The sequence below is a fragment of the Clarias gariepinus genome, chromosome 2, assembly GCF_024256425.1.
Source record: "Clarias gariepinus isolate MV-2021 ecotype Netherlands chromosome 2, CGAR_prim_01v2, whole genome shotgun sequence".
In the NCBI taxonomy this organism is placed as follows: domain Eukaryota; kingdom Metazoa; phylum Chordata; class Actinopteri; order Siluriformes; family Clariidae; genus Clarias; species Clarias gariepinus.
This window is the reverse complement of record NC_071101.1, coordinates 32,359,163-32,503,341: the sequence shown is the minus strand read 5'-3', so window position 1 is coordinate 32,503,341 and position 144,179 is coordinate 32,359,163. Positions and strand designations below refer to the sequence as shown.

Genomic DNA, 144,179 nt, shown 5'->3' with positions numbered 1-144,179 from the left:
TCCAAAAAAATAAAATATCTGAATATGGATTTTAATAGGATTTTCTCTTTCAGCAGACTTGATCGTATCACCAACTGAACTCAAACAGAAGGCGGGATACAGTATCAGCTAATCTTGTACTCATATTCCACTAGTACAGGCAACTCTAATCTCTAATGTTTATACAAAAGGCTCCGGACTTGGAGCGAGCTTTGGTGATTTTTAATACAATTCCCATCTGTTTCAGACTGGATTCTTTCCAAACATAATCCATTGCATAACTCACACCAGCTAGTGATCTGTGGGATCCTGTGTTCTGGTTCTCTGTTTCTGTTTGATGTAACAAAAAATGTACTGGTAAAAGATCCAAAGTCTGTCTTGGTCTGATGTGCAGTGTCTGACACCTTGATTCCCCAGAAAACAATTCTGCCAAAATGAAACCTCTGTGGATGGAGAATTAATTGTGTTATAATGCAGACCAATGCAAAGCATACCTTCATGGAGCTGTCTTTGTGCACAGAGGTACAGTGATGCTGGAACTGGTTCGGGCCCCTTTGTTTAGTGAAGGGATATTGGAATGCTCCAGTATACAAGGACATTTCATACAACTGTGTGGTAACAGTTTGGGAATGGAACATACATAGGTGTGATAGTAAGGTGTTTACATACCTTCTTGTGGTTAGAGTGAAAATGGTGTCGTGATCATACCTATTTGCCCAGTAGGTGGCAGAACCCACATACCACAGTGCTGCAAGTGTCTCAGGATTGCTCAGTCGGGTGGTTTCCTGATTACACGGGTTATTTTATTACCATAGGCCTTGTGTTTTTTTTTGTTTTTTTTTGTGCTGAGGTCATTCTTAAAATGCATTCCTGAAAATGGAAGAATGAGTTGCTGTGTTAGTCTTACCTTATCATATTTTATAGCTTTTATCGTATGTACATCATTAAAACAATACAACGATACCTAGTATAGCTAGTGTAGTACATTCTAACCACACCACTTAAATATGTTGTCATGTCTTTCTGTCACACCGCCAACACATAACGTTGTTCAATATCATGCATTATGTACAGTTTTGGTCACCCCGTTCTCTGTGGGAGTACAGTATGTAACCATAGACATGCAACATGCTGGAGAGGGAGGCCAGTTTTCCATGGCACTCGTCTTATCACAGTCCACTTTGGATTGCCTCACAAAATAAGCCATTGCAACTCCCTCGCCCCTCACATGCCATACCGTGAAGTGCAAATGCACAACCCCAAAGGTGCTACAACTGATTGATTTTTTTTTTATCACCAGCTCAAGGTCAGAGGCACTGGTGCAGCAAAACAAAAGACTACTGTTGCAATATTTTTTTACAGACCTGCCTTTGCCCCTACACTCTCGGAGGTAGGCACTGATTAAACAGCATTATCTGTGTACTCATCATTGATCATCCCTCAGTTAACACCACTGTTTGTTAGGACTACCACCAATGTGAGGTGTAAGAAAGGGAAGAATGAGATATAGAGCCAGGGATGACGGACAGAAGTTTGGAGAAGCTGGACAAACAGAAAGTGACAAGTCAACATGAGGGGAAGAGGTGCCTCTGAAATATTTATCCTGTTAAGTAGGCCGGTGCCCAGACACGCTGATGTGATGCGACGGGATGTATAATGCTGTAAGATGGAGGGCCTCCTGAGAGATGGGTCTGTCTCACCACTTCAGCTTACGCTACACAGATACACTCGCCTGCTAAAACATACACACACACACACACACACACACACAGCTGAATTGGTACACACACAGGTATTAGATGCTCTGCTTGACTTCCACTAAACTTCACACTTTTTCAATCCTAAACACTCAGCATGCTTTGAAAACTTTCCTTTGTATTTCCGCTAGTCTTGATTGTACTAATGAACACGACACCTGAAGGTTTTAAATAAGACCAAGAGATCCCAGCTACTGTTACTCATTCCCAGAGTTGCAACCCAAACTAACGCGGTTAAACTGTAGCTACCTGCTGTGTTATGTATGAGCGTGTAGTTACTAATCACTCTGGTCTGCACTTTTTTTCGGCCGTGTTGCATTTTTGTAACGTTAGATAACTCAGCCTGTGCCTGCCAAGCAAAGTAAACCCATGTTTTCAAATTTCCGTTGCTCGGCATGCTCTCTGTAATCACAGTGCCCATATTTCTATCATTTCCACCGACTCGATGGACCCGGTTACTTACTGTACTACAGTCCTGAGTGTGCCGACAGTTAAACTTATCACACAGATGTCTATCATAGGGAAAAGTGGCGGGTGCTTTAAATAGGTCTGGGGGTTTCCTTTGTGGAAATGCATCTTGTGTAGAATGGAATAAATCAAACCAGTAAGAATGAGAGCTGGTAGGTTTGTCTGAGATTTATCACAAGCCTGAGGAGGTTAAAGGGAGTGAGAGGGGGAGTGTGTGATTTCTGAACCAAAAAAACAAAACCTGGGTTTATTACGCGAGCATGAGCGTTCACAAAAATGATATTTAAAAACACAAGTTATGGTTAGAAAGAATGAAAAAAATTTTTTTTTACCCCCACCTGCTATGAAGAAACTTAAAGTAAATGGACTGAACTGACTCCTCTATTGCTGCCCTTTAGTCTCATTAATTTGTTTAGATCAGATCAGATCATGCGGCTTTTTCCTTTTTATTTGTTGCTGTTGTTTTGACGAGACAAGCAAGGTTTTATTTATGCAGATCATCATTTCATTTCATGTCACTGGAGACACAATAACACTACATAGTGATAAACAGTAAACCCTTTTTTTTTCTGCCCAAACAGGAAATTCCTTCTGACAGTGTTACTAAATGTTTGGGCAAAATAAATGCTCTGTGGACCTCATGATAGGTGCTAATGAGCAGTTTAGAGGAACAGTAAACTCGGGATCTGACAGTAACTGCGTCAGGTCTGTCAGGTCTACCTATGAAGTGATTCTGCACTCACGTCTCACTTTTTTTTTTCGTTCTCTTTCATATTTAATGAAATTAGTTCTGCACTGTGGCTCTGCCCTGCATGGTTGCTGTTGAAGAGCCTTAATGGAGCAGCTGAGGAAAAACAAGGGCTTTAAGCTGACATTTTCTCTCGCTCTCTCTCTCTCTCTCTCTCTAAGCTACATTAAAACCTGCTTGAGTTTGAGTGCTGCTCCTGGATCATCTCGTTCAGTTGAGCTGTTTTTACACAAGTAACCAAGATCAGTGTAGGCTACTAGTGTAGTACATTTCATCCTAGATTAGCATTCCTTTTCACTTCGCCCTGCCATACCATACATGGTCTTGTTGGAGTGCATTTCATGGCTGGTTAAAGAATTCAGCTTGTGTGTGTCTCCTCTGAGCATGTTCCTTTTTTTCCTTTACTTTTTGGGAAAATCTAAAGCTGGACTGTGGGAATAAAATTTACACAAAGCTTAAGTCGAAGTGTACGATCACGACAGGAACCAACAATTGTGTAGTGTTGGAAGGGTGTCGCGATGAGCAAGAGACTCGGATTTGCTATTTAAAGTGGATGTGTAGGTTGGTCTGGTGTCTCTCACTCACAGCTCATCGCAGGGGTGAGGAGATCCTCGGGGTCACAGAGATAGCGAGGGGGGGGTATAGAAGACAAGCAGAGCGAGATATCTAAACAGAGGTGCTGTGTGTCTGAAGTGTTTAGGTTTCAGGGCTCTGATTGATAGTGTTATGATCCTCTTTGATAGCCGAAGGTTTTTTTTCCACCCTGTGGTTCATGCAGGTCTTTAGTGCAACAAAGCTTTAGGAAAGACCTGAGGCCTGTAAAACCTACACTCTTAATTCCAAGTAAAAACAAACAATGCTCGGTAGAGACAGGGGTCAAAGCACTGTAAAGTGCAGGAGAATGAGGACTTTCAGCATTAGAGATAAAAAAAAAAATCTGCATATACACTATATCAGGGGTGTCAAACTCATTTTAGGGTGAGAAGAAATGTGACCATGTGCGGGCCGAATTTGTTTTTTGTTTTTTTAATCACAGTGCATCAAATTACAACAAATACACTATATTCTGTAAAACTGCATTTAACAAGTCCTCAGAAACGATTCTTAACACTCTTAATTCTTTTTGGGGAAAAAACAATGCCAAGTAATGGCAAGCAAAATCCTTTCCTTTAAACATGAATATTACTTGTCAGATACTTTTTAGTAATGATAAAATAAGAAATAAAGAATGCTGCAGACTCTGTGTACAGACAGTTACATTAAATATGAAGCTATAGGCTACAATATAATTCACAAACTAGAAAAACACTTCACAATTAAAAAAACTGCCTTTAACAACTCAATAGTTTAGAAAAAAATTATGTACAAAAATAAATGCAAATTAAAAAAAAATCATTCACTTTGGATATGAACATATACACTATACAACTATACACTACAAAGAATGTTGTTTTCTTTTTGCACAGCCAGCGAAAAGGCTCATGGCTTGTGAGCAGATTAAACACATTGGCTTGCCGTTGACCTCACAGAAGAAACATTTCTCTTTTTTTCCCCCCTAAAACATCCGCTCTTCCAGAGCAAATTGTTTTTTTTGGCCATATCTTTAAAATCGTGAGCGCTTGCCGAACAAATAGATGAAGAAATTTGTTTAGACGCCAATTTAGAATGCGCATGCGTGTTAGAGGTTTTGGCAGAAGCGCAATAGAAGAGCAGTTAAATGATCAATGATAAAATAAAAAAAATGAATAAAACCAAACACAATATTGCAGCGAATACCCGGACATAGACTCTATTTAATACTACTACTACTACTACTAATAATGATAATAAAAAAGATTTGATATTTAATATTATTGTTCAAATCATCCCTCAGGCCGTACTGGACGCCTTAGTGGGCCGTATGTTTGACATCCCTGCACTATATGGACTATAGTACGTGGTCAAACCTGTAATGACATTTTATTCAAATACATATACTTTAATAGAGTATGAGAGACAATATAACAGAACCAGGCCAGCTACAAGGTGTTGGAGTGTTTCTGTGGGAATTCGTGCCCATTCATTCTCTAGAGCATTTATGAGGCACAGTCATGTTGGAATAGGAAAAAGTGCCTTTTCCTAAACTTTTGTCACAATGTTAGCCGTAAAGCACAGGATTGTCTAACATTTGATTTCAAGGGGCTGATTGAAATACCTGAATTCAATAGTTAACAGGTTTGGCCACTGAATACTTTTTCTCCGTATACTCCAGTGCAGATGTTTTAAAAAAGTTTTTAGTGACACAAACTGGGAATTTGACATTGCATTGAATAGCAGTGGTTGTCCTTCATGTTTAGTGATCTCTAGAAGCTTCACGTTTCTTCAAAAGGTAACACAGTAGCAGTTTTTCCAACTGATCTTGTTTAGAAAATTATAAAAACAAACCCATGTCTCAGATTCTAATAGGAATACGATAATAAAGAAAGTAAAATAGGCTTCTCCGTTTCATAATAAACATAATAAGATTTCATGCATGGTCTGCATGGACCACACATACTTTTAAATATGACATGGAGAATACAAAACAAAGAGGTAAATCCCTCTCTCTCTCTTTCATTCTCTCTCTCTCTCTCTCCGTGTGACCTCTGTGATCCTGTGATACAGGAGAGGGTCCACACTAACCAATCCTAATACGTCACATTTGTTTTGACTTTCATATCGTTTCATTTTTCCAAGATAAATTTACATTACATCATGACCAGAAACTGAAAGCTGGCCTTCAAGGATATTGATAGAAAACAAGGTAGAGCTCATGGCCTTGTCTATTAGGTAATGCTCAGCAGATTGTTAATCAGTAAAGACAAACATAAGCTGTGTGATTCCTGGCCCGACGCTGTACAGCAGGCTTGATAGAGGCGCTAGATTGAGGAAATGGAGTACGCTGGGAAGAAAAAGCAGGAGCCAGCTGTGCCCATCATCGTTGCATATGGTGACTTGTGTGGAGCTTTCTGGGGGTCACAGGGGCCAGTTTTTTCTGAACACAGTCAAGCCAACTCCTGGGAAACTCCAATTCAGAGCAGCGCTGTTCCAGGATCTGCTTTGATGTGATGTGATTTGATGTAATGATTAAAATACCAGTGTTGTCAGAAGCGGTGCTGATCTCAGATCAGATCTGTTGTGCTGTGGGAAACATGAAGACCACAGGGGAGCAGTCATCCTATTTGTGTAACTCTCAGTAGGAACTGATATGAGTGCAATGTGGGAGACGGGCAGAAAGAGGCTCAGTTTGAGAGATATGTTAACCCCGTGTTTCCTGTGTTTTCTGATTCTCAGAGAACTAAATTTAGCTATTCTGTAGCAGGATCTGTTTCATATTTCAGACTTATACTGGACAGAGAACTGTTTGCTTTCTTCCTCCACATCAGCTTTTTCATGGCCTGTATCACACAGAAAAGGGTTTTCCCCCTCTCCCTCTGGATTCCCAAGACTCAGATATTATTACGGGTAGTAATCCACCGTTTTCCTCTCTCTCTCTTGATGTGTGTGTGTGTGTGTGTGTGTGTGTGAGAGTGTGTGACTCAACTCCATCCTAACCATCAGAGCAACAGAACAGCTGGACCAAGTAGCAAATATTTCAGCATGCTCTGTGTGTTTGGATTGCTTGTTATAAATCCATAATTAAATGAGCAGCCATGGCGGCTTGTGTGTCTCCACAAAGACTACTTTATGGCCAGACGTTAGTTTAGACCTGAGCATCCGCCATGGTTGCATTAAAGGTACTACATTACCCACCGTGCCGCCACACCAATATTTATTAACACCTTTTATGACATACTTTGCTTAGTCATTTATTGTCTTAATTATGATCTATGTGTTTATAGCCTATATTTGTGAAATATATATAATATGCACTCGCATCCTTATCACCTCAAATATCCATCCCACACATACTGTATATGATTCTTTATCAAACTGTTGCCACCACGTTAGAAGCACACAACTTGTACAATTTGTCTTCATTATTATAACCTGTTCTAGCATAACTATTCCCTTGTGTGTATTTAAACATTAAATGTCTATAATACGATTTTTACCTCTACACTGTTTATTTTGCGCCAGCGCTCCCAGCACAAATAGTGAATGCACAACCCTGCTTTCAGACAGAAGAACACTGTCTACATGTCCTGTTTGGCTGCGCTATGCTCGAAGAAACAATCATGTAGTCATGCCTCTCATTTAATTATCTCTCTTTTTACACTGCTTGCTGCAGTCTCTCGTCTCTCCAACGTGCCAGAGCACCGTCCTCCTCCAGAGAGAGAGAGAGTGAGAGAGAGAGAGGAGTATGTACAACTGTTTCATAGAATGTAAACACGCAGCCTTAAGGACACACTGTTCTGATGTTTAGAGCTCTAGAGGTTTATGATGCTCACAAGAGAACAGATAGAAATAGAAAGACTGAGAGACAAACAGAGAGACAATGCATGTCTGGCTTCACTGGGTTGAGATCCTGCTAATACTGTACGTCCAGAATCATCAGATTCTGATTCACAAACTTGAATCAAAGAAAGCCTTTTAAGAGGTCTCCGATGTTCTGGGTTACTCTGACACTGCGGAGGAGTTTCATAGTTTTTCCGACCTTCCGATCCGAGTCCAAGATGTTTCAGCTTCAATGCGCGAGTGGTTGAAAACAAGACTGCCTGGTGTTTGTATATTAGCCTCCCCCAATCAGAGCACCTCTCCTGAGAGCTGAGTGAAAGCCAAACGCATGCATTATGTTTGTTAAAATGGACATTAAATTTAGCTTATGCAGAATTGGGTTAGTCGAGGTGTGGAAAGGAAGAAATACGCTCCAGATGATTTTATTGGTCAGAATTAGCAGTATTTTCAAGGAAAAATGGGGTTCTACTGATAGATCCATAGCTAGTTGGGAATTTATGTTAGCTCTAAACAGTGTTCCTCTGCGGAGCCGAACTAAACGATCGAATATGAATGTTTTGCTAAATGTATTGCTCTTACAGGAGTTCAGTATACTTGCTCTCAAATTCCAGAAATTTTGATACAGGAAAATGATAAGGAAGTGCAGAGCTTCCTCTAACCAAATCAGTGCATGTGTTCTACACGGGCTTTAAAGACCCTGCGAAAATACAGTAAATACCAAGATATGATAAAGGCTAACTGTGGTGGAAATATTATGTCATTATCATTGCTATCCTGTAAGAGATAAAAAGGGAAATACCACTTATCAAACACAAGCAACGAGGGTGGAGCGATTTCCGGTTGTGCAAACTGCAGAAGCTTCAGCATTTCTGTAACATGATAAAAGCTGCAGTGGATGACCTAGGGAGAAAGAATGTTTTAGGAACGAGATGAAGTTAACATGATCGGATGGCTGCAGTGAGGCGAGAAAGTGTAAAAGAAAGAGAGGGAGTGGAAGGGAGAAAGGAGTGGGCATCCATGCTCTTAAGAGGAGAGGACGTGGTTTCTGCACAGACACTGACATCACCACTTATCACTGCAGAGGCATCAGAGACTTACGCTGCAGTCTGAAGGTGTTTGGTGCGCTGATGTCACCTCGATAGAGTAGAAAACAAGGAGAAGTTCCTTATTGTTCCTTATAGGAGGTGTATGGAGAAACAAAATGTCCATATGAAAATGAATGGCAGATTATGAATGAATAGCAGTCCATTTGGACGAAACTGCTTTTTTACCAAGTACTGTGTGTAACTAGACGTCCTAAAGCCACAGTGAATCCCCGAGATCAGAAGGTTGGAGATTCGAGCCTTAGCACCACCAAACTATCACTGTTAGACAATTGAGTAAGACCATTATTCATTTTTTCTTTAGGGATGCCAAATATAACATTCCAGACTGTACACTCTGATATGTCTCAAACAAGGATATTATTTATTTTACATCTCATGAGTTCAGAGGGCCTAATCCCTCTGCATCGTCTGCTCTTAAACAATGGGTCATTCTTTTCATCGCAGCTGCAGCACCTTTAGGTATTCTTTCATGAGCGTGGCGTCACTTCCTCACTTTATTGTGCTTCCTTCTTCTTGTCATTGTACATATCAAGCTGGCCTTTCAGCATTACCTACCCCACAGGACACCTCGGGAAACAATAGCGGTGATGTCCTGTCAAAGTCCATGACGTGATAATAAACTTCAGCCAAGTTCAAAGTCGATATCGCTAATTCTGGCTAAAGAAAACCGACAGAGAGAAAAAAAAAAACTTTACGTACTGTAGTTTCTGTATTGCTCTCAAACCCACAGCCTTGTGAATGATTTACAATCCCTCTGGTGTTGCTGTGAGGTGGAGGGCACTGTACAGGCACTTGTGATGGTTCCTGAACTCATGACTTATGGAGGTTTAATGGAAACAGGGACAAACCGCAGCCTCCTCCCCACTGAGAGCCACTTCAAGCTGGCCAACATTAATAAGGCATGGCCTGCCTTTGGTTCTCCAACCTGAAACTCAGTCTGAGCAGGAGAAGGTGTGTGATTAAGGTTATGGAGTCCAAGGGTTTTGCATTCTCAGTGTTCATAGAGAGACTGCATTAGCTCACTTGGGCATTAGTGGGCAGCTAATGTAAAGAGAACGTACAGGGGTGCAGGAGATGAGGACATACATGGAGGCATTGAGACAAGCAGAAGAGCCACTGAAATGTTGGCGGTAAACATCCCAATTCCTACAGATAGATGCAGAGATGAAACCTATTGCCTAATTGAAATGTACTACAAGGAAGTGAGTTATACCCTTTAAAACATTGTGAGTTCCGTCTGTCAGGAAAAATGCGGTAAGAAACCATGGGTTAATTACGAGCCCATACTTACTTTGCTTCTGCACAATTCTTCACCCTGAATGTTCAGGTATTAATTTTTTAATTTGAATCCATTTACGCAGCTAGCTTCCTCTAAGAGCAGGCAATTGTAAGAGTGGCACAGTTTGGAACCCATGGAGGGAAATGAAGCAGAAAAATCGACTGTGTGGAAAGAGAGGCAGTGAAATGGAAGAAGGAACCTCGGAGGACTGTTAAAAGCCTGAGAGCTCCACATACCGGGCCTGTATATGGCACTACAGACTTTTTGTGCTCAGTGACTACAGCGCTCCCAGTCCTGCATGGCTTCTATATAGACAGAACAACCTGACTTCCTCTGGACAACCTGACTTCATCTATAGGTTATAATGGTTGGTGCTTGTATGAATCTAACGGAGTAGATCCATATCGTGTAGATAGATGTAGATGCATGTGTTTAATATGGGGTTTATTTAAGAGGCAGTGGGTGAGAGTGTTAGAGTGTGGTTTTGACCCTGGTGCAAACAGTGTCTCGCCTGCAATGGCCTCTTTGTGCTCTTATCAGTAGACATCCTTTAAGGTTCATTACCACACACACACACACACACACACACACACGCATATATATACCAGATCCGTGTCACCTGGCAGGCCATGCTAAAAACACAACTGACAGACTGGCCCTTTTAAGGATGCAAGCAAAACAATGCTGACACTTATCTTTCTTTCGCCCATGCGTTTGTCTTTTTTAAGCCAAGAGCTCTCTCACTATCCCTGCCTTCAGAGTTATTCCTGGGTGCCGACCCGCCATGACTCGAGTGGCTTTCAGGGGAATATTTCTCAAACATTCTGTGATTATGTCAAGGACATCACAGTGAGTTTAGTTGGAGTTTAGTGTGCAGTTTTACTTAACAATGTAGAACACTATACTGTCACAGATTGAGGACTTGATCATGTCTCAGGGACTCGTGTCTGTGAGAGATTCTTCAGGTAATTCTTCAGGTTACTTCCCACCTCTTTAAAATCATCCCAGAAGGTGGCCGAGTACAAAAGTGTATATATGGTGGCATATAATATCCATCTCATCGAGTGTATGTTCCTGCCTCCTGCCTCGCACCACTCAGTCGTACACAGGTAAGACTATGGAATGGATGGAACGTTTAGATTTTTTTGTCCACAAAACTTGATTAGTGTTCCCTAAACACAAACGTTTATAAATCACTGTTTTTTTTTAAATTGTTTGTTTTTTGGGCTTTGTCCCTATTATCTTAGAAGTCGCCACTTCAGATCATTTGATTCTAAAGATCTGGGTTGGGTGTTTTCCACCCTTCCTGTCGCACCCCTCCCATTTTCTAACTGCGTTTGGGACCTGCTCTGCATGCAGTGTCACGGTTGTATGCATAGTTAAGGGTCTTGCCCAAGAACTCAACAGTGGCAATCTGGCCATGGAGGAGCTCGAACCCTCCTCTAATCAACAACTCAGAGGTTCAACCAACTCAGCCACAACTGCGTAATCTTTTCAGGAACCTTACTTTTCAAAAACCGTTCAGAAACTAAAGCGGATCCAGGATCCTAGTATTAATTAATCTCTCAAAACTGTCCATGTGGAAAGAAGAAGAACAAGAAGAAGAACAAAACACAAAACAAAAAACCCTGGTTAATTAAACGTAACCCCATATAAGGCTGATATTTATTGCCTATAATGACTACAACATAATACATACACAAGAGAACATGAGAACACATATAGCAATGTATTAGGATCCATGTGGTGTATGTGATGGTTAAGTGAACGTGGTTCATTATTTATCCCACGTCTACAGCACTAAGCTTTTACTCACGCAATCCGAGAGTGTAATAATAACTACAAGCATGCTTTGTCTCTATGCTGTAATCCTTTGATGTTCATGAATGTTTCTTTTCCCTAAAAGGAGTGAGAACATTTGATCTCTTATGAAAAAGAGACTTTTAAATCATCAGACTAATAAACAACTCACTGACTCGCTTGACCATACAGCCTAGTGAGTCACAGCCTGATTTTCCACGCTGATAAGCCAAATTGACTCGACAAGTTTCTACTGCCAGCTCCTTCGCATTTGCTCCTCCTCCTACTGTTTCGTTTGCTTCAGGGCTAAAGAATAACTGTTATTGAGCTGCGATTGAGGCCTCCTGATCTCCTGATGTGCTGCAAAGTAAACAGGGCAGCTTTAGCTCATCTCTGCAGCTTTATGCTCCATAAAAGGTCTTGCTGCTCTCAACATCATCTCATACTCTTTACATTGTTGTTCTGGAAGAGAGCGAGAAAGAGAGAGAAAGAGAGTGAGCAATAATTTTTCCACTACACATGCTCATGAGCTAATCACATCTTTGCAAAATAACATTTAGTCATTAGATACAGCTTTCTATTAAAAAATCAGTTACGATTGGAATTTTTTTCATACACAAGCAGTATCATTAATGTTATATCATTATATAAAAAATTCTATGCCTTTTTTTTTTACAATCCATTATTAAAGAGTATTGGATTTAAGGCATTTAAATAGACAGTGTAAGATGTAAGAAGTTGCAAAGTAAATGGGGCAATTGGAATCAAAGCAGTGTTTAAAGCAGAAAGAGACAGAGAGGAAGGGTTGGCCGGATGTGTAGTAAGAGTGGACTGGGGAATATCGGCGTGATGGCGGAGGAAGTCACTATAAATGTCTCCAAGAGGCTTTTGGCAGTAAGTTGTATAGACGGAGGGTGCTGAGAAAATTGAGAGAGCGCCTTAAAAGGAGCAAGAGTGGCCTCTATAAACCAGAGAAAGCTCTCTGTGCGTAGGTCTACTTTGAGCACTCTTTAGCCAGAGTTTACAGACATGCTGACGCTTTGCAATCTCTTGACTCGTGTAGATCGTCCAGAATGACACATGCTTGGCGCAGCAAGGTTTTACTCCTTTTTACATAACACAGTTAATTAATGCTTAGACCTACATGGGTAAGCATTCTAAAGATGTGACATGAAGGAGGTAAAAAAACTGTCACACAAAAAAATTCTAATCTACCGAAGTGAACAATGAATAATAAATAAGCCCTAGGAGTCTGTGACGGTGGTGGGTGTGACCCTACTTTGAAAACCACAGAACTGTCAGAAATTTCAAAATGCAATTTGAAAATGGTTTATGGTGGTGTTAATCTGCACACTCTTTTTGCTTTCACTCTATTTACATGATCTAGTTCTCTCAGTCATTCACAGGGATCACATTTCACGAATAGTCTCACAAATACAGATCCATTCCATTCTTGTGGAAAAATAGTTAAACACCAGTTGACATATTGTTAAGAATCAGTTTATAGACTGCTTCACTGGGATAAATCAAGTTGTTCTCAGGTACACACTTGCAATTAAATGTTAAGGCCACGCTGCTGTCTTTGATTTGTATTCAAAGGTTTCTATAACAACAAAACAAGCAGTGTAAGAATATGCAAAGTGAATGCAGTGTGCAGACTCTTCTATATTTTACTATATTTTAATAGGTATTGTAAGAAAAATTTGGTAAACTATTCACCCAGTGTAAGTCTCTATCCAATTACAGAAACTCTAAAGCACTTCTTGTAAGTTGCTCTACATAAGATTGTCTGCCAAATGCTTAAATGGAAAAGGAAATCTATTCTCACACTGCAAATTTCACTGTACAGTACCTCTATAGTAGCAGTCAAGAATTTGTTGACAACTTCAATTTGTTGGATTTATTTTTTTTTACATTCTTGAACAATACTGGAGATGATAACCAAATAATGAAATAACACACATGGCATTAGGTAATTAAGCAACAAAAAGAACAGTCAGTTGTTATTTTAAGACACAGAGGTCAGCCCCTGTAGAATAGTTCTTGTAAGAACAGCATTGTCAAGCGCATTTGCAAAACCCATTAAGCACCATGACGCAAGTGGCTCTCGTGAAGACCTTCCCAGGAAAACAAGACCAAAACTTATCTCTTCTGCAGAAGATAAGGTTTTACAGAGCATAAATAGCAGACACATCTAAATATCAACTGTTCAAATAAGATTTCATATTTTGGATGCCTTCAGCATTGCTTTATAACATAGAAAGAAAGAAAAATCAGGAAACACCATGGAATTATAAGGTGTGTCCAAACCTTTGACTGTTTGTGTACTTTAATGACTAATGCATCTATTTTTGGACAACAGTTTAAAATTAGTTGCTCTTTGCTATCCACACGGACATGTAAATGCTATAAGAGGCCATAATTAATTTATCCAGTGCCTGAGGTCTATCAGAGACAGCTGACAGGGTAGACAGAGGGACTGGGCTACACCTAGGCAGGTGCTCTTACTCTGGAAGAATAAGGTGTTCCTGAAAGAGAACTTATGCTCTCCCGAGTTTGGTTTTTATTTATAGGTTGAATGAATCATATTGTCTGAGTGTTAAAGACATTATATCCAAGGTGGATTTTACATATATGACATTTTAGAGCAGCGCTCGCCAACCCTGGTCGTAGAAAAACTCTGAGTGCCGCACATTTTAGTGTTTTCTCAGCAAACCTGATTGAATAAGTCAGCTAATTAATGACCTATTATTGAATGAAAGTGGGTATGGTAGAGCGGGCAAAACACAAAATAGTGTAGAGCACGGGGTTCAGCGTTGATGACTACGGTATTAGAGTGGCACATGTACACTATCGTTCAAAAGTTTGGGGTCACTTGCAAAATTCTTTATTTTTGTTTAGTGATTTATTTTCTATATTATACAACAATACTGGGGATTTTAAAACTATAAAATAACACATATGGAATTAGGTAATTACATAACAACAACAAAAACAACAGTTAGAGGACAGCCTTTCTGTTATAGTTCTTGCAAGAACAGTATTTTCAAGTGCATTTGAAAAATCCGTCAAGCACCATAATGAAACTGGCTCTCATGAAGACCATCCCAGGAGGACGAGACCAAAACCTACCTCTGCCGCAGACGAGAAGTTCATTTAGAGTTATCAGCCTGAAAAATGACCAATTAACAGCACCTCAGATTAGAGGCGTTATGAAGTCTTTACAGAGCAGAAGTAGCAGAAACATCTCACTATTAACTGTTCTAAGGAGATTAATGCATTTTTTTGGATGCCTTCAGCATTCCTTTACAATGTAGAAAAAAAAAAATCAGAAAACAATCATGGAGTTAGAAAGTGTTCTAAAACTTTTGAACGGTAGTGTATATTTATCATAAGTTTTTTAAGGCATGAAATAAATATTAATGAATTAGTAAATTCTGCCCTATTGGGAATAAGGTCGGTGACTACGCAGGTTCAACAACACACTGTCTCATAATACCTCTATAAGTGTGTGAAACCGTTCATGTAAATAAACCACTTTAATGAAGTCCGCACACACCTTAAATTCTGTCAATCATTTACCCAATCTGGTAGAAATCACACAAAGATTTTGACTTTAAACCACTGTCTGTGTGTCAAACATCACACTTTCATTTTTAAAAGGCAGTAACATGCTAAATTTTACCTTTATTACTTAATTAATTAAGTTTGCAAAAAACAATTCAATTGATCCCACTTTCACTATTGTCCATTAAAACTAAAAGACCAAGAATGATAAGCTTTACACAGCAGGAATTAGGGTTAGGCCCTGAACTACTTCCAGTTGTTCATAGTTTTAAGGATTTTGTTTAAAACTGCTTTAAGTACTGTACATTACACTGTACATTTACCACAAGTTTTCTTTTTTTTGTACAACTGGATATCATAAAGCATGTTAAAGACATACACTCAGAAAATCTTCTCTGTATGCTCTCTGAATCGCAGAAGAGATCCAGAAGAGCTAAGTGAGACATACATTTATTCAGATGTCAAACAATGCTGTGATTTGCTGTGTCCTGCTGGACCTGTGATCTGTGTCCTATCATGTTAAGAATTCCTAAGCAGCTATGCTCTATTTAGAGTATTTTATACAGCATATTTGCTGGCGGTATGCAACAAGCATGCACAGAGAGCACTGTCCTGTAAATATTTGACTTATCTGCGCTTTGTGCTATCAAATGTCACTGATTTCCAAAAATGAAACACTCTTCTCTAGTCTTGACTGGCTGAACGAATATGTCTTCCTACTATTGAGATGAAAAATGTATATACTCTGCAGTGTTTCACCTTGTTTGTTTCAGCATGGATTTCTTAGCAGAAGTGTCAGATGAAGGTCAGATTGAGGAATTTAATATCACTGTCCAGGTCTGCATGGATCTTGGTGTCAAAGCTCTCAATCAGATCCTCCATCTTATCTCTTTCCGTGAAGGGAATGTGACAATGTTGTTGTTGTTATTTATACCCCTTGTGAGGGTGATGATGGGGTGACAGCATGGGAGACATCTTTATCTTTATCAGCAACATTTACATATGAGTTGAGAAGAGATTGGAGCTCTGTATGTGTCCGTGTGGTTGGGGCAGTTGGGCGATGTGTGTGTGATGGGCTGGTGGAGTACTACAGTGGTGGCAGGGGTGGGTGCAAGAGATCATTTCTATATGAGAGAAAAAAACAACATCAAATTAAGCTTACAAAGAAAACTGATAGTCGCTCTAAGGAAATAATTACCCCATAAGAAAAATTGACTATGGTATGTACTATAGTGTACTATGGAAACCTATAATACTACCATAATATACCATAATATATTACACATGACTTTATAAAGTACCAGGGTAGGTATTCTTGATACAGTAGGTACACGTTAGTGAATACCTATGGGACGTATTTAGGTACCACAGCTCAGCAGGTATCTAATATGGATGGTTTGTGCATTTTTTACCATCTTAGATATGTTAGTATATACCACTGGTAGTGTAGAGTACAGGCAGTACCATGGTGAACTTTGGCAGCCACTCTGATATCCAAGAAGCACCATAATATTCATCAAAGTATTGTGTATATCTTGTCAAAAGTCCTGGAATGTCTACAATCCTGTTTGTAAGACTTTCTAATTCTCATCACTGTTCTTGCTCTTTTACCAGGAAAATATCATCCATCTAAAAAAAACTTTTGTCTCCATATTTTGACCCTGTGGAGGTTTTTGTGAATTCAAGGCCACTGGCCTACCTTAGGACTAACTGACTGAATTTATAAGATTGTCTTCCTTTTTAGAAGACCTGTATGGTTTGACAGTTTCTAAGGCAGCTCAGCTGTTGGAAAACTGCTCGAAAGGGCATGGGTTCAGTCCCCAGCACCACCAAGCTACCACTGTTAGGCCCTTGAGCAAGACCCTAAATTGCACAGATGTATAATGAGATAACTAAAAGGTGCTCTGCCAAATGCTGAAATGTAACTATACTGTAAGAGAGCATGATTATGACAAGCAGCAATGGAGCCAGAAATCAAACTGCCTCTCTATGCAGTGACACATGTAACAATGTGAAATTTAAACTGACAACAATGTTTTTTCACAGCACACTGTGTCTATACTTTTTGTCTTTTTTTGCTCAGATGTCTTTTTTGTTTAAAACCTCTTTTCTTTTTTTCCTAAAAATTTCAAACTGACTGCAATGCTACAGATGCTAAAGACTAGCATGGCCACTATCACGTACCATCAATAACCAGGCATCCTAATACAGTATAGTAATTTAAGATCATGTGTCATAGATAAGCTCTAGATAAGCTAGATGAACTATATAACGTCTTCAACCCTCCTCAGAGCAGGAGCACCATTAGGAACTACTCTCCCCTGACAGGTTAATGCCTAAACACGCTCAATTTTCAAACAGCCCCAAACACACACTCCCCACCCTACCTTTTCTCCTGTATTTTATCCAGCTTTTATGTACGTTTAATTAATTATGATTTTCAGAGCCCCCAAATCTATGCATTGATCTGTGCAATGAGGACCTACAAAATAAAAACTGTATATTTTGCAGTAACCCCTACCATTTGATGGTTATGGTCTGGTGTTCTTATGATTTTGTGAAATTTGTCAATGTTCCAGTGCTGTAATAGAGCAAGAGGCTTGGGTGTACAATTGTATATGTAACCAGAAATCCTATAGACTCCCTGGCAATTTGTAAACAAAAACAGGAAGGCATACAACTTGATTTCAAAAGACTTAAGTATTTTATCAGTGTAAGACTATTTCGTTATAACCTGACTAAAGAATCAGTCAAAAATTGTATAAATATATTGCTGCTTATTATTATAGATTAGCCCTTAAAAACAAGGAATGCTGTTTGGCCAAACTCATACTTTCAAATACTGGATTTTAGAAGATCATTATAGATGTTAAAGTAAATGATCCCATAGTCTATAAAGTAATGGTTTAACCTGTGAAAGAAACTCTTGATGCTTACAAGGTGCTTTGTTTTTGATACGTAACATTTTACAATTAGAACATTTCAGTACGGAAAACCCAAAGTGCTGCCCAAACAGTCTAATTTCTACAAACAAAACTAGCTAAACATGTCCATTATGGACAACACCTCAGGACAAACATGATCTAGCTATCTAGCGTTAACTAGCTAGAAATCTAAGCCTGTTAAATTTTAAGATAGCATGCCAACTCAAATACGGTAGCTAGCTATAATGATAACAGAACATGCACGTATATTATATATAGTATACAGTGGTGGCCAAAAGTTTTGAGAATGACACAAATATTAGTTTTCACAAAGTTCGCTGATAAACTGCATTTAGATCTTTGTTTTAGTTGTTTCTGTGATGTACTGAAATATAATTACAAGCACTTTATACATTTCAAAGGCTTTTATCGACAATTACATGACATTTATGTCAGTATTTGCAGTGTTGGCCCTTCTTTTTCCGGACCTCTGCAATTCGACTGGGCATGCTCTTAATCAACTTCTGGGCCAAATCCTGACTGATAGCAACCCATTCTTTCATAATCACTTCTTAGAGTTTGTCAGAATTAGTGGGTTTTTGTTTGTCCAGTACCCGACTCTTGAGGATTGACCACGAGTTCTCAATGCGATTAAGATCTGGGGAGTTTCCATGCCATGGACCCAAAATTTCAACGTTTTGGTCCCCGAGCCACTTAGTTATCACTTTTGCCTTTTGGCACGGTGCTCCCTCGTGCTGGAAAATGCATTGTTCTTCACCAAACTGTTGTTAGATTGTTGGAAGAACTTTCTGTTGGAGGGTGTTTTGGTACCATTCTTTATTCATGGCTGTTTTGGGGCAAAATTGTGAGTGAGCCCACGCCCTTGGATGAGAAGCAACCCCACACATGAATGGTCTCAGGATGCTTTACTGTTGGCATGACACGACTGATGGTCCTCCTTTTCTACTAAGGACAAGCCTTTTTTTTCCAGATGCCCCAAACAATCGGAAAGAGCCTTCATCAGAGAATATGACTTTGTCCCAGTCCGCAGCAGTCCATTCACCATACTTTCTGCAGAAGATCAATCTGTCCCTGATGTTTTTTTTTTTGGAGAGAAGTGGCTTCTTTGTTGCCCTTCTTGACCCCAGGCCATCTTTCAAAAGTCTTTACCTTACTGTGCTTGCTGATGCGCTCAAACCTGCCTGCTACCATTCCTGAGAAAGCTCTGCACTGGTGGCACTCCAATCCCGCAGCTGAATCCTCTTTAGGAGACGATCCTGGCGCTTGCTGGACTTGGACGCCCTGAAGCCTTCTTAACAAGAATTGAACATCTTTCCTTGAAGTTCTTGATGATGTTATAAATTGTTGATTTAGATGCAATCTTGGTAGCCACAATATCCTTGCCTGTGAAGCCATTTTTATGCAACGCAATGATGGCTGCACGCGTTTCTTTGCAGGTCACCATGGTTAACAATGGAAGAACATGTCAAGTCTGCCATTCTATAACCCAATCAGCCTGACATAATGGCTCGTCAACATTCTCACCTGAGTTAACAAGGCGATTACTGAAATGATCTCAGCAGGTCCTTTAATGACAGCAATGAAATGCAGTGGAAAGGTTTTTTTGGGATTAAGTTCATTTTCATGGCAAAGAAGAACTATGCAATTCATCTGATCACTCTTCATAACATTCTGGAGTATATGCAAATTGCTATTATAAAAACTTAAGCAGCAACTTTTCCAATTTCCAATATTTATGTAATTCTCAAAACTTTTGGCCACGACTAAACACTATATTAAATAGTAGTGTTTATCCAATCTCTGTTCCACTGTGAATTACCATGTTTTGGTATTTCTTTTTAGGGAGGGCGTGCACTTTGTCTTACAGTTATCAAGACAAATATAAATGTAAGAGCCTGATCCCAGATTAGTCTAAAATCAGGAAAACGGGGCTTTCTGATGAAGTGTGAAGGTGGACGGGAGGATAAATATCTCTATTCTGCAACCTCAGAAAAAAATTCTCTTTTTTTCTTCCTCATATATTTATACAATGTCCAAAATCAGTGGACAACCTTCTTGTTTTTTTTTTTCTCCACTCCTAAAGACTTAAAATAGCATCAAAAAAGTGCTTGAAATTAACAGCGAGAAAAGATTAACTGGGTCTATTAAAAGCAGCATTGTAATAGGGCTGGCCAAATATGGAGAATCCCAGAAGAATAAACAACCAAGTTCAGGACACCTCATCAAACACATGTCCAGCTCCTACTTTTTGATGTTTGATTAAGATGGATCATATGTTACCTCTGCCAAGCAGGGAAAAGAAAAGATTAGGAGTAAAGACACAGAACGTCTATTTTTGGGTTGAGAGCAAGAAACGGCAGCAGGTCAATGATTACAAAGGAGCCAAATATTTCCACAGCCTCCCTTTGGTGTGCCCTGCCTTTCCCTGATTATGTTCTCACACAAAGTCAGGAAGCTGACTACTGTTTACTGCTAAAAAATGTAAACTCTTCCCATATACTTACAAAGTGCCTAACCTGGAATCCGGCTTTGTGCTCACACATTGTCAGTGTCCCACATATTGCTTTATGTTTAACAAGTTAATAGAATTCAGGGATTTGCTAATTATTTAAAGATGTCTAGAGTACCATGTATAGAAATAGTACTTCAATTATTTATTGCAAGTAATGCAATCAGTTTTCGCAGATAATCTTCTGTTTTATAATAAATATAAAGTTTTTGATTTACTTGTCCAGCTCGTCTTACAGCTATAAGAAAAGTAAACACACCAAGAGTTGTTTATGATCAGGGGAAAAGGGAAACAGTGTAATGGCAGGAAATGGAATGTTTCTGAGGGAGGGCCTGGGTTTCCTCCCCCATCTTAGCTGCATAGAAGAGACAGTGAATGCCTCACCCTTTTGGGATTTCTAAGAGCTTTTCATTTAGAACTTGTCCTCCTCTAAGGAGTATAGTGGCCATGAGAAGGGAAATAAATTCCTTGAAAAATTCCTTGGAAAATTGCAAATATAATTCCTTGGAAAATTGCATTAAGTACTATTGAGTACTGGACAATATTTAATTGTATTTTAATATACAAATATATTTTGCTTTATATATTGGTACATTATAAACAAATTTTTTTTATGAAATTGGCTATTATGAAATGGTCTTCTTTGTCTGCCTTATCCTTTTATTATTATTATTATTATTATTATTATTATTATTATGTGTTGTATTTATTAATTAAAATCCTTAATTATCTTATTCAAATCTTTATAAATTACAATTTATGTTTATGCTATATTAGTATGATTTAAATGTTCAATTAGTATTTCTATTGTTTAAATTTTTATGCTTTTTCTTATTTTAATACTACAAAAATACTAAAAATAGTACTACTAGTAGGAGTATTTTGGTTAAAATTATTGATTACCAGAAGGTGTTTATCAGTAACTGCTATTAATACCACCTGTGCAGTTAATTCCTGTATTTTTTATATGTTGACTTGGAGATGCAATATAATTAATAAACATTACCTATAAATTACATTTCATATATTTCATTTATTTCATTTATTTTCCTACCTTCCTGCAAATCATTGTGGATTCATGACAGTTTTTATTACTTCAAGGTCATTTGAGAGTTTGCATGCTGTAAAATGAGCAATAACACACAATCACAAGCCAATACAGTATATTCTTTAGGATATACCTTTTAGTCAGCATTGGGTCATGTGGAATTGGGTCATGTGACAGTTTAAAGCACATTCTCTCCCTTTCTCTTCTTTTTTCTCTCTCTTTTTACATGCAAGTTCTTAGCACTGGTCTTGCATTTTACTGTTTTCTCTGCTCACACACATCTGCTTCTGAACTCATGGTCTGCAAGTGCTGAATAATGTGTGTTAGAGCAGGGGGTTCTCGGAAACCACGAATAGAATCTTGTGGTCTAGCAGTGTCACAAAGCCATGACATTAGTATTATAAAGTTTATATGTGGCTTAAGAATGAATAATACATAGACTGACATGCAAGAAGTAAATAGATAGCCATAGTTTTATAATAAAATTTATGCACCAAAATGTACATGTTTTGACCAAATAATATTTTGCTATGATTGCATTATTAATATTTTGTTGACTTTCCTTTACTGGCATAGAATGAATAGGTTGTTTACACAACAGATAATCAAACTGCATGAGGAAGACTTTCATTCTGGTTGTTTAGGCCGTCACTAGCTCATTATTTACTATAATTCTGTTAACCACAGAAACTGAGATTTTAAGCTTCTTAATTATATTCTCTGGGACAGTCCACCCTTATACTGGCTAAAAATTCGAAACTTCTTCGGATTTGTCACTTCTAGGCATACTGTCGCCTGGATGCACCTCCATCATCCGGATTTAGGTTTATGTGTATGGAGTTTTCCTGTTTCCACTGTGCTTGGTGGGTTTACTCCGGGCACTCCAGTTTACTCCGCAGTCCAAAAACATGCAGATTAGGCTTACTGGTGTTCTCAAATTTCCCATAGTGTGCGTGTGCACATGTGTGCCCTGGGATGCATTAGCACCCCCATCCAGGGTGTACACTGTTGTGTACCCTAAGTCTCCTGGGATAGGCTCAAAGCAACACTGTATACAGGATAATGCGGTATAGACGACGAGACGAGCCATGTATAGAGCTGGGTCTGTAAAAGCGAGACGAAGAGTAACACAGAGTAGTGAAAATAATGGAAACAAAGTTAGTGCATATATTTTTTTTAAATGGTGTGTATTTAATTATTTATAAATGCGTGTCTGTAATGTATTACTAATTACAGATGAGAAATAAATAAAAAGTTGCATCTAAAGTGGAGAAAGAAGGGGAAAAGAAAGAGGAGGAGGAGGAAAAGAAAAGTAATACAAAGTTTTGGTAATAGTGTACATGTTCGCCCTCTGCGAGGGGTTTGGTGCAGGCAGTGGGTGGGCCTGTGGGTGGGGCTGTGGGCCGGGCCTGGGACCAGCTGAAGTCCATCAGCAGAGCTGCACTTTTCCTTCACCTTTAATATGATTGATCAGCGAATGGAAAGGCAGAGGAGCAGGGCGCGCGCGCGGAGACATCTTCACCTTTTCAATTGTCTTCCATTTCTCTCCTGATTGAATTTAAACTCAGACGAGCTTGATGTGAGCAAGGCAGGGGGAAAACCAACCCAAAAAAAAAAAAAATCACTTCTTTTTCCCTTTCTCACCCTCACAGTGCACTTCTCCACTACATCACCTTTAATTTTTTTGGTTGTTGTTTCTTTTTTTTTTTCTTTTTCATTTTCTGGTACCTCCTTGGATACTTTGGCTTACAGCACGGCTTCACCTGGGCACGTCTTTTCCTGAAGTCTCACCAAACGACACCAAGAGTTTCTTCTGGCAACTTTAACGCACGTCAGGGCAAAAAAAAAGAGAGAGAGAAAAGAAAAGAAACCGACAGGGAAAACGAAAGAAAAAGTTTTTCTTCTCTATCGCGTAAAGAAGCGTTAAAGTTACACAATGAGTCTCAAATCAGATTCTGAGCCGAGCAACAGTGTATCATTAGAGGAGGAGGTAAGGGAAAAACGCTACTCTTTAAAGTTTCAAGTGTGTTTCTGCGGGACGGAGCTGACGCGAACTTTTTTTCCCTTTTCTTGCACGTACTGTAGTTTTAATATAAATCATAATTGTAAGCTCATTTTTATGACTAAAGCATATAACCTGATAGTCTGACTTCGCCCGTGCTTCCTTATTTATTAAAATACCGAAATGTTCGGGCTCTTGAACGCAGCACAGGTGTGAGAGGACGCTTCATAGTGACTGTTCGGTGGTTGTTGTTTTATTTGCTTGAGAAATGTGAAAAGCTAAAAAGTGTTTGTTTATTGTCCCCTGGGTAGCTGGTTGATTATTAATCTCCAGTTTAATGGTGAAAGGTAGACCCAAGGTGTCACCTGCTTCACTAGTTAATCTTTTTTTCTTTTTTTTTTCTCTCAACAACAACAAAAACAACAAAAAGTGTTCATTTAGCTCTGTATCTCTTGGAGACTGGTATTAAACACTGCAAGTCTTAAACCTAAACACCATGAGAGGGTGAGAACTTTGTAGCTAATGTTACATTATGCACTCTTGCAGAAAAATAAAATGCCTTGTCAACATTAGGACGTCTTGTTTTTCCTTCATTCCAAATACATATTACACAAAACTTATGCTGGACAAAAATATTTGGTTTGCTGCTAATTTAATATTATAATAGAATTATGACAGAATAAAAAAAAATCAGAGAAAGGCTTTATGCTCACACTGCATCTTTAGTACCTTTTATTCTAGGTAACTCTTTCACCTAGAAAGATGCATTTTATGTAAAAGGTTATGATTGGTCCTTGAAGTCCATTCATGTACCTTAAATTATTTAATTTTACCAGTACAAAAGATATGTAGTTTTGAACAAACCTCCCCTAATGACAAAGAAAGGTAAACTTTGCTACCCTTTTCACCTCTAAGCTTCTTTGGTTTCACTTTCAATAAAATAAAATGTTTGGAAATTTATAGGTCTGTATTATTGTTAAAAAGCATCTCATGGTAGTTAAAACAAAATCAGCTGACCTTTGACTCTTTGTTTAAATATCTACTAATTTAACTTCGCACTCCTCATGTACTTCCTACTATATTAAAAAAAAAAAAACCCTAAAAGTGCTGTATGAGTTAGTGTGGCCTTTGTGAGCAACATAACGATGTAGGTTGTGTAGTAAAATGTGTTTTGCTTTAAAATGTCCAAAGCTATGGTGTTAAAAGCAGGTCTTTACTGAAGCCTCATTTAGTCTTCCCATCACCTCTGCCCCCTTACGCTGGAGGGATTTCCTGCTGCATGTCTGCTCAGTTTAGTTTTCCCATTATTTTGCAGGTGACCAAAAGCCACAGGTCTCTCTCCAGGACCGGCTGTCCGTTTGTTTAAATTCTGTGGATCAAAGCACACCACAAATCTGAAAGATGTTTATCGTGTTACTTTGCGTTTATAATAATATTCAGAAATTGAAATTGTCCTGGGTTAACAGTTCTGACAACCCTTTTCTAGTTCCTGTATAGAGTTTAGCTGTATTGGAAAGGGCCGTTTTCATGAGTAGAAGTGATCTTCAGAATTGTAGCGTTCATTGTTTTCACGGTAATGCAATACTGGGTCAATGTGTTCTTGTGAGACATTGTGAATCCTAAAGTGCTGCTAAATTGATGCCAGGTGACAATTTTCACTCTGTGAACTCTGGTTGTAGCAGGTGTGTGACTTATTTTTAATTCTAAATTAGATGTATAAACATTTAGCAATCTGTTTTGTCATGTCAAGCTAAATTCATGGCATATTTTGTTCTGTTAATGTCATTCACTTCTAAAGTAGATTGGCTTTGTTTTTGTTTGTTTTTTTAAGTTTTTTCCCATTGTCACGAAATGAATTGCTTAAATTTTCCAGTGTGCCCAGTTAGGACATAAGGACTGGAGCAAGCTTTAACATTTGTGATATAGTTACACTCGCTCAGTCTCACTGCAAGGTTATCCTCGGCTTGGTTCTGGCTATGGTGACCTCGTGAAGGAAATGATGCCTTCTTTCCAGTGGACTCAGTATTTGCGGAAATGATGCATGCCGCTTGGGTTGAGGTGGCTCGGATTTCAAATGCAGATACGCTGCTGGGTTTCTAAAGTGAAATCATTATAGCCTGTTACCCTAACAAGTGTGTGGCTTTTTTTTTTTTTTTTTTTTTTTTAAATAAAGACCCATTCTTTTCTATGATGTTTTACCATCAGTTGCTTTGTGAAGCTAAATGTATTGCATGGGATAGACTTTAAAAGTTAGGCCATGGTTTCAATATTATTCTCACAAAAATGTATAAATCAATGTTGTATTTGAAAGATCAGTAAATTTTCCACTGAGCCCCTTTATAGCCTTTCCAATCACGGATTTCTCTGTATCCACCCATATCATTTGCTTCATCTGATTGATTTTGTACTGAAATTAGACTTTTTTTTTCTGCCTTCCACTGCTTTGAAGCAGGATTTCTTTTTTTATTCCCCATAGAGAGATTCTTGCATCCACAAACACTTTCCACGCTCAGTTCGCTCACTCACTTGGTAGCCACGCATACACCTAATGTCTTCACTTAACTAACACAGTTTCTCGTGATTTTTGTGTACAGTCAATCTTAAAAAATTGAACAAAAGCTTCAGAAAATGGAGAGAGTTTTCGAGACAGTAGGAAGGGAAAAGTTGCAAGCGGGCAGCATTGAAGGTAGTTTGAAACTTGGTTAATACACAGTATGTTTTGCATTTTTTAGGTACTGTTAGTGTTTCACAAATCCAAATTCACAGTAAAAAAAAAAAGCACACTTTCATGAGACTCTTATAAGCTTATTCCTTTTTCACACTAGCTTGTTATAATAGAAGTTAACGGACACTTATAGTTTGGTTCTTTAGTTACTAAGGCATTTTCATTTTCTAGGTACGAACCCTATTTGTCAGCGGTCTTCCGGTAGACATCAAGCCGAGGGAGTTGTACCTGCTGTTCAGGCCGTTTAAGGTATTCTAAACAACCCAGGGCTCAAGTAACACCGTTTCAGGATTTTTTTCATATATTTTAAGTACTTAGCTATGCAGTTATTTTTATACATGTAATTAAGTGACTTATGGGTTTAATTATATTCTTAAAAGTGGCAGCCTTATTTGATTCCAAATTTAATAGTATTATTTCTGCTTTTTGTTACAGGGATATGAAGGATCACTTATTAAACTAACCTCAAAGCAGGTAATATTTATGAATTCCACTTGGGCTTTACTTGCCATTTTTAAGCCTGTGGGGTGCAAGTTGTGGAAACATAAATTTTTCTTCATCATAAAAAAACTTTGTGTTAGAAATAGGTTATATGTTTAATCAATCACCCTTACTCCCTCTTTCTCTCTCAGCCTGTTGGCTTTGTTACCTTCGACAGCAGGTCCGGAGCCGAAGCAGCGAAAAACGCATTAAATGTAAGTAAGCGTTCAGTCGTCTGTAAGTAAGTGTCTGCGGCAGTGAATACTCTCAATTATTGATTAGCTCCCTGCCTAGTGTGCCGCATTTCGTGTCTAAAAGTTTGCCTCAATGACTCTGGTGCCTAAATAAGTTTCTCTCACTCTCAGTCCCTAAAAGTGGAAAGTTCCATGACGTCACTGGGATGTTGGCTTGGATTTTAAAAGCCCTCAGTACTGTCAAAATACAGCAGATGTCTGATGTATCTTTTAAGCTGGTCCACTTCAGGCTTGATAAGAGTATACACTGTGCCTCAGAGCCTAATCATTACACTGGTGCTAAACAAATCGATCTGTACGCTATTTTTACATGGTTCTGCTGCCACAATATAAATTACAGATGCTGTTAATATTTCTGATTTTCTCCATCAGTTACACAAAAAGTGGTCATGGTCTGACCACAACTGATTTGAGTTCTCAGCTCTCTCATTAACAGATTGTTAATTCAGAGTGAATCCATGACTAAGAATTAATCCTCCAGCCTTTTTGGTCTTCTACACTGTCCTGTCTTTTTATAAGGGGATTCGCTTCGACCCAGAAAACCCCCAGACACTGCGTCTGGAGTTTGCTAAGGCTAACACCAAGATGGCGAAGAGTAAGCTGATGGGAACGCCGAACCCTTCAAGCCTGCACCCAGCTCTTGGAGCTCACTTTATCGCACGTGACCCATGTGAGTATGTTAATCTGGCATATATAATAAGGCTTCAGGGTGTCTTTCCACACTGATGTAGGATTGATCAGTCTAAATGTCTATGTAATGAAAAGATCCATTATTAATATTGGGCCAATATACAGTAAGAGAAATATAGTGGCTCTAGTCAGAGACAACATATTAAGTGATTTCTATTACTAATGGCAAATTTGATGAGGATTTTCTTTTTTCTTGTAATTTGTATTGTTTGTATATAAAGAGACTTGACAGTTTTTTCACTTTTTTAGAATTGTTTTTTTCTCTTTGTACATTTTTACAATTCAGTGTTTTTTGTCTGTTCAAGATAAAAAAATAAAGCTGTTTTATATTTTATATACCACTTTATTCAGTATCAGCAAAGTTTTGTTTATATCTAAAACTATATCTAGTGTGAAGCTGTGTATTAAAAATGATTAAGTAATTAATCCTTATTTTCTCTATTTAATTTGGTTATTTTGGGAGAGAAAAGGAAAAACACACAGGATGTACGGGGGGAAATACTGTATGTTGCGGCCAGTCAAAAGCGATATTAACATTTTTGGTGTCTTACTCTGCAGATGACCTGACTGGCGCGGCACTGATCCCAGCATCCCCAGAGGCATGGACACCGTATCCACTCTACACCACTGAGCTAGCCCCTGGCCTGCCCCACACTGCCTTCACCTACCCTGCAGCCGCCGCAGCCGCCGCCGCCTTGCACGCCCAGGTGAGCGAGCAACCGGTGTGTTCCTGTTTCTTTCCTTTCCTTTTATCATCCTTTGCTGTCATGATCCTGTACACTGCTGGTCTTCTTTTTTTTTTTTTTTTTTTTTTTAAATACAGGATGCAGGTCTTTTTACTCACTTGCTTAGTAAATGTGTGTCGGTGACTGAGAAATGATGAACAAGTGAGGAGGCCTGGTTTTGAGAGATTTCTCAGTCTTTTCCAGATTCTTGCCCCTTTTATGTGTTTAATACACAGTTTAACATATTAATCACATCCAATATGGAGATCAATGTAGTTTTTATTGTTGAAACAATTTTCAGTGTCGCCTGTCTCCAGTCCTCTGGGAATAAATAGCGAACATGCTTTTTGAATACGATAAAAAAAAATAAGAATCCTGCATTTGCCAGTGTTGCTAAGGGATCACAACAGAGAAAATCTGTTTTTAATTGCGTCTTAGCTTGGATTATATATTGGTTGTAGACTGAACCTGTGAACAGTGGAGGCTGGTTAAATGTTAGCCATAAAGGCATGTGTTTGGATTTTTACAAGCTATTAAAACCGTGAAGACATTTCTTCTTTCTTAATACAAATAATAGCTACATTATATACATTACTACTTTATGCATTATGGGTTAAGGAATAGTTGCTAGAAGATTAGAATTTTTGCAAACAATTTTATGTTTTTCTAATTTCATAATTTCATTTATATGAAGTGTATTATAGATTTAACTCTCAACTTATTAAAATGGTATCAAAGCCAAAACAGCTTTTAGAATTAAGATTTGAGGTTCATTGTTAAGCACTTTTTAATATTTAATGCTGTTCACTTCAACACATAATAGCAAATTCAGTCTGTCTTGAAAGATTAGGGTTATTGATTAAACAGGCAAGTTCGGCCTTTAGTTGCCATGGCAATGTACAAATGCAATATCACAGTTAAAGTTAATGGAATAAGTTATCTTGTCACAAATCTTTTCTTGCACCATGAATCTTCTAATCTGTTAATAGAGGTTTTGTCATTTCCCCAGTGTTTGGACGAGGTGGCTTGGTTTGTAAGAGCTGCTGGTGATGTTTTGTGAAAGGCTTATTCCTGTGGGTGCAGGGGTTCAGAGGGCCAGTATCATGAGGGGCACAACACTAGAAGCAAAGTGCTATCGTCCCACTTCTGCTTGGATGAGCTCGCAGACACCATTGATTTGAAATGGGAGAATAATGCACTGCCAGTTTTGCAGTAGGGTCCTAGGGATTGTGGACACTAATAGATGACACCAGGATTCAAGTTAGTGATCTCTGGATGATGGGACAAATGCTTTTCTATTTTCCGCCCACTGATCCACTATGATGCAAGTTTTACCATTTAAATCTAACTTCCACCTTTGTATATGGGGATGTTCTCTGCTAAACTAAGTGTGAGAATAAGTTGTCACGCTCTGATTGTTTGTAACCCTGCTACAGCTGAGTGATGGCGGCAGTGTATATAATTCAGAAGGTGCTCATCATCTGGTTAGTTTCTTAAGCTGTGTGCTGGAAAAAAAGGTAGTGTGCTTGTGCATTTCTAAGCTGTTGGTGTAAGGATCAGGCAGCAAAATGGCTGGGGAAAGCTTGCTGCAGATTAAGTAATGTTGCAGTCAATGCCTTTTAAACCTTTGTGCATTCAATGTGCAATGTAGGGAGAAAATGGTTGCCTCCATGTTAATCTATTGTTTACAACCCTCTAGCCAACTAAGTGTGCTATTAAATCACCTCCTTGAAATATTGAACTGCACAGTCAGTGTTAATGAATATATGATAATGAATATGCCTATATTTTGTTTGATCTAACGCAAATACCTGTGTATTCTTAGAAAACCCATTAAAATTGAGGCCAACCGACTTCATAGTATTTGTGCATTCGCTGAATACACACCTGTACAATTTCTAAATGTATCAAAACTGATGTTGCTACATACCACGATTATTTCCTTCTTTAGTGCATCAGTTTTTATGGGCTGATTTTGATATTCTTTTGACTTCAGATGAGCCCAAAGGGAGGAAATGTGTTTTTACATTCTATTCTGGTTCTATTCAATCTCCTAGTATTATATTGAAGCCATCTTGTGAATGTGAAATTTAATATAGGGAAAAAAACCTAAGAAACCTATGGACTTATTAATATTTAACACCTTTACAAATTCTGAGTTGAGAATTTATCTACGCTGTTCTGCCTCACAGATGCGCTGGTACCCAACACCCTCTGACACTTCACAGCCTGCATGGAAATCCCGCCAGTTCTGTTAGATCTATAATAGTAAGTATCTCTAAATCTCGTGAACTTTGGCTTTAATATGTAACTGTGTGAACATCTAATTGTTTTTCATGTCTGTTAGTTCATTACTCTCTTCTCCTCACAGGTGCTGCTCAGTACATGCAGGTTTGTCCCTCCGTCCATCCATCGCTCCAAGTAAGGGGTACTGAGCTCAAGATTTAATTTAGTCAGGTATATTTAACAAAATAAAGTGTATGAATGACTTTACGATTCTGGAGAATACTCTTCTCTGAAGGACCCTCATTATTTTTATATATATATATATATATATATATATATATAAAAAAAGAAGGTTCCTTAGGCCTCATGGGCTAATGGTACAGTCTCCACTTTTCAAAGCCACACATGTGACGAGCCAATCATGTGCAAGTTGAACATTTCTAGCTGCTCTCTCTTGGTTGTGTGTTTCAAGGGGGGAATGGGGATAATCATTATGCATGTTGAAGTACAGTATATGGCATGAAATGTAGAATGCAAAGTTGTCTTTATTCTCCTCCTTGTGTTGCCATTTGGTCAAGCTTAAGCTTTCTTGCTCTTGTCAAGATCTTGTATTTGATGTTACTTGCAAGATAGAGGACTACAACTCGTTACTACCGAGTCTTCTTTTGTTTTTGTGTGCTGAAAATGAATTCCACATGCACTGGTTTTTTTTTTCTTTTTCTTTTTCTTTTTCTTTCTTTCTTTTTTTTTTCTACTCTATGATTGTGACTGTAAAATTGTCCGTGATGGACGAATCCTTCTGAGACGCTTCTCCTTGAGACCTCAAATCCATTGTCCCTGCTCTGGTGTCTGTGCTTGTTTAGAGTATATTTGAACAAAAAAAGTACAAGTATTTTTGTACATTTGTGTAATAATGGATATTTATGCATTTTTGTGAAAGTAAATAAGTATATCTGTATAAGATGTTAAGTCTAGGCTTATTTTGATATTTTGTCTTTAGCTTGTTTGAAGTAGATAAGTGCAATTTATTTTTATTTTGTGTGTTGAATACTGACCTACCCAGACTGTGGCAGAACTAAGTTTAATGAATGAAATGGTCTGCTAAAATGATAATGTTTTTTTTTTTTTTTTTTCCAGAATGTGAAACTGGATAATAAACAGCTTGATCTGTGACGTCGTTCTGGTCTTTTTTTTTAAGTAGAAAAGAATGCTGTATTTCTGTTAAGGTCAGATACTGAGCTCCAAGGCAGAAATACATGGTGTTTAAAAATAAATAAATAAATAAATAAAAAATAAAATCTTGTTCAATCGCCATTTTAGGTCACTCTGTACTCACTCATAATTTAAGATAATTTGAGGGACTTTTTTGACATCTCTCCTGACTTCCATTTTGGGCGTTGTTAGACTAGCTCATTTTAAGCTGTGACTCATCTCTCAAAGTTTGAATAAAGCTTATCTTCTCATAAACTCAAGCTGTTAATTTTCTGCATGCAGATTGAGTAAGGAAGGTACTCGACCGTCATGACATGAACATGAGTCATGCACTACGCAAGCAGGAAAGCTCTGTTCATTGGAATGCTCCAGGATTTATCACAGAATGATAAGAGCTGAAAGGAGATCTCTCAAGACAGCTGGCCTCAGTACACTGGAGCCCTAACTAAAACACGTAAGGCAGACCAGGTCTACAGGTTTGCATTATATTAGCGTGTCTCAGTGCAGATGTCAGTTTTTTTACCTAATTTCAGGAATTTGTTAAATTTTTTTTATCTTCTTTGGGTGAGGGTGAAAAAGCTAAATAGAAACTTTCTGTAATGAATGTGTTCGTGGTTGAGCAGATGTTGCTCATTTACTACTAGAGAAGGTGTAGATGTTTGGGCTCACATTACTGACTTGATCCAGTCTGTTTCAAAGTACCATTTATAATATTTAAATGTGTTTCTATATAATATACTTTTATTTTTAAAGATATGTACCTTAGGCCTATGAACATCAGGCTCCCCGTTTTCACCTACATATTTTTAGCCCAGAATTTGGCTCTGCCTTCAGTTGGAACAGAGATGATCTAGCTCTGCATATTTTCCCTAGAAGTAAACTTGTAGTTTTAAGAGAGAAGTGAGGAGAAAGGCCAGATTTATCTGAGATTTTTAAAGAATAGCAAATCAGCTTGCATTTAACCAAATGTTACAGAATTCTACAACTTTCTGTTAATTAATCCATTTTTCCAAGCAATATTTGGTCCCCTGAAGGCTCATGTAGGCTGCATATCAGCCCCCTCCTTATACTGTATAGTACACTACAAACAAATGACATCTTAGCAAGTGAAAATATCTGAATAATGGCAAATTTATCTAGTATTTCATATTAAAAGATTATGCTTAATCAATTAAAAAGTTACTGTCTAGCTTATTGCATGTTGACCATCTGTGGAACCTTTGAATATAACATGTATTTTAATAATCCCAATGAAAACATAGATACTTATAGTGCATGTGTGGACATGAGCCAAGGACAAAATATTACACATTCATGTTAATGGTTCACTTTACCTAATCCTATCACTACAACAGAAGAATACTGAGGATTTCAGTAACTGGGATGAGCTCATTTTTGGATTATTTATTTTTATTATTATTTATTTTACTTGCACAAAAAAAAAGAAAATACAAACACCAAAGACATCTAATACATATTTAGTGCCGAAGAAGGCGAAAAGCCAGTAAGGCTTGTCTAAAGCCTCCACCAAAAAAAAAATAATAATAAAGCATAACCAAGAAATACAAAAACACAATAATACAACAAACAAAAATATATCACAACCATACTAGTGATAAAACAACAAGCATTTCACAATAAAATAAAGATAAACTGAGAAATATAGAATCAAATAATTGCACAAGCTAATTCATCAGCAAACCTCTTAAGGCTCTTTTAAAGCGCTCTATGGAGGTGCATTGTCTCACCACATGAGAAAATCTATTCCATATCTATCTACCTTTAAACTTCTTGAAAATTGGACTCTACATGTGGTGAAATTTGAAGGATGAAGATCCATTACCTGCCTAGTATTATGAGCATGGACAGCTGCGTTGAACTAAAAATATGACATAAACTGGCCAGGAATTTTTCCTTCCGATGAAAATAATTTGTACATAAAAACACAAATTTGGAAGATATTAATGTCAAAAATTGATAAAATCTGCAAATTCTTTTTTTGATCAAAGTTTTTTTAATTTATTTTCAAACTTTACAGAAAAAAAAACACAACAAACCACAACAAAAGAGAACACAAAATCAAACCCTCCCATCAACAACACCAGACAAACACCAGACAAACACAAGGATGCCATAACAATCAAATGTCCATAAATAAAATAATAATAAGTAATCTTCACACACACTTCCTTTACGGTACTATCTTATCTGCGTTTATAACCTCAGCAAAAGTTAAGAAAGGCTGCCAAATACTATAAAATGTGTCAGTAGACCCTCTAACTGTATACCTAATTTTCTCCAGTTTAAGTGCATCAATTCCCTCATCAGTGGCTAAATGTTGGTGGATCAGGATCTTTCCATTTAGTCAAGATTAATCTCCTAGCCAAAAGTGAACAGAAGGCCAATATTTTAATTTCCCTTTGGTTAAAACTGGTATTTTCTGGAGGCACACCAAACAATGCAACAAATGGAGTTGGCTCTACTATCTCTCCAAATACTCCAGAAAAAGTTTCAAAAATATTGGTCCAGAACATGTAGAGTCTTGGACAAGTCCAGAACATATGCAGCAGAGTTGCAGGAGCCTGTCTGCATCCGTCACATGTGGTGTCTATATCAGCCTTAATCTTAGAGAGTCTGACTTTTGACCAATGTAGACGATGCACAATCTTAAATTGTATTACAGCATGTCTAAGGCAAATGGATGATGAGAAGATTCCATGTATTATTTTGTGCCAGATTTCCTCTTAAATTGGTTCATCTAAATCTGTCTCCCATTTATTTCTAAGTAAGTCTAAGGGTGTTAAATCATACATATTGAGTATTTCGTAAATCCTGCGTATAGTTTGTTTTTGGACTGATTTACATTCAAATATTGAATCTAATAAAGAAAGTGGAGGGCATGATGGGAAATTATTAGAATTCAATGCCACAAAGTTCCGAAGCTGCAAGTACCTATAAAAATGTGCTTTGGGATTGTCGTATTTCTGCACCAACTGTTCGAAGGATGCAAAATTTCCATCAATATAGAGTTCAGACAATGAGACCAAACCCTTTCTAGCCCAAACTTTAAAGGCATCATCCATCATAGACGGAACAAACATGTAATTTTTAGCAATAGGGGCAGCCTGTGGTAACTCCTTAAGGGAAAACCAGTCTGAATTGAAAACTAGTCTGAATTGATTCCAGATTTTAACTGAATGTATAACAACTGGATTAAAGGTAAAACTAGAGATTGGTTGAATAAATGGTATTTTTGAACACAATAATGCTATTAGAGAAGTGGGCCTAACTGAGGCCCCCTCCAGAATTGTCCAAACAGGGGGATTGTCATTATTTAACCATAACAACAGCGCTCTTATATTGGCTGCCCAGTAATAATACCTGAAATTTGGAAGTGCCATCCCTCCTTTTGCACGAGGTCTCTGCAGTATAATTCTTTTAATTCTTGGTGTTTTTCTGTTCCAAATAAAGGTTGAGATCTGATTATTTAATTTGGAGAAGAAAGATTTTGTTAAAAATAACGGAAGGCACTGAAAAATATACAAAAATTTGGGCAATACATTCATTTTTATTGTATTAATTCTTCCACCCAATGAAGGATGAAAGATCTTGTTTAAGATTGGATAAGAGAGGTGGATAATTGGCTCCGAACAAGTCTTTATGATCATGCGTAACCCAAATCCCAAGGTATTTAAATTTTTTAGGGCTAATCTTAAAGGGAATTGAGCTTAAAGATGACAGACTGACCCCATCACCAACAGGCATTAGTTCACTTTTCTGGATATTAACTTTATAGCCAGATATTTTGCCAAACTCTGTAAGTAGAGTCACCAACTTAGGTAAGTTTGTCAGGGGTTGTTACAAATACAATAACATGTCGTCTGCATAAAGCGACACCTTATGTTCCAATCCTGCACGCTGAATACCATGGATATCGGCTCTTTGTCTCAGAGTTAAAGCAAGTGGTTCCATTGCGACTGCAAATAGAAGTGGAGACAGAGGGCATCCCTGCCTCGTGCCACGTTGAAGCTCAAAATAAGCAGATATGCTGTTATTAGTACGCACAGCGGCTAATGGAGATGTGTATAAAAGTTTTATCCATGATATAAGCTTTTGACCAAATCCAAACCTCTCCAGAGTATTAAAAAGATAACCCCATTCCACACGGTCAAATGCCTTTTCTGCATCCAATGAGAGAACTACCTCCGGTGTGCCAGGTGGGGAGGGGCCATAAAGAATATTCAAAAGTCGTCTGATGTTAAAAAAAGAATAACGATTCTTAATAAACCCTGTTTGGTCAGGTGATATAATGGAGGGCAACACCCCCTCTAAACGTCGCGCAAGGACTTTAGCAAGCACTTTGGCATCGGTATTAAGTAGGGAGATTGGACGGTATGAGCTACACTCGAGAGGGTTCTTGTCTTTTTTAAGGATTAATGAGATAACTGCCTGACGCATGGTTGGTGGTAGGGATTTTACTGAAAGTGACTCTTCAAAAACTGATAACAGTAAAGGTGAAAGCTGCTCTAAAATTTTTTTAAAGAAATCTGTTGGGAAACCATCCGGTCCTGGTGACTTGCCACTCTGCATAGATGCAACTGCTGAGGCTATTTCTTCCACCGTGAGATTCTCTTCCAATTCAGCAACATTCACTGGATCTATAGAAGGGATATGTATATTATTGAAAAAGTCCTCCAGGGAAAGAGGATCGACACATGAATCGGAAGTATATAGTGACTGATAATAATTTCGGAAACATGCATTAATTTTAAGGCTATCAGTATTTTTTAAACCTTGCTCATTGTTAATTACAGGGATAGATTGATTGGCAGTTCTTTGTTTTAGCTGATGAGCAAGTGTTCGCCCAGCCTTGTCCCCATGCTCATAGGACATATGTCTTGATTTAGAAAGAAGATATTCAGCCTGCCTTGTTGACAGGAGATCAAACTCAGTCTGCAAAAGTATACGCTTTTTCATTATGTCTGCAGAGGGTACATAACTATATAGTCTATCTAGCTCCAGTATCTCATCAGCCAGTTCTTTAAAGCGTGCAGTGTCATTTTTATTCTTCTTTGCGCAATATGAAATTATCTGGCCTCGTAAATATGCCTTAAGTGACTCCCATATAGTTGAAGAGGACATCCCTGGTGTTTGATTGATCTCAAGAAATAATGCAATCTCAGAGGAAATGAATTCAGTGAAAGCTTCCTCTGATAGAAGCAAGGAGTTTAACCTCCAGGGACGATAGCTGGATTGTGTATTGGGGATACGCATTTTCATAATTAGGGGACCATGATCAGATATAACTATAGCTCCATAATGACATTTGGTAATAAAAGGAAGAAGTCTCTTGTCTAGGAAAAAAGCATCTATACGGGAAAAGGTCTTATGAACAGAAGAAAAGAAGGAATATTCTCTGAAAATTGGGTTACGAAACCGCCAAACGTCAGCTATACCATATGATTTAAGAAAAAGTTTAATTGAACATGCTGATTTAGAAAGGGGAGCTTTTTTGGACGAGCTACGGTCTAAAACGGGGGAGAGTACACAATTTGTGTCGTCACCAAGAATAAGGTGGTGTGATGATATATCTGGTAACCGAGAGAAAATATTTGAGAAGAATGCAGGGTTATCCCAGTTTGGTGCATAAATATTGGCCAGAATGACTGGGAGGAAATAAAGCTGGCCCACCACAATAACATATCGCCCCAAGGAATCAGCCTCTATACTAGTCATAGTGAATGGTGTATTTTTCTTGATGAGTATGGCCACACCTCTAGCTTTTGAATGGAAACTGGAGTGATATATCTGTTCCGCCCAAATCCCTCTGAGCCGGAAATGATCCGTTGTACGTAAATGAGTCTCCTGAAGAAATGCGATGTCCGCATTAAGTTGTTTTAAGTGTGCAAATACCTTTTTACATTTCATGGGATGGTTAAGTGACTTAACATTCCAGCTCACGAAATTAACTGAACAGCCATTGAGCCCTTTAAAAGTTTGGATAGCTGTCATCTTAAGGGGAAGTATTTATATGTATGAAATCCATAAAAGCAGCTTGAAAGTGAGTGGAAATTAACATGGACATCTGACAGAATAAGTCTGGTAGAAAAAAAACCCCGGATAAAACCCCACCCCCCTCCCCCCCATCACCTACAAGAACATGGTGAACAAAATACCCTGCAAAAACAAATCCACACATTAAGTATTTGTGTTGGGAGCTCTACAGAGCCAACAGCTCCCGCTCCCGCCAAACCCACCATACTAAAGTTACTCAAATAGCGCATTATGATATGTCGTAAAATCTGCGGAATAAGATAGTAATAATAATGGTAATAACAATAAGAAAAACAGTTAAAGTAAGCCTATTGACACCGGCAAAGGCAATAATATTAGACGCTTCTCCTAAACTGCAACTAATCAATACAAGCTCACAATTAAAGAAGAGCTATATTATTAATTAAAAGATATAATAAAATAGTAATAACAACAATAATAATGATGATGATAATAATAATAATACCAATAAAATAAATAAACCAAACAACAAAAAAAAGTAGGGAAGAAAACCTTAAAGATATATCAATAGTAAAATGAGTGATGTTTCCATCAGCAGCGAGACTATTAAGTAAATATTGTCATGTCAGAATTATCCGTGGAAAGTCTCCTGCTCATGACTGAACAGTACCCTGTACGCCCTCTGGAAGGAGCTAAAAACAACGCGAACTAAAAGGTCACTGCTCCACTGAAACGCGATCTAGGCTGGAAAACGGTATAGACGGATAAGTTAAGTGTTTTCATAGTTTTCAAGCCTCTGTGGGGATAATGTTCTTCTTGATATACCTCATGGCTTCCTCTGCATCTGTGAACACCTTTTCTCTCCCGTCGTGTGAAACAAGTAAACGGGTTGGGTATAGGATGCCATACCGGACACCCTGACGATTACGCAGTAGATTCCGAGCCTCGGTAAACGCAGCCCTGGCCTTGGCAACACTCGCAGTATAACCGGAAAGATGGTGACTGATTTTCCGTTAAATCTCAGCGGAGCCCGAGCGCGCGCACGGCTCAACACCTCGACACAGTCTTGGTGATAGTGAAGTTTGGCCATGAGAACACGCGGTTTTCCATCTGATCTTCTTTTAGCCTGAATTCTATGCGAGTGGTCCACAAGCACATCCTTCTCCAGTTGTAGTGTTTCTTTTAGCAGCCTCGAAACAAACACAGTCGAGTTTGATCCCTCCGTCTCAGCCACCCCCACTATCCTGATATTGCATCTTCTCATTCTTCCCTCCATGTCCTCGCATTTCCCTCTTAGCTCAGCTACCTCTGTTTTCAAACAAGTGACCACAGATTTTAAAGTTGTCACCTCGTCTGAGCACGTTGATAGGCCGCCTTCCACCTCCTGTATCACGGTCTTCATCTCCTGTATTTCAGAGTGAAAGGCCGCCGCATTGTTTATAATTTCCCTTTTAACGGAATTGTATCTCGTTCCTAAGGGCGCTGAAATCATCGGCAAGCGCATTTTTTAGTTCAGCCTTAATTAATTATGTCTTCTTTTAATGAGCGAAGAATCTCGGATTTCAAGGCCTCAGGATCCATTTTCTCCGGACTGCCCGGAGGGGGTGGTGTTGCTCGGGACCGGGTGACGGTGGAGCACGAAGACGAGGCGACGTTGGGCCTAGTATTAGATGATGCGTCGTATTTATATTTGCGTAGTTTTTCCGCCATTGACCCGCATGTTAATTTCCCCCTTAATTAAAAGTAAAATCATATAAAATTTTATATAGTGTTTTCGTAAAATAAAGCGCTTATTTATATTAAAAAAACAAGAGTTCGGCAAGAGCACGAGCCAAACACGTCCTACCCCATAGCCACGCAAGAGCGACCCCTAAATCTGCAAATTCTTAAACAACGAAGCTGAAGATATGTGTGAACCTGAACGAGTCGCTATCCTGACAAACCGTTTCTGGAGGATTAAAATCCTATGTAGCTTTGTTGGAAATGTGCTCCCCCACACCATGTTAGAATATGACAAATACGGATAAATTAAGCTATAATATAGATTACGAAGACATTTTGTAGTAACAAGATGGCTACTCCTCCTTATTATACCAATTGACGTATTAATTTTACCACAAACATGGTCTATATGTCCTCTCCAATTCAAACCTTCATCAACTCACAAAAATGTTGTTGTTAAGTTCAGCATCTCATTAGGCCCAATTTTAATTCACGCTAATTCTTTATTGTATTTTTTTTTGCCACTAAAAATAACAAAATTACATTTCTTAATATTTAAAGATAATTTATTTAACTTAAACCATGCAGTGTAGGCAGCTAGGCCAATATTTGCATTACTCATTAACGTACTAAAATGTGAGTGTGAAAGATCATTTATATTAATGAGGAACAACAGTGGTCCAACAATAGATCCCTTTGGGACCCCGCATTGTAGTTTAGCTTTATTGGAAAAATAACCCTTAAAAGAAACAAACTGTGATCTTTTTAAAATATAACTTGATAACCATTTATAAGTGATATCTTGAAAACCATATTTATATAATTTGGCAAGGAGAATGTTGTGATTTATTGTATCAAATGCTTTTGAAAAATCCAAAAAAATACTGAAGGTAAACTCATTATTTTCAAGTGCAGAAATGACCTTATTAATAAGATGAAGTAGAGCCATATAAGTTGAATGATTTTTACGAAAGCCATACTGATGGTTATAAAGAATCATGTTAGAATCTAAATGAGAAATTATCCTTGTATGTATAATTTTTTCTAATATTTTAGAAAAACATGGCAAAATAGAAATGGGTCTATAATTTGTAAAACAACAAGGATCATCATTTGGATGGTGGATTTAACATTATTTGAACACTTAAGAAATACATTGCTGAAATACTTTTTTTTGCATACCTAATTAAACTTGTATATTTATTTCTTGCTAATTTATAAACAGCATAAGTAAGTGGAGTACGATTTAAAACATACCTTTTATACAATTTATTTTTTTTTCTTTAACAGTTTCCTTCAACAGTAAACCAAGGTCTATTTAAAACTGTATTCTGTTTTTTAGACAATTTACCCATATGGAAACAGTCATTTAAATTAGTAGAAATTATACTCATTATGGTTGGATTATGGATGAATTTTTGCTTATAATAGTAACTGGTCACTAGCTAACTCACTCACTGAAGTGACCAGCCTGATAAAAGAGCTCCTATTAAGGAGCCATATGTATGGCAATGTGTGTGTGTGTGTGTGTGCATGAATGAAGCAGCTGGTTGATTGAGGATGTAGGAGGTTCTCCCTGCTCACTGTCAGAGCAGATTAATTTCACCAGTGCTCTCATTAACACTAGCACAGTTTTGTTTGTAGTTTCTTTGTTTTAGAGCATGGCAACATCTGATGTAAGCAATTTCCAAAACAAAGAGAATTTTTAAAAGAATTCCAACCACCAAAATAACTGTATGGTAATGATGTCGTGGGAAAGATAATTTTTCTACACATTTTTGACTTGAAACTGATTAAATAAAATATTTTGGGGTAAAAATTAATTAAAAGTTCACATTTATTTCCACCAAATACTTCAGTTTCCTCCCCCAGTCAAAGGCAGGCAAATTAGAACAATGGCCATTCCCAAATTGCTTGTAGTGCATGTCTGTGCCCTTTGTGCCCTGTTATGGATTGGCTCCCTCACCAGCCTGTATCTTGGCCTGAAGTCTTCTGGGACAGGCTTCCCACGGCCCTGGTCAGGATAAGCACTATAAGGAATAAATGAATGTCCACAGCAAATCCACAGTCCTTTCTACTGCAATCATAGCTTATTACGTTCAAAAATAAATGTATTAATTCATTTATAGAACGGAGAACCTAAAAAAAAAGATAATTGTCGGAAATATAATTGGAAGTCAAGGACTCGGGCATTTTTTTTTTAACGACGATATGGTTTGCTGTATTAGTCAGTAATTGTCGCCATCTAGCGGCGACCTATTGTAAGTTTTGTGATTGTCATTCTGTGTAACTATTGCGATTAAACCGCATTGATTGGAAATTTAACTATTGTTTTTCCTCAGGAGGTATACCATTAGGTTGTTATAAAGACAATGTAATTAGGTAAAATCTATTTCGCGAGCACGCCCGCGCGCACACACCGAGAAACGTCAAACTTTATTCAGCTTTAAGCAAATTTGATGCGGCAGCCAATCAGAATACAGGTGACCAGGTGCTGGTGTCCGACTGCAAATATTGCCGCGCGCACCGAGTTCCGTCTGCCATACGTTCCTCCCAATACAAATGACCAAGTTATAGTAAATTGTACTGTAAAACAAGAGAAATGTAAGGGAGTTTTTTTTTTTTTTTTTTTACATTTGCTCTTGATGAGAATAAATCACGCAGCGTGCAAAAAAGTAGCCTATTAAACAGTTAGAAATTACAACAGAGTCACACAACATTCATGCAACACAAATAAAATCAAAGCACTCTATATTTAATTTTTTTATGGATAAAATGTTCATTTTTATACACCGTGCAACATCCCCCGAATCAATTGACAGTGAAGATAATCTCCCTGAGAGAGAAACCTTATCTCGGTGCAGTGCCACCTAGCGAGCCTCACGTGAACTGCTGCTGCTGCTCAGTCTTTGTTCAGCAGTCCAACAAAAGATTTTTTATATTCCTAAAAAATAAAAGAGTGCAAGTATTTATAAACAGTATCTTTCACCGTGTATGGTAATGTTATGTGCTATAGCTTCACCATGGCTTATTATTATTATTTCTTTATGATGAGGTTTTCAGTTTTGTTTTTACAAGATTTGTGTTAATTCTTTTTGTTTATGGTTCAACCCACAGAAACCGGATGTACTTAAGTAACGATCCGATAATTAACTAATTAATATATCTTCTATATCTAATATAAGTTGAAAGTGACGTAGGGTGTGTTAGAGCAGGATAGAATCTTAGAATACAGGAGAGAAGAGGAGGGGTTCACCAGGAGCAGGAACCTAAATGTTTAGTGAACATTGTTAGTTATTTTTGTAAATTTTGTGCTTTTTCGTTTTGTATTGTATATTTGTATCCACTGGCTGATGTGTACTCGGTTTTAAACAGACACAGTGGAGGTGAGAGGTCGCTTCATTCCACCGAGCAGCTGTTTTTTTTTTTTTTTTGTTGCTTGTTTGTTTGTTTTTATTAAAGGATAAATGGACGGGGGGGCGCTGATCGTCACGTGATTTGCGTGTGTATGCACGCGAGAGCGCGCGCGCGAGAAAGAGACAGAGACAGAGCGCGCGCGAGCTCCCCTGCTGCAGAAATCGCAGTGATGTCCACCAGCTCCGGCTTCACCGATGAGAAAGGAGGCTCCTCCACCGCCGCAGAGCCCGAGTACGGCCATGACCCGGCCAGCGGCGGCATCTTCTCCTCCGACTACAAGAGGTGAGGGAGTCGTTTTTATGCTCTGCTTTTTTTCTCCCATGTCATTTGATGATCCTGGATGGGGGATGTGGAGGAGGAGGAGGAGGTGCGAGATGATGGCGACTTCCTGCTGCCAGAATGACAAGCGAATACCGTGTTTACTGAGAGCTCAGGCAGCACGGAGTAAACAATATGACCTTTGCTAAAGCGTTACAAGACGCTGGTTGTGAGTGCTGTGTCCGGAATGGGCCTGTTGTCATGGATACAGTGAGGCCTTGTCGCTCCTGGGATTAGCATCTCCGTGATTTCGACCTAATGCGAGTCCGCTTGTGTCCAGACCAGGGTTTAAATCTTTAAATGTGTGTGTGTGTAAGTGTGTGTGAGACTGTGTGTGTGTGAGACTGTGTGTGCGTGAGAATGTGTGTGCGTGTGTTTTACCCGATGTTGTGCAGTGTTTCAGGACTGCAGGGTGAACAGCTCTCGGAGTCCGGGCCGCGTCCCAAACCGACACTGAACGAACACACACACACACACACACACACACACTATACAGTCACAATGTCGTCGTTTCATTTAGTCACTGTTCCAGGGAAGAGAGATATTCACTTGACTCCCTGAAACATGCATATAAGATGTATTTATTTATTTATTTATTTATTTACTTACTTGTTTGTTTGTTTGTTTGTTTGTTTGTTTGTTTGTTTGTTTGGAATTAATGCCAATCTTTAGCTAGTGACTCATATTCTTTCTGGTCATTCTTCAATTTCTAGACAAGCGAGTATGTTACCAAAATAATCCTTTTTTTATTTTATTTTTTAAACTTGCTATTAAAGTAACTTCAAATGACAAGTAAAATGTTTTAGACTGAAAATGAATAATTAATAAGAATTCATGACACAGCATTAGCTACATTGCACAGAACAGGTAAACCAAATTAAACAATGTAACAAAGTGGTCTTCGTGCTCTAGGATTGGCTCGAATTTCACACTCAGTAAGGATCTAACCAGTCGCTGATCAGAACGAATTCTTGTAACCAATCAGAATGTAGAAGGTGGGATTTTTAAAAAAATGAGAATCTAGAATAAGCTTGCTAACAGATTGCATAAAATCATTAAAAAAAAACTTTTCTACAGTTCATTGATGTAAAGATTTGAAATTGTCTTGCAGTGACGTTTATTACACTGACCTGGATATACTCTTTACCATCCAAGTTTTGCATGATTTTGAAATTTCATAATTTTCTCCTGCTTTTTTCTTTTTTAGTATTTCACTGAATTGTGCTGCTTTGACATTGATATTTAGGACTGGAATATACCAGTATAAAGAGCTGTTCTGCTTTAGGGACAATTGTCCTGGTTCTTTAGTTTTGAAACTGACTTGTAAATACACAGCACAGATCGATTTATAATTCTATTCCGCAATGCTGATTCCACTCCTACAGGGTTGAAGGTTTCTATCATGTTTTTTTTTTTTTTTTTTTGTGACCACACTGAATTAAAGCGGCGGCACGGTGGTGTAGTGGTTAGCACTGTCGCCTTGCACCTCCAGGGTCCAGGTTCGATTCCCGGCTAGGCTCAATTCCCGTCTCTGTGTGCATGGAGTTTGCATGTTCTCACTGTGCTTGGTGGGTTTCCTCCAGGTACTCCGGTTTCCTCCCACATTCCAAAGACATGTAGGTTAGGTTAATTGATGGAGTTTGCATGTTCTCACTGTGCTTGGTGGGTTTCCTCCAGGTACTCCGGTTTCCTCCCACATTCCAAAGACATGTAGGTTAGGTTAATTGATGTTCTCAAATTGCCCACAGTGTGTGAATGGGTGTGTGCCCTGCGATGGATTGGCACCCTGTCCATGGTTTACCCTGCCTTGTGCCCTTAGCCTCCTGGGATTGGCTCCAGGCCCCCGTGGCCCTGAATACAGGATAAAGCGATATAGAAGATGAGTGAGTGACTGGAGTGAAGCTGAGCATCCATTATTAAAGTGCTTGTTTCTGACAAAGTGTCCTTCAATTAGCGATGGACTGTATGTGCTTTTGTGTTTACTGTTCATGTATATCTTTGTACGTTTGCGGTTAAAACTTATAATCAATAACAAAAACTGTGCAGTTTGGGACAGTGTTGTTGGTCTATTTTGAAGAGACTGAGCTAAAGAGTTCCAGCTTTTGGACACAATGACTCTAATACATTGATGTTTGTTATCTTCTCTAAAAGGAATTAGAGAGTGTTGTTTGAGTGAGTGAGTGAGTGAGTGCATGTTTGTCTATGTGTGTGTGTGAATTCTGTCGCAGAATTTGTCTCATTCTCTGTCTTCAGTTTCACAATCTCAGATGAATCGCACAAATCCATAACCTTTCTGAACTAGAAATGTCTGCATGGGACGATTAAAAAAATCCCACTTGCACAGTTATTATTTTTGTTTGTACTTGCTTAAATGATTTCCTGCAAATTTCACTGGTTTATTTACGAAAATCCTAACAAACTAACTGTCTAATATACATCACCAATACCCAGCCTAGACACGGATGCTATAAAAAGCACAACACATCACCTGTTCATGTCTCTTCACTCAATCACAATCACATTAAAGTACAAACATCAGACTTACTACACAGCACTTCAGTCGGACCTTTTGGGAAAACCGTCTTTTAAAAGGTTTCAAATCTGTATTTGTGTTTATATACAACACGTCTATATCTGTTCATTTCATATATTATTAAAAGGATTGTTGCCATGATTTATTTAAAATAGGATGTCTGCATCTTATTAAGAACTTTCCAACAACATCACTACTGTTTTGTACACATTTAAATATAATTACTCAACAGTGATGATGGTAATGCCGGAGAACTCACAATACATTACATTTACAGTACATTTAGGCATTTGGCAGACGCTCTTATCCAGAGCGACTTACATTTTTATCTCATTACACATCTGAGCAGTTGAGGGTTAAGGGCCTTGCTTAAGGGCCCAACAGTGGCAACTTGGTGGTTGTGGGATTTGAACCTGGGATCTTCCGAACCGTAGTCCAATGCTTTAACCACTAAGCTACCCCTGGCCCCAATACATACATGGTACAAGTAATAACTAAACATTCAAATATAGGTATTTTATGGAGCACATTTAACGGTATGAAAATGTTGTGTTGGTTAACTGGCATCAGTGACACGAAGTAAATTATATATTATTGCAGATAAATCAGGTGATTTTCTTTCCTTTTAAAATAGCAGTGCTAGTTCCTCTGCTTGCCAGGAGAGAGCACTCAGTGTCAAGTTAATGAAGCACATAGTGGCGTTTAAATGAGCAGAGATCCGGCCAAAAGAGTTTGGCTAAAGAAACACAGCAAATGCCCAGTACAGTATATATAACAAAAGAAAAATCTGGTGGGCGGCACATCATGCATCGCTTAACTTGTGGGCTGGGGCATGGAATATTTCACATTTATTGTACTGTTCTGGCCTAAGATAGGTTTTCCTGTTTTTTTATACATCATACATATCACACACAAACACACACACACATTTATATATAAGTCTTCCTCTCTGGGTTAGCTAGTTCGTTTTTGTTAATTTATGTTGTCAGGTCAATCTGTTTGTCTCCGCTAGCCAGTTAACGAGGCCTCTTAGTTAGCTAGTTTAGTTTTTCTGTTAATTTATGTTGTAAATTTATGTTGCATTTGGTCCTGGAGGAACATTGTTTCACTATGTACTAACTGTATATGTTCGTAGTGACAATAAAGCTTACTTGAACTTGTGTGTATATATGTAAATATATATGTGTGTATATATGTATGTGTATATATATATATATATATATATATATATATATATATATATATACTGGGCATTTGCTATGTTTCTTAAGCCAAAGCATAAGCCAGATCTCTGCTTATTTAAACGCCACTATGTGCTTTATTAAACTGACACTGAGATCTTTTCACGTTAAAAGCAATGTCTCACAACCCTAACGATCTAAAGTGCTTCTATGACCAGTGACAGAATCTTGGTTTTAATGTGGCACAGTCTCTTTAGTTTCTCTAGTTTTCTAGTTCTCTGTCAATTTGGATTACGAGGTTATTATCTCTGCTTTTTATGGGTCTTTCACTAAGCGGTGGAGCCATTTTGCTGAGAATTTTTCTGTCTATCATTCTGTTCGTCAATCCATTCATCCATCCATTTGGCTATTCATTCGAGATTCTCAAAGGTGCGGTATCTCAAGATCAATTTGTTGAATGTTTGTAGGATTTATCCAGAATTAACAGTGCAACCAAGAAAAACAGACTGATTTTTGAATAGATTCAAACGGTATCAGTATCAAGCAGGGGCAAGTTTCTGAGATTATTTTTTGTCAATAGTTTCCTTTTGGTATAAAATTTCTAATGATATTTCTAGTGATAGTAGAGGCATTCACACCAACATTACACTATCGGCAACCTCTCCTCTGAGGGCTAAAAAGAGTTAGTTAGATACTTGTTCCTTAAGCTTGTAAAGTGGATACAATTTTTTTAGCACTGTTGCCCTGCACCTCCAGAGTCTGGGTTTGATTCCCGTCTCTATGTGCATGGAGTTTGCAGGTATCCCCGTGTTTAGTGGGTTTCCTCCGGGTACTCCGGCTTCCTTCTACAGTCCAAAGACCTGTATATCAGGCTAACTGCTAGGATGGGGATAAGGTCCAGGCCCTCGCAACCCTTAATACAGGACAAAGCGGTATAGACGATGAGTGAGTGAGTGAGATTCCACTTGACGACATACACTATGCATTCAAGAGCGTCTCCTAGACTGGTAGAGGCCAGAGGAATCTTGTACTGTATGTTGTCAGGTGGCCACCTTTTCACCCACGCAGGCACTTTGTCAACTGGATCTAGATCATCGTATGTTTTTACAGAGTATTGACCTTCCTGCTGGGACTACCAGAAGGCAGAACGTCACTGTCTATATTCAGGCTGTACGTAAACTTGTCACTACCTTTCTGAAGGCAAAAAGGTGCTAAGTTCAGGATCTTATTATTGTACTGGAGTCATGCGTTGTGGCTGGATGACCGATAAGGTGACATTGTGGTTAAACACTCGGATTCCATCAAAAGTTCTGTTAGCCACTTGATTTATCCATGATATTGACCTGCAGAATGTTCCCAGATAAACCCAGTGTGAACCATTTGATCATCAGATCATTTACACAGTGGCTTATGTTATCCAGGTGAGTTTTGCCACCCTTGTGGTTAGGCGGGATCAATTGCCATGCTTGAACTCTGGATAACAGGATAGTTTAGAGATCTGGCAGGCCATTAATGAGAAGATTTCAAGGAAATTATTTCTGTATGACACTCGGTATTTATACTGGTTTTCATAAAATCACAGTTTTGTATGTATTTAATGTTTATGAGATAAGATCTCAGTAGCTCCTTTAGTTTGGACTTTTTGATGTCCAACTTCTTTGCCTTCTTAGCAAATGGTGTAAAACGTCAGTAAAATATATGAGGTTTGTTTTTACAAGAATGTGATCAATGTAATAATTTCAATAAAATAAGCAGACAAATATGTACTGATTTACTTTACATAGTGCTTGCTGGTTTCATGCTGAAGAACGAGTAAAGTCAACATTTTCATAAACATTAGCAAGAACTATAAGCCTTTTCAATAATACCTTAACCTGTATCCAGGGGCGCTGCTAAGGATTTTGGCCCCCATGAAAAGAATCTTGACAGGGCCCCCAACACAGCTGAGACTTTTTACATATTAATTTACATAAAATCATGCGCTTTTATGGTATTTTGACTATCATTCTCATATATTTAAGTCAATCAGACAATTGAACTCCATCCCATGTCCACACCCGTAATTTGTCTTCTGTAATACTGCACATTAAACTAATACTAATAGCCGCTCACCTTCTTCTTCATGTGGGAGCGCAGGGGCTGATTCAGGGGATGCTGAAGTTAGGGGTTGAGAGACAGCCGGACCAGTTGCTGCTGCTGGTTCATTTGACTCTGTTTGGAACGAGGCATGATTTTCTCAAAGTGCATTTGACTGCATTGAACGTTTAACTAAAACTGTGTATTGTTATTTTTTCAGCGTTTTCTTGATCTAACATGGGGAGAAAATTGAGTTCCCTTATCATGCACTTTTACCACTAGAACGGCAACCAGCAGTCATTTTAACCGCAACATTTAAACTTAGGGTAATTATCCAGTATACACTAAAACCAGTATACACTAGAACGAACAAGGTGTCATTTTGACCGTTTTGAAATTTGCATATTCAATAACTTTGTCCAAATAAATCACAAAGATTTGCTGCTTCCTAACTTTTCCTAAAACTACATGAATTTTCATTAAAACCAGTTTAAATATTTGTGTAAATAAATACTTAAAGTGTAGGCTACGATCATTGTCACACGGGCGGTCCGCTAACAATTTAGTCCTACTTACAAACCCACATTTTCTTCTGAAGTATTGGGTAACATACTGTCGACCCTTTGCCTCTTTCACTTGTCTTATTTTTTTCTCTTTCCGTTTTTGACTTTCAGATTTTTGAGGCATTTTCACTTCTGCCGGCGCTATAAGTGAAGTCAAGCTGTTGCCTGGATACAATTTGGGCGGACTGAACCATTTTATAATTATCGAGAGGGGGAGAGGGGAAATAAATAGAATAATTTTAAGTAAAAAAATTTTACTATCAGCACCACAATTTTATTGGGGGCTTCTCTGGGCCCCCTGGCAGTCATGGGCCCCGAGAATCGTCATCATTTACCCCCCCCCTTTACAGCGCCCCTGCCTGTATCACAAGTAAACATCGTTAGCAAAAGGCAGAAGACAGTGTTTGTTCTCAGGCAATACACAGCTCAGAATAGTTGTTAATAAAGTAGTTGAGTAGTCATGAGAGCGGAGGTGAACAAATCATTAAATTAATTTGCTTTGCCAGCGGGCAGGTGAAAGCTCCACAGTGTTTGTACAGTCCCTAATTAAAGAGGTTTACAACTGTGGTCAGCGGACATGTTTAGTGCAGCAGGCAGCAGAATTTATTAACAATAGGAAGTAGTATTAGTGGAGATAAAAGATTTGCTTTCGTATAAATCTTCAGTTTTCTTTTGTTGTACATGGGAAACGACACTATAGCACCTTTAAGACTCTAAGTGATAAACCAAATGTATGTAATTTGGCTTGTCCTTAGGAATAAGCATTTGTCTACTACTGTATGGCTAACCAATGTCTTCCAACCAGCCTGAAATTTTAGTTGTACTAGGAAAGGTTTCTCAAGGAACTGCTAATCTATTAGAGCTGTAAATCAGAGGCAGGCTGCACATTTATTTAGATTTTTTGGGGCATTGCAATTTTCGATTAAATAGCTTCAGTAATGTTTACTGTCTAATTTGTATTAAGTATTAAAAACTACAAAACGTATCTGATAAATATTAAAATTCTGTGTAATTTGTGCTGCTGGTTGTATAAACCTTGTGACTCATACAAAGCAACAATCTTTAGTCTTTTGCTCCACTCTCCAGTCCAGTAGGTGGTGGTATTGCACCAACCTGCACGTCAACTCAAAGGAAGAAAACAAAGGTATAATCCTGCAAAATGTGAGAATTTGCAGAAGGTGCAAGTGGGTGGAAGCTGAAGTGGTGAATTTTTTAGGAAATAGATCATTTTCAGAAAATAATTTCTTGTAAAAATAAAACGAACCTAAATCATTTAAAAAAGTGTGAATCTAAAATGAAAGCTGATTCATTCATTTAAATAATTGAATTGATGAACAAAATATGGTTTAAATTGAATATTAAGCTTTATTACAAACACTTTCATTTAGGTTGCCTTTTATTTATATTGCTGTGTTTACATGTGTGTGTGTGTGCGTGTACGTGCGTGGTGAGATATAGCTCTTTTACTGGTTCCAAAGCAAACACGGAGAAGGAGAAATCCTCCGATGCTGTTGCCTTAGCAACACACCCTTTTAAGCCAGGCTGGACTAACTGCTCTGTATTTCTATCCGCAATCAACAAATGAGATTCATATTCCCGGATGATTAAAACAGGACTCTTTGCTGGTTCGTGCTGGCTGGATGACTCCCTGTGAAAGAGCACACCATGGCCTTAATCCAGTCTCTGTGTCCCCTCTCCTTGGCGGGGTGTGTTATGCACTGTGTGTTATGCACTGCGAATGACAGAGTTGCTCTGTTGTTTCTCTCGTCTGTGTGAATTCCGCGGCTATCTGCCGAAAAGCTTGCACGTTCTGACAAGCAACCTGATGTGCTTGCAAACAAAAGGGGTCTGGTGTAGAATGGAGCAAAAAAAATTTTATTTTTGCAGAGTTTTCTGATATTACAGCAGCGTCAGCTACTGAGGATGTTCTGTGTCTTTGTATTTTTAGTTTATTTGGTGCCACCTACAGCTTAGTATGCAGTACAAAATGATGTATATCCTATTCACCGAGAGATTTGTGTGTGCGTGTGCAGGTTTCAATAGCTTTTTTCTGTCCGTCACCCATTTGTTGTAGTATTTACCAGTTCTCTTGCCTGTTAAACCATTCTGTTTGTGTTTCTTAATAAAACACGGTGCCATCAGGCAGATGATTCGGAGCAGGGCTGCTCTAGAGCTGAGTCATGTCAGTGTGAGAACGATGAAGGGAGGGGGAGAGAGAAAGAAAAAGAGAGAGAGAGCGACATGGCTAGATAGAGAGCGAGTGTGATGTGTATATGTGTGTGCGTAGAGGAGAAAAAATAGAGGTGAATGAATGAGAAAAGTGAGGGGAAAATATGTCAACGAGAGAGAGAGAGAGAGATACAGTGTGATAGTGTTGTAAGAGGAGAGTAGAAGGGAGGGGTGTGCTAACGTGGCTGGGGCGGAGGGGGCAGAACAGACCTGTGAGATCTTTAGTCTGCGCTCACATGCAGTTGCCTCCGAGCAGACGGAGAAAAGCTTTGCTCCCAGGAGAGACTCACGACACACACGACTCGCCTTCATACGAACGTACGGAGCGGGGAGATCCTTCAGTGTAAAAGTGAGCCAGAGGCTTCGTAGAGCGCAGCAGCAGCAGCATCATTCTGCCTGTCACCCTGGAGGTTTGGGAGTTGACATTTTTTCTACAGGAATACCTCACTCCGACAGCCTTGCATCAGGATCCAGAGGAAAGCTGACCACTGGAGGATTTTTTTTTCTTCCACCCCCGAGTTGACAAGTCGAACTGCCACGTTCGCAGATCCTACAGGTGGCACGCTGAGCAACTGTTGAGGTGTGTCTACCGCTTCTGCTCCTGCTCATGTGAGACTCAGGACTGACTTAAAGGTGTGAAAGGGTAGCATCAGATAACTCCAAGGACTATGAAGATGACTCCGATGCAGAAGCTGCTCCAGCTGCCGGCCAATGCCGTGAACATGGTGAAGACTGTGCAGGGGGTGGCACAGGGCCAGGAGGAGGCACGCAGCCCCGTGCTTACCCCAGATGGCGGGTTGCAGAACTGGTATAGCGCTGTGCAGCCAGAGGAGCTACGCCACCTCCGTACCTCTAGCACTGCCGGAGGAGGAGGAGGAGGAGGAGAGGGGGGAGAGGGGGGAGGCACTCAGGAGGAAGGGCTCCCCAGTGCTCAGACGCAACCCCTGCGGTAAGGACACAAACAGCATCGCAGGGCCACTCGTGCAAAACAGGTCCCACAGACTAGAGTTGGACATTTTGTGCGATCATACAGTCAGACAGTGAGTAGTTCAGTGATGAAGTGTGTAAAGAATAAAACATCCATGAAATAATTGTGCTTTACTTAACAACAAGAATTCTTCTGAATGTCAATGATTGTGTAACTTTATACTGCAACACAGAATGGACGTCAGCACTAGTGCCCGTGGTACATAAACCAGAGAAAATAAAAACTGTTGCTTTTTGAGGAAAATGGTTATTTGTCCACAGAAATCATTTTTTCTTGTAGATACTTCAGTACTGATACTTTTAGTATTGAGGATATTCAGCATACTTTATTTAACTGGTCCTCATTCTGGAATTGATATGCTATTATTGATATCCTATTTAACTATAAGATATCAAATGGCTTCTCTTCACTTAGTTATTCTTTATAGAGTTTATCCGTAAATGCTTTGAGGAGCCTACACACACGCAGGCATTTCTAAAGCATACACTCCAGCATACACTCCATCCATAGCCAAACTTTAAAAGTGGTGGCACACATATACATATTTTAAAATTGATTAAATCCATAACGGGAGAAAGAGCAACTTCTGGGAGAGTTTTGGCTTCTTTTAGGTCATTTAAAGCAATTACTTTAAGACAGACATATCTAAGCTTTTCCTCATAAAGCATGTTTTGATCCTGAACTTGAACTTGCAGCATAAAAAAAAAGGAAGAAAAAAAAAACTCATGAGAGACAGGTTTAAGGGACGAGGCTTACACTTAATGTCAGCGAGTTAAAAGCACCTGTGCAGATGTTGATTGGGTATAGCTCATTTGGAAAACTTAGGAGCTTCATTTCACTGCATAACTACTTTGCAAAATGGTTTAACTTGGTAGCAATGATGTAGTCATAAAAAATGTTCATATTTAAATATTTTTTATTTCATTTTTGAACCTGATCCCCTCAGTTCCAGATAGATAACCTCACTACACTATGCTGTAGTGTTTTACCCACTGGCTCAGTGTTTATACAACCAGTATTTGGTTAGTTAACTGCTCAAGCTCATCACTATGGCAGAAGCTGAAGTGGCACCTCTTTAGTGTGGTGCTGAAGATGGAGAAATTGTTAGCAGAGAGTGAGAGGTCTCAACAAAGTCTTTTTTTTAGACTTCGATGTTACACAAATACATTTTTTTTATAAGAATATACTAATAATAGACTATCATGTGTAAAGAAGTTACTAGGTAAATTTGACTATATTCACTACAGGTGGGGGAAAATCAATTCTATTTCATATCAAAACTTTTCTCCTGACCTCAAAATATATATATATTTTTTTTATTACTTTAAATGTATATATGTTTGCGTTTGAGTTGACAATATATTGCAATTCCTTTATAAATCGACAGTTGGTGCACACATTGGCAGACCAAACTAAGTTCGCTTAGAATTGTAACAAAATCGAAACAAACTAAAAAAAGATTAAATTGGAATATTTATGAAATGATACAAAGCGAATCAGCACCAAGGGTATCGTGATAATATCATATGGGTTGTTCCCTGGTGATTCCTATTGCAAATATTCACAATACTTACATTTGCTAAGATGCCATGTTTTGCAGTGGGCAACCTTTATTCCTATGAAATTAAAGAGTGCATGATCTTAATGCGATACTTTAAACTTTGTACCTTTATACCAGAAATAAATCAAATATCATCTATTTTTGTCTAAAAGGTGATGCACAACGCCTTGTAAATTTTTATAGCCTCTCCCTCTGTTTCTTTTTTCTTTAAGCTTAAAAAGCCTAAAGAAAAAAAACTGAGTAAGAAATGTCTTACTTAGAAAGTCGAAATGTTTAATGGATTGTCTTGTACGTTGATGTGTTTTAAATGGTTTGTTAGTATCATGATACCATGAATCCTAACACCTCCTGTAGAAAAGTAGAAACGTCTTTGAGTGTAAATGCTCCTGGATGAAAGTAGTTGTGGATATGTGCAGTATCGAAGCTGTTTTTATGCCTGCTTTAGAGATCTGTGCACCTTCTTCTGAAATATATTCATCCTTTTCTTCTTTTAATGAAAAATTAAGTATATTTTCTTCACAGTGTTTTCCAGTTTCCCAGGGTTTTAAATTCAGTTTGAATTCATGACACCCAGCCTGATTAATCTATAAAGTAACACGAGGGAGAGAAATCTTCAACACAAGGTAGTAATGCTAATGAAAATCAACCTGAAAAAAGCAAGGAGCGGATTAACCGAGCAAGGATTCTCTGAGATCAAAAAACTTTCTCTAGAGCCAAAAGAATGATCTCAGATTGTTGGATCAGCGTAGTGTGCAGAGAGCCTGTGTTTATAGCGCTTATTAGAAATTAGCATTCTTTCATTAGAGATTAAATTCTTCTCTATTTGGATCGTAAAAGATCATCTCTGAAGAACGAGGGCACTCGGTAACTTGATGACTGACAGACCACACGGTGACTGGAGAACCCAGGAACTTGTTATTATCAGTAATCTGACGCCGCAGGCCGTGTGTGGTGTGTGTGTGTGTGCGCGTGTGACGTCGTTGAGCATTGAATTATGCATCGATCTAATTACACTGGACCAAGAAGCAGGTGAACCGACAAACACAAGGCAAGCTCAATAAATTTAAGGTTGTGTTGTGTCCCTTTATCAACCTCACTGACCCTGAAAGGAAAGAGATCATTCTTCTAGTCAGAGCTCTCTCTCATTCTCTCTCTCTCTCTCTTATTCTTCCACAACACTGAGATATCATCTTTTTTTTTTTTCTTGTTTTAGTTTTTTTCTAGCGCTTAGAATCAACACCTTTTAGCTTAGCTTGAGGGCGATGAATGAGCTCTTCCCTTTGAAAGCTTATTTTCTGCTCAATAGCTATGACGACACACGTGGAGACCTCAGTGTAATTTTGCCGTCTGCTTGAAAACACTTGTGGATTTGAATGAATAGATTTGCCCGATTTTAGTCAGGTTTCAAGCACAAGGCTCTTCCACTTAGCATTCAACCTCTGAACGGAGGAAAAAATCCGCTCAAACAGCCGTCCTGACTTTTCTGAGATGGACCAAGGTGACATTTCCACATGGCAGTGCTTATAGTGCAAAGTAAGGGAAAAAAAAAACCCAGGAGGAGTATGGATGTAGAAACTGCTAGAGTAAGAAAAACACTGCTACTTCCTAAAGCAACAGGAAGTAGCTCATCAGTTATGTCTCTGCTTCTAAATGGTTTACCGACATAATCATGATACATACTATATGAAAGCTCACTTTTCATTTAACTTTCTCACTTTTTGTTTCTAACTTATCTCTGAGGCTTTGTGTGTGTGTATGTGTGTGTGTGTGTTGTGACAGGATTCCACTGGGTTTATTGGCATATAAGCTAAATTTTTTAGTGCGGAATTTAAAAAAGTTTTCTTAAACATTATGTAACATGTAAATGCCAATAAATAAAAATATTATACCTTATATAGTAAATAGATGAAATCTTAGTCTTAGGTGATCTTGTTGCTACTCTAAATTCTCAACTTCTTAATTCCCAAATTTTAAATATAATAAATGGTTAACATTGTATTTTCCGGGCTGATATTAGGGAGAAAAGTAAAATACTTGGCTTTCGACAGGTTTCAGTAGGCTTGAACGGTGCTAACTGTGCGTATGCACATGTGTGTTTTGTATGTGCTTCTGTTTATAAAGAAATTGCACCACAGCTCTATTAATAAACAAGTAAAAAAAAAAAAACCCACAACAATTCACGCTATCTGAGTAACCCAGGTCCTTGGTAGGAAGATACAGCAAAACTGTATACCGCAGTATTATTCGGGCAACTCTGTCTAACTCATTTAAACTTTAAAATTTCAGCTTCTTCATTGTGTACCGGATTATTACACTGTGTTTGGTTTGGTTCTCTTTGTGTGTCAGAAATCATTGTGTGTGTGTATGGTGAGAAAAGCTGACAAGGTGTAGCAGCTCATGACTGCTGGCTTCTCACAGTAATGCTTACAATTGTTCCCTCATCACGACATGATATTCTCACACTCACACACACACTCACACACACACTCACACACACACACACACACACACACACACACACACACACACACACACACACACACACACACACACCTTATTTCGAGATATATGACATAAGTGTTCAATGAAGGATGGAATCATGACTGGAATAACGACTCCAGCTGAACAGAATTCTCTCTCTCACAACCACACACACACACACACACACACACACACACATATATATATATATATATACACACACACACAAACCTTCCTTGTAAACTGGAACTTACATTTTCACACAGTGATCTCAGTCACCGCAGACACTTTTCATTTCTCACGAATCCAAAGTACTGCAAGACATGACACAGCTTTTATATTTATTTTATATCTTCTAGATTTGGTGTAAAGATTCGAGCTTTGGATTATTTGCATATAGCAGCTTGATATTAATGGCTCTGGGGTGCTGATGGGTTGGTCGGGGGTTTGAGCCTCATCACCACCACCGGGTTGCCTCCGTTCAGCCCTGGTGTGAGGCTCTTAACCCTATGCCCCATACAGAATTACTTTACCAGCGTCAGTCCCAACGCCCGGATGAGAAGGGAGGGGGGTTGGGTATCAGGCTAGCAACCCGGCCCCATGAAAACCACCATTGCTATAGAAACGGCACGTGTCGCCCAATGTGCAAGGAACAAAAAAAAGAAATGTATAACATCATCATGCTGCGTGACCAGACCAGTGTTTGACTTGTTAATAAATGACACTTTGCACATTTTCATTTAAATGATTTATATTTAGACAGGGCTCCGGACAAACCTACATCTGTAGGAGGCTTTGGCTCCTAAACATTTTGGGTGAAATTTTAAATTGTTTATCTTTTCATGACATAACCAGGTGAACTCATGTAGTTACGCTGAATTAAGTGAGCCATGGGTACAAGAAACTTATTTCGCTGGATTACTGTTATCTAAAAATGATGACTGAATACTGATTTTTCTGGCTGGGGTAAATTTTTACCTGAGAAATTTTGCTGGTTGCACTTGCAAAGCATCCGTGAGTGTACAACAGTTTAACTGTCTTATGTCCGAGAGCTCTCTTGTTTTTGATTGCATCTCTGTTACTATTACACGCGCTCCTGTACTCTCACGCTGTGCAGACGCAGCAGAGGAGAGACTGCGTGGTTAGCGGCCTTTTTTTTTTCCGGTGGGAGACAATCGCTACTGGCAACTGTGGTGCATTGGTAGCCATTTCAGTCGCCCATCTGGAGCCCTGGTTAGATTCAATGTCATGATGCATCGGACAGGCAAGTTAGCTTTTGATCTCTTTCTCTCTGAAACAAACGCAGCTTGTCCTCTTGTAATAAAACTGGAAAGCATAAACTCTACTGTCTTAAAGACTTTTAGGAAACCCTGACATCGGAGTCTCCTTCTACCAGTGTGAAATAAACATGTTTTAATTTTTAAAAACAATTCAACAAACCACCAATTATACATTTTATTTTGTTACCCAACAATATGTTTAAAATGTTGCTTATCTTTAGTATTTAATTAGGCTATTTGGAGCTTTAACTGTTACTATAGAAACAATAACGTATTGGAACGAGTGCATTAACATAACAGCTGGAAGTACTGTCCAGGCCACACCGTTTTACAAACATCATGCGCACCTTATGTCATCTAGTGCATGCGTTATATGAAATCATGCCATAGAGAGAGAGAGAGAGAGAGAGAGAGCACGCTGTGCCTGGTCCCTCATCATCATCTTCCTGCCTGACACCTCAGAGCTGTGAAAAGCCAAAGAATTTATTCACTTCACCTTATTGCTTTCTGCGTTGCTGTGGAAACAACAGCTGCGCTGAAGCCAGGCGTGTCATGAGCGAGCGGAACGCAGGCGTTTGCTGACAGTCTTGGGGGAAATGTTTTTAATTAGCGTATTCTGTTATCTCTACCAACTTCTAATCTATTAATGCCCAGGCTTTAGACGACTGATGGACTGGCATGTCTGGAAGGTTCACAGTACTCATTGGAGTCACTATAGCATGAAACTCATATTTTTATGATTAAACTCTAAAATTGAACGTCCTTTGATATGGATAGCTTAGGAGTGCTTTGCTAATCCTCACTCTTTTACTTTATTGCAAGCGACATGATAGGTGTGGGACAAATCATGAATTGCAAATAAGTTAAAATTCTGTTTTTTAAAGATTCGTTCTCTCTCTTTCTGTTTCTCTTTCTTAAACTTTCTGTACTGGGTAAAATAACAAGGTCATTTAAAAAAAATCTTGCTCAGATGAGGAATCAGGAGTGCAATTAGAATAAACCATAAAAACGAGGCCCAGCTTTAATCGTGATCGATCACGGAGTTCTTTCACCTAATAATCTGATTCTGGTGTAATTAGTCAATGTAAGCTATTTCCTCCATGAACACACACACACACACATCCACAAACTCATACCCAACTAGGGGCAGCTTAACATTATCCAACTGACCAGCCAGTATGACCTGAAACCCATTCAAATGAGCTCAGCTTAGGATCAAACCTAGGACCTGGTAGCTGTGATGCAGCAAATCCGCTCAAGCTTTTTCTGTCCAAAAAACCCAAAATCTGTTGCACCAGAAAAGCCAGCATTACCTGTGGCAATTTTTTGCTAGCTGTAATCTTTTGACCAGTGGGATCAGCACCAGCCAGCATAGATGAGCCGTAATTAATGATGCTCTGGCTAATCCAAACCAAATGTTTGTGCACGTGAGGAGCGGGACGTAATGGAACGTTTCCATAACAACAAAAAGCTTGTAATTACTCTTGTACTGTATTAAGTCACTAACATTAGTTCAGCTACTATAGTTATATGGTTTAGTTACACTGTTGTGAACAGAAGGCAAGGAGAAGAATTTGTCCTCTTGCTACCTCAAAAATAAATGTGAAATTTTAATAAAAAGTTAATGCTAATATGCTAACATCTAGTAGTTAAAAGCACATACAGTAGATACTCTGCCTGGCCCCAAAAAATTGCACACTCAAAGATTTTATTTAACCACCTTTAGTTTTGATTACAGCACACAATGTGATGGCCAGTTTTGTGAAACTGATTTCTCATGCGTCCTGAAACACTTTTTCATAGTTTGAGTGCTGGAATGTGCCTGTGCCATCAGGGAAGAAAAACTCCATAGATCTGAAAACCTGGTCATTCGGTACATTCATGTCATCAGCTGATAACTTTGAGTCTAGACCTGATCAACTGAAGCAGCACCAGATTATAACACTGACTCCAGAGGCTTGTACAATGGGCGCTATGCACTGTATAATGGTGCATTGCCTTACTTCTTATCTTGACACGCCGCCCATCATTCTGGAATAGGGTCAATCTGGACTCAGCAGACCACATGAACTTTTTTATTGCTCTAAAGTACAATCTTAAGCTCTAACAAATGTAAGTGTTTTTACTTTTTTTATTTCTTTCCAATTAGTCTAACTAACGTGTTTTTTTCTGGCCATAGAGCTGTGGGTATATGAAAATTTCTAATTTCTTAACCTTGAGATCTTTGCTGCTTTTCTAAAATGTTAAGGATGTGAAATATGACATGAGTAGCTTAGTGGTTAAGGCCTGTGGCTTGGAAAGTGACAGGTTCAAACCATAGCACCACCAGTCTACCACTGCTAGACCCTTTAAGTAATGCACTCAACCCCCGAATGCTCAGATGTAACATGCAATAAAAATGTAAGTTGCTTGGGATAAGTGTATTGCTGTTTAGGAAATAAAAAATTAGGTGGTATCTTTTTGACTTACAACTTTCTTCTTCATTCCCTACCCAACAGCTTCAAACAAGCTAACATGGTTTATAGCACATCTTTAAGACAACAGCAGATTTACAAAGAGTTGCAACACTCAGAGATAAAGCGCTATCCACCCTCTTCCTCATACATGAGCTCATAGACACTAATTTCTGGCCATCATCGCTGTGATTGACAGTAGACAGTTATTCCATCCTCCAGAACCTGAGAGCTAAGCCAATTATGCTTTCTTGGCTCTCGGATGTCTGTGGCATCAGAATCAAACTCTCTATACAACAAAGTAAACGCTTTCACCGCGGTGAATGAAAAAAGATTATGTAGACCTTCAGCATGCTGTGAACTTCCTGCAGTCCCAAATCAACATTCCAAAGATGACAAAGTCAACATTATATTATACGTCTTGTCTGGCATCTTTTGAACACATACTGTAAGCAGACAGCCTATAGGCAAAACATAAAATAGTACTCTAGATTGCAGTGGTACTTCTAGTCCTTTGGTGAAGGAGAGTTCTAGGGTTAGGTTTTGCACATCTGGTCTATTATTATAAAGTGTTTTTCTTTATCTTTAAACTTTTGTCAAGGGTTAATGGGTCCATTCATCACCTGCCTGTTGCTAATGCAATGACTCGGATACGGTTGCTATAGAAACGTTTCTCAGAAAGCAGTTATCAGAGTAGTCCAAATAGAGTTGCCATAGCTTTGGCGTGACAAAATTCTCAAGGAAGCTCTGACATGCTGTGGCCTTGATTGCATCTGCTGGGCAAAATGAATATAAACAGCTATTTTCAGTTTTTTTCTTCTTCTTTTTTTTCTGTTGAAACATACAGCATAGACCTTTAGCTATTCGGGTTTAAGTGTAATGAAATTATCTTTAAAAAATAAATGACAGACTGTTTTATGGAGCTTGATTCATTTTATTTTATAGTCATGGTGACAAGTGAGATAGGTTTCCATTCTTCTCTCTCTGTCTGTCTCTCTCTCTCCTTGTCCCTTTCTTTATATGGACATACTTAATTTGGAGACCGTCATCTACCATGCTGGGTCTGACTGTCCATCATTAACCGCGAAGAATATGATGGAGAGTATGATTTTTTTTTTTTTTTAGTATGACATTCTATATCTTTACTTAATGTAGACGGAAAAAGTTTGTCCTTTGTGCTGAGTCGGCCAAAGTCTCAGGAACACCATAGATATTCACATCAGTCCAAAATCTCCTACAGGTGTTCATTCGGGTTGAGATCCGCTCACTGTCAACATTACAGCATATCATTTACTCTGTTTTTGTCTACATCAAACCAATTAATGTGCACTCATGTCCTGTGGATGGGCGGAGTCATCCTGGAAGCAACCGACTTGAATGGTGTCTATTTCTGTGATTGAATGACAAGTTTCTTTTTTTATTGAAACGTTTCTTTCCCCCCCAATCTCATCAATTGCTGTCTTGACTATCCAACCATGCCTGCTTGGCATAAGAGGTTCTTTGTCCTTCGTTATGATCTGAGTTGTCACTCTTCATTGAACTCCAAATCAGTGACATTTATTTCTCTATTCATCCTTTGAGAATGAAGTAATCATTTCGACAAAGAGCATTCTCCACCCCACTTCGACCTCAGCTTTCTTACTGAAAGTTATCATCATCATTATCCAAGAACCCTATTTTACACTGCTGTTTCAGAGAAATTATGGACTGCAGTTGGTAAAAGAATATATAAAGTGGTGTGTATGATATATATATATATTTTTTTTTTTTTCTTTTTTGTTTCTGGGCTGTGAAATAATAATTCAATCAAAACCTTGGTTGTAAAAAACACCTTCTTTTGCATATGCCTGCTTGCTCAGTGAACATGCACAATGGCTGTGTTATTATATTTATACGCACGTTGTACTTCTATATTCATCACTAAAAGCAACAGGTTTCCCCAAAATGAGGACAGATAAATTGGTTAAAGCATGACAGTTAATTAAAATATCCTTTAAATGGCTTAATAGTGGTAAACATGTTTTTTTTTTATTTTTTTTTTAGGCACGATGATTTGAAGGAGATGTTGGACAGCAACAAGGACTCTCTAAAGCTAGAGGCTATGAAAAGGATCGTTGCAGTGAGTATTACGGTTTGGTCCAGTAAATCTGAAAGTGCACCTCTACAGTAGAAAGTAAAGGCATACGTCTTTCATTTTTTATTTTCCTCTCAGTAGTATTGCCTTTTATATTTTTTGCTGTAGGTACAGAGTGTAATTGATTACTGTAATGATTCACTTCATTGTCAGCTTATTTATCAACTAAATGACTCTCCTGGGGAGCGCTTAAATTTAATCCTCATGGTCCTTTTACATTGGTTGCACATATCATGTGATGAATTCAGTCCTGAGAATAAACCACCTTCTCTGGCCAATTTTATGTGTTCTGGCATTATTATTAGCCAGACCTCCTGATTTCTGGTGTCGCCTCATTGCCAAGCTCAATCTTCACAGACTCGCCTTGTTGTTTCTATGCACCAGATACATCTGCATGCTCATTGTCTGGTAGCCTGATGAGATATCTGTATTGACCTGATTTTTATTGTAAGTCTCCTAGTAGGTCCCCACGATCCTAAATACAGGATAAACCGGTATAGAAGATGAGTGAGTGAGTGAGTTAGGTTCGTTTCTGCTCTGTCATTTGTTCTACAGAAAAATCTTTGGGCACACATAGAAACCTTGGCCTGTTTATTGTTTATTGCACTAGGCAGGGCCATTATGCTCGGCGAGGCAGTGTTGTCAGCATGTGTTTTATGGCTTCAGTGTTCAAACAGTGAGCCAAGAGAACCTCCAATCAGTAGCTCCAAACAGACTAAACCCATTAAATCTCAGATAGCACAAAAGACTCGATGCAGCTCTCCAAGACCAGGTTAATATAGAGCTCATTTTAGTCTATTCATGTCAGTATATGTTTAGCTGATCTATAAACGGACATCAAAACAAGGCTGGAATACGACACTTTATTCAGCCCTTGCGTCCTGTAAGAGATATTGTAATTACGAGATGACTGCGGTGTCGACTACACGCTTATGACTACGGTGTCATATACAGTACAAAACCTAGAAGTCCTGTAAACAGCATGACTCAAAAAGACAGGGCAGTGAAATAAACATCCCAAAGTTTTCCCTACACCATCCGTGTTTTAAGTTCTAATCAACAACCCTGAACTTTTTCCAAGTCGAAGTTTGTGCCGGAGTGGTTTACTGCGTATAGTCTAGAGAGGCCTGTGTGATGTCGTGATATTAAATAGGACAGGGTGGAGGGTGGAGGGCGGGATTGTGGTACAGTGTGGTGTTAAATATTCATTCCTGGTGTCAGATTCTCAGGGTTGTTGCAGCAGGGAAGCTGAGGCCTAAAATATTTATCACGTGAAGTGAAGATGAGGGAAAAAGAAACAGCTTGCTTGACATGGGTTCGATTATCTGAGAGCAGAGGAGGGAGCTGGAGTATTAGTGACAGGTCAAAGCACACCACAGATCTTTATGTTAAATCTGGAGACATTATGTCTGATTAAGCCAAGCTTTGTTAACTCTACTAAGGTTTTGAAAAAAAGATTGTTAATAGAAAATGAAATCTCTGATCCGTGAGTTTTATGGCCACCATGATTTAAGAGTGTGAAGAAGGCATACTTTAGAAACTTCATCAGATTCACCATCTATCATCAAAAACGGGTATTAAAGAGCTACTCTCTTTCTCTACTATCTCTTTTTCTCGGTCGTTCTTCCACTGATGATCATAAAGAAAGATATTAGCTTTTATTTCCAACCAGCTCCTTCCAGCCTCCATCTGCATATAAAGTTTTTTTCATGACTCCGCTGTGAGATGTGTGTGGAAATATCTCCAGCGCCTGTAATGCCAACACAGGACATGTACATATGCCTAGATACTGTTTACATAATCACTCCAGCACATAGTAGCACAAATGCTCACATTTGTAAGGCTCACAAAACAGCTTTGTCATCTGCAGCATTGTGACATTATTTGATGCTAGACGTCCAACTGGGTTGTTTTTTCTTTTTTTTTTTCTTGCCATAGATGATTGCCAGAGGGAAAAATGCATCTGATCTCTTTCCTGCTGTAGTAAAAAATGTGGCCTGCAAGAACATCGAGGTAAGTTTGGTCAGGGTGAGAGAAAACCGGCTTAAAATGTTCAGTCAATGACACCGTAATATAGTGAAAACAACAAGTTTTTTTTTTTGTTGTAGATGTTTGCAAATTATATAAATCAGCTTTTTAATAAACTTGGTGACAGCTGCAGCGGTAGTACGAGATAATAGAGAAAGATTTTAAAAATTAGTTTCGGACTAGTCATATGTGGTGTGTGTGTGTGTGTGCAAGTATGTTCATTTACATTGTTCATTACATACTATTTCAAAGTGTGAAATAGTAAATAAGTGTTTACTTAGGCTAGTGCAATAACAGTTCTCAAACTAGCAAGATGAATTAAATATAAGTAGGAAATCAGAATGTCAAGTCTAAACCAGAAAATACAGAATAAACTGGTAGACAAGGCACTTGGAAAACAAGGTAACTGGGTATATATAGACAAATGAATCAGGTGGACACTAGTTACGACGCTAATGCCAGGACAACTGGACCCAAACAGGACATGGCAGAATAAGGAAAGCATTCGTTTTCACCATAAGTTTAAATCGCAGCAATCACAGAAGTCCCAGATGAGTCCAGGTGTATCGATGGCTTGGACTGCAGGAAAAAAAATAATGATCTTGATTCATGTGTACGTGCGATCTAATTTCTGAATGACATTGATTCACCCGCATGTATTTCCCTGCAGTCAGATCACGCTACATAAGCGTGTCCGCTTATTCACTTGACAACAATCCCAGATTGCTTCATCAGTCACACTCATTGGTCACACTCACACAGTGTAAAATAAAACACTATCAATTCATCAATCAGGCCGGAGATTAGTGAATGATTCAGTTACGCAGCTTAATCACTTCCTTATTTCCACTTAATATCACAGCGCTTGCTCAATTCCAGCCAATCAGAGGCTGGAGGAAGGACAGTACCAGCCAATGGGAATCCGGAGGGACTACATTCTGATGATCTGTTTTTGATTGGCTCCTTTTAATGTTCTCTGTGTCCTTTAATGTGCATGTGACAAACTATTACATTTTCTTTTGTTGTTACTTTTAGCAGCTAGTACATACTTTATCTTTATTTTTTATCAGAGTATGATAAGTGTCTCACACACGCATTCTATTTAAGTTTAACAGCTTTATTCAAATTATTCACTTTAAAGGCTCCAAAATAAGGAAAATCATCTTTTTTATTACAAGAGTTAAAAGTTCTTTCATTTATTTATTTATTTTTACTTAAATGCAATAAGTGCTTTGGTTTAAAATGAGAATGGTATGAGAATCGTGAGAGCGAAATCTAAGTTCCCATGGAGAAAAATCGCGGTTCATATTTTGGTAAGTATCCTGCAGCCCTAGGGATGGCATAGACTCTCTGTGATGACAGTCATATCGGCACTAGCCAATCCTGGGCATCTAAAGCTCATGGATGGATAGCACTTTTATCTGCATGTTACACCTCCTTTTAATGCAGCATGAGCAGCAGTTCATGTTGAAAATTTTCCACTAGTTAACATGAGGGAAACCATATTCTCATTCAATTCATTCTACCAGGTATGGAGCTGTCGCATGATGCAGGAAAGCTAACCCGTGGGCGGGAATTGGCTGGGACTAAATCAGAAACAGCGGAAACAATCCAAAAAATAAAAAAATTAAACCAAACACAGGAAGTGAAAGCAGCTCTGATCTTACCGGGCACACAAAGCAGAATTTGTAACATGTAATCTCTAAATCTATGTGTGTATGTGCCTGTTCCAGGTAAAGAAGCTGGTGTATGTGTATCTCGTGCGCTATGCTGAGGAACAGCAGGATTTGGCTCTACTCTCCATCTCTACCTTTCAGCGAGGACTCAAGGTTTGCGCTCACAAGCAGCATTTTATAATCTTCAAAACGTACAGATCAGCATGCATTATGGCTGTATTGAAATGTGTGCGTCAAGGCAGTTGTGCAATGGTGTGCCAATGCAGCCGATGCAAACTTCATTCTGAATCACATTAAATGTGTTTATAATGAAATATGCATGATGAATTCTGATGTTAATTTGTTAGTTGTGCTGTACACTATGTTCGTTAATGGTTGTGTACTCCGCGACCTTGGACATTAGTTTAGCTGTTGGCTTCTGAACCAATGCAGCCTTGTAGGTTATTGAGCAATGAGTTGGTGATGATAGTATCGTCATTAACGTTGGTGTTGGCATAAAAGCTAAAGATTTGGAAGCATATCATTTAGAGGAGGTGAGAAGCAGGACGGATTAAAACACTAAAGTGCTGCCGCATTGCCCTCTTTATCTTAGTAGATTCCAATGGCACAGCTATGAATGAGTAGTAAAAAGGCATTAAGGGTAAATCTACTCACAACAAACATCTTTTTACTTTTTCTTAAGCCACGATGCATGTACCTGACACCTGTATGACCGGACATGACTCAGCAATGCTCTCTGAGTCATTTTTTTATGAGTTGTTTGAGTGGAAACACCACCTAGTGACCTTATGAGGAAAATGCATTTCGTCCTCCCCCACAGTCACAATGCAATGACATATCTGACTCTAGCTTGACATCAGCTAGCCTTTCAGAAGGTATTTTCTCCTTTTTACTTCCTGTATTTTCTCATTTTCACTTCCCTGTGCAGGATCCTAATCAGCTCATCCGTGCGAGTGCCCTGCGCGTTCTCTCCAGTATCCGAGTCACGATCATTGTGCCCATTATGATGCTGGCCATTAAAGAGGCAGCTTCCGATATGTCCCCATATGTCCGCAAGACAGCCGCTCACGCAATCCCAAAGCTCTACAGGTATGAACACCTACCACTGCAAAAAGATTCAAAAAGATTTTTTTTAATGCTGTATCAAAAAAAAAAACTTTAAATAAGGACTTTCCTAGCAGCCTTATAGACAGCTGGAACAGTCACAGTGAAGACAGTACAGGCAACAGCATTTGCGTAACCATAATGAAATCCAATATGAAAGACAGTTTTGGCTTGGCAAGAAGATAAAAAAAAAATGACTTAATTATAAAGGGTTTTTAAATGTTATCAAACATCTCCACTCTCTCTCTCTCTCTCTCTCCAGCCTGGACCCTGAGCAGAAAGACCAGCTAATTGAAGTCATTGAAAAGCTGCTTGCCGATAAAACCACTGTAAGACGGATGCAAAGTCTTTTTATGTTGCCAAAATCAACATCATTGTTAATAACACATGCTTCCCTGATCATTTATTCATCAGTACATGCATACGGTGTTGTGTTTAGCTGGTGGCAGGCAGTGTGGTGATGGCGTTCGAGGAGGTGTGTCCAGAGCGAATCGATCTGATCCATAAGAATTACCGTAAACTCTGCAACCTGCTGATTGACGTTGAGGAATGGGGACAGGTAGTCATCATTAACATGCTCACCCGCTACGCCAGGACTCAATTCCTCAACCCTAACATTAACGTACGTGCCGTAACCCCTCATTCATCTCTGTAAATAAACAGTAAGTATGTCAGTGGTCTTGTCCAAGATTGACATGCGGTATGTATTGTCTCTAGGAGTCCCTGCTGGAGGAGGGTGGAGAGAAGGCATTTTACGGTTCTGATGATGATGAGGACGATGAAGAAAAGAAGGCTGAGGCAGCTGCCCTTGCTAAGAGGAAGCCATATGTTATGGACCCTGATCATAGGCTGTTGCTCCGAAACACCAAACCTTTGCTACAGAGCCGGAATGCAGCTGTTAGTATAATACTCTTATACTCTTTATAAGAGGCTATTAGGCTAATTGGCGTCCCCAAATTCCCTGTAGTGTATGTAAGTGTATGCATGTGTGTGTGCCCTGCTCTGGATTGCCACCACGTGCAAATCAGGACAAGTTAAAGGACATGCTAAGAATTTATTGAGTGTGGCACCTTTGAGAGCAGGAGAAATAAAAGGAAATATCAGCCATAATGTGTCCAAAATCTTAATTACTTGTTAGTAACCTCTTTTTTTTTTTATAGACCTGATGTGTAAAAGCAATATCACACTTGCACTCATGCAGTTGTACTCAGTATTAGTTACGGCTGAATCATAGTCACACTTTAGCTCGTGAGGGGGTTTATAAATATAAATGAAAATTAATCTACTCAATGAAGCACAAACTCAGTAACACTGATGGTTCTTTAAATGGCAGTAATCATACAGTGTGATATCACATGTTTTAAGGGTCATCATACCAATTATTGACTTTATTTCATTAATTACTGTTCACTGCTATTTAAAGAATTTTTTTAGGTATTTGGTATAAACAAGGTATTTGCTTATTTGCATGTGACTTGTGCACTCTATCTATCTATCTATCTATCTATCTATCTATCTATCTATCTATCTATCTATCTGACTATCTATCTCTATCTCTCTCTCTCTCTCTCTCTCTATATATATATATATATATATATATATATATATATATATATATATATATACACTACTCTCTCCAGGTGGTAATGGCAGTTGCTCAGCTCTATTTCCATCTAGCACCTAAAGCAGAGGTGGGTGTCATTGCCAAGGCCCTGGTGAGGCTGATGAGGAGCCACAGGTCAGTAATAGAAGAACATCGTTTAGCTCTTGGCCGATTCAGTTAATGGTGTGCCGTTAAACCTTCTGTGTGACAATCAAGGACTCTGTCCACACAAAGTGATGAAGTTATCAGTCCGTGTAAAAAAAGACATCTCAAATGTTGTCATTAAACTGTGATGCCCTTGAGTGCTGAGTAGAACAACATTGCACTTACTGTATACAAAGGGTTTGAAATGTTTTCACATAATGTTAAGTGAGAGATTTTTTTTCCCCTCAAATTTTTTACTCTTCAGGCAATTCAAGCAGCTCACTCTGGTTCTCTGACATGTAGCTCACTTCCGTTGGTAAACAAGGAGTTAGAATTGTTCAGTGCACTAATGGGAGTTGGAATTAAAAATGGGCTCCTATTAGTGCCAGGCAATATGACCCAAATCAATAGCAAAATTAATTTTCTATTTGTTCTTTGCCCCGTGGCAAGGTTTTATAGCGTTTTTTTTTTTGTTTGTTTGTTTGTTTTTTTACATGAAAGAGTAATGTGACTGCATATGCGGTCACGTGGTTTTAAGAGGACAGTGCATGAACACACAATGAGAATAGTATAAACCAAATTTTAAAAAACCTAAATAATTGAGAAGAGCAAGATCTGTAAGGTTCTGAATGTCATTTTCATTATTCATTATTATTCTACTACTTGCCCATACTTAATTTATTATGTGATAATGTGGTTTTATGTTGTTGTTGTTGTTGTTTTTTTCCCTTTGCAGTGAAGTCCAGTATGTTGTTCTTCAAAATGTTGCAACCATGACCATCAAAAGGAGGGTGAGTCATTACTATCAAAGACCGCAGACATTTTTTAATCAAAAATGTCTAAGAAAAGTAAATCCAACATATTATGAATAAGGAATTAGCCTGCTCTCACTGCCTTGCTTTTGACACAAAATATAAATAATTGTGGTTGAAGGGGATGTTTGAGCCATACCTGAAGAGCTTCTATATCCGATCTACTGATCCCACACAGATCAAAATACTAAAGGTAATTGACATTTGTGGAAATATTTTACACCAAGACATTTTGTATTTTTTAAGCATGATAATATGAATTTTATTTGATTTCATGTCCACTACAATGCAGCTTGAAGTATTAACCAATCTGGCAAATGAAACCAACATATCAACCATTTTGCGAGAATTTCAGGTGAGAGATATATATAAGCAGTTTTCAAAGTGTACCTAAAGGTTAATTGAGTCTTATAAATGTACATGATAATGTTTTGGTGTAGACCTACATTAAAAGTATGGATAAGGACTTTGTGGCCGCCACCATCCAGGCCATTGGCCGCTGTGCCACCAATATCGGTGAGGTGAGAGACACCTGCCTCAATGGTCTCGTCCAACTCCTGTCCAACAGAGATGGTGAGTGAAATCTATTCATCTTATATGCAAATACAAATTTGCATGAAAACTAATAGATTGAACAAAGTAGGTATGTGCGGGGACAAATGTTTTTTGTGCTTCTGCTGCAGAGCTAGTGGTAGCAGAGTCGGTGGTGGTGATTAAGAAGCTCCTGCAGATGCAACCTGAGCAGCACAGCGATATCATCAAACATATGGCCAAACTGACAGACAACATACAGGTAGATCTCCCCAATCTGCTTCCGAAATGACCCCTGTATTTACATTTGCATAATAATAAGCGTATTATACCTTTATAATTATGTACATATATTACTCACTGTGTATGGTACAGGAATATCGCTCAGGAGCGCCTTTTTTATTTTTTATTTTTTGTTAACAAAGGTCCCGATGGCAAGAGCAAGTATCCTGTGGCTGATTGGTGAATACTGTGAGCATGTACCTAAAATCGCTCCTGATGTCCTGAGGAAGATGGCCAAAAGCTTTACCAATGAGGAGGACATTGTCAAGTTGCAAATCATCAATCTGGCTGCTAAGCTTTACCTGACAAACTCCAAGCAGGTGAGACCGTGCCATGGAAATCTATTTAGTGTAAAGTATATCTTATGAAAGCTTGGCTTTGTATTTCCTGTCTGTATTTCTCTGTGTGTGACCTGATGCTGGAGGAGCTTTTCTGAACAGTTCTTTGGTGTTGCTGTCCATGGTGCTGAAATGTAGCCAGCCTTTTAACTTCAATGATAAAATCAATTCCACAGACTTCCTCGGTTTTCAATTTATTTTATTAACATTATTTAGATTCTTTTTTGCCATTTTTCTTAATTATTATGAAAGTAGTGTGTAGTTTCCACTACTGTAACACATTTGTTAAATAATCATGCTTCAGGACACAGGGAAGGAATCACTGCCTTCGAACTCCACCCAGTTGTATGGCAAATTTGTGTGCTTTCAGTTTTTTCACATCATTTGAGGATGGGAGAATTTCATAGGCAAATATATAGCGTGTTGTTCATTCCACTATGCAGTATGTCTATGTGTTCTAGAGGGTTTCCACTATAAAACCCTCAGAGATAATTTTTGCAGAGAGATAAAATACTTGCAATTTAAGTCATTGTTTTAACATGCGAGAGTGAGACACTGTTGAACACACATGCAGACAGATGTATTTCCTTTGCTGTCTCACTCCCAGTCTTTCATTCTCTTTATATTTAGACCAAGCTCCTTACGCAGTATGTTCTCAACCTGGCGAAGTATGACCAAAACTATGACATTAGAGACCGTGCGCGGTTCATCCGTCAGCTCATTGTCCCCACGGATAAAAGTGGAGCCTTGAGCAAATATGCTAAGAAGCTTTTTCTTGCCCTTAAACCTGCACCTGTACTGGAGTCTCCATTTAAAGGTAAACTAATAATTTCCTGTCAGTTTATTATTAAATGGCCTGATTTCACATTAGTGCGGTTTTAAATATTTATTCGCTGATTTCTAATCACCTCAACGTCAGTTGATTAAATAATTTGTAAATAATAAGTAACTCAAATAATTGATGCTTCACACATCTCTGGATACAAACAAGTGTTCCTCATAATAACTTAGTCAACTGAGGTGACAAGAAATTGCCAAATAATTATGTAGACCTACACAAAAGTGAAATAAAGTGAACTTAAAATGTATTTTTTAATTGATTATTGGTTAATTAAGTTATTCTTTGCAATACCTACCTAATGAAATTTATATTATATGTGTGGTATATTGTTATATTATTCTTGTTGTCTTCTGTAAGCTGTTTTTTAGAGCAGACTTCTCAGTTTACATGTCTGTGGTGTGTTTTTCTGCCCAACAGACAGAGACCATTACCAACTTGGCTCGCTGTCTCACCTGCTGAATACCAAAGCAGGCGGCTACCAGGAGCTGCCCGACTGGCCCGAATCAGCACCTGATCCCTCCGTGCGCAACGTGGAGGTGAAGGATTCTGTGCGTGCAGGGGGAACAGTTACTCTCAGAGGCAGGGCTTCGGGGCTCAGGCCTGTGGCAACTGCTCCTCCACCCCACCAGAGGGAACCCCAACATGCAGGAGACATCAAAACAAAAACAAAACAAATCCTACCCTCTCCAACCAAAATCGGCTCCTTCTACAGACATGTCTTATATCTCCTCGCTCATCAGCATAACTCCACCCTCATCATGCATTGTCATTGCAGTTGGCTTGTTGTAAGATAGTGACAGATTTCCAGTACACTTTATGAAGTAGGGCTGTTATGCTTTTGAGTGTTGAGAAATCGATTCAGCTCTAAATCGAGGCCTTATTATTATATTCATGCTTGTAGTGTTTAGTATTATACCTTCCTAATAGTTATATGGGATTTTAAATCCATGCCATCCATACCAGACCTCTGTTGGGCCTTTTGGAAGAGCAGTGCCCACAGAGCCCTTCACCCCTCATACAGTGTGCACTCCACACACCGAACAAAGCCACCTCAACTCATCACAATCTCTGCACATCCTCCATTGTGCGTTTAGGTCTGAAAGCTCACAAACTTAATTTTAACTTAAAGTTAACTAAAGATTCTTTACTGGCTCTTTACTAGGTTGAGTCTAGGTTCGCTTTGTCTAGCTGTGGAGTGCGAGAATGAAAATATGGCACATGAGATAAGAGACAGGTTTGTTCTCTTTTCATCAGAACATGTGCCATTTCTTTTGATGTCTCACAAATTTGCCATTGCTTGTAAACATACCAGCAAATGTTAATGGGGACCTGTACACCCCACTGATTGTATATTTGGTGGACAACATAGAGCAGCTTAAATGTATCTGATCGACCAACCGTAGCAAATTAACTACACAGATGCTTATATAAAAATGACAAAAAGTCATTTTTACTATTACTACTTACTATTAAGGTCGAACATGACAGGTTATACGTGCATTAATATAAACATGTCTGTTTTGCCCGAACAATATGAAAGATTGTTGTTCACCATATACATTGAGGTCAATAAGTATTCGAACACCCTGTGATTTTGCAAGTTCTTTCACTTAGAAATCATAGAGGGGTCTACAATTTTCACCCCTGTGGGAGACAAAATCTAAAAAAAAAACATTGTATGATTTTTTAACAATTTATTTGTGAATTACTGTGTCAAATAAGTATTTATTTACTTTCTTATCAGGCAGGTTTCTAACCCTTAAAGACCTGTTATTTTGCTTTTAAATAGTCCAGCTACTGTACACTCTGCTCATGATTCTAAATTAGTAGCACCTGTTTGAGGTTTGAGGTTAGCTGTCATGAAGACCCACCTGTGCACCCCACTAGCAGCCAAAGTCTAAGTAGCAACATGGGCAAAACCAAAGAGCTGTCAAAAGACACAAGAGATCTCGATGATCCAGAGGAGTCATGGGAGAAAGTCTTGTGGTCAGATGAGACCAAAGTTAAATTTTTTGGTCTCAACTCCATTCGCCGTGTTTGGAGGAAAAAGAATGATGAGTATCATCCCAATAATACCATACCTACAGTGAAGCATGGGGCTGAAAGCATCATGCTCTGGGGGTGTTTTTCTGCACAGGGGACAGGACAACTGCACTGTATTAAGTAGAGGATGAACGGGGCCATGTATTGTGACATATTGGGCAAAAACCTCCTTCCCTCAGTCAGAGCATTAAAGATGGGTCGTGGCTGGGTCTTCCAACATGACAATGACCCAAAGCACACAGCCAGGAAAACCAAGGAGTGGCTCCGTAAGAAACATATCAAGGTTCTGGAGTGGCCTAACCAGTCTCCAGACCTAAATCCAATAGAAAATCTTTGGAGGGAGCTGAAACTCTGTGTTGCTCAGCGACAGCCCCGAAACCTGACAGATCCAGAGAAGATGTGTATGGAGGCATGGGACAAAATCCCTCCTGCAGTGTGTGCAAACCTGGTGAAGAACTACAGGAACCATTTGACCTCTGTAATTGTTAAAAAGGCTTCTGCACCAAATATAATTTTTTTTGGACTCAAGTGATCAAATACTTATTTAACTTAGTAATTCACAAATGAATTGTTAAAAATGTGATTTCCGGATTTTTATTTTTAGAGTCTGTCTCTCACAGTAGAAATGCACCTATGCTGAAAATTGTAGAACTCTAAATAATAGAAATTTCTAAGTAAGAGAACTTGCAAAATCACAGGGTAATCAAATACTTATTGACCTCACTGTTGTATATATAATGACTGGTACAACTACAAGCAGAATGTTATTTGATTTGTGACTTGTTTTGTTTTTATTTACTTAGTTAAGCAAATTTATGTTTATTTGACTCATAATGCATAAAACACTTGAGTCATCATGCAGATTTCCTGTTGAGGAGACCATCTTGTAATGTCTAATGTAATTTCCCATCCAGTTACCCTTTCTGTTTGTTCCTTTATAACCCCTGTCTGTTTGCTCCACCCCTGCCCTATGCCACCCCTTGCCACATCCTCATCCCACAGCAAGAGGAAGTCATAGACACCAGTGAGGGGCGAATCGGTCTCCTTGGAGACTGGCGAGAGGTGCCCGCAAGTGTGCAGTGGCTTCTCCTTCCCTTCCTCCTTATCTCCTTACTGTACCTCCTTATCTCTAGCACAATTTCTTCAAAACTCCCAGAGCACAAACATACATAGTGAGACTACCTTAAGTGAGGAGTGAAATACACACCTATACACACATACTGTATATGTACATAGGGTGTAATTCTGTGCAAGGCCTCTGGAATGCGCGTGCAGGAAGTTGGCAGCAAGTTGTTTGGGTGCTGCAGCTTACAGGGTAATCAGACTTGCTCCTGTCTGTATCCATGGTTTGACTTAAAATAAAAAATGGTGAGTTTAAAGGCCAGGTCAGCCTGCTGGGCCACATGCACGGTGTGCTGTAATGTACTGAGCCTTCTGATATCTTGCTATCGTGGCCAACGTGGCCAATATATATATATATATATATATACACTATTCACAATAAAATTAAAAAATAACAAAGTTAGGGATATTGTTATTTACATGAGTGCTTTTCCTATTTGCTCTGAATTTGAATGAAATAAGTAAAAGTTTTCTTTAATATTACTAATAATGTATGAGAAGAAACACCATTTTTATTAGTTTAATATTTATTACCCCAAAAATTTAGACAATAACCAGTAATAAATAACAATATAACATAACAAAAATTGACAATGTCAGTAGTGGGTGTTTCCACCATTTGCCGCAGTGACAGGTTGACAGCAACGTCTCATGCTCCTCATTAGCCTAATGATGTTGTTCTGAGGCAATGCGTTCCACTCTTCCACAAGGGCTAAAAGCAGTTCTGCCAGATCACGTGGGGGTGGGGTACAATCATCCAGTCTCTGCTTCAACTGGTCCCAGAAGTGCTCTATGGGGTTCAGGTCAGGGGACATTGATGGCCATACCATATAAGGCACTCCAACTCCCTGAAGTCAAGCTGTGACAATTCTGCCACCATGTGGTGGAGCATTATCATCCATGAACAGAAAGTTGGGGTTGTGCTGGTGGAATTGGAGGATGATGATGAGTTCTATGATGTCCCTGAGGTAAGAACGTGCAGTGACTGAGCCATGTTCAATAACCAAATCTGTTTTGCGCTGACTGGTGATGCCTGCCCAGACTGTTGCACCTCCTCCACCAAAACAAACCCTGGGGACCATGTTGACCTCAGCGTATCGCTCATCTTCTCCAGCAAAGCTGACGACAATCATTTGTTAAACAGGACGGTAGACCACTGCTGCATTGTTCAGGTCACCTGCAACGGTCGTCTGGCATTCAAGCCAAAGTGGTGGAGTCAGTTGCGAATGATTTGTCTGGAAACCCTAGTACCCCTCGCATCTCGTAAACGGCCCTGCAGCTGTGTGGCAGTTGCATAACGATGTCTGAGTGCATAGGTCCTTAGGTACTGGTCATCGTTTCGGTCTGTTACTAGTGGGGCTCCACTCCTGGGTCTGTCATGAACTCTGCCAGTAGTTCTGTGTCTTGATGCGAGTCTGCTGATGACACTTTAAGATGCAACATCTGACTGCCTGCCACTGACCCGAAGGCGTGCCATGGCCAGGTGGCGCTGCTCGTCCATTAAGTGACGTCACGTGTTCATGGCTGTTTGAATAATGAACTTGAAATGACTTACTGACAATACCGGCCTTTATTCCCACAGAATGTTGAAATTGATGCCACATTAAAAAAAGGTTGTCAATGAGACCATTACATGGAAAACACAAAATGAGGTGTGTCTATCACCCCAATACAATCGCTTTCCTATCCCAAAAATGTCTAAAGTGAAACAAACACCGTATGTATGACATCCACTAAGTCTCTCGCAATATCCCTAACTTATTGTGAGTAGTGTGTATATATACATAATATACACTATACATTTGGCCTCTGTACACCACCACACTAAATTTGAAAGGAAACAAATTTGAAAGAAAATATGGGGTGTATGAAAATGACTGTTGTTTCTGCGTGGTTAATGCCACGGTTTTGTCGAACCCCTGAGTGTGTTTCATTTTACATTCGATATGATGGTGTACAGAAGGCAATTCTAATTTACTGTATGGACCTGACCATATACATATAAAGTATCGGAATACTAATCTATTAAAGGATGAAATTTCTTAAAGGATTATGATAAGCAACAAAAAAAAACAAAAATTAACTGACCCCATTTGCCTTTACCAAAGTGTGTATCTGTTTCTTGTTTGTGTGCGTGTCTTCTCTTACTCTGAAATCTGCTGTTGGATCTTCAACTGTCATCTCACTCCAGAATCAGGTGTTCATCCCATTTCTGTTGCACTTCCATTGATTTACTCATGTTTTTATAATAAAATAACTTATACTTTATAAATGGTCTATTCTACAAACAAAAATATAAATCTAATGCACATAATATATTTGAATCTTATCTATTTATAGTATATCTTTGTCTCTAATGCAAGTTTGATACAGTTCAGTCATGCTGACTGTCGATTTCATTGCTATTAGATAACATTAAAAAGTAGGATTTTGTAAATGTTTTGGACCATGGAACCGTTGCTAATGTACCTCAAGTAGATTTGTTAAGTGCAACCTGAATCCTTGTGTGTACCTTTTTTAAACTTTTCTGTTCTCTTCTTTTCCTGGCTCTTCTTCTCATCATCTCACATCATCATTCTTTCGTTCCCCTCCCCCCCTATTTTTTTCTTTCTTTCCTGTTCGCCAGGTTATTAGGCTGCTTGAAAGAGTCACGAATCTAACCAGCGTGAGTCTGTTAGTTCACGAAGAGCTCTGCGTTTATTTAAGTCTCGATCCGTGTCGCTCCGAACCCAGAGTGCTTTCTTGCCAGTCAGCTTAGACTTAACTCTCCTTACCAAGCATAGCTTATTGTCTGTCCAGTGCTTAAATCAGCCTAAAGCCCCTGGCTGAGCTTCACTTTCTGCTGTCACTACCATTAAAGAGCTGAATCCTTGCAAAGAGCCAACTGCCCTCCTCTATTACTTTAGCTCATTTTCTTATTGCAATCTTGAGTTATATCCTGACTAAATACAGTATACACATTGCTAACAGCTTCCTTCAATGCACCAAATGTAGCCATGCACTAATGTAATGTCTTAAATCAGGAGGAGGTCATTTGGTAATCTTCAGATGTATATTTTTTTAGTTAGACATTTCTCAGCTACACAATAAATACAGCAGTGACTATGAATGCCTCATGTTTCTGCTTACATATGTGATTCACCTTTATTTATACATAAAAAAAGAAAGGAAAGGCAGCATGATGATGCCAGAATCCCATGTAAGCACATCATATACTGTATATATTATGTACAGTATGTTCTAGAAGTTTACAGCCTGTAGCTGGCAGAGGCATTCATGGCCACACAGTGCTCTAACACTGTACAATCATGTTGCATATCTGTAAGGTGACCGTGTCCTGTGGCCTTCCCCAGGTTCCAGAGTGGACTAAATGCACCAGTAGGAAGGAGCGGAAGGAAAAGAAGGTGGAGAAGCCCTTCTACTCTGACTCGGAGGGAGAATCTGGACCCACCGAGTCTGCGGACAGTGGTAATTCCGGAGAGCAATACTAGGATGTCTGATATTGAAAATTGTAAACTGTTTTAAAGAATTCAAGTCAGAGAATGAGATTGCTATATTAGAGTTTATACGCAAATGAGATCTAAAAGGCATAAATGGATAAATGGAAATAAAAATGTGGCAAAGAGCCATGTATAAGGTCAACTTTCATTTGGCTCAATCTGACCATCCCCTTTTTTCGCAGAGACGAACTCCAGCAGTGGAACAGAGAGCGGCAGTGAGGAAAGCGCCTCAGGCTCCGAGAGCGATGAGAGCAACGAGGAGTCAGAGTCTGATGAGGAGGAGAAGGATAGAGAAGAAGAGATGACCAAAAAGAAGAAGAAATTAGATAAAATCAAGTCTAAGAAACCAGAGAGTGCAGAGAGGTCTGATTCAGTTCTACAAACATTTATTTGATGTTGGAGAAAGAAGAGAATTATATCCTACTATTGTATGTAGACTGCAACACAACTCTGTGGTACTGTGCTTCCTTTACAGTGATCAAAGTAGCGGAGATGACCAGAAAAGAGGCAGAAAAGGAGGGAAGGAGCAAAAGAGAATATCTGATTCAGAGAGTGAGGAGGACAGTGACTCTGAAAGCAGTGAGTCGGAGTCAGAGTCAGATGATGAGTCAGACTCAGATATAGACACCAGAAAGAAGAAGGTTTGTTGAAACACGCTTTTTTTTTTTTAATCAATGGGTTTACTTTTAGGGATAGTTTTCATAAAGCTTTGTATTCATTAAATTACCATTGAGTTACAACAGAACTGATATAATCTGCTAGCCTATTTAGATTGTCCTGTACCCTACTCCACAGCCCACACTCACAACTCCTGCCCTGCACCAAGGGGAACTTATGGACAACATGGAGATCAGTCTCCTCAGAGACTTCCATGAGGTGTCCGTAGTGTGCAGTGGTTTCTCTTCCCGCTATCTCTGAAAAAAGAAACTCTCAGCAACTACATTTACAATCTGATTGAAATCATTCCTATTAGAGATTACAGATTAACTGTTTACATGGATGCTGATTCAATAGGATAAGCATTTACATGCTCAAAGCATTTAGTCAGAATATAACTTTTTTGATATGTGCAAAGTAGTTCTGCCACAGAAGAATTTAACTTTAAGGTTAGGTTAGGCATCCCATCTTTTATTATAAATCCCACCTTCTGTGTTATGATTGGTTACAAGAATTCAGTCTTATCTGTGATTGGTGAGCATCTTTATTGTGTATGAAATACAAAAAAAGCCAATCGGTGACCTTAAGTTTAAAGTAAAAGGAGAAAGGTGTGCCCACTCTAAATTTCCATCTCAGAAAATCAGGGTCACGTCACATAATGATACCCTCATGTGGATATTATTACTATTATTAGTGGAATATCAAGATCCATGTAAATAGACCTAGTGACAAACACTTAAAAACTGCTTAACTGACAGTGATGGTAAAGTCATGCCGTCTTATGTTGTTTGTTGAAAGCGTTACATACTGTAGCAAATACCTTTCTTTGTTTTGCACTTTCTTTTTTTGCAATAAATATTGAGTCGTATGATTGGGGTTGCTAAAAATACACAACAAGACAGACATTTTGTGGATTTTCTCTTCTCACAGACACCTGCATCAAAAACACCACCGGCAAAGCAGACCAAAAAAGAGAACAAGAAAGAGTCCAAGGAAATGTCTCTGCTCGATCTGGACGACTGTAAGTACGATATGTTCATATTGTCTGGAAAGTCTTTAAATCGTCACGTATGTAGTGAGTCTTAAGATATTTGCATTTTGAGGATGTCCCTTGACCTAGGTGCTTTAAGAACATACTACAAAAAATAATATTCCATTTTTGGTCTTACATACAGTCGAAACATGGTATCGGTGCTAAAAAGTGTCTCACCTACCGTATGTATAGTGTCCGTACCTTTTTTTAAATTCAAATCTTTCCATGATCTTACCTGTCGTTCAGATGAAACTTGGCCAATTTAGATTTTACTTGAAAAGACATAAACCTGAAAAAGTGTATTATTCTAAAATGCAAATGAGTTTGACATGGGTACCGACACTGATTTTTTGCTTTTTAAGCTTTTACTGAAAAACAATTTAAGCAACAATTTTGATAGTCATATGTTTCTAGACACTTACACCTAATTTTAGTAGAAATATGATTAATTTGCATTTTAAATTATTATTGTTTATTCTTCCTAAATTTTTATATTTTTTCCAGTCTGTACCTGTTTTTATTCCCAAATTTTACTTTGGTGCTTTAGATTTAATTATATCTTCTTACCTTTGGAAAGGTAAGCATCCACGATTAAATAAGTCCCTACTTCAAAGATCTAAGAGAGACGGTGGCATGGCTCTGCCTAATTTTCGTTTTTACTACTGGGCAGCAAACATTCGATTTGTCATTTTTTTTGTCATATTTTCATAACCAACCTAAACGGCCTGTCTGGGTGGAAATGGAGATAAAGTCTGTCAAAAACCTCTCTGTCTCTGCACTCCTTGGATCTGCACTCCCCATCTCCTCAAATAAATCAATTAACAGTTCAGTTATTAGGCATACCTTGAGAGTATGGGCTCAGTTTAGAAAGCACAGCGGTCTTCTGGGCTTCTCTCTGTTCAGTCCTATCGTCTCGAACCATCTCTTCCAACCTTCTTTACATGATTCAGTGATTCAGGAATGGTACAATAAGGGCATCAAGCTTTGTAAAGATCTGTTTGTTGACCATAGGTTTGCACCGTTTGAGCAGCTTTCTAAGAGGTTTTACCTACCCAATTCTCATTTTTTCAGATACCCGTAAGTAAGACACTTCATTGGCTCTTTAATACCAAATTTCCCTAAAGATCCGCTGCAAATATTCTAGATATCTACTATTTATGGTGGATTGATGGGTTCGAGTTACACCCCTTTATGTAAAGTTCAAACTGCTTGGGAGAAAGATTTAAATTTGTCACTGTCAGTTCTTCACTGTAATGTAAAAGCGGAGAGGCGTCTCTTATTCATATTTACTGGACATGCCCGAATTTGGAAAAACTTCAGACTTGAAATTTTAACAGGTGTGGGGGCCCTTCCTTCGTTTTTTTCATATACATTTATAGTTTGATTCCCTTCTTATTTAATTGTTTGTTTTCTTTTCCCTTTTTTTGCATGTAGAACCAAAAAACTTCCAGCTCCATATTCTTTTTTTGTTTTTCTTTAGATGTCTGGCATCTAGCCTTTCTTATGCATGTAAAACTGGCTCGGGGAGGGGAGTGGTGGGGTGGGTGCTATAGGGTTTATAAAAAAAAAAAAAAACTATATTGAAACATTACATTTACCCTGTTAGAATTTCTGTTTAAAATCATTAAAATTTTGTTGAGAAAATTATTATTGTTTAAAGTGCAAAATTATAATGCTGAAAATTTGGGCACATATAAAATATTCTCTCCAAAACAGCTAAAGTGATTAACTTCCATGTTGCATAAACTTCAGAAGTAGCTTTTTTTGGCACATTTTCCATATTATATGTATAACTTAATAAAATAATAATAATAATAATAATAAAAACAGCATTAACACTATGTTGAGGATAGAAAGGGAAACTTTTTCCACCATTAATACTTTCTTCTGCCTCTTTGCTTCAGTTGAGCCCAGTCCATCACCTCAGGTGACCCCTGTTAACAACTTCCTGTCCAGCAGCCTGGTGGCAGATCTAGAAGGACTGTCACTGACTGACACTGTACTCGCCCCCAGTGTGAGTTATATAAACCACTGTCTTTTTCTTTGAAGCATGTTCCAGAATAATTCCTTCTAACTGATACGTTACATGTCATGTCACAGACCATCGCCCCATCAGGCTCGATGAGGATGTATGAGTTGCTGCACCGCATCACAGGGGAGGGTCTGGGGGTCGAGTACTGCTTCAGCAGGCAGCCCTTCAGCCCTGATCATAACATGGTGGCTGTGCAGATCCAGTTCACCAACAACACCAGTTCAGAGACCAAGAATCTACACATTGAAGAACCCAAAATGCAGTCTGGTATGAGGATCAAGGAGTTCACCGAAATTGGTCAGTCAGAGAAGATTTCAACTGCACACAAAAGATTAATTATAAAATATGTCACTACAGTGTGAATGTATGAATCAGAATTTTAATGCCTTAATTTTTTTAAGTTATTTTTTTTATTTGACATTCCATCCCATTCTATAAAAGGCAGTTTTAGGCACGAGGTGCAGCCCGAGTGCTGATGTTATCACAGCCGTTTTGATATTCAGTGCAACAGCGTGACCTCGAGTGTGATATTAATTTTAAACGACAGTTCTACAAACTGCATTTATTATCAACAGATTATGATTTGTTTATTTTCCTCCACCAACACAAATCCTTTTGCAACTGGCGGAACTAATTAAAATTTACATTTTATTTGTTACATAAAGAACCATACACACTACAAAATGCAGTGAGATGCTCACACAACTGAAAGTGGTAAAAAAAAAATGTAGTGCAAAGTAGTTGAATAAAAACCACAATAAAAAAAATTAAGTTTGCAAATGGAAAAATAAAAATAAAATGTAAAGAAAATAAGAATATGGTGGCACATTGGCTTAGTGGTTGGCACTGTCACCTTGCACCTCCAGGTCATGGGTTCGATTCTCTTGTCAGGTCTGTGTTTTCCCTGTGCTTGGTGGGTTTCCTCCCACAGTCCAAAAACTTACCATGGTCGCACTAATAGGAATAAATACAATAGTCACCATTGACCTCCATGGTTCCTAGTTGGACTACAAAGGTTCATAGATGAATGGATGGAAAATAGTAATAAGCATGAAAATAAAATGTACAAATACAACAAGTAGAAAAAAAAAAATATATACAAAAAAAATCAATCTAATAAATATGTGCAAGCAAAAATATAAAGTAAAAATATAGTTAATGTAATTAATGGGGTTAAAGTCATTTTAGATTCTTACCAGTACTATGTAGCCAAACTGTGAGAAGAATGAATGGACATGTTGGACATGCCTTTTTTATACTTCTCCTCTTATTCCGCTTTAGAATAGCTAACTACCTTAGCTAACTAACTATTTAGGGGGTTGAATTCCAAATAGCTTTAAATGGTAAGCTAGTGTAGGTGTAGATTTCTTTGTTCCACACACCAAGTAGTGCCCTGATCGGAGGTTAATGATTGGTAGAAGCCGAGTGGTACATATCGTCAAACATCCCAGTGCTGTTATACTATATATCAGCACTCATGGAATGTCTTTTTCCAGTCAAATTGCTTATACGGAACTAACTATAGTATAAAAAGGTGTGATTTAACCTAATTTAAACTATTTAAATGCAATCTATTCAACACATGGAATACAATTGCAATTTAACATAGTTAAGGCCTTTATTTAAAAATTAAAATAAAGGCAAAAATGGTACAAGTCTAATTGTGGTGATACATTTCTCACAATCTGATTCTAAACGTGCATTTTATGTTAAGTTCTAATCCTGCAGTGTACGGTAGCTCTGTGGTTTTAAAGTTGGTGATAAAGTTAATTTAAACATTGAGGCTTAAAAATAAGAGCATACAGTACTTTCAGAATGGTATGAGGGGTCTGAAAGATATTTTAATACGCTGTGTATTTTTGTGATTGACAGAATGCCCAAAAAATGTCGAACATCTTTATTCTGATGTTTCAGCCTTATAACTGTTTCTGTTTTAAATTTATATTGAAATTTTTTTTTGTCGAAACTAAAGGGTAAAATGCACATTACCATCAACCGGCGCATCACGCTGCATTGTTCTGTCAATAAAAAATATGTTTGTCATGATTAAAGGGTCACATTCTTATGGATCTCATGATGTGCTGTCTGTTTCCTCTCTCAGAGGTTTTACCTGCAGGCGAATCTGTTACCGTTGTAATGGGCATTGATTTTTGCGACTCCACACAAGCAGCCAATTTCCAGCTTTGGTAAGAAAACCAACGTTTAGTTTAACTCAATCTGTGGTAGTATTGACTAAATATGTGTCTGCTTTTTTTTCTTATGACATGATGTTCAACTCTAAGGTTGTACCCTGATGGGATATAAAAAGAAGGTCCTCTGCTATAAATTCTAATGTTCCTTAGCTCTCCTGCATAATTACGTTTTTCACATTTCTGTCTAAAATAAAAACAGTCCAGATTACCTCCACTGAGATTATATTTAATCCTCTTACCTGCTTCTTTTTGTCATTTTTTATCAGCACTCACACTCGGAAGTTCTTTGTGTCCATCCAGCCACCAGTCGGAGAACTGATGACTCCTGCTTTTCTGACAGAGAACGAGTTTAAGAAAGAGCAAGGTGAGATGATCACAGGTTTCTCTCTGACTCTGATGTGCACCGGTTCTTTTCAGTTTAAAGCGCTTTGTTTTATTAGAAACATTTACATGTTTATGTTGGCATGAAATGCTTTTTTATTATTCTTATTAATTTTCATTACACTTTAGGCTGATTTACGCTTCTGCATCAATTCAGGCTACACCGTAATGTATACTGTATAACTACACAAGACCTACGGCGTGGCCCGACATGTTAATCTCTAGAAATGTAACTACAAGTCGTGGTGACGCCGACTGCAACTCTGATTGGTCCACCTGGTAGCCTGGCATTTCTGTCTTTTTCTACAATCCCATTTTAGAATTGATTTGAATGTTGTACTAACATCGTCTCTGATTTCTGCAGTAACTTCAGTAAAATTAATGGTTGGTCAACATTAGCTCTAACTCCAACAAGATCCCCTGAGATTCATTCATGCAGTGCACCTAAAAATCAGAGAGTGGTGGAAAGACACCCAGTGGTACAGAAACCTCATTTTATTTGCAGAGCAGCACATACACACCAGTACAAAAGTACTGTATAAATGCTAACAACATCGTAGCACACTTGTTGGAGGCTCGGCATCTAAAGCCTTCTCATTGTGAGCCATTCGAGTTGTTGTTACCATTATTTTATGTAATAGTTGCATAATATTTAACATAGGGCATACTGTATACAGTGCATCCCAAAAGTATTCACAGCGCATCACTTTTATAGTATGTCATAGCCTTATTCTAAAATAGATGAAATTCATTTTTTCCTCTTATAATTCTACACACAACACCCCATAATGACAACATAAGTTTACTTGAGATTTTTGCAAATTTATTAAAAATAAAGAAATTGAGAAAGCACATGTACATAAGTATTTACAGCCTTTGCCATGAAGCTCAAAATTGAGCTTCCCCTGATCATTCTTGAGATGTTACTGCAGCTTAGTTGGAGTCCATCTGTGGTAAAGTCAGTTGATTGGACATGATTTGAAAAGGCAAACAGCTGTCTATATAAAAGGTCCCACAGTTGATAGTTCATGTCAGAGTACAAACCAAGCATGAAGTCAAAGGAATTGTCTGTAGAACTCTGAGACAGGATTGTCTCAAGGCACAAATCTGGGGAATATGGTAGAGTGGCCAGAGAGTCTCATCAGACCTGAGAATTTTGTTTCTCATGGTCTGAGAGTCCTTCAGGTGCCTTTAGGCAAACTCCAGACGGGCTGCCATGTGTCTTTTACTAAGGAGTGGTTTTCGTCTGGCTACTCCACCATATAGGCCTGATTGGTGGATTGCTGCAGAGATGGTTGTCCTTCTGGAGAGTTCTCCTCTCTCCACAGAGGACCTCTGGAAATCTGACAGAGTGACCATCGGGTTCTTGGTCACTTCCCTGACTAAGACCCTTCTTGCCTGATCGCTCAGTTTAGATGGCCAGCCAGCTCTAGGAAGAGTCCTGGTGGTTTCGAACTTGTTCCACTTACGTATGATGGAGGCCACTGTGCTCATTGGAACCTTCAAAGCTGCAGACATATTTCTGTAAACTTCCCCTGATTTGTGCCTCGAGACAATCCTGTCTCGGAGGTCTACAGACAATTCCTTTGACTTCATGCTTGGTTTGTGCTCTGACATAAACTGTCAACTGTGGGACCCTAGACAGGTGTGTGCCTTTCCAAATCATGTCCAATCAACTGAATTTACCACAGGTGGACAGCTGAATTCTCCCCTGTTGTATTTTTCCATTTCTTCTTTTGTGTCGGCTCATTTTAAATCACTGTCCTTTAGAGATGCAATGACATGGTAAATTCCCCTAAAGGCCTGGTTTTTTAGACTGATAGGTTGCCACCTGCCTCAACCCGATTCCTGCCCCTCCCAATTAACACACTGTCTTTCCCTCTGCTTCTAGCCTTTGTGCACCTTTTTGAAATGATGTTCTTTCAGGACTTAGCACAACTAATGATTTTTCATGGACCATCCGGGGAACATTCAACTGAATTACTCGATTGCATCACAAAACCAATCATTCCATAAAACATTTGCCTTATGTCCATCAGGCAGCAAAATATATATGTAAAGAATTAGAGTATACAATTAACTCTACTTTTAAAGATAGGACATGGAGTTTTAAATTAAAAACTCTTCTCCCGCCTTTATAGAGCTAGAGCGCTCTGTCACTTCTGATGGCTTGATTAGAACAGGATTCTCAGTTTAAAGTGTCAAAAAACAGAGTCTCTTTTCTTTTGATTCTGTAAGGCTGCTTTGCGACAATGACCTTTGTTAAAATGCTGTATAAATTAAGCTGAATTGATTATTGAGTTTTGGATAAACTGTGGGTCCTGTTTATGTTCACTGTTTTGCAGGTCAGCTGATGGGAATGAATGAAATCTCAGAGAAGCTAAGTCTGGGGGAGAAGTGTCGGAGTGATCACGCTATCGTAGAGAAAGTCACTGTGACAGCTAACCTTAGCAGAGTGCCCTGTGGCTCTGAGAAAGAGTGCAGGTAATGCACACACACTTTCATACACAGTTAAAACACAAAGCATGCACACACACTCTTCGTCTGAGGTTGAGTGCATTTGTGAGCCTTGGTGGTTCACGGGTAGTATCATTATCTGCCAAAGGGGACAGGATTCGGTTCGTTTGCACCAAACACATTGGACACCAAACATTGGGGTTGTACAGCTCAGTGATGGATTACATTGGAAAGTTGTGTCAGAAAGTGGATCCCGCATAAACCCATGCCCAACGTTAGCAGTCAAAACAAAGCACTCCAGTTGTATGATGCTGCCAGCACCATGTTTCACCATAGGGATGATATAAGCAAATTCATTTGTCTCTTTAAACTAGATAATCTTTTTCTTCATGGCCGCATGGTCCTTTAAATGTTTCCTATTTGAGTTTTATCCAAGAATGGCTTCCTTTTTCCCCACTCTACCATAAAGATCTAATTGATGGGGAATTTACTTACAAAGTTCTGCTTAAGTGAGCATGGGGTTTTTGATCACCTTTGACCAAGTTTGGCCAGAAGAAAGAAGTTCTAGAAAGCTAATGAGCCAGACAATGAAGCTGTGGGAAAGAGTAGTGGAAGCTAGGTTAAGGGCAGAGGTGAGCATTTGTGAGCAGCAATATGGTTTTATGCCTAGAAAGAGTACATCAGATGCAGTATTTGCTTTGAGGATGCTGGCAGAGAAGTACAGAGAAGGTAACAGGGAGTTGCATTGTGTCTTTTTAGATTTAGAGAAAGCGTATGACAGGGTGCCAAGAGAGGAGCTGTGGTATTGTATGAGAAGGTCTGGAGTGGCAGAGAAGTATGTTAGAGTGGTGCAGGACATGTATGAGAGCTGTAAGACAGTGGTAAGATGTGCTGTAGGTGTGACAGAAGAGTTCAAGGTGGAGGTGGGTCTGCATCAAGGATCGGCTCTAAGCCCCTTTTTGTTTGCTCTGGTGATGGACAGGATGACAGATGAGGTAAGACAGGAGTCCCCATGGACTATGATGTTTGCAGATGACATTGTGCTTTGTAGCGAGAGCAGGGAACAGGTGGAGGAAAATTTGGAGAGGTGGAGGTATGCTCTGGAAAGCAGAGGAATGAAGGTTAGCCGCAGCAATACGGAATACATGTGTGTAAATAAGAGGGACCCAGGAGGATTGGTGAGGCTACAGGGAGCAGAGGTAAAGAAGGTGCAGGATTTTAAGTACTTTGGGTCAACGGTCCAGAGCAACGGAGAGTGTGGAAAGGAGGTAAAGAGGCGGGTACAGGCAGGTTGGAATGGGTTGAGAAAAGTGTCAGGTGTGTTGTGCGATAAAAGAGTATCAGCGAGAATGAAAGGAAAGGTGTACAGGACAGTGGTGAGACCAGCAATGCTCTACAGCTTAGAGACAGTGGCACTGAAGAAAAGATAGGAGGCAGAGTTGGAGGTAGCAGAGCTGAAGATGTTGAGGTTCTCTTTGGGAGTGACAAGGATGGATAGGATTAAGAATGAGTTTATCAGAGGGACAACCCACCTTAGATGTTTTGGAGATAAAGTCAGAGAGGCCAGATTGAGGTGGTTTGGACATGTTCAGAGGAGAGATTGTGAACATATCGGTAGAAGGATGCTGAGGCTGGAACTGCCAGGTAGGAGGTCTAGAGGAAGACCAAAGAGGAGATTTGTGGATGCAGTGAGAGAGGACATGAAGTTAGTTGGTGTGAGAGAAGAGGATGCAGAGGATAGGGTTAGATGGAGGCAAATGATTCGCTGTGGCGACCCCTGAAAGGGAACAGCCGAAAGACAAAGAAGAAGAAGAAAGAAGTTCTAGAAAGAGTTCAGGTGGCTCAAACTTATTCCATTTTACAATGATGGACTCCACTGTGCTCCTGGGGACATTCAAAGGTTTACAATGATCTTACATTTTAAGCGTTTTAAAATTATCTCAACACAATTTAATTAGAGAGGAGGTCTACAGAGAGTTTCTTAAACATCATGCATTGGTCTTCGGTCTGAAATGCACTATGAATTGTGGGGCCTCTTGCGCACAAGTGTCTGGCTTCCCAAATCATGTACAATCAATTGAATTTGCCCCATGTGGGCTTATCTAGTCAAGTTTTGTAGATGTTGCATTCTATTTAAAACAACAAGATCCTTAGTTTAAAGTGTGAATAAAGTGAAGCAGTTTAAACCCAACTGTAATGTAAGAAAGAAATATCTTGTGCATTAATATATTCATCTCTCATCTCTGATCTCCCTTTTTCTCTATTGTTTTTACCTGTATACTTGGAATCTTTTCTTTCGTCTGTATTTTCTGACCTGTTTTGCGCTTGACTTTGCTTCACTTCAGTCCTCCTTTTCCTCCTCCTCCCTCACCTGTGTCCAGGTTTGCTGGGAAGACGGTGAGCAGCGGCTGCCTCGTGCTCGTCACTGTGGCGAGGAAGGAGACCGGAGAAGCCCAGCTCACTGTGAACTGTGAGAAGATGGTGATCGGTACAATGCTCATGAAGGACATTCTTCATGCACTGACGCAGTGATGACCGAGCATATAGTGTGCAAAAATCTGTAGCTGTGTGTAGCTTTGACTCTGTGTGCTGACCAATTTTTGTCACTTACTACACAATATCACACCTAGTATACACAACCTATTAATAATAATTATAGAGTTAAATTACAGTACTTTCCCTGAAGAGCTGAAATCTAAATATGATCTACATTAAACCCTGGAAATGATCAGTATAACCTTATTTGGCTTTACTGATTTTTTTTCCTTAGGTTTGTTGCATGATATGACATCTGTCCCAGTTGTTACCATTCCCAAATGACTATTTGTCTATTTTAAATTTGTATTTACTTTTACTTTACACAAATAGACAGTTTAACCTTACCGTATTAGTGTAGAAAATCCCAGCTACCGGATGTGACTAGGATATCCTGCTGAAAAGAACACATGGCTGAACACGGTCTTGTTTACACGGCGACAGCCTGAAATGGAGCTCCAGCGATTATTTAAGCTTTAACTAGCAGTCACATTTATTAGGGGTCATTTCAATTATGCATACAATAATTTACAATTCAGACTGTTCATGCATTAATCTTCTCCTGCCTGGTACTCGCTGTTACGTAACTCTTGTGTTTGTGTGAGATAGTTATTATTTCCATGTGGCGCGTTCAAGTCAAACCAGGACTTGATTGTGCAGAATAACAGAACCCATTTTTTAGAGCATACTGTAGACAAGTATGATCGCACTCCCCGCTTTACATCCGAAACACTGGCCTCCCAGAAATTCCTTAAATGAAGCAAACGTGGAAAACACTGTGAAAAGTGCATTAGTGAAGCAAGGGATCATATAGAGAAATAAAAGTCTTTACTCTCATAACAATGTGCTTTTGTTCTTCACAATCAAAGGTCCCGGTTTGACTTGAACGCCCCTCGGAAGAACAGCTTTGCTTGCACTGTGCCGACGAGCGTCCTGTTGCTTGTAGCGCTATGATAACTCAACACTTTGCTGCTTTTAACAACTCCATTGACAGTAACTGGATATGTTTGAGGCATGTGCACCAACTTTAGTAATGCACTCTAGACGTCTTATATATTCTAGGTTATTTTGTTATTCATATAGGTTTGTTTTTGCCTAAAACAACAACAAACAAACACAAAAAAAGATTATGATTTGATAATGATATTTAAAGGCACTGTGTGTTTGTCCTGTGTTAAACCAACCTGCGCAGGTGTTGAGTGAGTAAATAATATATAATGCTTTTTATCGTGAGAACACTACAATGAGGCTTAATGGAGCTTTGCTACTATCCACCCACATCCAGCACTGTATTCTGGGCTAGTATTTTAATTTTAATTAAATTTTTTTTTATTATTAATGTTCTGTTGTATAGCAGAAGCTTTGTTTTATGTTGTTGCCCTGACCTTTGAGAATCCACGTGATTGCAGCATGGAATGTGATTATTATTTTTTTCGTAAATGGTTTTGCTATAAACAGAGAATAAGGAAACAAATGGCTCAGATAATTCATATTCCACTTTGTCAGTTTGAAGAACCAACTCAAAGTTCTCTCCTGGCTGATATAAATGTATGATTTTAGACTACATGATCTTAGGTCTTCATGTACTTGCTGTGAGAATGTGAGATTTGTTTTATTTATTTGTTTTTTAATGTCATTAAAAATGAAACATGCAGTCACATGTTTTGGCAGTCTGGATTATTTTGCATCCATCTGTTCAACCTACAATGTTTATTCTTCTGTTGACCTACCGAGAAGGTTATATTAGATAAGAGTTTGTTAGAGGGTTTTTAACCTAGTGTTTTGTATAAAGAGTAGTCAGCCCTTGAAAATAACAAGTGGGATCTTGTTTAGTAATTTGGATACCAGGAATACCCTTTAGAAATACTTTAAATAGAAGGAATATTCAAATATTTGACCTTGGTATGACTAAAATCTAATGTTGTGTACAAGAATACTTCCATATAAATCCTACAAACTCAGTCACTCTGAGAATCTCAGAAGGAGAGATAGGTGGACAACCTGAAAACATAACGATTCCATCTGTCAGTGGAGGAGGCATGAAAGCAGCTGAACAATGAACAATACTTGGAATGTTTTTATATTTGTATATTTTTATAACTATTTGTAGCTAATTAGATTTATTGAGCTATACAATTTATTTTATAATTTATAATACCATCCAAAAGCCCACGTTTTGGTTTTCAGTCAAGGACAGTAGGTACTCACTGTTTAGTATTAGTTAGAAAACCATCCATGGATGGGCAATTTATACAGCCCTTACCAATAAAAACATTATAAAAGCAGCAATTTATATTCGATAATACTAAAATTTAATATTATCCTGTATAAATAGGTACTGCATGACTGTGGCCTTGCACCTCTAGGGAACCCTCATGCTTTGCCATAGGTCTGCCTTAGCTCTTCCTGTGTTTGGTTGGTTTCTTCCCACAATATATATATGCAGATTAGGTTAAGTGCCATTCCTAATAACGTGTGTGTGTGTGTGTGTGTGTGCACGCTTATGCCCTGTGATGGATTGGCACCCCTTTCTGGGTGTATCCTGTCTCGTGTCCCGAGTTCCCCGGGGTAGGCTCAAGGCCTCCTGTGACCCTGTACAGGATGAACTGTATAGAGTATGAGTGAGTGAGAGAGTATTAAAAAAAAATGGTGTCTTTTTTTTTGTTTTTGTTTTTTTGCACTTTTGCACAGTATTTTCTACTTGCATTATTATGATACAAACCTGCCAAATGTTGATTGGATATACTGTAGTATATGGCCAAAACTATGGACATTTGACCATTACTCCTATTGGTGATTGTTTTAGCATTCCTTTCTTAAATTTAGTCCCTTTTGTTATAATAATCTTTATTCTTATGTGAAGGATTTCCACTAGATTAGACCACAGCATTAGTGAGGTCGGGTGCTGATGTTAGATGTGGAGGACTGGGGTGCAGGCGGTGTTGTTGAGGTCAGGGCTCTGTGCAGGACACATTGGTACACTATGTCTTTATTGGTACACTATGTCTTCGTCATGCTGGAACAGGTTTGGCTTAGTTTCAGTGAAGAGAACCTGAACTTTATATAAAGACCTTTTATACAATTTTATGCAACAACATATGGACTTAATGTTCAGGTGTACACAAAATGTTGGCCATATATGAAATACAGTAGCTAAAACTTTTCAGCAGAATTATTGTTGTTGTTGTTATTTTACATTTTAATAACTCGGGTTTAATAATACTAAATAAATAAATGTATCAACTTGTGCTATGTAAAACGAAGTCTTCTCATTATAGAGATTTTTAATTTGAAAAGCCGACAGGCCGTGGCAGTTCTGGAGATCTCGCGAGAATTGGCGTCTTCACATACGTGGCTTTTCTGTATGCACTTCCGGTTTGGGTGAATCACTACTAGCCGTCAACATGGTGAGTTCTGCGCCTAATAATAATATATATAAACGTTTTAGTTAGTATGTTATTAATTTTAATGGAAATAGTAAGTGAGTATTGTTCTTTATTAATTTAAGACAGGTCTAATGCCGTATTGTTAGCTAGACAAGCTAAACTGCTAGCTAACGCCTTTCAGGCTTACGTTAAACAACCGTCTGCGTGAGAAAATTATATAATTATATGTTTATATATATATATATATATATATATATATATAAATATATGCATACATTATTATAAACAAATAATGTATGCCTATATACATAACACTATACTCCACGACTAGTTAGATTGCGCATGCGCAAAAGGTGATCTGATGTTTTATATAGGGTATGACGAGCTAGCTATATAAAATGTTTTCTACACATAAATGTTGTTACGGTATTATTCAACTAACTGTGTACACACAAGCCAAGCTGGACGTTTAATCATTAAAGTGGAACAAAGATCATTCTATAGATAGAATTGTTAAATAGCTGATAACACACAAAACAGTTTTCAGTGCAGTCTCACTGTGGCAGTAGTAGGATGTAGGAGTCCTGAGAAAGTCGCACATAATCATAATAGAACTGCAGAACTGCTGAAGTAAAGAACACACACGGAGACACTACTATAGAGAATTGTATTTTATCCAGTATTTTGAAAAGTGGAACGTGTTAATTTCTCCTGTTTTTCTGTGTAGGAACTGGAGGCCATGACCAGGTACACAAGTCCGGTGAATCCGGCTGTGTTTCCTCACCTCACTGTGGTGCTGCTCGCCATTGGCATGTTCTTCACAGCCTGGTTCTTTGTGTATCCTTCATAATAACAGACCAGTGAATTGTTTGCTTTCCCTGACAGTGCACAATGCAGGAAAGAAGAAATATATATATAGTTTTACACCAGTTGCTTGTATATGTCCTTAACCCCCTCTTCTCCAGTTATGAAGTAACGTCCACAAAATACACACGAGACATATACAAGGAGCTGCTCATCTCACTGGTTGCGTCACTCTTTATGGGCTTTGGCGTTCTCTTCCTGCTGCTTTGGGTTGGAATCTACGTGTGAAGGTGAGGATTTAATTGTACTGTAGAGTTCTGTATGTGTAAAGCTTTTACCTGATTGGTTGATTTTGTGAATTAAGATACAAGTTTTACTTGCATATTTAAATATTTAAATTAGTGTAGGAGCTTGATTAACACATGTCAAAAATGCTTCATAAACTATTTTAATATTTATTTATGAATTATACTAAAGGATTCTTAAATGTCAAAATATAAATTCTTACATACTGATTTAAACTGAAGCTTAGTGGTAATAGTGCTGTATTATTGTTGTTATTATTAATAATAATTTACTTATTTATTTAAAGTCTGATAGCATTTGCTTAATTTCTGTGCCGTAGGTTGCAGATTGAAAAGAACATTCCACCAACTCTGCATTACCTCAGTGCTTACAGATTTCTCTCACTCTCTTTCTTTCGCTCTTTTACACACCCACGCATCTGGATTGGACTTTGCACTGGCAGCATGTTGACAGTTTGTAGGTTGACTTCACCAATAAATCATTTTCTAATAATTTTATTGGTCTCTTTTTTTCCCCTCCTTTTTTTTTTTGTAAAGTAGTGATGTGATCACTACAAATGATGTTCACACTACAGACATTACACTACCAGTCAAATGTTGGGACACACCTTCTCATTCCATGGCCTTTTCTTATTTTTTTTTCTTTCTATATTGTAAAACAGTGCTAAAGGCATTCAAAAGAATATGCAATAATCTCCTTCTAACAGTTAATTTTGAGGTGTCTGCTACTTATGTTCTGTAAGGCCTTTGTAACGGCTCTAATCTGGGGTGCTGTTAATTGGTGGTTTTGAGGCTGGTCATTCTAAATGAACTTCTTTTCTGCAGCAGGGGAGGGTTTCGTGAAAGCCCCAGTTGCATTATGGTGCTTGATTGGGTTTTGCAAATGCACTTGATAATACTGTTCTTGCAAAAACTTTGCCAGAACAGCTGAGCTTTGTCTCTTAAAACAACAGCTGACTGTTCCTGCTGTTATTATCTGGTTACCCAATACCATGTGTTATTTCATAGTTTAAAAAAAATACAGTATTGTTCTAGAGTACAGAAAATAAATCCAAACTTGTGTCCAAACTTTTTATAGAAACAGTATGTTTTATTTAACTTTGCAATTAACTAGAAAGTCTTTCTAACTTACTCAGCAAAATGGCTGCACAATTGTTTTACATATTTTTTCTCCAAGAGTTTAGGTCTCAGTTTAGGTTTTCCATCTGTTCAGGTCTGATTATTTGTTTTTCTAGAGGTAAAAATTCCAATTAATTAATTTTATTTAATTTAATTTAATTATATATGTCTAATAAGTCGGGAGAATTTAATCATTAAACCTGAGTTCAGCCTTTTCCCTACTTATCACAGTAAGGAAATGGACTCTTATGTTAGGGTTTAATTATACTAAGAGTCGACCAGAAGAGTCCATAAGAGAGGAAAGGAAATATTGGATTCTTTAATCCGTACATCATTTAGCATTACAGAAGAAGACTTAGTGCTTGAATGAGAAATGTGCCACTACAATATAAATTTTACCATGTACATAGTACAACTGCATGCCTTTATTTTAATATGTACTGTAAGTGAACAAGCTGAAATAAATTAAACTGAAATCATATCCAGTATGTTAAATGCATTTTAAATCAGGTGTAAAACATTCAAATTTATTATTATTATTTTTTTTTACACTGCCAAGATCTTTTGACATACTATTATAATGTGTGTATAAGTCTTGACACACTATTATAATGTGGTTGAATTTAAACATTTACACACACAACTCAAATCATGGACTTCTCTGCTTTGATGTTTTTTAGTACATAACATTCATATTTGTATTTTTTTGTATTCACAATGTGGTGATATATCTTCCATAATGTTAGGATTTCTTACATTTTCATTGTGAGGTTAAACTAATTAACTTATTTCTTTAAATAAACTTAAAAAAAAAAATTTATATATATATTCTTTACCCATCATGTGATGAAATTTCTTGGGCTGATTACATATCCGCCTGGCAGGCTGTTGTGGTGCCTAAATCTCCAATCCTGTTGTAATCTTAAGGATAAGAATAGAGCAGACTGTCTGTGCCAGGCTCTCAGTGCAATAACCTGTAGTCCTTAATGCAATGTGTCTGGATCCTGGTCGTCAGGCTTTAACCCTGAGTGTTCCCAAATGCTTTGGCCAGATAAACTAAAAAAGAAGTATATGAGCTAGCCTGACCACAGTACATTATTTTTTTATTTCTTATTTGTAATTTAGCATAATTGGACATTTTATTATTTTGGTAACATTTTGTTTAAGTGACTAAAAACCAAAGCAATACATATTTTACTGATTTCCCAGACTAGTAAGAAGTGTTATTATAGTTATGGATATACATTGTGTCCTGTGTAATGCGGAGGATTCATTGGCTGTATGTACTGTACATATGTGATTCGATGCTCTAGGTTTTGAGTAGTTTGGGAATCCCTAATTAAATTTACGGTGGTGTTAAAAATAATAGTTTTAATTAAGTAAAGCTCCATATCCATATAATTGAGTTGAGTAAAACTCCATATCCATATAATAACTTTTAATTTAAATGACATAAATGCATTGGACACCCTGCAAATTCTATTCTGCATCACAACATGAAGAAAAATGTGCTACATGGATTATTAGTTTAATGTATGTGAAATATTGGTCTGTTTAAAAAAAATAGCGTGGAGTTCAGTCAGAGAGGTAAATTATTCTGTGAAAAACAGGTGTCAAACAAGTTCCCCTTATTTAAGGATAAATGCAGAAAAGGTTGTCCTGTGCATTTCTCTCTGAAAATCAGAGTAAAACGGGTCGTCCAGACACTGTTCAGAAGAACAGCATACTTTAATTCAAAAGTTGATCAGAGATGGGAAAACATACAAAGAAGTGCAGAAAATGATAGGCTGCTCTGTTAAAATGATGTCAAATGCTTTAAAATGGAGACCAAAACCAGAAAGATGTGGAAGAAAACGGAAAACTACCATTTGAATGGATGAAAGAATAACAAAATTGGCAAAAAGAACATCTAAAGTTTCCTGTTAGTACTGTTGCTATTAGAAGACGGCTAGGTGAAGTCAAGCTATCAACAAGAAGCCCCCGCAAAGTCCCACTGTTGAAAAAAAGACATGTGCTGAAGAGGTTACAGTTCGCCAAAGAACACATTGACTGGCCTAAAGAGAAATGGTGCAATATTTTGTGGACTGATGAAAGCAAGATTGTCCTTTTTGAATCTAGAGGTCTCAGACACAGAAATCAAGCCACAGTACACTATGAAGACAGTGAAGCATGAAGGGACGAGCATCATGATATGGGGACGCTTCTTGTACTATGGTGTTGAGCCTATTTATCACATTTCAGTGATCATGGATCAATTTGAGAACATCAGAATACTTAAAGAGGTCACGTTGCCTTATGCTGAAGAGGAAATGCCCTTGAAATGTTGTGATTCAGAATAGATCGTGCAGGGTGTCCAATGCATTTGTGTGATTTAAATTAAAAGTTATTACATGGATATGGAGCTTTACTCAGTTTTTTCAACACATTGCTATTATTTTGAACACCACTGTATGATCCTATGGTTATCATGGAGTTACACTGCTCCTACACTGGTGACGATAATCAGAGACAACCAATTACTGTATTATACAATCGTACATCGTACATACAAGCTGAGAGCTATTGCCACATCCTCCATACAGTCCTGACCTCATTCCACATTTTTACATTTCTATAGCACTAGTGTGGTAGGGGACTATATGGAGAGTACTATATAATCTTACAAATGTGGTACTCTGCACAATCAAAAGTTCCAGTTGGACTTGAATGCTGTCGTGGCAAATTTTGTGAACTGCACCAATTTTCTAAACACAAACCCAACAACTACTTGAGTATTAAAAGAGCAAAAAAGTTTAGTGCAACCAAACATGAATAGACAGCACTGGACTGGTCAGCCAGAAGACAACAGACACCCAACGAAAATTCCGCAAGCTCCCTCCACTTCCTCAATTTTACATGATTTATATACCCTTACTTAGCAATTACATCCTTGTTTGCTCCTCCTTAAGTCAAATAGTTACTTAATATTTATTAGATGTAAGCTACTTTTGTTCAGGTCAGATTGATGTGGCATCTCCCTGTTACATAATTTTCCCCTCTCATCTCATATTTATTCATGTCTGGGTATGCCTAAAAGATCTTGTTTTCATTTTTTCCTTTTTGGAGAAAGTTCCGTTTGTTCCTGTTTTCTTAACCAGACTATTGACCACTGTTGGTGAAGACTTGGGTTTTTGTTGGAGCTGCGATTTAAAAAAAAAAATCTTCCTCCTCAAGATGTGTAAGTATCCTGCCCTTATTATTCCCATCGAATCTGATTTGTCTTTAACGGTCCATAGTATGCCCCTACATATATAGAAATTATTTATCTATTAGTACTTTATTTATACTGTATTTATTTTGATTATTATTAGTTTTGATTATACATTATACGTAATTGTACAACTATGTGATTTTCCAATGATCTTGACCTTATATATCAACTGATGTGCTTAATTATTGGATACTAAGATTAGAGATAAACTAAATCATCGCATGATCATGTTTAAATGAGTATTTTTTCCTCATATAACTATTGCTAATGTTAGTTTATAGTATGTGGTTAAGATTTGTGAAGCATTGTCCTTTTCATGGGGCTGGGCTTGATTCTGAACAGCACAGCTTTGCCTGCTCACGTGCGTAGATAGTACGTCTTCCTCCCTCTCTTAGGCCTCCTTTGTGAAATAGTCCATGCACCAGTATGTCGACAGGGAGTAGAGTAACACATTGATCTGATTACTGGCTTGATTATTTATATTATTAGTTTTTGAACCTATTCAGATTTAGAATTATTTACATGATTCTATTTAGTTATGCATAGATAGTAGTGTATAGTAGTTATAATTAGTAAAGCATAATTTCAGTTGTAGTATGAAATTATTATGTTAATCTTTTCAGATTTATGCAATTTTCAGATTTTATTTTGGACCTATGCTTATTAAAAGTTTCTTTTTGTTCAATTTTAGCTCACAGGCAGCACCGTTCTTGCTCATCTCGCCTGAGGATCCTTCTGAGACCAGGTGCTTAAACCCTGCCTTATCCATATTGCCACAATCATCGCCTTATCAGAGCACTTATTCCTCTAAAGAGGGTATTGCTTAGGATTAGTGATTAATTAGATTTTTCCTTTCTTTTTTTATGATATATGATACATGTTGTTTTTGTCCGCTCTTGAAAGAGGAAGTCTATCTCTTTGCACTCTATGTCCAGATGCAGTGTCTATGTCCAAAGCAGAACCGAAAAGTTATTTTTATATTTTGGATCACTGCCTGCATTATCTGTATTTTCCACTTCATCAAAGTTCCTCAATTTCTTGCACTCTGTGTGTATGGGTCATATTTCGCATACTTTTCCTTTTATCTATCTATCTATCTATCTATCTATCTATCTATCTATCTATCTACCTCCTAGTATGAGTTACTTGTACATATAATAACTGATATAACTTATCATATAATACACTTTTTTGCAATTATACATATACATAGTACTGTAATACATCACAGGGTAACACATATTCCCTGAGCATTTAATTATTGCTACTTTTCTTCCTCTTCTCGGATAGGTCGTTATGACCACTACCTTGTAATCAGGAGAATCTTTAGCTAACAATGGGTTCTCTGCTTAGTGGTAGACGAAAAAACCTCAGTGACTTATTTTTGAGGAAAAATTCCTACCCTGCCAGTGTTTAAACACTTGACAATGCATTAGCATCAGATCAGAGGACTGTATAGAGGACTTATAGTTGTATAACAGTGTAACATGTATTGTCATATATAATTTCATAAAATTACCCCACACAAAAATAAAAAGACAAAAAACGTCCAACCATGTAGAAGTCCATGGTCTTGATAGACTGAGTTGTGTAGTTTTGGGAAGGTCGATGTCAGACGAAGCCCTGCTCTGCTTGTTAGCTTCGAGTTTCACGATTCAAAGTCATTGACTGAGATAGTGATAATGTTAAATGTCCGATACTGAAGTAAATCTTCCAAGATTAAGTTTTCACGATGACTACCTGACTCACAGCATTCACAGAGAGATAGTGGACGCATGCAGTAGTACTAAGTTGTAGTCAAAGTTTTGAAGTAGTATCCACCATGTATTTTGTTATGGTCTTGCGCTAGCTATGTGTCTTGATTCAGTATTACATTCGCATAGGCTAACAGATGTTCAGTTGGTCGAAGTAGTTCTTCCATAGTGTTCCATTGTTTTAGATCTACAGTATGTGGTTAAGATTTGTGAAGCATTGTCCTTTTCACGGGGCTGGGGTTGATTCTGAACAGCACAGCTTTGCCTGCTCACATGCGTAGATAGTACGTCTTCCTCCCTCTCTTAGGCCTCCTTTGTGAAATAGTCCATGCACCAGTATGTCGACAGGGAGATGATTTTCCTCGCCTACTGCAGCCATGTTAATGACTCGGGTCCTGAACACACACTAAATAGGTATATCCTTATACTATTCTCCTTATACTATACTGTACTATTCTGCGTTCTGGAATGCACTTTAAAAATGCTGAAAACCAGTGTGGGTCTGAGGAATCTTTTTGAACAGATAAAAAAAACATACCTAAAAAGTATAAAATGTCTTAAATAAATCAAAACTCGCTCACTCTTTGTTCACCAATTATTTTTTTCAGGATTTAATCAGAATTTCTGTCAATACAATACAAAATCTCATTAAAAAAATTACCTATATAACATCATCTTATACAGGACAATTAATTACTCAGGCCTGAGACTAGTGTGCAAACTATGCCTTTTATTTGCTGCAGCGCGTGTAGTCAAAATATAAAATAGTAACATGGAAATAATAAAACATGGTCTATTTTATGCGCTGTGTTTTAGCATATATTAAAATATGGCTCATTTTTAAAATGTATAGAATATCTGAGTTTGGTGTGCTTCTTGTAAGGTCTTCCAAGGAGTAATCCATGAGTAAAACACTCCATTAGTATGCTAAGTGAGTCTCTTAGCTCTAGTTCCAGTACTGGGTCTAGATCAGTAGGCTCCATCCTGAACGTGCTGCAGTTTTTATATTGTTCCTTAGACCGGGATCATAGTCGTGCCCGAGCGAAAGCATCCCGCAGCCAGGCACAGTCCTCGTACAGTCTGGGATCTCCAAGGTACTCAATGCTGCGCTTGTACAAGTAGTAGTACAGAACTGCAGCTGTGAGAAATAATAAGGGAAGATAATATGAATCAATCTCTGATGATGCAATTTCGTATAATCTAATGTAAAAAAATAGGATAGAAACTTCAGGATATGCGAGTACACTTTTACAAACTGCATGAAGCAGTAGTAGTAGGAGTTAAGAACATTAGTTAAGAGTACGTCTCTGCATTAATTACAATGTTCACCTAGTCTCTGGAACACAAAGAGCACCTGCAAGCCGTCTGTCCAGATGAAACGATTTGAATCCATCCACCTCAGATTCTGTAAAATACACATTTCTGTAGTGAGCTTATCACTGTTTACTTTGTCAATCGAACAAAAATAAAAGACTTGTAAAATATATTGGTGTAATAATTGTAGTATTAAATCATAAATTGAGTTTGCAGCTGTTCATTTTCTCTCAGATATACAGTACTGTGTCAATTTCATTGCTTATTTCTTCATATTAACTGAAATGAAATGATGTAGGTTAAAGCAATCTAAACAAATGTTTTATTCTAGACTGCAAAGGGCCTAAAGATAAACAACTTCAGCAGCAACCTCATTTCCCCTCTCGTCTGTTTCAACCACTCGGCATTTAGCATAACCAGAATACTAACCACTGGCCTGATCATCTGTCATCATTTGCATCCGTTTCTCACTGGTTTATGCCTTATGTATGTCTTGAATGATTCATAGGTTACTGAGTGGCTTAACAAAACAAAAAACCTTCCTCTGAAACTACGTATTAGGTACAGGGACTAGACTGGAAATGAGAGACAAAAAACAATAAAAACTATAAGAAAGTCTGCCTCTTTGGAAGCAAATATGAAGAAATGGGAGAGAGAGAGAGAGAGAAAGAGAGAAAGAGATCTCAGGACTGTACAGTATTGCACATTTAAATTTTCAACATTTTGCAAGGAAGAATTTACACAAAAACCCACAGCATTCTGGTGGCCTCAATATAATGTAATGACATCTTCATCCATAAAATCAGTTCTGGTGCTTTTAATTAGCCCAATTAATTATTCCAATGGTGTTTAAACTGTCACATTATCTCAATCGGACCAAAAGAATGTAAACACCTGACCATCACTCCTATATGCAGTTCTTGCCACAAAGCTGGGAGCACTTGATGGTACAGAATGTCTTTGTATGCTGTAATATTACCATTCCCCTTAACTGGAGCTAGGAGCCCCAAACCAGTTCCATGCCAGTAACCTTGTGCACAAAGCGAGTCCCTTGAGGATATGGTTTGCCAAGGTAGAAGTGGAATAATACTTCAGAGCTCTGACCTCAACCGCACTGAATACCTTCAGTATGACCTGGAATGCTGGCTGCACCCCAGACCTCCTCAGCCAACATCAGTGCCATAGAGTGTACATAGTGTTCATATGCTTTTAATAAAAACATTGTTCAGAAATGATAAAAAATGAATTCCAGTGTCTTTTCCAGTTATCATTAGTAACTGTGGTATCCAGGTCAAAGTGAACAACTATCCTATGCCTATCCTGGGAACACTGAGCACATGGCCATGCCTGTAGTTTATCTAGTCTTTGTAAACTAGAAAAACACACACACACACAAACAGACAGTAACCTAAACAGCTATCTAGTTTGAGGGTCATTTTAACTTTTCTACAATAATTTCTACAAAGGAGGGCCAGAGGGAGAATGAAACGCACCATGATCCAGCAGTGAAGGCAGATGCTGAGTGTGAGGTAGACAGCAGACAGGATGAGCAGCGCTCTAAATCTCTCTAGCAGAAGAGACAGGAGTCCCACCTGGAACACGTACGTGTTGAACATCATCAGCAGAATGATGATGACATTGAAGAGGATGGCGATGTCCTGGATTCTGCAGAAATCAAGATGCATTAAGATAACACTGGAAACTGTTGTAAAATAAAATTATTTATCAAGAATGTTTATTTAGGTTTTTTTTTTATTATTATTTACACATTTCTGACCTTGACTTGTTAATACTATCTTACACTCACATGAACAGCACGAGCTGGATGACTGGAGCTGCTCTTAAAAGTTCACTGAAAGAGTTGACAAAGAGGTCGAAGGCAAGTAGAGAAAGCTGAATCAGCAGCACCAGCGAATAATTATTAGTCTGGAGCATCTTGGAGTTTAGTGTTGCCTCACACAAACTTGTCCTTTAGCGGGTATTTATTGTAGTTCTGCTCCTCTCAGATATAATGCAACAACAGAAATAAGCTTAAAACTGAACTGGTGTAGATGATCATGTCCAAAGCAGCTCACTCATGTGATTTTAGAGAAGCTAAGAACCAGTCATGAAAGCGCTTTTCCTTCAGCCATTTCTTATCTCACTGTGGAAATTTTAAGAATGAGGGGAAAAAAAGAATTCAAACCAAAACATTCAGATGGTTTTAGAGGTTTAGATTTACACACGGTGTGCTCACTTTGCTGACCCTTTGAGTGCTTTATCATATTTGATAAAGCATTGTAGGTTAGTCAAAATCTATCCAAATAGGGTTGTAGGCAGACGTTATGAAAAGCGTAATTCTGTCATCACTGGCTTCACCTAAAAGACATGAGACAGAGCAGCGTTAGGAAGTGAGACAGAACCCAAAGCAGCACAATTCACAGATCAATACATCACCACTCAAAGCCTGTGCTATTTAGTGTGGGAAAGAATTCCTCTTTTTGTAAGATTGAGATGATCCATGTGGGTTTGAGGATGGAGAGAAAACCAAGTGCCGGTCACCATATTTGTGGTAAGAACAAAATGACACAGGCCACCTGCATGGTCTCACTGAGGATTAAGGTTTAATTTCACTTAGACATCTTGTGTGTTCTTTCTAATCTCTAATGTTACCTGACTCAGATTTACACACACACACACAGCAATGCTTTAAACACAGTAAAACAGGTTACTTTTACAGCCCACTGGCTTTGAATCAAACAGGTGGAGACAAAGGGAGCTGGATCAGCTTCAGTGTTGTTGTTATTGTTGTTTATATCTGGATAGATCACGTGCAGCTCTATGGAGCCTGGGCTCGCTCTTTAAAACGTCTGACTGCGTTTCAGCTGCAAATGTGTAGCGTCATGCAGATTATCAAAACAAAGACGTGTTTATTTTGTTTTTTATTTAATTATTGCAACATTTTCCTCTTCCCGTTAACTTCCCAACCGAGCTTTATTTGTTTGTATTAGGATTTAAATAGCTTCTCAGGCTATTTTATAGCAGATACTTTTCCCACCACTCTTTAAATCCCTTACATTATAACATTATATTAGTTTAAATAAATCAGTTTAATGCTTAATATGTATCTGCCCAACCCAGCTAACAGGCTAGCTAACGCGAAAGCGCGCTTTAACGTTTAGCTTACGGCTAGCTGACTATTGTAGCAAAGCTAACACCGTACCTCATGTTCAGAGTGTATATGATGGAGTTAGTTCTGACACAGACCGCTCGCGCCGGTCCAAACTGATTACTGTAGAGTGAACGGCGGCAAATGCGTCCATGTGAACCGAGAGACTACCACGTCTCCCATAGCAACGTTTACCGTAAAGTCTGACAAATACGAGCATCCCAAAAAAACGGAAACAAAGAACCATTGGTGTTATGCTGTAAAATGCCCCCCCGCCACGGATTGCCCCCCACCCCCCTACATAATCTCTATCAAATATTATATTAGGACATACATTCATAGGTTTATTATTATCAAACATATTGTTACTGTTATAATTAACCCTAGGCACGTGACAGCCGTCGAGACGATTAATACAAATCCCCAAAAATGATTTTTTGCAGGGGTTTGTCAATGTAAAAATACATTATTTATCACAAATTAAACTGAATAAATATTGTTTGTGGTGAAAAATTACACGAAACGATTTTTATTATAAAATAAGCAATATAAAAATATACATGTATATAAAAATCTATACATATATTATACATATATATATATATATATATATATATAGGTTGTATAATTCATTTTTTCCCTATACAACATTTTTTTTTTATGGCTTATTTTATAATTAAATTCGTTTGTTATCATTTGTAATCTGTAAACCATAAACCTATGAATTTATGTTCTAATATATTATTTGAAAGAGATTATGTAGGGGGGGCAATCCGTGGCAGGGGGGCATTTTAGAGCATGACAGTGTTATTAAAAAACTCAGGTGTTAAAACTCACTTATTGTCTAAACCGCTTTATCTTGTATACAGGGTCACGGGATCCTGGAGTTTATCCCAGGGGTCTTGGGGCACGAGGCGGGACGCCTTGGATACGATGACAATCCATCACACGGCACACACTCACACGTGCAGTCACACACCACAGGCAATTGTAATGACAACACCCCAATAACTACCTGGACTCCATATTAACATCAATTAACATCAACTGTTATGCTGAACTGCCTCCCACCTAACACACTGTATGAATGCAAATCAATTCCTGCTTTCTGTTTCACCCGAATGAGGATGGGTTCCCTGTTGAGTCCAGTTCCTCTCAAGGTTTCTTCCTATTACCATCTTAGGGAGTTTTTCCTTGCCACTGTCGCCCTCGGCTTGCTCACCAGGGACAGTCTGACCATTTTGATTCATACACATTCACATTCGAGTCCCATCTCTGTGTGAATGGAGTTTGCATGTTCTCCCTGTACTTGGTGGTTTTCCTCCAGGTACTCCGGTTTCCACCCACAGTCCAAATATATGCAGGTTAGGCTAACTGGCGTTCCCAAATTGCCCGTAGTGTGTGAATGGGTGTGTAAGTGTGTGTGTGTGTGTGTGTGTGTGTGTGTGTGTGTTCCCTAAGTCTCCTGGGATAGGCTCCAGGCCCCCATGCGTACAGGATAAAGCAGTATAGAAGATGAGTGAGTAAGTAAGAGTGAGTGAGTGAGTGAATTAAACATCAGTTTTAACACCTAATCTGCATGTCTTTATTCTATTGTGGGAGGAAACCAGAGTACCCAGAGGAAAACATGCCTACTACATGCACATAGACGCAAGGCGGGATTTGAACCCGGACCCTGGAGGTGCAAGTGTAAAAACTAATATTGTAAATGCACAGTTAACAAAACAAAAGAAAGATTTTACTTTGCATGTTTTCTCCCAAGCTTGGTGACGATCATTCAGATTAGGCTAATTGGCGTTCCCAAATTGCCCATGGTATGTGAATGAGCATGTACAGTATGTGTGTGAATGTGTGTGCCCTGTGATGGATTGGCACCAGGGTGTACCCCGCCCCGTGCCGTAAATCTCCTGGGAATAGGCTTCAGGTTTAATCGGTATGGACGATGAGTGAGTGAGTAAGAACGCAGCAGTAATATTCACTGTATGAGATGTAAATGATGCGCGTGTATGTGACAAATTACGGTAAGTGGAGTTTACTCCCCTCTAGTGGCGGAGGAGCGGAAGAGCTGAGTCAGTAGTAGCGCGGCACACGGGACTTAAGATGGGACGGAGTGACGGCACTTCGTGACACGGTGTCGGCTGGAGAGCAGCAGAACTCCAAGACAGGTGAGTTACACCGCTGTTTCGTAGAAACATGTCCTTAATGAACGAGATAGAAATTGTACTCGACTCGACTGGTCATGGAATGTGTGAATTATGAATTATGACTTGTCTGTACAGTAGGTAGACTGTGTACTGTACACACACACGCGCCCGCGCGCGCGCGCACACAGTGTCAGGGAAATGTCTATACTGTACTCCTTATACCTGATAGATGGGCTGATAGAGTCTCGCTGCCTGGCTGTTCTGTCTGCTTCTTCAGCTGGATTGTGTTTGTTGAGTGAAGGTGAGCAGCTCAGGCTGTACAGGTGGAGTTATTATACAGTAGATAAACATTTCAGGTGTACTTTATTTATGAGCAGGAGAACTGCTCTGGGGTTTGTGTCCAATAAACCATTAATATCATGTGTATATGTCCTGTCCTTGATGCATAACTGTATAGGATTAAACATTTGGGAAAATTCTTCCTCCTTTTACTGATCTACACTTTTCTGGTGTAAGTTCAGTTTCAGATTAACCTTGCTGTTCACTCTCATGTGGACTCTAGTATTTACTTAACCTTCAGAGCCGCACAGGGAAATAGACTTGTCCTTATAATGGTATTATTATTATTATTATTATTATTAGAAGAAGAAGAATCAGAATCAGAAAGAGTTTTATTGCCAAGTACGCTTGCACGTACAAGGAATTTGTTTTAGTGACAGAGCTTCCCGAACAAAACAAATGACAAGACGAAACAGCACGACACACAAAAAAAAATTAAGAAAGGTTGACATCAAGTGGAGTAGCATGTGAGATACTTTCAGATAAGTTACATTTTTTTTTATTTAGGCAGTTTATTATTATTATTACTAATGCAACTACTACTACTAATAATAATAATACAAATTATTTAATATGTCTTGTCCTATTGCGTAATTTGTCTTTTTTAATTTCCATTGTGACAATAAGTTTCTCTCCTGCCATGCCGATGCCCCAGGTTCGATTCCCAGCCAATTCTCAAACCCCATCCCAATGTCCCACGCCCGGATAAAATGAGAGAGTTGCGTTGTCCATGGGCGTTGTCAGGAAGGCCCTCTGTTGTAAAACCTGTGCCAAGTGGTATGCAGATCAGTTGGTCCGCTGGGCGACCTCTCAACGGGAGCAGCAGAAAGACTAATGTCATGATTCTTTTTAAATTTTTCTATTTCAATCCCATTTACCTTAACATTTCCCTTAGCATCTTTATAATTACGAATGGGCATGTTTTAAACACACAAGCCATGTCTGACTATTCACTGCAATTTGCTCTCATACTGTCGGTCTCCTAATAGATATACAGTATGTCTGTTCAAACAGGTAGGAAATGGATACACACACTCATATGATCACACTCTACAGCCAACGGTATGCGAACACCTGACCATCAGCTGCCGTACACGTATGGAGTTTTTTTCTGGGAAGTCTTTCCGCATAGATTGTGGCGTGGCGCTGTAGGGATTTAGGTTTAGTCTGCTAAGGGCATTGGTGAGGTCAGCTTATATTGGCCTGGGGGGCAGTCAGCATTCCAGCTCACACAACACAATAAACCTTGAGGCGGATCGGCTGTATCAGCCTTCAACCACATCAGGTTCTGCTCCTGTCAGCCAAGAGCAGGATTCTGAGTCTATCCCAGGTACAGACTCCTCCAAACTGGACAGTTTGGCTGGAAAAAAGATCATGTGATTTGGGTGAGTAAGTGTGTGCCCATGATAGCCTCAGATTTCATGCTGTCACGAGTCGAACCTGAACCTCTTGTCTTTGGGTGTTGTAGCTCATCCACCTTAAGAGTCAATGTTGACGCTGTGTGCTAAGCAAATGTGAAATTTCTACTGCTCTCCTCTCCACCTTCAGTGTGTGCAGTGGGTGGGTTTTCCATTAGTGTCTTGTGACTGTGAGCTAAAACCCACCCCTTTTCCTCCCACAGAAGGTAGCATTATAATAAACCTTCTTACACAGAATGTAATGAATATCCTTTTTTTGTCCTGTACATTTTCTACCTGAATGATTAAGGTTTTATTTCCTTTTATGTAGCCTAATCCATAACAGAATCCAGTGGAATGATTGCCAAACTTCATCTTGGTTATTCAACTGAGCAAATATTATTCTCTTATTATAGTGCTCTCTGTAACCGGAGACGATTATAACCGTATGAAATAAAGAAAGCCAGCGTGATATCTATTCATTAATAATCATCATGTCTTTTTGTTGAAGCATTAACCAGAATTATTGATTAAACCTATTCAAATATGCAATGTTATATGTTTGATGTGTGACGTGTGCAATCTGTGTAAAGGCTTCTCCATTAGTATCACTTTGACTATGCTCTTTATCCTGCTCAGAGTAAGTGAACATTAGGTGTGAGGTTAGAATACATCCTGGATGGGAAACCAGTTCATCACAACAGGGTGCAGGGCACACCGACATATTTACACACTCATTCATATCTGGAGAAGTTTACTATATCCAGTTTACTTGCTGGCTTGCTTTTTTTTTGGGGGGGGGGTTACTAGAGAACCCACAGAAACCGATTCAGACATACACAAAATCTGTGCAGACAATAATCTGAGCAGCCGAGGACCCTGAAGCTGTGAGTTATAGATACAGGAGTGTTATACAAAGGGCGTTCGAGTCAAACTGGGACTTTTGATTGTCGGAACACAATTATAGGAATAATTATTCGCTACCCCTTATGTTATCCCCCTCTTCACTAATTCACTAAAACTAAACTAAACCAGTGTTTCACTAGTGCTTGGATACCATGAAGGTAAAAAACTTTCTTAGTACGACAAAGTCACGATTCGACTGCCTGCTTCACGTCTAAAACGCTGGGTTTCCAGGAACTCCTTTAATAGGCGTAAAATCAGGACTGGAGCGAAGTGAACAGCCTAAATATCGATTACTAAAAGCGTTGGCAAGAAATTTCATAATTGATTTGTTGTGTTGCGCGACGCGGAGACATTTGATTATTAAAAAAAACTTTAGTTGAGCACGGAGCGGAGTGAACACACTCGGTCTCGCGCACTGATGCTAGCAAAGTTCGGCGTCTCATAGACAGGGCGGAGTAAAAAATTTTAAAAACCGAGTGGAAGTAGAGGAAAGATAAATGGGCAAGGCTGCTGGGTCTCTTACTGGTATAATCAAAAAATTTGTCTCTTACTGGTATGATCAACATTCGTGCACGCGTGTACTGTTTACAGTTTACTGTTTACTGTGACCACGTGTGAGCGCGAAAAACATATTTTATTTTGTGTCTGTATGCGTGTGTGTACAGCACACAAGTAAAGCAAAAGCAAGTCTCATTAGAGACGTTAAAAATCCATGTTCTCTTTCTGCTCAAGGCTTAGGCTGCTCTTTGCCTGTTGGGTATGTGTGTGTGTGTGTGTGTGTGTGTGTTTGTGTGTGAATGCGTGCGCGTTTTATTGGACACAGTGCCGCACACACACAGACACATAGACCCCTCCCACCCCTCCTAAACACACACACACACACACACACACACACTCTTTCTTTCAGCTCTACACAGAAACACTGCTCTGTCGCGATTCTTTTCAAAGGTAAAGTGCAGGTTAATTTGTTTTATTTTTACTTTACAGCAGTGATTCCGTTGGTGTTTTTTAAATTTTATTATTATTATTATATATTGAAATAATTGTTAGTTGCAGCCCTAGTACGAACCCTTTTACTGTATTGCTCCTTGAGTTAAGTGGAGGTTACAAGTTAAGGGGTGTTTTGAGTTATGAAAGCGAATTATGTAATTTTTAGGATATGCACATCTAACTTACAAAATGTGGGGAAATAAAATCATGTGCACATGTTTTTCTTATCCACTAGTTAGTTAGTTTGCATTAATGATAATCAGTTCATGATTTCTTAATGTTTTATTATTGTGGTAGATTTTATCTACTTTAAAGTTGTGAAATGGAGCAGCCATTTTGATATGACATCATTCATCCTCAACCTTCTGAATTGGAGTGTTTAAACTAAGAGGTGAAATAACGAATTATGACTTCCAGATGAATGTAATAGAATGTTTTATTCACGCCAGCACTTCATTCAGGCTGTGATTGCTGCTAGCTCTAATGGACAGTGCCTGATGCAAACTTGGGTAAATGCTTTATTTGCATCTTGCTTTGTTTCTCTGTCCACTCCCAGCTTGCACACAGCTTACACACACACATTTACACACACACACACACACAGTCCCATCACATGACCATCCTTCTGAGGTATTGAATATCCTGGAGCTCTGAGAGAGGCACTGAGTAACCCAAAGAAAGGAAAATTAAAGAGAATGTGTGCTCATGGAGCGTATGAAGTGCTCCATTTGATTAGTGGTGTGAGTGTTGTTATGTGGCACGTTGGGAAATCCCCAGCTGTTTTCCCCTGTTAGGAAACACTGTGGGAAACACACAATTGATTAGTTTTTCAGTTTCATTTAAACATGATAACGATAGTGTTTATGAATTAGCTAGTGCTACAGGGGCTTCACGTTATTTCAACACGTGTTTTGACTCTACAGTATTTACACATTAATATTTACTATGGGCCGAGCTCCGTGACATATTAGTTCAAACAGCAAAGGCGAAATTTTGACCCTTTAGCACGCTGGTGGACCGTCGCAGAAAATACCCACAGTTATTTGAAGAGGTTTATGTCTGTTTGCATGTCGTTTTTATTTCTTTTACTGCTGATAAAGAAAGGATCCTGTTTCAGTTTGTTTAGGGTTTTGAGCCCATTGCTTTGTGTAATCATACGATGAGGTCTTATCTTAGTAATGCAGATCCTGGTTTAGTCCAGAAAACATCTCAGCAGTGTTCTGAAAGAATAAACAGTATACTGGGACATTAATAGATCTGTCAATAGTATTACATCAGGGTAATATTAATATTGGTGTTACACCCGTGAAAGTTTTTAGGGATCATTCATTTCAATTTACTGTGCCGCCAACCTTTTTATATAGGGCTTTTAACAATTTGCCAATCTGCAAGACGTCCATAGGGATCTTTGGTAGGTCTGGGGTAGCTCATTGAATAAAGCATTGGGCTACGGTTTATGAAGGTCCCAGGTTCAAATTTCACAACCACATAGTTATCCCTGTTGGGCCCTTGAAGCAGGTTATCTACTTTAAAATAGTGAAATGGAGCAGTCCATTTAACCATTTTAATATGACATCATATGCTGAAGTTAAGGAGACTTCTTAATAGGAATTTCACATTCTTAGTTTGTTTCTAGTTGGATATCAGAAAGTAGGTTACTTCTCACGTTTCTTCTATAGAAAGCGCTATACAGTGGGGGAAAAAAGTACTTAGTCAGCCACCAATTGTGCAAGTTCTCCCACTTAAAAAGATGAGAGGCCTGTAATTTTCATCATAGGTATACCTCAACTATGAGGGACAAAATAAGGGGGAAAAAAAAAAATCACATTTTAGGATTTTTTATTAATTTATTGGTAAATTCCTCGGTAAAATAAGTATTTGGTCACCTACAAACAAGCAAGATTTCTGGCTTTTACAGACCTGTAACTTCTTCTTTAAGCGGCTCCTCTGTCCTCCACTCATTACCTGTATTAATGGCATCTGTTTGAACTTCACACTCCAAACTCCACTATGGCCAAGACCAAAGAGCTGTCAAAGGACACCAGAAACAAACTTGTAGACTTGCACTAGGCTGGGAAGACTGAATCTGCAATAGGTAAGCAGCTTGGTGTGAAAAAAATCAACTGTGGGAGCAATTATTAGAAAATGGAAGACATACAAGACCACTGACAATCTCCCTCGATCTGGGGCACCCCGTGGGGTGAAATTGATCACAAGAACTGTGAGCAAAAATCCCAGAACCACACGAGGGGACCTAGTGAATGACCTGCAGAGAGCTGGGACCAAAGTAACAAAGGCTACCATCAGTAACACACTGCGCCACCAGGGACTCGAATCTTGCAGTGCCAGACATGTCCCCCTGCTTAAGCCAGTACATGTCCAGGTCCATCTGAAGTTTGCTAGGGAGCATATGGATGATCCAGAAGAGGATTGGGAGAATGTCATATTGTCAGATGAAACCAAAATAGAAAATAGGAGAAAAAATGCTGAGTTGCATCCAAAGAACACCATACATACTGTGAAGCATGGGGGTGGAAACATCATGCTTTGGGGCTGTTTTTCTGCAAAGGGTCCAGCAGGACTGATCCGTGTAAAGGAAAGAATGAATGGGGCCATGTATCGTGAGATTTTGAGTGAAAACCTTCTTCCATCAGCAAGGGCATTGAAGATGAAACGTGGCTGGGTCTCTTAGCATGACAATGACACACCACCCGGGCAACGAAGGAGTGGCTTCTTAAGAAGCATTTTAAGGTCCTGGAGTGGCCTCGCCAGTCTTCAGATCTCAACGCCATAGAAAATCTTTGGAAGGAGTTAAAAGTCTGTGTTGCCCAGCGACAGTCCTGAAACATCACTGCTCTAGAGGAGATCTGCATGGAGGAATGGGCCAAAATACCAGCAACAGTGTATGAAAACCTTTGACCTCTGTCATGTGAATTTCTGTATTTTTTTCTTATTTTGTCTCTCATAGTTGAGGTATACCTATAATGAAAATTACAGGCCTCTCTCATCTTTTAAGTCGGAGAACGTGCACAATTGTTGGCTGACTAAATACTTCTTTCCCCACTGTATTTCTCGAGTCCAATTCTCTTACCTCCTGCTTCAGCTTTTTACGATAATACCATCTTCCACATTGTCATGTTAGTCATCACGCAGGTCATTAATGCCAGGTCTCCACCGTTGCTTAGAGGAACTGTATCATGTAACTGAATTGCATTCTGAACTTTAATGTCAGCAGTCTTTCATCTACATCTGCACTGTATTTTATGAGAGTGGTAAATGGTGGTAAATGAGCTCAGAAGCTGTAGAATTTTAGGGGATAAGAAGAGAAATCTCACAATTATTCTATAGCCATGACTTATAGTATAATTTAGTACAAACGTATTTATTTGTTGTTTTCCTATTAGCCTGCTGATGAAGGTTTCTAAACTCTGTATGCTTTTCTGCTGAAAACGGCAATTGTTTGAATGAAGCAAGCTACTAATTTACTAAATCCCCTGTTAAATTATTAACTCACATACATAATACCAATAAAAGTTTAATGTTTATTGAATGACCAAATTAATGATTACTTGTTCTCTCTCTCTCTATCTCTGTCTTAGTAATGTCAGGCTGGTTAAGAGATGGAGAGGTGCTCGAGGGTCAGGGCAGTGGCCAGGCCCCTCCTCGTAGCCCACGAATTAGGACACCAACCTCAGGAAGGAAGGTACGACATTCACCCGACACAGCAGCCATCAAGTCCCCAGAGAACACAATGAGGAAAGCCAAAGACCTGTTCAGGCTTTGCGATAAAGAAAACAAGGGTTTCATCACCAAGAGAGACTTGCAGGTTTGCACAAATACATTAAATAGATTTGGAGTTAAAGCTTTGTTTTTATGGAAAATGCATTGCTTTCATAAAAGCGTTTTATGTTTGTGTATGTCAGCGGTTACACGGAGAGGTGCCTCTGACCCCGGAGCAGCTGGAGTCTGTGTTTGAGAGTTTGGATCGTGACAGAAACGGCTTTCTTACACCTCTGGAGTTCCACACAGGCCTAGGTTTGGGTTTGTGTAGTAATAAATTAGCAGTAGTAAAAAAAAAAATTTTATGTGCTGTGGAAACTTTCTATGAAATATTTATGTATTGTGTAAATAATTTCATACTGAGGAGGTAAAAAACTAAACATTTAAATAAATAGATAGATAAAATAGATACATTTCAAGATGCAGTACAAAGTCGTACCAATAGCTACTAATAATTAAAACTTGTTTATGTTAAAAAGCATATACAGTTTTTTGACCATATACAATATCTAAAAAGGAGCACTTTAGCAGGATTTATCATCACACTACAACTCTTCCCTCTAAGCTGCTTGCATGCATAGTCATGCAATTCTGATGATTCTCCCATGCAGAAAAAAGTTTATCCACACTGAATTCTGAAACAGCAGTTTCTTATATCATTCCACTAAGACAAATTTGTCAATGTCTCTCTTGACGGCTCCAGAGTCATGCGGTCGGTACCGTTTTAATGATTACCAAATTAATGATTTCTTGTTCTCTCTCTCTCTCTCTCTGTCTCAGTAATGTCAGGCTGGTTAAGAGTTGGAGAGGTGCTCGTTTAAATTGTTAAGTCGTTAACGATTTAAACAAATTCATAAAGACATGAAAACAAGCTGTTAAGGAATTTAACAGTGTTATATCTGTCCTAAAAAATTTTAAACTCGATGCAGACGTTGTCATTTTTTATGTCCTCCTAGAATATACAGAACCTGAGCCATTTAGGGTAAGGTGTATGGTTAGTGTTACCATACAATTCCAATGCTTAAGAATCGATACCAATGCTTAAGAATCGATACCACGGTGTTACCAAGACATTAATGTCGGGAGGCACCAACCTGAATTTTTTAACATGCTCCAAATTTCCTCCCGACACGACAGAATTCACACCGAGCCCAAAAGAGGTTGTAAGGATGTAAACTTGCGCAAATCCGGCTTAGTGGAATGGGCGTATTAGTCAGTATAGGTTGGTCAATTTATTTATTTTTGGTCAGGTGATTATCAACCACCTCTGACACCTATTTAATATTGTTAGCATAGTGAGGTTGCCAAGAGTTGATTGGTTCCTGTTGAGCCAAACCTAATACGCGTAATGTTTTGGCACAGATAGATCAGTTAACAGGATATTCATTGAACCCATCCTTCATCATCAGGTGAGCTGGTAGAAGAGTGTGAGGAGAAAGATCCAGCAGAACTCAAATTCACGCAGATTCTTATAGAGCTTGGAGCAGATAAACTTCTGAAAGAGTGAGTGTTGAGCCCTCATCTTCACCAAGCATTCCTAATACACTGTCATTTTAAATTATTTCTATTTTACTAGGATTCGAGTGTGTGTAATGATTTTGTGTGTATGTGTGTGTGTGTGTGTGTGTGTAGTCAGTGGGAGCTGTGTTCTCTTTGGTGTGATTTGCAGAAAGACAGGCCTGAGATGTTAAATGTGTTAGAGGAAATTCTCTCCCATGCCGTGGCTCATCTTCAGGACGCTCTGAGAGAGAGGGACAATTTGGAAGAGACGCTGCGCAGGTCAGCTTACGTAGAAGTTGTGCAATGTTTTCTAGGAATGCCATGTCATGTTGTAGTACTAGGTTTGTGTGTGTGTGTGTGTGTGTGTGTTGACTCCCGTACAGACGAGAAGAAGACCACGACCGAGTGGTGCGCTCGCTTTACGAAGACCTCGAGAACCAGCTCAGAGAAGAGCGAGAGAAGCGACTCGCTCTGGTAAGTCCAAATGAAAATGACGTCAATAATCTGTATATAAATGACATACATGGAGAGTACGTTCACCAGTACGATACTAATGGTGATGATGGTTTTCCATTGAAGGACAGTGCGAGACAGGGGGATAAGAGAGAGCAGGTGCTGCAGGAGCTGAGGATGAGAGAGCAGGAGCTGGAGTTTACGCTGACCAAGCAGAGAGAGGTAAACTCTTCATAATTCATTTCTTTAAACTCGGTTCAGTTCTTTGCATGGAACTTATTTAATAACGTCCTCTATCTGGGATTTCATGTAGCTGGAGGCTAGGATCAAGGCTTTGTGCCAGGACCAGACGAACACTCGCGGGCAGAACCAACGGCTACAGCTTGTTAACGCAGATTTACGGGAACAGTTAGAGGAGAGCCGGGAGGAGCTACAGAAGGCACTTAACCAGCTGCAGATCATGCAGGAGACACTTATGGATCAGCAGGAGAGCAAACAGAGGTGAGAGGTGGCAACATGCTCGCCAGCCTATTATAATAAGCGATGTATATTGACCTTCTCAGGGTATAGACTTAAGAAGCCGATATGTGTTTATGTTGATGAATCTAAAGCAAATATAAGGCCCACTTAAGTCAAACCAGGACTTGAATTGATCATGCAGAATAACAGAACACAAAATGTTCTGGTTTGACTTGTACAAAACACAACTGTGTTTTGTGAGAGTAAAAACTTTTTTAATGGCCCAAAGATATAGAAATCACTTGAAGTGAGGTCAGGACGGTACGCAGAGTGTTGCAATAACTCCCAGCCCAGTTCCTGTAATGTGCACATGGTGTTCGTGAATGATTGTGTGTATAGTTCCCACAGATGGAGGTGTCTCTTCTGCAAAGTGCCATCTAGTTGTCCATCAATTTTTAAGAATCAGGCATTGCACTGTAGTATTCACAGGAACACCTGCAGTCGTCATTCACGCACATACTGTACAGGCTTCTATAAAACATTTGCATCATTCAAATGTTTTACTGAGACTAAGAGTCTCGTCACTTGACTGTACTTGAAGTCTTCTGTAAATGTTAATCAGTTTTATGCTTCATTCACAAGAAATTTTATCACAAGTCCTAGTTTGACTTGAACACCCATCATGCTTGCACTATATGGACAAAGGTATTTGCCCGAACCTGTAATGACTTTGTATCTGAATACGCATACTTTAATATGGAGTTGGTTCCCCTTTTTCCGATATAACAGCTTCCACTCTTCTTGAAAGGCCGTCCACAAGGTTTTGGAGTGTTTCTGTAGGAAATTGTGCCCATTCATTCTCTAGAGCATTTATAAGGTCTGGCACTAGTGTTGGACGAAAAGGTCCAGCCTGGCAATCTTCGTTCCAGTTCATCCTGAAGGTGCTTAATAGGGTTGAGGGCAGGTCTTCCCCAAACTGCTACCATACATTTGGAGGCATAGCATTATCCAAGATGTCTTGGTATGTTGAAGCATTAAGATTGCTCTTCACTGGGGATAAAGGGCCTGATTTAATCACCTGAATTTAACAATTAACAGGTTAGGCCAAATACTTTTGTCAATATAGTGTATATACTGTATACAGTAGGAATTCCGAGTTATGGGGCGTTTTTTTTTGTTTGCTTCCTGTTCAGAGATCGGGAAATACAAGTTTCATCCAATACATTATTGCAAAGGGAACTGCAAAAAACTGCTTTTTTAAGTCTTAAAATGGCATGGCTGTGTTTGACTGATATATTTGATTCATGAAACTACTGAGAATTACTGTAGTTTATTTAAATAGGCCCACATCTTGCCTTTGTTTGACTGTGTGTGTGATGTGTGTGGTGTTGTTTATCCCCAGGCAAGTGCTGAAAGTCTCCAGAAACATGCAGAAAGAGAGAGAGAGTCTGATGAGGCAGCTGGATCTGCTCAGGTAAGACGGCATGAATGCATGCATAGCATAACTTGAAGCTTTCTTGTGGGTGTGTCTCCAGGTCATTGTCCATTTCAGGTTTATTTGCTCTTGAGAGATATCAGATATGAGATAAGGCAGGAGTGTGGTGCACTCACAAACAACCTGTAAAACTGGAAATAGTAATAATGAGGAAGTCAAAAGACAGAAATATACCTCAGAAAAACGGTAGATGGAGCATAATTAATTTCAACCAGAAATTTATTCAATAAAATGTTTTATTATTATTTTAAATATATAATAGAAAAGAAATAATAAAAGTAAAAAAAATGAAATCTGAAAGCTGAATATTTTTAAGGATCCTGAGGGTGATCAAGGTGTTATTATCTTGCCCTTAGTGGTTTATCAATACTTTTTAAACACATAGCACACTAAACAGAGAGAAAAAATGCTTTGCTAGAATTTAGCTGACCAACCAGATCATACAATTTATAAAATATTTCTATTCATAGCACTTCAGAATTCATTCATTTTTTTTAACTCTTCATCTCCACACGTCTTTTTCAGGGACATGAACAAGCGCCTTCGGGATGAGAAGGATGCACAGCAGGATCAGACGAGGGTTAGTCAAAGACAATCCTTAATGCCTCTTGCATCTCACCCGCAATGCAACTGTGGCCAAAACACCCCAGTATGGGGTGGGTACTCTTTCTACCCATACTGAACTGGACTCTGTGCTGGTGTTTTATACGCGGGTCCTTCTTCTGACTGGTGTGAAGCTGTGGGCAGCACTGTGCATGAGCAGAAACCAGCGAATCTTCACTTGCTTTCTCTGCCTTTGCATGTGGTTGTGCTCGGGGCTTCGGTCCTAATAGGGGTTAGCCATGACTACTGAAGATTCCTCACAATTCATGTTTACTCAGATGTGGCCTCAGACATTCCAGTCCAGTGAATTGTGAATAGTTTGATATTACATTTCCGCTGCATTATTCATATTCTGAAAGCCTTAAACTAAATGAATGAACAACCATGAGAATATGTACACACAGCTGTCATGATGATTACTTACAGCCATATGATGGTTTTTTTTGTGTGGATCCTGAAGGCCATTTTGTTGATTTTTAATTGGAATAGCGGCCTAACATGTTGCTTTTATAGATGAACAAAAATTACCTTTTTTATTGTATCTGTTACAGAAAGTGCAGAATAGTTTCCCATAATATTTCTACTTTAGCTCAGCTCCACATTCAAAAATTACTTATCCAGACTGTGAATAATATTAGAAATGATATTAGATTATTAATTATATAGAATTACTCATTATGCAATTTTCTATGATCGTGCAAATGTAACAAATAAGGCATGAAACTGTAGCTTATAGGTGTGGTGTTAAAATGATTGTATTTTTGTACTACAGTAGTAAATACTGTAATACTTCATGTGAACACTGCTGATAACCAAAGCTGAGATCAACGTAACGAGATGCACTATATGGCCAAAAGTTTGACCATCAGCCCCTGTGCACTCCATGACAATGGATTGTCGAAGCAGCAGTTTATAAACTGCACAGAGCCCCAGCCTCAACCCCATCGAACACCTTTGGGATACACCCGATCGCTAATTGGAGATTTTAATCTGGAATGGCATGTTGAAAAAACACATAAGAAAGTAATATATATTTTATGCCTTTCTGAAATATTTATCATACTGAGAATACCTATGGCTGTTTGTACTGCTCAGTGTACTTCATGCATATTAAATATCACAAAAACAAAACTACTGTAAATATTCAGCTATACTGATGTACAACTGTTCTACTGAATACATTTATATTTAATAACTAACATTGCAGACACAAGGACAAATATTAAGTTACTCATCACAACTGGATAGTAACTGTATAGTAATTGTTGTAACAGTTTCACTTCAACAAACTATTGCTACAGTTGTACATATTATGTAACTGACATGGAAATCTAGTAGGCACTCATAGAACGCCACCTATCTAATTAAATTAGTGAATCAGAGATTAGTGTCAACATTTGATACTGAACAAAGCTGTATTACCAGCCATACTTGGTATTTAACATGTCAGTGCAGGAGGTAACCTGTTGAAAAGCAGTGCATGCTGCTATTATTTGTGTGAGATAAAATAATGTTACAGTTATTACTTACCATACCGGTACACACAACTTTAGTCTGAGCCCCATAGCAATTCAGCACACCTTTAGCTAGCACTAGCAACACCGCTATGATGCCTGATGACTAACTGTCTGTAGCATTTGCTGTAGTTACAGAGGCTTGCATAAATATTCTCCCTCTTGGACCTTTTCATATTTTGTTGTTTCCATCACCTGGAACTGACATGGCCTTGGGATTTTTATCATCTGATATACGCAATATGTCTAGATAAAAATGTGGAAGGTTTCCAATTGCTGTGCATTACCACTTTTATAGTTGAATTCTATAATCAGATTTATTTTCCTTTCTTTTTCTTTCTAGAAGCAAATTTTGCCATGTTTTCCCCACATCTAAAAGGACATTCTGACAATTTTCTCAAAAAGGCATATTTTCTGCATATTCTAATGTTTTTAAAATTGCCTGGTTACTTGTTATCGGTTCATAAAAGATTATGCAATAACCAGAGATCTATTTTAATTACTTTAATGGCTATTTTAAAAGTGCAGAAAATGATTTTTGAGTAAAATGTTGAAAGTCTACATGCTGTGAAATTTTCCGCATCACAAGAACTAATCTATTTATCACAACATCCTTTTGTGTATAAAATGTATATGTTTATATGATTATGTTGTACATTTGTGTAAAGTTGGATTAACTTATTACGTTCGCTGTATGTTTAGTCTTTTTTGTGACCAGTTTTTTTTGTGCTCATGATCATGAACATAATGGAGAAAAAAATTTCAGGTTATGAACAAAGGGGTGTGTTTTCCAGCACCAGCAAAGTACACAATAAAATACATTACTGATTGTACACAATACGATCTGTGTCCTTATTATGCAATACTCAAACATACTGTGTGTGTGTGTGCATATATATATATATATATATATATATATATATATATACACACACACACACACACAAACACTCATCTCATCATTAAATAAACATAGAAGCAAGGCTGTGACTCAAGAGACAAGCACTTTAATTTTTGTTTTACAACAGAAACATGTTTCTTTTTACAGAATAAGATAATTTAATGTTTAATTTTAATATTTCTGTGCATGCTTTACATAGAGCTCTTAATTTCTTCTAAAGCCAAAATGTCCTATGGACTGTTCCATAGACACCTGAGGTGACAAAACCTTTAGAGAAGAAAGGCTCAATAATCGGAGACTATATGCTGATCAAGAAGCCTGGCAGCAGGTGGGTCACTAAAGTCCACATTGTTGTATTTAACATATAGAATGCTGAGAAAGAGGCCCATTAGGTTAGTGTCAATGTTTAACTAACTACTTATTATAAAGTTTCACATAGTGTTTGATAACATAGTAAAATAATTACATTATACACTATGAATAAAACATTTGATTCATTAAAATAATTTATCTGGTTTTAAACACATTCATCATCTGTGAACACACATATATGATATATGATATGATATTTTTTAGGCCTTTTACTCTTACTTAAGTTCAGCTTAAGTGATGCATAATTTATAACTAAGATTTTAACATTCATTTAAGAAATCAAGTCTTTGATGCTTTTTTTCTGTTTCTAGTTATTTATGCAGTAAACCACACACCTTTTTGTAAGACCAGAGCGTCATTTAGCTTGTAACATTTATTAATTACACCCATTAATCTTCAAAGAATGTATTTATGTTTTATTAGTAAACATATTATTTGGTTATTAATGTAGTGAAACTTGCAGGAAATAAATAAGATATCTGGGTAATAAATAAGAAGAATGACATGCCATAGACATTTAAGGGGTTACACACGTGTTTCATTGAATTAACATTTATTGTTTTTGTTAATTCTTAAGACAGGTCAGTTTTGTTGAGCAGATGAGAAAGAGCTCACCTGATGTAATTGCTGAGGCTGAACTAACACTCTCTGAGAACAAACAGAAAGCGGACTCAAACTGCAAATCGGTATTGTGATGATTTAAGCCATCTCGATTTATAAAGATATGATTAATCATGATGCTTTTTCTGCCCAGGATTGAATGCTTGAAGAGCAAAATGTAAGCTTGCTAGGCTCACGTGTATGATGCAAATATAGAATGTGACCAATTTGCATTGTAGAACTTTCTTTGTGACCATGCAGTCATATGTTTTGGTGTATTTTTCTGTAATCGTTTAGCCTAATCTACCTTTTTCTATTTATATGTTTGTGTGTGTGTGTGTGTGTGTGTGTATGTGCGCGCATGTGTGTATTTTTCTTTAATCATTTGGTCTAATTTACCTTTTTCTCTGTGTTTGTGTGTGTGTGTGTGTGTGTGTGTGTGTTTGGTTGTTCCTGTCTCCCTCAGGTTAGTGTAAGTGGTCCACAGCGTGTGTTTAAGATTGTGTTTTTAGGTAGTTCAGGAGTGGGCAAGAGCTCATTTATCCATCACTACTGCAAAGGACAATTTCCTAATAACATGAGCACGACTGTAGGTAAGCTACATTGCCAGGTTTATCCTCTGCTAATGTACATATGTTTAAAATCAGGTTTAGATCTGTAGCATTTTATAGCTTCTCTCCATACCAAGCATTATTTGCATTTGCTTGACAGGAATGGACTTCCAGGTGAGAAGTCTAGTGATTGACTCCACCCAAATTGCTCTCCAGCTTTGGGACACGGCAGGACAGGAGCGGTAAGACTAAGTAAATAGATTTTTTTTAAATAATATTCAGCAGCCATTTTACTATTTCGTGGTCAACAAAAATGCATAATACCCAATTTATCACGTGTATGTTCAACTATAATCAATATTTATAGCCACACACATTTTTCACATATTTATGAAACACTTTGGTGGCAGATGTTAGTTAAACTCTTTTTTTTTTTAAACCCATATAATATTACACACTGAGTGCTTCTTCTGTTGCAGATTCCACAGCATCACAGCTCAATACTACCGTAAAGCAGATGGGATCCTGGTCATGTATGATGTCAGTCAGACCACCTCGTTCATGGCAGTGCGTGATTGGCTCGACCAAGTGCAGGTGAGGCCAATTTGTGATGCAAACGAGCCTTTCTGAGGTGGTTTGCTTTCCCACAGGTGAAGTAGTACGTGGATGTGAAATGGGACAACCCCACAGCTTGTTTCTCTTACTATTGGTCATTCTAATATGAATTCACCCTCCCGGCAGAAAAACAAGGCTGATGGTGCATGTGTGATGCTGCTAGGCAACAAGATGGATATGGAGGTTGGGGAAGGTAGACAGGTGACCACCACACAGGGACAGAAGCTGGCTGAGGTAGTCAATACGTCAGGACTTATCTGTTTGGTTTAAACATTATTTTAAGATTTGTCTGGTGACAAGTTTGTCTTTGTGTGCCAGGAGTACCAGACTGATTTCTTTGAATGCAGCGCGAAAAGTGGCCATAATATCCACGAGGCTATGACACATCTGGCTAGGTGAGACAACAGAGTAAAATTTAACATAGAATAATGGAGCTATGCTGAATAAGTAAAAAAAAAATATGAGTGAAGTCATCTTCATACCTGATCACTCACTGTATTCTGTGCATGTAGACTGATGGGGTCCCAGCAAGACAAACAGTACATTGAGACTGTACTTCACACTCTGGACAGCTCAAGCCAAAGAGGGCACTGTTGCACATAGGTGCTGAGAGAGCAGCATCATGTGACGCTGTGCCACTCATTAAACACAGTCACATGGGCACAACACCACTGTCAAAGTGCCTGCAGCATATCAGGAAGAACATCTCATTGCAATAATGCTACATGAAATCAATGGAAAACAATCTGTGACAAACTTTTTTGGACAGTGTTTCCCAATTCTTGTATTTTTCTTTCTGTATATTCTGCCCAGATCAAAAATTACACTGGCATTGAGAAACCACGGTTATATCTGTCTGCTATAGTGAGATAATAAATCACTGAAGTGAATACACATTTATTTACAGTACAACGCCCAGTCTTTATGTGTCTACATAAATTATTCTCTGTAAATATTTATATATTAACATACAGTGGGATGTAGGAACCTGCAAGCAAAAAGTGTTGGTATGGGTATATAGTATTGGTTTTGTACTGGTATTTTATATGGTATTATTGTTTTGGATCAAGGTACAATAATCATTTGTAGGTATAAAGAACCTATATAAGAAGCATGTTTATTAAGGTGTTAAGGACATCTGTTTAAAAAATGTATGTCCTGTACGGAAAGCTTGTTTGTGTAGAGATATACCTTCTGTCAGTCATTATGTAAAAACTATAAGAATCGCTTAACGTCCTGGGGTGAAGGTTTGTGAACACAGGCAAGAATCATTAAAATTTTAAACTCTCCTAATCGTTAGACACCTAGTCCTGGGGAAAAAGAATAATTTTATGTGATATCCCTGTTAGTGGTGGCACGTTGGTGTACAGTGGTTAGCACTATAGCCTTGCTCCTCTAGGATCCAGGTTTGATTCCCGTCTCTACAGTATATGAATGAAGTTTGCACTTTTTACCTGTGCTTGGTGGGTTTCCTCCAGGTACTCCGGTTTCCTCCCATAGTCCAAAGACATGCAGATTAGGCTAACTGGCATTCCCAAATCGCCCATAGTGTGTGAATGAGTGTGTGTATGTGTGTGTGCCCTGCAATGGATTGGCACCTTGCCCAGGGTGTGCCCTGCCTCGTGCCCTAAGCCTCTTGGGATAGGCTGCAGGCCCCCCCGCGACCCTGAATACAAGATAAAGCAGATAAAGATGAGTAAATGAGTGAGTTAGTGAGATTGATATCTGTTAGTGGTCATGTAATATGCTTATCTAAAATGTTTTGCATCTTTGCTTTTAAGATGTTTATTACTAAAGAAGATTACTTTCTATCTTGAATGATCCTTGGGTAACGGTTAGGGATAGGATTTCTTATTCAACTTTTAAATGTATTTTTTTTAATGCTGTGATGGATATTATTGGATAGAAAATGTTTGTACCCTGCTAGTTATCTTGCTCATTAGGGATTAAAAATTTATATCTGAGGTTTACATTTTCCTGGAAAGCTGCTTTGTGACAATGTCTACTATAAAATGTATACTATACAAATAAAATGTAATTAAGTTGAGAAATTAGCGAGTGCTCGTGTTTTTGTTTGGTTCGTTACATTTGTTAAATTAAATATTATGGGTAAATAATTGTTTGGGATTTGGAGTATGGCCATTTCTTTAACCAAACTAAATGATTTCGATATAAAAAAAAATTTTCGTCAGAAATACTACCTTTGTGAGACAGATATGTAATAAACACATGTTTAAGTACTAGACTAATGAACAGACATTTTTAAAAGAAAAATCATCACAATTATTACAACTTTTTCCCTCACGTTATTGACAATAAAACTACGGTAATTAAGTCATTCCTATTATTTGGTACAATGCATTCTCATGACTCTCATTTGGTTTTACTACACTTGGACTAACCCTTCCACCTCACCCCTACTATAGAACACAATGATCCAACCTTCAGGTTAATTACATACAGTACATGTTAAATCAAGTCTTTGAAGTGGAATTAATCACTTTTAACCAAAGAATATTTTAGTTTTTTCAATTTTATTTACAAATACAATAAACATTTAAGTAAGTTCTGCTTTTATTATTATTGTTATATAAACTTTCTATAACTATTCTTACCAAATGTTATTTTTTTCACATTAATGATTCAAAGTTTTGAAATGAATTTGTGTCACTGAATCAAATTGTCCCTGTAACTCTGCCATACACCCCCTGGTCACATGACTTTACGAAGTAGCAAACAATTTTGGTGGGAAATCATCTACAAAAAACATATTAAGTATAACTATTTATTGTACCATATTTTCTGTGATTTGGAATGCTTGATAAAGCAAACATATTACACATACTTATAGAGTAAATATAAGTGGTTACAGGGTATTGATATTAAATACAAATTTATAATACAAATGTTTATTATAGGCAGCATGCTGGCTTAGTGGTTTCCTCCTGGAACTCCGGTTTCTTCACATGCGGTGTATGATGATTGGCATTTCCAAATTGCTTGTAGTGTAAAAAAGATTAAATGAGTGTGTGGTTGTTCTGTTCAATGTGTTGGCTCCCATCCTGGAGGTACCCTATCTTTTCCCTGGCATGGGATCCATGACCACAGTGACAGTGGTCACTGTATACAGTGTCTATACAGTATAGACAATGTATGGATGTACACAAGTTGCTAACATTGTATGCATTTGGCAGGGAATGGTGGCAACTTCTGCTGTGGTGCAACAGTGCTGTTGTAATGCAGACCTGACAGTGTTACCTCAATAAAATGAAAGAAGCCGAGAAAGGATGAAGGGAACCTCAGTGACATATTGTGTCCTTTGTGTCATATTGTGAGCATGTCACAGGCTTTCCTCACTGAATGTAATAGTATGCAACATCATCTTCACCTTTTAGGTAATACTGTAAATGTATTACAGGCGTTCCTCACTGAATGTAACAGTAGGCAGCGTCATCTTCACCTTTTATGGCCATCTGTGAGTGTCACAGCCGTCGCAACACTAGAGAAAAACAGACTGTCCTGTTAGGAGCAGCAAACCATAAACTTGTAAAATGTTAACCAAAAAACAAACAAACATAAAAAACCATGAATGTACTTCAAAATGGCGGCAATTCCACTAAAATTAATTTAATTTTAATTTAATTTAATGTCGTTCCAGGTAATGATAGTATATAATTAATTTGTTAGAATATATTATTTATTGTAAAATGTTATGTCTCTTAGAAGCTGTGAAGATTAATTACAGTTTACATTATTAGGTTAATTACACACGAGTAGACATGATTATGGTAATAATAATCATTTATAACAGCGCCTTCATGCGTCTATGGGAGGTACTGCAACCGAATCTTCGCGATTTTTCCGTATAATTAGATATCAGTGTAATTAGCAGTATAGTTTAAAGCTAAATTCCTGTCGTGGTGCTTAAAGGGGAGGTTTGGCGGACAGTGTGTACTTTAAAAAAAAAAAGGCGCGTTGTTTTGGATTATTAAAGGTGTCCGTTCGGGGAAAGTCTGAAAGGAAGCGGGATGTCTTTATCCCAGAGGGAGATGTCGGCCTGGGTGAGTTAGCAAACACACCCTGCGAGCGGGACGCCGGGACTCACTACTCTAGTCTACTGTGTCTGCGACATATTAACGCGTGTGTGTGTGTGTGTGTGTGTGTTTCCTCATCCTCATCTGGTTTGTGCTTTCTGGAAACACGTGCTAGCCACACGACTCCTGTAATTAATTAAGTGCATCAGAAGTGAAGCTGAAAAGTTTGTGCATAACTGTGAGTTTTGCTTTGTCTTTCGGCACCAGGGGAAAGTTGTTCATATGCAAAGAGAATATCATTTAGCTTCTCCAGAGGCCTGCGGAGACACGGAGGCGGTGATGAGTAGCCTGCTGATGAAGACCTGGAGCTGGAGCACCAACACTGGTGAATGTCCATATCAGCAAATCATCAGCTCACACACTGGAAATATGTCCCTGTGATTAGTGCAGAACTGGGAGCAGATGTTTTTAATAAGTTGTTTTTAATAAGTTGCAAATTATATTTTATATAATATAATATAATAATAATAATTATATATATATATATATATATATATAGAGAGAGAGAGAGAGAGAGAGAGAGAGTAAGGGTCAGTGGTGGCTTTCTCATCTGCCATGTGGCAGGCCTGGGCTTAAAACCCAGTCGCTAGATGGTGGGATGGTTGTGTCAGAAAGGCCCAAGTTATTTTGCAGATTGTACGGTCTGTGGCGATCCCTAGACAGCAGCAAGACACAAAAAGACATTGGGCACATGCATTTAAAGGAAAACTGACAGGGGTATGGTGGCGATTGTATAAATCCCCTAGGATGAGTATATTCAATTCAATTTTATTTGTATGGCGCTTTTAACAATTGTCATTGTCGCAAAGCAGCTTTACACAATCAAAAGAATTATTTAAGTTTGTATGGAATGTGAATGTGTATAAATCAAAATGGTATATGCTATGTTTTGCCTGATTTCCTGTTGAGTAGAGCCCATGACATGCATAGTGAAAGTTGTTCAGCTCAATAAGATCCAAATGTGTCCTGGGTTTTGCTTGTATATGGTACATGCAAGTGTGTATAAGCTATGCAGCAAAATCTCATGTGAGGGCCCTGTGCTACGCTCATCCTTGGATGCTGAAAAGAAAAACATGGGACCTTTTACACACCATGACATCATAGGGCTGTTGTCATAGTATTAGGGCTGTGGTCATAGACCTTAATAAAATAACAATAGCAAAATCTGGTTGCATGATTGCAAAGAAAGTGTATATATAGTCCAACTGGGACTTGCTGAAATTTCTTATAAATGAAGCTGTAAAACTTATAAACTTATTGACATTTACAATACGGTGATGAGACACTACTTAGCTGCAGTAAAACACTCGAATGAAATTAAATATACATGAATGACTGTCCTGGTCCAGGTGGCTCGGAGCCCACTGCAGTCGTTCCCGTGAACACTCAGTGAGTGCAATACCTGATCCTTAAAAATTAACAGATGGCTTGTTGCCAACTTTTTTGGAAGAGACGCATCTGTCTGTGAGAACTGTACACACATCTATTCACGTACATGTACATTTGCACATTACAGGAACATGGCTATGAGTTCTTGCCACATCCCCCGTGCAGTCCAAGCCATTTCTACATGTTTGAGGCCAGTGTTTCAGACGTGAAGCAGGCTCCCGAAAGAAAACTTACTACTTTGATGATGCTTGGCACTAATAAAATGCTGAGATAAGTGCATTAGTGTAGCAGGGGGTTACATAAAGAAATCAAGGCAGTTTTACTCTCATAACTGTTTTCTGTTATTCAGCACAATTAAAAGTCTCGGTTTGACTCGAACCCCTCTTGTATTTAATAGTTGCAGTACAAAATGGGTTCCTGAATAAAGTGTCTCATAATCTACCACATATGTAATGAAGCCTGGATTTGTGCACTTTTCTTCATTTGTATATGTGACTTTTCTGCCTGTGAAACCTGTGTCTCCTAATGACATAATAAACTTTCAGAAAATTCGCCATTGCAGGAAGGCCACCATGCATACACCTAACGTTCCTAGTCCAAGCTTTCCCAATGTTTGCACATGTCCTTCCTTCACCTAACACTTATGTAAATTGCTCCATCTGTTGTCAGAGTGCTTGTGTCACCAGGTTTTCTCGTTTTTAAGATGTTGCTGAATCACTTTATAGTGCACACAAGGTACACTAAGATCCTTGACAGTGTGTGCACATGTAAACAGGCCCAACATGCCTATGTGTGTTCTGGGGCAGATTATTATTATTATTATAATGATAAATAATTACATTATTACTGTGTTCCTTGGCTGAAGATGTCTTAATCAGCATGAATGTGGTCTTCATTTAGATTTAACAAAGCAGATATTAACATTTGCTAAATATAAGAAGACTATGCTCTAAACAAATATATGGCTCATGAAACTGGGATCGGGAAAAACATCAAATAAATACAACATTAATAGTCACACTGCAAAAAGTATCTTGGTAAGCAAATACATCTTGAATATAGGGGCATGTGTCTAGTTTTTCTAATTTTAGATTTAAATCAGCTTTAAATCAGCAAAAGTATGAGCCAATGAATATTTCAAGCCTGAAATTTATTTGAAAAAAGTTGATTTACTCTTAACACCTTGTGTATATCTAGTTTATTGTAATTATAGAAAAACTAGTACTAGATAAATGTGACTCTATTTAAAATAGTTTAATTTGGTAAGATGTCATTTTTGCATTTTTTTAAATGAGTAGAAACCCCACTTTCTACTCATTTAGAATACTTAGTTTCAGCTCCTTGCAGCTCCTCTGTCCTAGATTTAATGAACAATGTCAAATGAGCATGATTCGGCCGGCCTGTGTGTGCTTGTCTGTGTACTGAGTGAGTGAAGGCAGGGTGAGTTGTGCCCACTCAGTTGGGGAAAAAACCCAGAACTGTTCATTGAAATCAGCTGAATCACTATGATTATAGGAGCTTGCTCTAGCTCTCTCTCTCTCTCTCTCTCTCCTGGTCACACAAACACACACACACACCTCTTCCTCCCCCTCCCTACATCATCCGGCCTGGCTTCAGCTTCAGGCCTGACTCAGCAGAGGAAGAGGGAGGGAGGTGGGGATGAGAGAGAGAGAGAGAGCTCCATGTGATGAGAGCAGCGAGAGCAGTGCAGTGAAGAGTTTAACACCATACAGAGCTAGATCAGGCTTTTGTAAGTATGCGGACCAGTAGTGTGTATGTGTGATTGGAGAGAGCGGTGTGTGTAGTGGAAGCAATGACTTGAGCAGTGAGAGAGTGACCGTTATATTTACATGGTTCACGTGTCAGTGATGCACACGCAGGGCTCATGGAAGCCTCAACGGGCAGCACAGCAGGTTGGCATTAGAGTTATTTCTTTTTTTGTTTAGTGTGATATCTAGGCTATTCGTGCATGTGTGATGTTAAGTGATGTTAAGTGATATGCTTAGAAACTGTATTACTGTTTATTTACTGTAGATCTGCCAGAAGCAGAATGCTCGGCGGTGGCCAGCGGGTTGCCGTTCTGCGCCCAGGAGGAGCAGGAGTCTCGTCTCGGCCTGCTAAGCGTCGCTGAGCTCAGTTTGGGCCTGCAGTCGCTTAGTCAGTCCTGCTGGGAGCAGCCCTGGGACTACACTGAATGTAAACTTCCAGCCAGGCCCAGCTCTCCTGAAAACTGTGAGCACAACAGTCAGTGTGGCACGGAATGCAATATTTAATCTGCTGTTTCTGCTGGAATATATGAATCAATATAGATATAGATAGATATATAGATATATTGTGTTTATATATATATATATATATATATATATGACTTCTTTCATCTATTTGAAGAGTCTTGCCGAGACTTTTATGAGATTTTACATAAAAGTGTGTGTGTGTGTGTGTGTGTGTATAATTAATATGTTCCCTTTATAATTATATATTCTGGTAGGTCTGAGCTCAGTCTGTCTCTCACTCTTAACTTATGCATGACTAATCACCTCAAACACACCACCACACCTCAAACAGAAGCTTTTTTTATCGATCTTCTAGCATTTGTTTAGCCCAGTAAAGCAATGTTTATTATTCATATGAGAATGCACTATGTTTTAATTCAATAAGAGTGTCTTACTCATATTAAACCAACGCTTGTCTTTTTTTTTGGTATTTTTTTATGCACTGTAGAATATAAACATGATTTAAAGTCTCTTTGTGGCCCGCATTTGCTCTGCCCCAGTTCTTTTATATAGAGCAGATGACACAGAAGCTCGTGCAGTACCCAAAGCCGCTCAATTCTGCTGTCTCATTCAGGGCCGGGTCAATCCGGGACATTGCTCTTGGTCAAAACACACTTTGTTATAGCACATGACTGACCGTCTAATTTTAAGTCCATGATGTTGTCTGAAATCTGATATTTGTCTTGCCTTATTTTTTTATTTCCGTGTTGTCTTTGTGGGTGTGTGTGTGTGTGTGTGTGTGCTACAGTGTTGGGGCTCTGGCCGAGTCCTTTCAGCAGTGCTCTGGACACTCTGCAGGGTTTTCAGAGACAAGATCCTTTGGGTGGAGGTGACCTTTTGGAATATTTTCCCGACCTGACTCGTATTACGGAGTCCCTTTCGCTGCTAAACTCAGGATCTAGCAGTCCTGTCGACTCTGAGACCAGCGGGATCTCGTCTGGATCTGATCACCTGGTCAGTTTGATATATATATATCTCCTAAATAAACATCTTTGTATCGTTGCTGCTGGTATATCTGAGTTGTTTGGGGTGAGAGAGGAAATTTGTTAAGTTTAAATATCAAATTCAAGACCATTTACCACCATCATCTACAGTAACTGGCATGTGAGTTATCATGTCGGTATTTGTTTGACCAACACCCTAACGCCCTTATCAATCAACACAAAAAACCTGAGCTCTAAGAAAATGGCATTGGTGCATCCTAAGTTATAATCCAGTACGTTTGGTAGAATGTTTTTGTGAGGTCTGACACCTTGAATTCAGCCAATGAGTGTCTTATTGTTGGTTGTATAAGCACCTGTCTGCCTGACTTTAGGAACTTTCTGTAGATCTAAAGGGGTTAATGGGTTTTGCTAGCTGTTTTTCTTGCTGTGAGTGCATTGATTGATTATTTAAGCAGTCAGAATGCGAAAGTCATTGCAAGAATCATGCCATCATATCTACTTCAAGGTAAAATCTTCCAGTAAGAAGATATACTTGGGAAAGGCAAGGCTTCTTCTAGCCTGACCACCTGCTAAGTGTACTGTAATCAGATAACTGGCAGGATGTAAAGCAAGAGCAGGATTAAAAGATTAAATACCAAAGTGATGGCTTAATGCATTTCATTTGCAGTACTGCTGTTACCTTTCTTTCCTAGACCAGTTTACAGATCTCACCGCTTATGAAATTCCACCTGTTTGACACTCAGAAAGAGGCTTTGTTGCCTAGCCTAGAGCAGCGAGAAGACCCCATCTCTCCTCTCGCTCCCACCCTCCCTGCTGTACTTGAAGAGTCGCTGGCTAAATGCTGGACCAGAAAATCCCCCTGGCCTAGCTGGAGCTCGCAAAATGCACCAGAGCAGACGTTCAGCATTGAAATGAAGGCTCAGCTGCACAGACAGGCCGCAGGTAGTGTTCAGCTAGCATGCTAAGCTCAGATAACACAAGCGTCAAGCGAAATCACTGCTAGGTGAAAGTGTGTTTCATTGATGCTGTAATTTGTTTCATTTTGTAAAAGAAAAAAATCTTTTTTTTTTTATAGCAACAAATGAAGCCACTTGTACCTGGGCTGGACAGCTGCCTCCACGCATCTACAAAAACCCCATCTACTCCTGTAAAGTGTTCCTGGGAGGAGTGCCATGGGACGTCACAGAGAGTAATGTTCACACACAATGACATTTATAGATCCACATTGCAATGTATTAGCGTTTCTTGATTCATAACTTCACCAGATAAAATTTGCGATGTGAGTTATAAATGATTGAACAGCTCTGTTCTCGAACCTGACTGGTCAGAAGGTGTTGTTTTATGTTCTTATAACAAAAGACATTAGACATTAGTTCTGGCAGCAAGACCAATCGCATGCTTATTTTAATGTGCTCATCCTGATACAGTATATAAGCGTTTCTATAGCAACATCCTACACGGTGCTTTGCATAATGGATGCTACATCCAAATGCAAAATTGTTCAATTGTCCATATGTTGCTTTTTTGTGTGAGGAGCATTTTGGGAGGAGTCTCCAGTGTCAGTGCTTTGTAACAGTGGACAAGCTTCATATTTTTTTGTCTTCTTAACTTCAATAGAAAGGAGACACTGAGAATGTGCAGACTATAAATGGGTAAAACGATCATTCTTTTAAAAATAAAAAAATCATGCCGTTAATGGGAAATAATCAGTTCCAGGATGATAAAGTTTTCCCTTTTTAAAATTTTAAATAATAATAATAATAATAATAATAATAATAATTATAATTATATAACAAAAAACACAGTTTTTAAATTATTATTGAAGAAATTGGTTATTCAGTACCAAATGACCCTGTTTAAAAAATAGTAATTAAATCAACCATTTAACCAGATGTAGTACTCGATGAATATAATGCTGAAATAGTGGCCAGCATCTATGTTGAGTTTTTGGTGTATCATGAGACATCAAGTCACATTAAATAAGCCACAATAAATTTATGACTAAACAAAAAAAACATGTGACTGTGTGTCTATGTCTCTTCAGGTAGTCTTCTGAACACATTTAGTGTGTTTGGACCTCTAAAAGTGGATTGGCCTGATAAGGATGGTAAACACTCTCAATGTCCACCTCAAGGTAACCAGACTTGTAACATACACCATACACTTTCTTAACCGAGAAAATAGGTGATTTTGTTAGTTACATAAAAAAAAAAACATTTAAAATCATTTCTTCTCTCTAGGTTATGTGTACCTAGTTTTTGATTTGGAGAAATCAGTGAAGGCTTTGCTGCAGGCCTGCAGCCACCATCACCTGCATCCCACAGATCACCTGGAGTACTACTACAAGATTTCTAGCAAGAAGATACGCTGTAAGGTGGTGAGTATAACATATGGATTTATTTTTCTGTATAATTCCAGGTAGCATCCTATCCATACTGCATATCTGCTCCTCATCACTTACTGTAGGTTGCTACTATTTCCTTGAATGTATATTACATTTTTATTTTTATTTAATATACCTATACTGGTTGGCCACTCTAAGACTTCATTCAGTCACCATTCGATTTGATTACAGCACACAATGTGGTTGTCAGTTCAGGTGTGAATATGATTCCTCATGTCCCCAGAACCACTCTTTTACAAGTTGTGTCCTGGAATATGCTTGTGCCATCAGGGGAGAAAAACATAGATGGGATAAACCTGGTCATTCAGTAAATTCTAATTATCAGCAGACTCCGTTTTATTGCCACATAATGTTGCTGAGCCTAGACCTGAGCAACTTCCTATAGAAGCTGGTACAGTGGCCACTATTCATGATTGGTGCATCACTTTATGCGCTTTCATCTTCTTACCCTGATGCGCTCATCACTCTGGAATAGGTTCAATGAGAACTCATAAGACTGCATCAGACTTTTTTTACATTTCTCCAAAGTATAATCTTTATACTCCTTAGCAAACTGAAGCCTTTTCTCTGATTAGTTTAACTAGCAATTGTTTTTTTTGTTTTTTTTGTGGCCACACAGCTGTTGTTTTTATCAAATTGTTTGAGTATGAAAATACTCTAGCTTTGACTATTAACATAGTTATGATTTTTACTGTTGAGTTTTTTATAATGAAACTTCACCAAGTAATTAATTGATCTCCATTCATGATTTTTTCCAATCACAATTCTACCTCAAAGTTGACAGTTCAGCACTGTCCTTCCTGATTTTGATAATGTGTTAAAGGCTTCTTAAGCCAGTTCAAATAATTCCAAATGTCTTTAGTTGTTTTGTTTGCTTGATGCAGCCCAATAATTGAACTTCTTCTGAAATTGTGACCCTTTTTTTGACCGGCAGTATGTTTATAACAAGTGAATAAGTTCCAGTATTAAGCACCTTTCACCTCAGATGTTTGCATTCTAGAGCAGGTTAGACTGAGCTATTTAATAATTGTGTTACACAATTCTTTCTTTTCTTTTTCACAGGTGCAGGTGATCCCATGGGTGATCACAGACAGTAGCTTTGTGTGTTCCCCCTTACTGCGGTTCTTCCCCAGTAGAACAGTGTTTGTTGGGGCTCTGCATGGCATGCTGACGGCTGAAGCTTTAGCTCACATCATGACGGAACTCTTCGGGGAGGTTGTGTATGCCGGGCTTGACACAGACAAGCACAAATATCCAATAGGTCTGCCTTTAAATGCCTGACTCCTTAATGTCACCGCATCATCAAAGTTAAAAGCTAAGAATTTAGTTTATGATATTCGGTTATTGCAGGGTCTGGACGTGTGACATTCAGGAACCAGAAGAATTACCTAAAAGCACTGACTGCTGCATTTGTGGAAATCAAAACTACTAAATTCTCCAAGAAGGTAGAATCTTGATGCATCATTTACAGTCCAGTTTTTCTAAAGGGGAATCATTTCTCACTATTAACTTCATCTACCTATTCATGATTTTGTCTTACACTTGGTTTAGATTCAGATTGATCCATACCTTGATGACTCCATGTGCCAAATTTGTAATTGCCAGCCAGGCCCATTCTTCTGTAGAGATCAGGTGAGAAAGTAATGCTGTGCTCTCTCTTCAGCCCTGCTTTGTATTTCATAGCTTCAGTTGTTAGATCAGTGGTTATTGCTTACAGTTGTTGATTCTCAAATCAATTTATATAGTTTTTTTCCCCTTTAATTCGTCACCAGTCTGTATTTAAATTGCAGAAACAAGAAGTGGTTTGTCTAAGGAATGGGAATCTTGGGAACTAAATAAATATTTAGAAATGTAATTATAGCAATGAAAGAATGTACGAGGAGTGTTCAGGTCAAACTGGGACAAAATTTCTCATAAATTGAGGCAAAAGAAATTGACATTTACAAAAGACATCAAGCACAGTATGGTGATGAGACTGTTTCACCATTCAGTGAGTGGAAGGCCTATATCTGATTGACCCTCCATGGTACTACCAATTTATTAATGCAGGTAAATAAAACAGCTCTTGATCTTAAAACAGATGCTGAAGCTTAGCACTGAGTTTACCCCTGTAGTCAACGTGAGAACATTGTATGGCAGATATAGCACAGAAAGTCTATACAATGCAATTTATTATACAATACAATTTATACTGCATTTTTGTTTTTAATCTGATAGTTGTAGTTTTTGTATTTTTTTCCTTGATCATCTCTGACCTGGAAGTTCAGAGACATTGACCAGTGAAAATCAAATAACCTTCAAGACATATTTGTAGTGTATTGTTGCCAAGTCAGTGGGAATTATGCAAGAAAGGACAATTAACTAATAACACACCTAGCCTTGGCTTTAAACATCTTTAAATGAAACCAGTCACTTTTACTTCCTTTGTTTTTATGCAACGTCTTACTGGCTCTCTTTCAGACTTGCTTTCGGTACTACTGCCGCTCCTGTTGGCACTGGCGCCACTCAGCAGACACGCTGAGTACTCACCGGCCACTGATGCGCAACCAGAAGAGCCTCAACCCAAACTAAACAGCCGACGCAAGCTGTAATTCAGCTGCTAGCCCACAGGTTTATGGGATGACCCGACCCACAGGGGTCTGACTGTGCCATCTTTTCTTCAGCGCATGTTGCTGAGACAGAGAACAACTGTAGAAAGTTAATGTGTTGCACTGCTTTCTCTCTTTTTGCTGTTTACATGTTAATTAAGGCACTATGTAGAGTGACATGCCGTATGATAGTGGCCCATTTACCTGGGCAACCATCACCATGGAGATAATCCCATATTTCTGTGGGTGGTGAATAGAAAATGCCTGCCTGAGTTTAAGAGTTTTTATTTTCGTGTTTGAATCTTTCGACTATGTGGCATCTGTATTTTATTATTATTTATCATGTAGCTTTTCTTTAGTTTATGTGTTATAAGTATTATTAATTATAGGTTATAAGACACTTTTATCTCATGATTAATTTATGTATATTTTTATTTACACACTCCTTTTTCTGGCTTTACTGGAATAAGATGTGGATCATTTCTAACTACCCAGAGTAGGTTCTTTTGTTTTACTTTGAATGCAGCAGCCTTAACCATCCCATATTTTGCTGCCATTACTGGGTTAGGAACAGTTAGATTGTGGACTGTACATAGTTTTAATCGAATTGTTGCACTTTCTTCCTTTGCACTGCAGGGAATGGGAAAAATTCTAGTTTTTAAATATAATGTTGTACAAATGTTGAATGGGGAAGTCGTTTAAGCATGATCTTTTCATTTACTGGTACTGGTTCTGTTCCTAGTGAATTGAGCTAACTGGTTTAAGGCCTAATGACTGTAAACCAATCTAGATCTGATGCAGTTTTAACTCCCTTTTTTTAATTTCAGGTTTAGGGCTCTGTGCCAAAGAAAGATCTAGTCTCTCTCTCTTTCTCTCTTTCTCTCTCTCTCTCCTTTGTTTTTAATTAGTTTGTTGTGCTGAGCTTGTTGCCTGGTCCAACTTCTTTTTTAGAGTCTAAATATCTCTACCTCATTGGTCTTCGAGTGTTGCCATGGTTACATAACTTGGAGGTTGTTCCAGTTGGGCACAATAAAGTTGTTGAAGCATTACAGGTCTGCTTAATTACTTTTAAATGCACTTTTATATGCACTGTAAATCATTAGCTTTTTTTTTTTTTTTTAAACTTAAACCGTTTGAGGAAATCTGTTGACTTAAATAAATTAGTTTCAAAACTAGCAATGTAAATTTGTTTGTATTTTTATATTTTGTGTATACATGCAAGTTTATAAGCGTAAGACAAAAAAAAACCCTTTTAAGTAGCTATCACTTAACATAGTAGTTAATATTGTTATTAAATAACATTGAACTTGTTGCACTGATCAGTCCATTTGAGACCTAGTAAATCCCACTCACATCCGGTCACTATTGTAACGAAATATTAAAACTGTAGCTACTGGCGGCTTCTGAGTGGTAAAGTGCTCGCCCTATCACCCGGGGATCGCGAGTTCGATGCTGTAACCTCTCGCAGCCGGAAGCCTAGAGGGAGCTGATTGTCGGAGCTCTCTCAGAGGGGAGGGATAAGAGGTACTTAGTGCTCCCGCCAATCAGGGGCGTCTGTGAGCTCGCGCAAGTGAAATGAGCGGATAGCACTGTCCTCCGAGTGTGTTACGTCGCCTCCAACGGTGTGTGAGCGAGCAGTTCGTAAAGAATTGTAATGGCTAGAGGTCTGGGTTAGAGCAAAACTGCAGCTCTTAAGGAATGTCCCCGGGCTGCAGTGGTCAGGACATACCAAAAGTGATTTAAAGAAGGAAAAAACAGTGAACTGAGGCACATGGGGAGCGAAGGCTGGCCCGTGTAGTTCGATCGTTTCAATAGAAAAGTGTCACAACACACAGGTTACTGTTTTGGTGGCAAAGGATGGACCTATTTAATATTGGGCGGGTGGTCATAATGTTATGGCATTATAAACAAGACCTTTCTGACATGGTATCATAAATGCCAGTTATCTTAAAAAAGAATACTGTAAACAGTAGAGAGAATGACTTTAAAAAAAAACATTTAATAAAAAATCATAAATGTAATATTAAAAACATCCTTACCATGTATAGCCATGCCATCATCTCCCAAACAAAATTTAGTGCTTTATATACTGTATATTTGGTAAATAAAGCTTGGAAAAAGTGGAATATTTATTAAAATACAGTGTGATGGCCTGACATTGAAGGGTAATATGTGCAAGCATTCACACACAGATCTACTTACACATGTGCATATTCCCATTCACTGCATTTATTATTTAGTATTTTGTTTAGTTAATTGCTTTGGTATTTATTTATATTAAACAATAAGACACCAACACCATACATTTCATTTAGATATTTATTTAAGTGCATCATATCTGGGTGGAGTGCACACATCTTAGTTGATGATGTACTGTATATTTTGAGTTAATATTATTTTTAATTGAGTTTGAGTAACCGTCGAGCTGTTGAGGGGGAATGACTGGAACTGCTGCACTGAGCTCTCACTGTGGTCCGTCAACTATTAAGGTCTGACCCGCTGCATCAACCGCAACTATGGTTCCACCGGCCATACCAACATGTAGACTAACTGTGGGTGGAAATTGGCTGTCTGCCATTTTATGTTTGTGTGTGTATCTATATGTATATGGTTTTGATTTTTTCTTTTTCTATTTTTTTTTATATGTTTAGTTTATATTAGTTATTTAACTGCCCCATGTTTGTTAGTTTGGTTTTTTTGTTTGTTGTAATCTTGTGGTTCCCCTATGTGTTTAAAAATGGACTGGTCCATCTCTATAAATGTGTTCCCATTGTATAGTCTCGGGGGATTGCGGGTAGTTGTTTTCATGTTTAGTTTGGTTTAAGTTTTTCCCGCTGTGGTCTGTTGAATTCAGTTAAGTTCTTCTGAGTTTCTTAGTTTGAATTTAACTTTGATCCTTTTGACCTTTATTTGATTTGAAAGTTGAATATTGCTTTCTTTAAGTTAAATGTAATTTTTTTGATTTATTAAAACTGATATTTGGGTGAAAGCTTGTTTTTCTACGTCCCCTCATTTATTTGGGCTGCAAAGGCCCTCACATACAGGCTAACTTTCATTAGGTTAAAATTCAAACCAACATCCATCAGTACAGATTTGTTTTATTAACATAATCCAACTGTTGTTGTCATTCCTCAAATGTGTACAATTGTAGTATGACTGTTTATTGAGCTGTACATGTTTCATCTTTAAACTCTTCACCCACAGAACAATTATTTTAAAGAACTATTGCTATTTAACAGGTTAACATTTATAGTCATTATTGATGTATACATTAAACAGCCATAACATTAAACTAATATTGTATAGGCCAGCTTGGTGTCCTCAAAACAGCTCAAACCGCATAAACCATGGTCTCCAGACCTACAGTATAGATGGTGGGGTGGGCCTACATGGACATCTACAGATGCTTGATAGGATTGAGATCTGGGGAATCTGAAGGCCAAGTGTTACGGTGTAATTATAGATCCTAGCCTTTCATTTGAAGCACATGTAGATAATATCAGGATAGCATTCTTTCAGATAAGAAATATATCGTCACTAAACGATGCAGAAAAACTAGTTCATGCTTTTATCACCTCTAGGTTGGACTATTGTAATGCCTTACTGTCTGGTTGTTCAACTAGGTGCATAAACAAGCTTCAGCTAGTCCAGAATGCAGCAGCGAGAGTCCTCACCAGAACCAGAAGATACGAGCACATCACCCTATCTTATCCACACTGAATTGGCTCCCTGTAAAATTTCGCATTGATTTTAAAATACTTATTTTGACGTAAAAAGCATTAAATGGTCTCGCGCCGCAGTATCTGAGCAAACTGCTAGTGTCTTACGATCCGCCGCGCCTACTTCGATCAAAGGATGCAGGCTGCTTGTCAGGAGCAGATCTGGGGGACTCATGGATGTAGAGTATTAGGTGAACAGGTATGTTTGGATGCTGTCTTCCCCACTCTCATTGATCACTCTGGTTAGTTGATGGTGAAGTGATTGGTCACTTTACATCTCAGGGAGCCCTCATGTCTGTGTTTCCTTCTGGCTCTCCCTTTTAGTTATGCTGTCATAATTAGTCCTGCCGGAGTCCCTGTTTGCACTCTGCACGAAATATACATTCACATTATACATTGTTTGACTGTGACCAGACCTAACTGTTATCTCTCCTACTCCTCTCTCTCCCTCTCTCTCTTTTTCCCTCTCCCTGTCCCTGGCTATACATGTCACTCCTGAGCTGCCAGTGATCCAGACCCCCTCTGCCCTCTGGAGCTGTTTGACTCGTCATGGTGTCCTGCTTCTGGTTGGAGATCTCATCGCATGGATGCCCCCGTGTGGTCTGCCTGGGATGCGTGTGGTGACTGGGGACGGTTCCACTTTTACGCGAAGACGTTCCTGTCCTCGGCTGATGCAGACAGCTGTTCTCTGAGGACTTGTGACTTCAGTCGCTCGATTGTTCTGGACTGGAGTTTCCTGCAGTCTACCTGAGCCTCCAATAACAAACTGGACTCAATTTTAACTTAAACACATTTTCTGTTGTACTGAACTTGCAGTCTCACACAGTATGAATGCAGATCAATCCCTGCTATCAGTTCACCCAGATGAGCATAGGTTCCCTGTTGAGTCTGGTTCCTCTCAAGGTTTCTTCCTACTACCATCTCAGTGAGTTTTTCCTTGCCACTGTCGCTGTCGTCCTCGGCTTGCTCATCAGGGACAGTCTTATCATTTTAATTCATACACATTCACATCCAAGTTCATACAAACTTATATAATTGAATTTTGATTGTGTAAAGCTGCTTTGCGACAATGTCAATTGTTAAAAGTGCTATACAAGTAAAATTTAATTATATGGGAATTTATGACATATTTTCTGTAGAAATAGTCTAGTTGTGAATGAATGAATGTTCAGGTCTTAGAGATAAGTGTCTGCCTGAAGAGAGATTGGAGATGTCTGGCGTTAGAGACAGTGTGGCTCTAATATTAGGTTGAAGAAACACTGCAACACTAAAGTAACCAAATCACACCTGATTTGGTTACACCTGATCCAGCCACAGCTGGAAATAATAGCAGGGGTATGGGGTGGGGTGATGGAATAATGAGATTATACTATCATCTGCTTTGATTTGTCTCCCAATGCAATTTTCTAGTCAAGTCAAATCAAGTGGGTTTTGTATTGTGAATCCTCTATACAGCTTGTATACATAGGGATAGAAGTATACTTCTCTTAGGACCATGATGCAACACAAACAATACAGTAGCACAGAACTTCTTGTGGATGCAGCATCTTTTGGAAGGAAGCGTCTTCCTTACCTTTTAAAGGTGTCCAAGAGTGAGATTGGTGGCCTTACATTCTCAGATTTTCTTTTTGTAGAAATCGATGGGAAGATGTTTGCTCTTTACAGCCTACACAGAAAGTGAAGATTCTACTACCTAGATGGTAATGAAAAACAAATTAAAAAAGGGTCCTCTGTGATGTACACATTGAGAAGTTTGCTTGGAGCAGTTTGCTTTTTTGACAGTTACTCTATTTATATCCATTGGCAAACGTTTCTTGCAGGTCCTCATGCAAGAGAACAATCATCTCTTTCATTTGATCAACACTGAGAGATTGATTGTTGCCTCTGCACCATTCTGTGAACTGTTCCACCTCCTCCCTGTAAGCTGACTCATTACTGGCTATGACTGTAGTTTGATCAACAAACCAGATAATCTGATTCAGACAGCACAGATGTGGCTCAGCAGACTAAACAGCAATAGACTGAACATTCTGCCCTGCGTGTTCAGTGTGGCTGTGCTGAAGGTCGTGACGGAATGGAGTTTCCCCGTCAGAGTCCGTTTGCAGAGGACGCTGCTCAATCCCAGCAGGTTCAACATTTCTCTGATTAACTATGTGCTGAATGCTACACTTAAGTTGATAAACAGTTTTCTCAATTGTCTTTTTTTTTTGTGCAGGTCGGTCAGAGATAGGGGGACAGCAGCGGATACAGGGTCGTCTGTTGTCAGGGTGGAAGGTAAACGGAAATGGGTCTTTTTCTGTGTCTTGTGTCTAGCCAGTCTAAGCACTTGATGATGCCAGGTGTGGGTGTAATGGGCCAATAGTCATTAAGGCAGGATGCAGGAAACTGATTTAAGCAGAATATTTCCTTTCTGGAATGATGCTGGTCATTTTGAAGTCAATAGAACCAACCGTTTGACTCATGGACATGTTAAAGATTTTTGTAATAACCTTTACTTCTTCATCTTTTTCTTCATGAAGACACATGAACATTCCAGGCTGATGTGCTGTGTGATGTTCAGTACATGTGGTCAGTTTAGTTTCAGTTGTATTCCTATGGCGCATTTAACAATGGTCATTGTCACAAAGCAGCTTTACAGAATCAAAAGAAAATTGTGAAAATAGTTTGAAATGTGTGAGGAAATATGTATGATCAAAACGATCAGTTTGGCCGAATGAGCAAGCCGAGGGAGGTGATGGCGAGAGGGAACTTGATAAGTACAGGTATCAGGACACATGTGCTGTGTGACGTTTCGTACAGCTATCAGTAGAGGGCGCTGATGTGCCGTGCATTCTGCTTTGCCGTACTGGGCTCTGGTTTGCACTGCACTGT

General features: G+C 38.6%; 6 protein-coding genes and 1 long non-coding RNA gene across 23 annotated transcripts; 6 read left to right on the top strand and 1 right to left on the bottom strand.

The window, feature by feature from the left end:
- Window positions 1-23,072: 23,072 nt before the first annotated feature.
- On the top strand, window positions 23,073-31,897 carry rbpms2a (RNA binding protein, mRNA processing factor 2a). 2 transcript variants are annotated; one of them, XM_053482403.1, is made up of 8 exons: window positions 23,073-23,612; window positions 26,521-26,598; window positions 26,785-26,823; window positions 26,982-27,044; window positions 27,603-27,753; window positions 28,332-28,495; window positions 30,691-30,766; window positions 30,870-31,897. In XM_053482403.1, the coding sequence occupies exons 1-7, from the start codon at window positions 23,559-23,561 to the stop codon at window positions 30,754-30,756; spliced, it is 615 nt and encodes a 204-aa protein (XP_053338378.1). In that variant the 5' UTR covers window positions 23,073-23,558; the 3' UTR covers window positions 30,757-30,766; window positions 30,870-31,897. The 2 variants fall into 2 exon arrangements, with proteins under 2 accessions (XP_053338378.1, XP_053338387.1); XM_053482412.1 differs by having other exon boundaries at window positions 23,077-23,612; window positions 28,332-28,480.
- An 11,303-nt stretch (window positions 31,898-43,200) lies between these two features.
- LOC128510949 (AP-3 complex subunit beta-2) lies at window positions 43,201-91,856 on the top strand. Of its 9 annotated transcripts, none has more exons than XM_053483528.1 (28): window positions 43,201-43,372; window positions 62,797-62,872; window positions 64,826-64,900; window positions 66,649-66,744; window positions 67,520-67,680; window positions 67,958-68,024; window positions 68,135-68,317; window positions 68,413-68,592; window positions 69,336-69,433; window positions 70,179-70,233; window positions 70,376-70,447; window positions 70,547-70,609; window positions 70,695-70,827; window positions 70,938-71,047; window positions 71,211-71,387; window positions 72,036-72,222; window positions 72,664-72,782; window positions 78,038-78,076; window positions 78,765-78,879; window positions 79,094-79,274; window positions 79,387-79,552; window positions 80,499-80,589; window positions 82,506-82,615; window positions 82,702-82,930; window positions 84,735-84,819; window positions 85,092-85,189; window positions 87,552-87,690; window positions 90,009-91,856. In XM_053483528.1, the coding sequence occupies exons 1-28, from the start codon at window positions 43,260-43,262 to the stop codon at window positions 90,193-90,195; spliced, it is 3,405 nt and encodes a 1,134-aa protein (XP_053339503.1). In that variant the 5' UTR covers window positions 43,201-43,259; the 3' UTR covers window positions 90,196-91,856. The 9 variants fall into 9 exon arrangements, with proteins under 9 accessions (XP_053339503.1, XP_053339511.1, XP_053339522.1 ...); XM_053483492.1 differs by lacking the exon at window positions 43,201-43,372 and adding an exon at window positions 52,897-52,939; XM_053483510.1 differs by lacking the exon at window positions 43,201-43,372 and adding an exon at window positions 52,898-52,939 and having other exon boundaries at window positions 90,045-91,856.
- Window positions 91,857-93,520: 1,664 nt separating this feature from the next.
- tmem258 (transmembrane protein 258) lies at window positions 93,521-95,186 on the top strand. Its single transcript, XM_053486632.1, has 4 exons — window positions 93,521-93,605; window positions 94,312-94,421; window positions 94,550-94,678; window positions 95,014-95,186. Exons 1-3 carry the CDS (start codon window positions 93,603-93,605, stop codon window positions 94,674-94,676), a joined length of 240 nt encoding a protein of 79 aa, XP_053342607.1. The 5' UTR covers window positions 93,521-93,602; the 3' UTR covers window positions 94,677-94,678; window positions 95,014-95,186.
- A 3,541-nt stretch (window positions 95,187-98,727) lies between these two features.
- On the top strand, window positions 98,728-103,320 carry LOC128539521 (uncharacterized). The gene is made up of 4 exons (XR_008364764.1): window positions 98,728-99,029; window positions 99,754-99,807; window positions 101,124-101,230; window positions 102,462-103,320. It is a non-coding gene; the product is annotated as an uncharacterized LOC128539521 (long non-coding RNA).
- tmem138 (transmembrane protein 138) lies at window positions 100,694-105,469 on the bottom strand. Of its 4 annotated transcripts, none has more exons than XM_053510676.1 (6): window positions 105,333-105,469; window positions 104,367-104,488; window positions 103,938-104,273; window positions 103,624-103,795; window positions 102,146-102,221; window positions 100,694-101,954 (listed from the first exon to the last, which is right to left on the bottom strand). In XM_053510676.1, exons 3-6 carry the CDS (start codon window positions 104,063-104,065, stop codon window positions 101,842-101,844), a joined length of 489 nt encoding a protein of 162 aa, XP_053366651.1. In that variant the 5' UTR covers window positions 104,066-104,273; window positions 104,367-104,488; window positions 105,333-105,469; the 3' UTR covers window positions 100,694-101,841. The 4 variants fall into 4 exon arrangements, with proteins under 4 accessions (XP_053366651.1, XP_053366650.1, XP_053366647.1 ...); XM_053510675.1 differs by having other exon boundaries at window positions 104,376-104,488; XM_053510672.1 differs by having other exon boundaries at window positions 103,938-104,488.
- Window positions 105,470-107,329: 1,860 nt separating this feature from the next.
- cracr2b (calcium release activated channel regulator 2B) lies at window positions 107,330-125,886 on the top strand. Of its 3 annotated transcripts, none has more exons than XM_053512386.1 (18): window positions 107,330-107,443; window positions 114,654-114,880; window positions 114,978-115,089; window positions 116,244-116,337; window positions 116,467-116,613; window positions 116,718-116,808; window positions 116,914-117,009; window positions 117,101-117,288; window positions 118,649-118,720; window positions 119,267-119,321; window positions 122,008-122,087; window positions 122,709-122,817; window positions 123,198-123,324; window positions 123,443-123,524; window positions 123,762-123,876; window positions 124,024-124,131; window positions 124,216-124,292; window positions 124,410-125,886. In XM_053512386.1, exons 2-18 carry the CDS (start codon window positions 114,656-114,658, stop codon window positions 124,498-124,500), a joined length of 1,869 nt encoding a protein of 622 aa, XP_053368361.1. In that variant the 5' UTR covers window positions 107,330-107,443; window positions 114,654-114,655; the 3' UTR covers window positions 124,501-125,886. The 3 variants fall into 3 exon arrangements, with proteins under 3 accessions (XP_053368361.1, XP_053368360.1, XP_053368362.1); XM_053512385.1 differs by having other exon boundaries at window positions 114,978-115,095; XM_053512387.1 differs by lacking the exons at window positions 122,008-122,087; window positions 122,709-122,817; window positions 123,198-123,324; ... (3 more) ...; window positions 124,216-124,292; window positions 124,410-125,886 and having other exon boundaries at window positions 119,267-121,665.
- Window positions 125,887-127,879: 1,993 nt separating this feature from the next.
- On the top strand, window positions 127,880-138,638 carry cpeb1a (cytoplasmic polyadenylation element binding protein 1a). 3 transcript variants are annotated; one of them, XM_053481701.1, is made up of 12 exons: window positions 127,880-127,958; window positions 128,199-128,316; window positions 131,415-131,612; window positions 132,402-132,607; window positions 133,341-133,539; window positions 133,673-133,786; window positions 134,642-134,731; window positions 134,838-134,974; window positions 136,064-136,262; window positions 136,352-136,446; window positions 136,553-136,633; window positions 137,462-138,638. In XM_053481701.1, exons 1-12 carry the CDS (start codon window positions 127,926-127,928, stop codon window positions 137,570-137,572), a joined length of 1,581 nt encoding a protein of 526 aa, XP_053337676.1. In that variant the 5' UTR covers window positions 127,880-127,925; the 3' UTR covers window positions 137,573-138,638. The 3 variants fall into 3 exon arrangements, with proteins under 3 accessions (XP_053337676.1, XP_053337667.1, XP_053337684.1); XM_053481692.1 differs by having other exon boundaries at window positions 133,290-133,539; XM_053481709.1 differs by lacking the exons at window positions 127,880-127,958; window positions 128,199-128,316 and adding an exon at window positions 131,060-131,293 and having other exon boundaries at window positions 133,290-133,539.
- The last annotated feature ends 5,541 nt before the right edge of the window (window positions 138,639-144,179 follow it).

What these genes read in the sequence shown, in the direction of transcription:
- rbpms2a (XM_053482403.1), top strand. Translation starts at nt 23,559, where the DNA reads ATGAGTCTCAAATCAGATTCTGAGCCGAGCAACAGTGTATCATTAGAG. An exon ending in TGCTGTTCAGGCCGTTTAAG is followed by an intron (nt 26,599 to 26,784) that starts GTATTCTAAACA and finishes TTTTTGTTACAG; the next exon opens with GGATATGAAGGATCACTTAT. An exon ending in CTTTATCGCACGTGACCCAT is followed by an intron (nt 27,754 to 28,331) that starts GTGAGTATGTTA and finishes CTTACTCTGCAG; the next exon opens with ATGACCTGACTGGCGCGGCA.
- LOC128510949 (XM_053483528.1), top strand. Translation starts at nt 43,260, where the DNA reads ATGTCCACCAGCTCCGGCTTCACCGATGAGAAAGGAGGCTCCTCCACC. An exon ending in TCTGCTCGATCTGGACGACT is followed by an intron (nt 80,590 to 82,505) that starts GTAAGTACGATA and finishes TCTTTGCTTCAG; the next exon opens with TTGAGCCCAGTCCATCACCT. An exon ending in GGCTCTGAGAAAGAGTGCAG is followed by an intron (nt 87,691 to 90,008) that starts GTAATGCACACA and finishes GCTTCACTTCAG; the next exon opens with TCCTCCTTTTCCTCCTCCTC.
- tmem258 (XM_053486632.1), top strand. An exon ending in TTCACAGCCTGGTTCTTTGT is followed by an intron (nt 94,422 to 94,549) that starts GTATCCTTCATA and finishes CCTCTTCTCCAG; the next exon opens with TTATGAAGTAACGTCCACAA.
- tmem138 (XM_053510672.1), bottom strand. Translation starts at nt 104,065, where the DNA reads ATGCTCCAGACTAATAATTATTCGCTGGTGCTGCTGATTCAGCTTTCT. An exon ending in GCCTTCACTGCTGGATCATG is followed by an intron (nt 102,222 to 103,623) that starts GTGCGTTTCATT and finishes TGTATTTTACAG; the next exon opens with AATCTGAGGTGGATGGATTC. An exon ending in CTTTGTGTTCCAGAGACTAG is followed by an intron (nt 101,955 to 102,145) that starts GTGAACATTGTA and finishes TATTTCTCACAG; the next exon opens with CTGCAGTTCTGTACTACTAC.
- cracr2b (XM_053512385.1), top strand. Translation starts at nt 114,656, where the DNA reads ATGTCAGGCTGGTTAAGAGATGGAGAGGTGCTCGAGGGTCAGGGCAGT. An exon ending in AGGCAGCTGGATCTGCTCAG is followed by an intron (nt 118,721 to 119,266) that starts GTAAGACGGCAT and finishes CGTCTTTTTCAG; the next exon opens with GGACATGAACAAGCGCCTTC. An exon ending in GACACGGCAGGACAGGAGCG is followed by an intron (nt 123,525 to 123,761) that starts GTAAGACTAAGT and finishes CTTCTGTTGCAG; the next exon opens with ATTCCACAGCATCACAGCTC.
- cpeb1a (XM_053481692.1), top strand. Translation starts at nt 127,926, where the DNA reads ATGTCTTTATCCCAGAGGGAGATGTCGGCCTGG. An exon ending in AGAGGGAGATGTCGGCCTGG is followed by an intron (nt 127,959 to 128,198) that starts GTGAGTTAGCAA and finishes TTTCGGCACCAG; the next exon opens with GGGAAAGTTGTTCATATGCA. An exon ending in CTACTAAATTCTCCAAGAAG is followed by an intron (nt 136,447 to 136,552) that starts GTAGAATCTTGA and finishes CACTTGGTTTAG; the next exon opens with ATTCAGATTGATCCATACCT.